This window comes from Natrix helvetica, assembly GCF_964273705.1.
Source record: "Natrix helvetica genome assembly, chromosome: 4".
Lineage (NCBI taxonomy): Eukaryota > Metazoa > Chordata > Lepidosauria > Squamata > Natricidae > Natrix > Natrix helvetica.
The window spans coordinates 100,477,638-100,587,472 of record NC_138550.1 but is presented as its reverse complement, the minus strand read 5'-3'; the positions used below and the strand labels follow the sequence as shown (position 1 = coordinate 100,587,472).

At 38.2% G+C, this 109,835-nt stretch overlaps 4 protein-coding genes and 1 pseudogene across 13 annotated transcripts; 3 read left to right on the top strand and 2 right to left on the bottom strand.

Moving 5' to 3' along the window:
- Positions 1-7,787: 7,787 nt before the first annotated feature.
- On the bottom strand, positions 7,788-45,090 carry NUP153 (nucleoporin 153). Of its 2 annotated transcripts, none has more exons than XM_081950923.1 (22): positions 44,911-45,090; positions 37,451-37,664; positions 36,472-36,720; positions 35,863-36,002; positions 35,654-35,782; positions 34,642-34,758; positions 34,479-34,523; positions 34,341-34,394; positions 32,952-33,098; positions 32,293-32,345; positions 30,962-31,085; positions 29,079-29,216; positions 26,922-27,005; positions 26,672-26,762; positions 26,221-26,325; positions 24,545-25,177; positions 23,193-23,387; positions 20,720-21,556; positions 12,718-13,107; positions 10,413-10,691; positions 9,394-9,547; positions 7,788-8,897 (listed from the first exon to the last, which is right to left on the bottom strand). In XM_081950923.1, the coding sequence occupies exons 1-22, from the start codon at positions 45,013-45,015 to the stop codon at positions 8,813-8,815; spliced, it is 4,368 nt and encodes a 1,455-aa protein (XP_081807049.1). In that variant the 5' UTR covers positions 45,016-45,090; the 3' UTR covers positions 7,788-8,812. The 2 variants fall into 2 exon arrangements, with proteins under 2 accessions (XP_081807049.1, XP_081807050.1); XM_081950924.1 differs by having other exon boundaries at positions 7,788-8,894.
- On the top strand, positions 40,960-41,385 carry LOC309390977 (dolichyl-diphosphooligosaccharide--protein glycosyltransferase subunit TMEM258-like; annotated as a pseudogene). Its single transcript has one exon. The product of its transcript is annotated as a dolichyl-diphosphooligosaccharide--protein glycosyltransferase subunit TMEM258-like (transcript).
- A 6,731-nt stretch (positions 45,091-51,821) lies between the features above and the next one.
- LOC309390776 (tRNA selenocysteine 1-associated protein 1-like) lies at positions 51,822-67,919 on the bottom strand. Of its 8 annotated transcripts, none has more exons than XM_081950515.1 (10): positions 67,767-67,919; positions 65,910-66,073; positions 61,044-61,107; positions 60,087-60,163; positions 59,870-59,994; positions 57,817-57,993; positions 56,443-56,562; positions 55,010-55,400; positions 53,143-53,185; positions 51,822-52,200 (listed from the first exon to the last, which is right to left on the bottom strand). In XM_081950515.1, the coding sequence occupies exons 4-10, from the start codon at positions 60,114-60,116 to the stop codon at positions 52,064-52,066; spliced, it is 1,023 nt and encodes a 340-aa protein (XP_081806641.1). In that variant the 5' UTR covers positions 60,117-60,163; positions 61,044-61,107; positions 65,910-66,073; positions 67,767-67,919; the 3' UTR covers positions 51,822-52,063. The 8 variants fall into 8 exon arrangements, with proteins under 8 accessions (XP_081806641.1, XP_081806644.1, XP_081806642.1 ...); XM_081950518.1 differs by having other exon boundaries at positions 59,870-59,991; XM_081950516.1 differs by lacking the exon at positions 67,767-67,919 and adding an exon at positions 67,238-67,375.
- Positions 67,374-80,629, top strand: PAK1IP1 (PAK1 interacting protein 1). The gene is made up of 11 exons (XM_081950514.1): positions 67,374-67,685; positions 69,862-70,024; positions 70,981-71,101; positions 73,426-73,500; positions 75,511-75,563; positions 76,323-76,468; positions 76,556-76,653; positions 77,063-77,162; positions 79,469-79,598; positions 79,686-79,893; positions 79,955-80,629. The coding sequence occupies exons 1-10, from the start codon at positions 67,623-67,625 to the stop codon at positions 79,832-79,834; spliced, it is 1,098 nt and encodes a 365-aa protein (XP_081806640.1). The 5' UTR covers positions 67,374-67,622; the 3' UTR covers positions 79,835-79,893; positions 79,955-80,629.
- Positions 80,630-85,507: 4,878 nt separating this feature from the next.
- On the top strand, positions 85,508-95,781 carry LOC309392107 (transmembrane protein 14C-like). Its single transcript, XM_081953090.1, has 5 exons — positions 85,508-85,646; positions 87,218-87,294; positions 91,266-91,367; positions 93,330-93,417; positions 94,824-95,781. Exons 2-5 carry the CDS (start codon positions 87,219-87,221, stop codon positions 94,879-94,881), a joined length of 324 nt encoding a protein of 107 aa, XP_081809216.1. The 5' UTR covers positions 85,508-85,646; position 87,218; the 3' UTR covers positions 94,882-95,781.
- The last annotated feature ends 14,054 nt before the right edge of the window (positions 95,782-109,835 follow it).

Here is a 109,835-nt window from a genome sequence, read left to right as displayed (position 1 = left end):
TAAACCATGGGCATCCAACCTTTTGGCTTGCCTGGGCTATATTGAATGAAAAGTAATTATCTTGGGACACATATAAAATGTGTAATATAGTTAATGTATATAAATGACATAATATAGTATCTTGTGGGGCTGCATTACTAGCTATCCAAGGTTGCATGCAGCCCATAGATCACGGGTTGGACACGACTGATCTAGCGTCTAGAAGAGTTGAGATGGCACCATGATTAGAGCTTAAAACAAATTGAATGCAACTGGAAGGAACATTGTGACTCCCTAGGAATCATAATTCAAGGCATGGAATGGTCTAAGCTCCCTATTACACTACTTGTAGTTGCATCATATCTTAATATGTTACTCAGATTATACCCCAGAGAAATAAACAGGTGAAAGAAAATATTAAATCCCTGTTCTAGTAAATGGAAGAAAACATCAAGTTAGGAATGGATTTAGCTTGCCTTTATGCTTCCAGTGTCTCTGCCATCTGTTGTTATTATTTAAAAGGCGTAGTTCAGGGGTGGCGAACACGCGGCTCACGAGCCGCATGCGGCTCCCGGCCAAAATAAATGAGGCTCTTTGCCTCTTATCATTATTTAGTATACTGTGGCTCGATCGCGCGCTCCCTTTCGGAAGCTGGGGAGGTCCTTTGCAGGCAGCTAGAACGGGCCGCCTGCAAAGGACTTCCCCAGACTTGCTTTGAGGAGCACGGGGCGACTGAGGCTAGTTGTGAAGCCCCAAAGCCCCCACCGCCACCGGAAGAACTGCTGCCACCTCCTCCTCATCCTCCTCTAACAGGCAGCACTGCCGGATTTGCTGCCCGGCGCTGCGGCTGAGATGAAGCCGCCAAAGCTCCAGCCGGCATCTCCGCGCGTGGCAGCGGCGCGTCCCCTCCGCTCGGAGCAGCTGAGCTCAGTCAGCGCTGGGTTACCCCTGCCCCCTCCTCCTCCTCCGCCGTGCTTTTGAGGAGCCATGAGGCTGCAGGAGCCAGTAGGAAGGCGGGGGGGGGGGGGAGCAGGGGAAAAAAAGCCTCATGGCTCCTCAAAAGCATGGAGGAGGGGGAGGGGGCAGAGGTAACCCAGCGCTGAGCTCAGGAGCAAATCTGGTGATTCTGTTGGAGGAGGAGGAGGAGGAGGTAGCAGCAGTTATTCTGGTGGCAACTCGTACTCGTCGGCATCTTCAGCAGAAGCCCTGCCCACAATGAAGAAAGCAAAGATGGAGCAGATCCACGCAGATGACGTCGCTGCAACATGACGAGGAGGAATTCTGGGAGTTGAAGTCCACAAGTGTTAAAGCTGTCAGGTTTGAAGACCTCTGCATTTTTTTTCTAGGGGTGGAAGGGTCTTGTAACTTGACAGCTTTAAGACTTCCATGCTTCAAATGCCAGAGTTCCTGAGCCAACAGGACTGGAGGAGAAATTCTGGGAGTTGAAGTCCACAAATCTTAAAGCTGTCAGGTTTGAAGACCCCTGGGGGTTTTTTTCCCTAAAGGGTTAGGGGTGCAAGGGTCTTGTAACTTGACAGCTTTAAGAGTTGCGTGCTTCAAATGCCAGAGTTTCTGAGCCAACATTTTGGTTGCTAAGCAGGAGCGTTGTTAAGTGATACTGATATTATATAACACTTTGAATTAAGCAGGTACCTTGAAGAAACATAACTTTGAGTTTCAAATAATACTGATTTCGTTGTTGTCTTAGGTGACATCTGTGAAAAAAATTCGGGTGCTCAGGCATGAAAATGTGCCGCTCAAACACTATACTTTTCTGCTCACATCGAAAAAAAATTAGAGGGAACATTGCTTCCGGGTCTGTTTTGGCAGGTCACTGCGTGGTGTGCCTCTCTGACTCTCACAGTTTAAAATTTTGGCTCTTTTTGTCGAACTTGTTCGCCACCCCTGGCGTAGTTTGTGCCTTGCCACATTTCTAAAAATTTAGCAAGACCCATTTAGTAGGTGTTTTATGGCTTGCTTACTATGCCTTTCCAAGCATAATCACTGTAGAGAAAAGATTAAACAATTTTGATTACTCAGCTTTTTGATAATGATTAACAGTAGTTTTGTCACTAACACAGTTAGTTGACAGAGGTCAACTAAGACAGCAATTAAAGTACAAATTTGACATTTATAATGGACTGGATTTCCAGAAGGGGCTGCTTTCCAGAGGGCAAAGAAGCAGTGGAGCTTGGAAAATTTGCTGGCAGGAAGAGGGTTAAAATGACTTTTCTCTAGCAGTTCCCACATTATAGTTATGCAAAGAGTTGCTTTAGCCTGGCAAGATTCTGTTTATAGGTGAAAAATAATAAAGGAAACTCTTCAGAAATAAATCCACAATATAGTTCTTGGGGCCTTGCAACACTACAGTATTCCTTATTCCCTCATCTTTGGCATTCTACTGCAGCATTTCCTGTATATTTATATTGCCTAGTATGAATACATTCATAAATCTGAATCAAATAGTTGGGAGAACCAAGACAATTTCATTTGAATGTATTAAGCGAAACCCATCACAGATTGTTCTACAATTACAGCTTTGTGAAAAGTATATTTCCTGCAAAGAAAAAGCTGCAAGCATTCTTTTTAAAGAAAAGCATCTATATTCAAACACCTTGTCAATTTAATACATCAACTGAATATCTCAATTTCCCTTTTTTTGAAGTTGGCTTTTAATTATAGAAATTTGGAAGATTTTGGAAGACTTTACTATAAAATCTCTCTTCGAAAGGCTATCTTTCTTGTATTAACAAGTTGGCTTGAATAAAGGTTCACTTTTACATTCATGTGTCTTGTTATATTTCTTATCTACCTTTCTTGAAAAATGTAACTTTAAATTTGTGTTGTAGTAGATGGCCAAAAGTGAAAGCTAGTTAGGTGTAGTAATTAAGGCATAAGGCTAGAACCTGGGAGACCATGAATTCTAATCTACCTTAAATACAAGGCCAGAGAGTGAGGGGGCATGGTGGTGGTGGCCGTAGGCCAATCACTTTCTCTCTCAACCTAGGAAGCGGACAATGGTTAGCCACTTCTGAAAAATCTTGCCAAGAAAACAGCAGGGACTGGTCCCAGGCAGTTGCCAGGAAACAAGACTGGCACAAAAGAACCATAAAAAGACAAGCAGAAACTCTGTTTTGCAGAATGCCCATCTGGCAGCAGTACCAGTTTGTCAGGCATCTCAGAAAGCAATGCATCCCAAGTATTATATTCAAATCACTATAGCAACAGCCACAAAACAACGGCACTATAAAGAGCAAATGGACAAAATGGAATCAAACTAAAATGTCAGATTTCCCACTGCCCTGGGACCTTAGGGAGAAAGTGGTTGAGGTGAGGGTTGTTGGAATGAGAGAGACGAGCAGAGTGATTGGAATGGATGTGAGCAGTAGTGGTAGGTTCCAGATTCTTCCTCTATAGGGTTGGAATTTATTGAGAGGGCTAATTGCTCTAAGTGGAATATAAAAGTTGGGTCGGGGAGCTTTGAGATCAAATGTGTGGTGGGGTTATATTTCCATGTCAATGAACTGTGGGAGATAGGATGAGAGGGAGGTAGTTAGTTGTTCCAGAGAAAAGAGGACTTGTAATTTGGTGCTGGTTCCCACTAGTGATTTTTTAAATAACAAGATGGGAAGTTATGTAAGCTTGTCATGATCATGTGTTTTTCCACCTCGAGACCACAGACCCTATTGATGGAATTGCCTTTTCCAATTGTGATTGATAAATGAGGACAACCTATAGCAGCAAAGTATGCTCACATTTCTGTGTTTAATGTATCTGCATGCTTAGTCAGTGGTTGCATTAAAGATTAACTCTTCCCTTTAAGAAAAGGGGGGGGGGTATGGAGATTATCCTGCAGGCTAGGGTAACAACATGTGACCATGTTGGTAAAATTCTTCACAGAAAAAATGGTCAACTTGTTCAGAGTTGGATACTACATGGAGCGCAGCTTAGTGAGTTGGGCAACAGGTTATATAGAGAGTTGACTGGCATAGTTTGTCACCTTTGAACTGGATTCATGCCTTATCGGCCCAATTAGTGAGCTTAACAAAACACCTGAATGATGGGGGTGATACCAACTGACTTGTAATAGGCAGTGGTGAACCTCTCTCCTACATGCATTGTCTATCTTAGATCAATGCTGGCCAATTGCCAACTTCTTAGGTTTTGGAAAAGGTGGCAGGGATTTAATTAGAGAATCCTAGAGGAAATGTCCTTTTTTTAGTTGAGTTTCAGTTCAGGGCCTGGACAATTTTTGTTTTATTAATATTTATATGCTGCCTGATTCACAAATAAACATTACAATTGAAATATATATAAAAATTAAGAATAAAAGATTGGGATAAAAAAGATCTTTACGGGAATGAAAGAAACCACTCAATCCAAAGGGAATGATATTCATCTTCACCAAGGGCTTGGGCAAAAAAAACCTAGGTCTTCAGCCATATGGATTTTTGAAAGGAATCTCATTCCAGAGGGAAGGCGCTCTTGAAGGGAAGGGACATAGATAGATAACTTTGTTTCATTTAACCAACCTTGTTAGATCAACTCAGCTCAAATAACCAGGCCCTATACTATTTTGGATTTTAACAACCAGCATCTTCAATCACACACAGGAACAAATTGGCAACCAGGGCAGCTTGCAAAGCAGATGCGTTACATGGACATACTGCTGCTTTTTGTACCAGTTAAAGCTTCTGGGTGGTCTTCAAAGGCAACCTTATGTTGAGTATATTGAAGAGTATAATGAGGAACTGCATGAAGAGCTGCTTGCTTTAGGCTTTTTTCCAATAGAAAATGCTGCAACTGATGCATTAGTTTGTTGAGCCCTTGAAGGACAGATCAGATCTTGATCCTAGTATTCTCTTGGGCCACTTTCAAGGGCTGGGGATCAAAGGCAGCTTTGGGGGGGTGGCAGTTCCTGTGAAGAGTTCCACTTGGTGTTCCAGGCAGAGAAAACAGTTGAGCTAGTGTAATAACCCTCTGGTTATTAACTTTCACATAAAACTGCTGGGAGAGATGATCCATAGTTTGGAGAGGGAATGAGTGAGCTCCCAATGCGCCGGTTATATTCACAGATACATTATAATCCAAGACTGGACAGGAGATGGTGCAGAAGTGCTGATGAGGTGCTTGGAGGTTGTGTCGGCCCAGATTTGTTAAACAAACTCAGATTACAATCCCTATAAAATAGAATTGCTGTTTGCTGGCAATAGATCGGGCTCCATTCCAGCTCCAATTTTAGGTCTGGATAGTATCACATTCCCCCTAAAGGATCAAATTCACTATTTTGGAGGGGTTGTTTTGTGAGCCAGCACTACTGGCTGCCAGCCACGGTCCAATGAGATGAAAGCTCAGGGAAACCTTTTACAAGAAAGTATCTACTGATGGCAGCTACTTGCGTAGTAAAAGGTGTGGCACATGTCAAAACCAGAAATCCATTAAACATGACAAATCCAAGAGATGCAGTGAGATGGAATCCAGAGTTCAAAGCACAACACCCAACAAAGCTGGGGCTTGTTTTGTTTTTTCCTCAGGGGAAGGCTAATGAATAAGCCAAGCTGAGCCACCACCCAAATGTCCATATTATACATCAGAATCCACTTTCCTGTTGGCTGTTTTTTTGGCCAATCTATCTACTGTTGCATCTTTAAAGCATGTCTCTGCTTGGGACTGAGTGGCTGGACTTGAATGTCTGAGAGGCTGCCAATAGGTGCAGGAGGGAGAGGTTGCCGGATCTGCCTCAGCCAGAGTTAAGTCAATATTGCTGGAATTGCCCCCTCTGGGACTATTATCCCTAGATACCCCTGGCTCTACTTCCTCCTCAGACATATTCAGTAAGGTCATAGCAGGTTGGTGTCCTTCTCAATTCAGTTCCTGCTACAACAGCAGACAGTGGTTATGACCAGCTTAGAGGGTGATGATATACTTGGCCCCATTTGGGCAGCTGGGCCAACCATGGGCCTATTTGACTTGGGATATTCTGACAACAGCGACATGTTCTCACCATTTCTCCTCTAAGCTACTCTCTGAAGAGGAGCTGTTTCAGTTGGTCCCTACTGCAGTGACCAATTGCTAACACATGATAGCAAATGTAAATGCTGCAGTCAGTACACTGGTGGCCAATTTGTTTCGGACTCCATTCAAAGTCCTGGGTATTATCTTTTGAGGCCCATATTACTCCTTGCAGGCTTCTCTCTCCTAATTATATTTGGTGGGCTCAAATTCTTGGAAAGAAATTAGGAGAGATTTGCCGAGGATTCCCAACCCAAGGAGGTGAAAGTGGAAAGAGATCAAATGAGGCATCTCCTTGGCTGCCCTACACTTTCCAACACTTTGCTGACTAAGATATAGAGCACCATGAACCTCTTGGCCTTCAGAAAGATCTGGATATCCAAGAGGGCATTTGGCAACCATCAATGCTTAGGTCGCCCTTTCATTGGCTAATTAATTTGGCTTTGCTCTTTTTGCATTTTGTATATTCGTGTATTTTGCTGTTTGTAAGCTGCCTTTAGTCTACATGAGTACAATAAACTGTTAAATAAAGAATGAATAAATAACTCTTAAGAATGAAATCCACTTCTTACTTCCAGAATCTTCTATAACTGACTCTGCATAGATGCAAATTTTTGTGTAGAAATAAAAAAAATACAATTCTTTTATTAACCAATCATCCACATCTTTTTAAATTTTACCGAGTTCCTGGCATCAACAATTTATTATTGTATGCCACCCAGAATCACTTTTTGTAAAGATGGTCAGTGATTTAAATTTGATTAATAAGCAAAACAATAAATAAAACTTAGTATTTCTATTGTATTTGTTAAGCCCTTTACACAATAAGATTTAGCCACTGATTAGTAATTATGTTCAACTCTCTGGCTCAGAAAATTTGGCAGCGCCTTAATTACAGGTATACCAGCAGCAAAAAAAAAAGTACATTGCTTTGTATTAATTACACAAAATAACAGGAATTTGCAATCTTCACTGGCTGCAACTGCCTGTTAAGGAATATATCCTGAAAGTGGGTATAACCACAACTCAATATCATAGCACTCCCCCCCCCCCCAAGTATCACGGTAACCACTTTTTTTTTTAAGGAACAACTTTGTTTTGTTTTTCACAATGACCAAACAACTCCCCTCCCCCTCAAAAACCAAGTTGCAGTTTTTGGCGTGTTGAGCAGATGGCTAGGCTGGGGAAAATAATCTGGGGCAGGGGGCAATGTATGGGGGGACAACGTGAGAACAGACTGGAAAGCATTTAGTGCGTGGTGCTGATGGGGGAAAATAATGGGGGGAAGTCAAGCGCTAGAACGAACCATGTGGCTGGATGCCTGTGGAATGGGACAACTTGCCGCAGCCAACATGCTGTGGGACAACTCACCACAGGACAATTGAACAAATACAAAAGGTAAATTAATTTCAACAAAGTTGTTGCCAGTAATAAAGAAAGTCAATCCAGAAATACAAGAGTTGCAATAATTTTGATCAAAACATGGTCACCAATAATAAAAGTAACTGAATGAAATGATTAGCAGAGTGTTGAATTGTCCCGTGGTGAGTTGTTCCATGGTGACTTGGACATGGCAAGTTGTCCTGTGGCGAGTTGATCATGGCGAGTTGTCCTAGATCCTGGAAGTGCTTAGCGGGAAATAGAAATTGGCAAAGGGGGCAGCTAGTATGGGCTCTGTGAGAGGATGCCAGAAACAACATTTCTACACCACAGACATAAATCTACCTACTGAGAACATATAAACCATTACTGATTGACTTAGACAAAATGTATGTCTGCATTAACATTCAGACCAGTGTATTTCTTAATTTTTATTGATGGCATTTATCCCATGGTTTTAACATGTTAATTATACTGTAATAAACATGACTTTAATATTAAACTTTTCCTTATTATCCAAAGTCACCAGAGTCCATTTCTGTAAATATAAAAATATATACTTAACACTTTGTACAATACTGGTTTTTGGTCCAAACAAAAATGGATCAGAAAAGCCAATAAATTTACTTTAAGAATTCCCAATTTTAAATGTCTTTAATGGATTTAGGCAACTTTGAATAATGAGATTTACATAATAAAATCTGAGACAATACTAAACAAAAATTTGCCGTAACACACAAAATTAAAATTTCAAGTTCACAGATTTGTTATGTCAAAGTACATAGAGAAACTGAATAGTATTTACACATTTGTTTCATAATAAAATAATGAAAAGGCGAGACAGGTGATAAGAAGTAAGAATGAAAATAGAAAGAGCATATAATTATTGAATGAAATACTACTGATCTAACTAGTCCTTAGCATGGACTATTCTTTAACCATTCTTCCTCTATCAGAAAATTTTAGTGCACTATACACACAACTCGGTCACTTCACACATACATCAGCACAAACTGGGCAAAGAAAATTCATTATCCACATTCTCTATTCTATACAGACTCCCCTCTCTAATATAATTACAATTTTGAACTGTCCATAAACGCAGAAGAGCGCACAAAGTGGGTGCAAACAGAGGTATTATATGAAGCCATTCGCTGTGCAGGCTATATTTATATCTATAGCCAGACCATGCCAAGTTAGGGAAGAAAAACTGCTGGATTCTAAAGTAGTTTTGCTCAAGATCCTCCCTACCACCATTTCTAATTATAATAATAATTATTATTACTTAAAAAAAAAAACTAAATGGGAAGAAAAAAGCGAGCAGAGTTTAGGCAGTCCTGGCTTCAGCTAAACCCAACATGAGGTACAATTCAGGAACTGAACAATGCAGGGCAACCAACTGCGGTAAGAAAGTTGCTGTCTGTAACAATCATTAATATTTTTATTTTCTACGTCTAACAGCCGTCTTTATCTTCCGACCAGGCACTGAAGATCCCGTGGAGAATACACTTTTCCCGTTATTCCTGCTTTTGAGGGGAGGGGGAGGGGCAGGGGTGGAAAAATCAAGAGTAGGGAACTTAGAATAATATATTTGAAAGCTTTTAGTAGTGCTAAAAAAACATAAACAAGTATACTGTAAAATAAAATAGATAAAAGCATTGGTTTTACCAAAGAAATACTTTTCTAAATGTTAAATTAATTGTATAATTTCCAGATAATGAATCTGAATCTCAACTTTTCTGTTTCAAAGATTGCATTTATTTTTTGGGCTCTATGTGATCACTTTAAAATACTAATATTCTAAGCATGACATTAACAATGTATTTCTAATATCAGCAAATATAATAACATCTAATGTTGAAGTTAATTTCATTTATTTCATACAAATTGCATGTTCTTTTCTCAAGCCATCACTCACTGCTTTGCACGGGATAAAAGTATTTCATAGAAAATAATTTCCATGCCAAACAAATGCAATAAATAACACAATAGTATGCAAATCTGTTTTGATCCTTTTCTTACCCCAAATTAAATGATGAAGCCTGAGAAAATGCAAATCCCGAAGAACCTGTTGGCTGTGCTGGTGCAGCTGAATTTGCACCAAAGGTAAATATTCCTGGATTGCTGCTTGAAAAGTTGAAATTAGCAGTACTACTTCCAAACTGGAATACTTGACCTGAAGAGTAAACACTGGGATTTAATAATATATCCAAAAAGTGTTTTCCTTGATACAATCTCTCTTGACAGAAAATGTTTTTTATCTTCCACACACAGTTCTTCAAACTTGGCAACTTTAAGACTTGTGGACTTTAACTCCCAGAATTCTCCAGCCAGCTATGCTCCAGCTATGCTGGCTGGAGAATTCTGGGAGTTGAAGTCCACAAGTCTTAAAGTTGCCAAGTTTGGGGACCCCTGTTCCACAACATCACTTCCATCACAACAAATAAATCTTGATTATTATGAACTTCAGCATCTAATTCAATCTTTCCTGCAAAACCTTGTGTTGGAAGTCAATATGAAACCTAGCTGTAAATCACATTTCTGATTTTAATATATTTGAAATGAACATTCAAACGGATTTAATGTTCAGCTTAAGGAATGTTGACATGATATGTCTCAGCATTCTTTTGCTCATAGAAATAATATTTTCCAAACTAATAATCTGAAATTTGCCATTCATAATCTGTATTGTTTTTACAGTTTGAACTGATTTAATAATAATTGCTACATATGGATGAAGAAGCCATGCAGAAGACAAAGGCAAAGGGGATGGGGCATCAGTCATGCATGACGAAGAAAGCAGCTGGAAATAATGAGAGGAATAAAAAGGATTTCTGCATCCAAAAATGCTCAGATATAAGGGAAACATGCCAACATGTCTGACTCAAATCTTACAAAGGAAGCATCTGGAAGTTCAAACAGATATACAAACTCTGATCTTCACCTAATGGGGAGTTTGGGATATGAAAGTTGAAAACCAAGCATAGGATTTTTTTCAAAGATAAACTAGTTACAGAAAGAAAATTGTAGTTTGAACTTACCAGTACTGGGAGCTGTACCTGAACCAAAACCAGGTGGTTGGTTAGCTTGTTGTCCAAAGACAGACGGCTGGGCACTATTTGAAACAGTCCCAAAAGCTGGAGGAGCAGGCAGAGAGCTAGCAGGAAATAATGAAGATGAGGAAAGTGATCCAAAGGTTGGAGTACTGGTCTGATTGGAGGCTTGGCTTTGACCAAACGTTGGTGTCTGACTAGCACCAAAAGCTGGACCAGCTGTAGAAACTGAAGATCCAGAGCCAAACACAAAGGAAGAAGCGGAACCTAGAAAAACAAATGAGCAGAATAAACATGAGAACTGCACACACATTTAAACCTATCAAACAGTCCTGTTCAGGATCTAGAGCTGTGCAAAGGGCAGAGGTGCAAACCATTAAGACAAACAAATTGAAAGCAGAAGATAATAATCTCTCTGACAATACAGCCTGACATCATTCAGCCATGATTTTGTTTTTCCTCTCTCTTCTTCTTGACACATCCATTTTTCCTTCCTCCCATTTTGCAATTTTAACTATCTCACTTACGTGCCTGAATATTCACATTTGAATTCAGTCCATATTCATTCAGCATCCATTCAGTCTTGACCCTATTTCTTCTGACATCTTTGACTCTCAGTTCCATAAAACTAGTGCATTCTTACAGCCAGCCAGGTTCTCTATTTTTGACATTAATTCTTCATAATTAACTACTTCTTTCCATCAACATTTGTACATCTTACAATTTCTCAATTTCTCCATCTTTAAATGTTTTACTAAAATATACATTAAACAATACCCCTTCCTCAATGTTCAACCATTTACTAAATATCCTCAATGTCGAATCAATTTTTACAATGTTGAATGCAATGTTACATACAATACAATGTTGAACCATTTGCTAAATACTGTCACCCAAGTTCAAATTATCCAAGGATCTGCTGATACAGTTCTACAGAGGAATGATTGAGTTTGTCATTTGTACTTCTATGTCTGGTTTGGCATAGCAAACGGAACAGGTATAGACTTCAACGAATCGTTAGGACTGCAGAAAAAAAAAACAATTGCAACCAGCTTGCCTTCCTTTGAGGACCTGTATACTGCACCTGCACAGTACTGCAGGCTACTTCAGCTGACTGCTAGCTGCAGTTCAGGAGATCAAATCTTACCAGCTCAAGATTGACTCAGCCTTCCATCCTTCCGAGGTGGATAAAATGAGGACCCAGATTGTTGGGGGCAAGAGGCTGACGCTAAATCACTTAGAGGGCTGCATTAAGCCGTGTATAAGTCTAAGTGCTATTGCTAAGTACTATTATACCTAAAGATGCTTACTCATGTACTGTAATAGAGTTGTATTGCTATTATCCTTCTCATCTTTCTCATCTACTCTTCTCATCTTTCCTATTACTTTCTCCTATAAGTATCATATGATTTATCACTTGCTATTTGTATTTTAGGATTTCTGATTCTATCTTATGATTTATGATCTATGATTTATCATTTTGTGATTTGTATGTACACTGAGAGCTTATGCACTGGAGACAAATTCCTTATGTGTCCAATCACACTTGTACAATAAATAATATTCCTAGTTCTTACTTTGCTTCCATACCTCACAGCTAGTTTTTCCTTTAGCAACAAATTTTCACTCTATATTCATTTAAAACATACCGTAATTCAAGCTTATTCATTTTATCATAGATTTTAGAAGTCAACAAAGATATAACAGTTCAGTCTCTTTCACATTTAACTCACTGATCTGCTAAAGAGCAAATATCTCATGCAAATATTATTCCATCCATTATTGAAAAATGCATAAATATGTGAATTATTGTAATACTGTAGTTCATTTCTATGATTAGTCTGATAGAGCGATAGTAAGTGCAACAGAGTAATTGAAAAAATAAACATTCTGTTAAAGAACATATAACTAATTGGAAACAGGCATAATGCAAGACAGAAAAAAAAGAAGCCAAACAAAACCTAGTTGAGTAAATAGAATAATTTCTAAAACCTGATGTAATTGATTAATGTAAAAGCTACTGCAATTGTTCATTCTATTGTAATAGCTTTTACATAGATTCTTATGCCATCAATAGGATTTAACAAACTGATATAACACTAAAGCAACGATTACTTATAATAATATTTTCACTGATAATTGTTTTAAATTGTTACCAAAAAGTGTCGTCATCCCAGAGATAGTCTGTAAATTGAGCCTTTGCATATTTTAATACAGTCTGAGAATTCTCTATGCAATTTTTATTTGGAAATCTAGTTTCTTCTATAGTCACTTTTCTAATGTTCAAGCATACCTGTAGGGGGTGCTGTTGTGGTGGGTGCTGAGAAACTGAAGCCAGTGTTAGCTGTGATGTTAGTGGGGGCGACTGAACCAAACAGGAATGGAACAGGAGTGCTTGTACTGGAAGTGGTTGTTGGTGGCTTGCTGTCTTGAGCGAACCCAAAAGACTGTGTGGTATTTGAATCAGAAGCATTGCCAAAAGCTGAATTGCTCACAGTGTTGTTGGCCTGTCCAAATAAAAAGGCCGGTGGGGGAGCTGAGGAAGAAGGGGTGCTGCTAAATATCGTGCTGCTGCTGCCGCCACCACCGCCGCTGCTACTGCTGCCACCAAGAGGAACACTTGGCACAGGAGTATTAGAAGTAGAGCTCAGGAAGGTGAAAGCCTCCTTTGCTGGTGCTGGATCTACAAAGTAAAACAGGTTATGAGTTAAGAAATAAACAATGAGGATTGCTACAGATGCTGTGAAGAGATAAAGGGAAGAAAGGATACCAGGGATTATACACCTCTTTGAGAACTCATTTAGTAAAGAATTCCAAACACGTTTTATACAGAGTACTTTGCAATTGTGTAACTTAATGATATGCTTTAATTTTAAAAATCTCTATCCAAACCATGGTTTACTATACTGAAAACATGATGTACTTGCATGCTTGCTCCTCTTGTCTCTTAGTGTCAGGTTTAACAAAACATTTGCTCCTCTTTTGTTTGAACCATGGTTTTTCAGTGAGGTAGGACCAGAAAATTGGTGTTATAGAACACAAGCATTTTTCATAAAAATGCAACAGGTGGTTCATTGTACTAGCATCCAGGAGGGCAATGTTGAGGTGAGAGACTACAATGGCGTAGGTAGCTAAATCCACTTTTCAGCAAAACCTATTTCCTTCATGTCCTTTATAAAACATTTATTTCTTATGTGCGGTATCCACACAACAGGACGTAATCAAAACTCCAAAGTCTGAATCATTAAATTGCTCTCCCACTATACAAAACTATATTTCACACATTTTTAATGCATTCTACTCCCTCATATATTGAATGAGATGCAAAGCTTTATAGATTCCCAAATTACTTCTACCATAGCAACTTCATAGTATTATTAGAAAAGGAAATATAATTTCCTTTTCAGCTCTTTTTAAATGCTTCTATGTAGTCAGATGCTCCCTAACAGCAAATTTAATCAAAGCCACATACAATAATTCCTTTCTCTTCAGTTTTTCGTATTTTATTCTTGATCTTTTATTACTATTAGCCCTCTCGTCATTCCTATCACCAATCATCATGCTTTATGACTTAACAATAGAAATTCCTAATTATCCCACTTATGACTGCAGGACTGTAACTTTGTTGCTTGTATCCTTACAATTTATGTTGATATTGTTTCCTGATTGCTTATTTGTACTCTATGACTATTATTAAGTGTTGTACCTTATGATTCTTGACAAATGTACCTTTTCATGTCTTTTTATGTACACTGAGAGCATATGCATACTTGGTCAAGAAAGAATTCCATTCTAGTCTAGTCTATTCTGTCCTATCCAATCCATGATAGCATTTTTCATCTTACGGGTTATTTTTCGGTTTTCTTCTAGATCCAGTATCTAAATTTAAGCAGGAATTCATATTATGGATTAAACCAGGGCCCAAAATTTGCCCTCATTGTATCTGTTGTTAACTGCCCAGCAGCTTTATGTAAGGCAGTGCTTCTCAATTATTTTCTGTCATGCCCCCCCTAGGAAGAAGAAAACATTTCGCGCCCCCCGCGCGACTGTAAATAGTATCATTATAACACTGTATCCTTATTAACGTATAAGAGAATTAAAAAAGAAAGAAATGTGGATCAATTTACAACAAAAAATAGCTTTATTAACTGTAGCAGAAAAGATTTAAAGGAGCACAGGATTTAAAGGAACACAATATTAAAAAAAAAACTTTAACCTGCAAAACAAAAATATATAAAATAATTTGAGCTGAGCTCCCCTTTACGGAGTCTCGCGCCCCCCCTGGGGGGCCCGCCCCACTATTTGAGAAGCACTGATGTAAGGTGACCCAGGATGAGCAGCAGGACCATGCTCAGGGCTACTATTTTGCTAATTAACAGGTGCTTAGATTCATTCAGCGCTAGATTCCAATCAGACAGGTTCCCCTGAGGAGTCCAAGGCAAGATCTTGTAGGGTTAACCGGAATTTGACATTGTGACTGGAGAGGATTCTCCTAACTGTTAGTTTAGACTCTTGCCTGTTAGAGACAGGCTTCCATTGGACAGTGAAAGCCGCCTGGGGAGTAACCTTAAATGAGGAAGTGATCCCTCATCATAGAAGAATGTTCTGCTGTACCTTCTCCTCAAGAAACCAGTGCTGGACAATTATTGTCTTGTGTCCAATCTTGCCTTATTGGCAAAAAAGGTCTTGATTATCCACTAATTAGAGAAGGTGGTAGAGAAAGTGATTGGGCTTCAGCTCCAGAAAACCATGTAAGAAGTGGTTGATCTGGAACTGTTTTGGTTGGGTTTCAGGCCAAGGCTTAGTGCAGAGAAAATTCTGGTCATGCTTGTTGATGACCTGTGATGAAGCTACGATAAGGGTGGTTTATACATTCCTGCTGCTGATCTCTCAGCGCTTTTTAATAGTGTCAACCACAGTAACTTTTTCAACCTGCATATGGAGTAGTGGGCATTGTTCAGTAGTAATTCTCCTCCTTTCTTGCAGCTGCTTTGAATCAACCTTGACAGGTGGAAGAGATCATGGATACAGCCCTTTAATTCCTATTTTAGCTCCTGCAGGGTTTGACATTCTCTCCCTTTCTGATTAAATCTACATGAAACCACCTGGGTGAAGCTGTTTGTTAGTTTGGGGTCAGATATTATGCCAATTACATCCTGATATACATCACTTGGTTGGCTCTATAAAAGTGGTGGCTATAGATGGGGTAGAACAGACTCAAGCTCCATCTTGAAAAGATGGAGTATCTTATTTGAGCCCCCTAGCTTTAGGGATTATTAATCCTCAATGGAGCTGCATTTTCTCATTAAGGGTCCTCTTGGCCTCCCAGCTTCTGTTCAAAGAACAGATAACAGCTATGGTCAGGCCGGACTTTGCACAGATACATTAGATCGCCAGTTACATCTCTTTCTGGATCAGGGTGCCTTTAGATAAGTCACTCATGCCTGTCACAAGTGAAATACTGCAATGTGCTCTACATGGGGTTGTCCTTAAAAACCATCTAGAAGTTACAGCTGATCCAAAATGTAGTAGCAAAGGCAACATTGGGAAGGTCACATTATGTAAGCCACTCAGAATCTTATACTTCAGATTGGTGGGTATATAATTTTATAAAATATATAAATAAATGTGCTTATGAAACCACCATATTGCAAACTGCAATGGTTAGCAGTTGGCTTCCAAGCGCAATTCAAGGTATTGGTTATCATTTTTTTAAAAAAAAATGTTAAATGTCTTTCTAATTTTTTAATAGCAGTTATAAATGCATTCAAATTTTAGCTTCTTTCTATAGTTATGTCATAATTCCCTCTTTCCATTATCTATCTTTTCTAATCATTAAACTTATCAATCACAAGGGCATTTTGTTCCAATTTCAGTAAAAAGTCCAGAAAGGATTTCCAGTCCCTATCTACTGTAATTATTGTCTTTTCTCAAACTAAATAGGTCAATTTTGTATCTCTGCAAATTCTGTCACCTTCATCAACCATTCCTCCATTTTAGTAGTTCAGGTATTTTAATAATCTCACTACAATTACCAAAACACAAAATAATTCTTCCTACGTAAGTCTATAAGTCTTTTCCAGTTGTACTCCCAGCAAGTAAAGCTCTGGTTTGAGTTGAATATTAGTTTTTAAAATGTTTTGTATTAATATTTGTATTTGAATCCAGAGCACTATTTATAATTTTTAAAACCCTTCATGACATAGGGCCTCGCTATCTGAGGGTGTCAGGTCTGGAAGCCTGATAGACTATCTCCAGTTGATTCTGCCCATCTCTTATGATAAAGCAAAGTGGGTCAATTCCAAGCCTCATCAATTAAACAGTGTTATCTTGTCTACACCTCTTTTCAGTTATTTTCCCATTACTCCCAGCAAGTAAAGTTCTGGTTTTAGTTGAATGTTGGACTTTAAAATGATTTGTGGTAATGTTTGTATTTGAACCCAGAGCACTGGTTGTTACCTTCAGAACACTTCATGGCATGGGCCTTATGCCATAGGGACTGGCTATCTTGAGGGATTATCTCAAATTGTTTCTGCCTGTCTCTTATGATAACAGCAAAGTGGGTCAAATCCAGGTCTCATTAATTAAACAGTGTTATTTTGTCACCACAAGAATCACGCCTTTTCTACTGCAGCTCCTGCCCTCTGGAATGAAATCTCTCTGGAGACTTGCATAGTTCTCACCCTTGTGACATTTAGGAATAGGTTAAAAAAAGCTGGTTATTCTCTGGAGCCTTAGGATAGAGTGATTGGGGAAACCAATTATTACTTTTAATAAATGGCTTCGTGTAGTGTTTTCCCAGTTGACCAGGGTTCTTTTTACTTGTATCTCCATGTGTGTTTTTTCTATTTGAAGCTGCCTTGACAAATGGAGGAGTCGGAGTAGCCTCCGAATTAGGATAAATAAGCAAATGCTCAAAATACACTGCTTATATTTATGTATCTCTTCTTTGTATCTCCTGTCCACCCAGAAGTTCAAAAGCTTGCAAGTGCAAGCAGATAAATAGAAAACACTTTGGTGGGAAGGTAACAGCGCTCTGTGACATCATGCTGGCCACATGACCATATAAATGTCTTTAGACAGCATTGGCTCAATAGCCTTGAAACGGAGATGAGCACCACCCTCCATAGTTGGCAACGATACAGGAGTAAAATTTTATCTTTATCCTTTACCGCTTAGTACCTACACAATAGGAAACTTTTTCATTCACTAATTTGTAATCAGGACAGTGTTGCATATGTCTTCCTGCGCCTTTAAAAATCTGTGTTCTCAATTACACTATATGTTCTGCACATACTTGATCATGCTTTCCCCTTGTTGTTTCTACATTGAGTTCCTCTTCCATCTTTTATCTATTTTAAGTTGGGACTGAATTTTGTGTCTTCATTCTCTTGCTCCTTGCTATCTCTTTTCCCTTGTAATAAATAATAATAATGATGCTATAATTGCAACACCTCAGTTTAGCGAGTCATTTCCACTATAATTCCTTAAATAAGTTCAGCTCAAAAGAGGTAATTCATTCATTAATACCCAACCATACACACTCATTCAACTCCAACACTCTATTGTTTCTTTTGACAATAACAGAAGGACAACAGAAGCATTCACTATAAAGATGAAAGAATATCCATTTTTTAATATTATACAATGGTAAAAAGAACTTGGATTCTTTTAACTGAACAAAAATTTACTATCAGGTATCCTACATGGAGGGCAATTTAGGAATTTTAACTGCATATATAGTACCTATTTATGCTTCATATTTCTTACTTTTGTTAAAATAAAGTGATTCAAATGTCAATGACTTAATTGACATTGATGTAAACACACATTTTGTTAATAAAAATATGGATATTTGAGGGGGCTCTCCCCCCCCCTCTTTTAAAAAAGAAAATTCAAACATTGTGTTTTTCAATTATTCTCCCTGCTCCAATTTTATCAGTATCTGAGTACACTATTGTTAAAAGGTTTGGGATAAGGAATGAATATTTTACTATTTTACCATAAATAATATTTGGTTGTATTTCTGCTCAAACATCAATGACTTAAATAATTACTTTACTAATGAAAATTAAAGCCTCAATTGTAAGATTTCATTATGCACCTGTAAGGATATGTCAATGAAGTTCAAGAACTCATAATTGTACTTAATTATTTTGAATTCTGGACTTTCCATAGAATTACAATCCATTAATCCATTACTCTATGAAACTATTCAATGTTCATAAAAATTGTAAGAAATTAAATGCAGTTAGAGCTGCACGAATGTTTAAATAGATAATACCTTAATATTGTTATTTTATCATTTTTGACATCTAGCTAATAAATTCCTCTTACTAAGTTGTTTTTTATTCTTAACATTAAAATATCCCCCACCCTCTTATTTAGATTCCCCTTTCCACTACATATGCTGTAAAGCAGTGCTCCTTTGTTGTTTTCTTTTCACTTCTTTCTATACTTGCTTCTGCTGTTTTTACTCCTCCCCAGTGCATATGATAATCTTTACTTCCTGTGATTTTTAATTGCCAATATCCCAATATTCCTTGCATTTCAAATTGTGTTTATCAATTGTCCCTCCCCTACTACTTGTCATGCTGCCTTACTTGATTCTGGGTTACCAACTTTTCTGATTGTTGGTCTCAAACAGACTATTATGATGTGAATGCTGATTGGTATTCAATTTCTATAATCATTTTCTTGTTAAAGAAAAGAAAAATTAAGTTTCTCACCAACTTTAACATGTGTTCATTCTAATTTGCACTGGTGACAATTTTACCTCTTTTTAATCATTCAGTCTTATACAATTGATAGGAATAATAATCTTGTAATTATTGGTCTTGCAAGAAAAAGGAGGATATACAACTCTAAAATAAAATGCTCAAACTTTTTTTAAAAAAAGTAGGAGACTGGGAAAAGTTTCAATTCACTTTTTGAATTTTTATGTTGGGTTAACAAAAAGAAAAACCCATCCTTCTTCTGTAGAATTCCAGATACCTATGGCTATTAAGCTAGAACTTGAGGTTTGTCATCTGAAATCATGTTTAAAGACTTCAGTTAGAAAATCAAAGCATCAGATTCTTATAATACCAAAGAATAAAATGCTTGAGACAATGAACTATTACTATTTCTACTATTAGTGAAGGAAGCCTTTGTTTTTATAATTGTTGTATTACTGATGTGCAACCTACTTTGGCATATTTATGAGGTACTGGTCCTTTCCAAAACAACATTTTTTCTTTGGTTTCGATCTCTATTTTATTAAAGGTTTATTATGATGATTTTTCAAATAAGTCCTACCCTTTAATTTTAATGTAGATGCTAACATTTTAACAGCACCTTTGACCCCTAGATTGCATCTTCTTGTTCTGCCTATTGGACATCCAGCTCAAGCTGAATTTATTGAAAGTCATCAAATTTAGATGTACTGTAAGAATTTGAAAAAAACAATTTAAGAATTGGATTATTACTGCTCCAAACCATATGCTTCTGGGCAGTTTGAAAGTAAAGCTTCAGAAACTAGAAGGAGTTCAGTGTGTCCCAGACATGGCGTTTCAGACAAAAGTTATCCAGAATATTCCAACCTCATGTGAGTTTTGTATATTGCTACAGTATTCAGATACTATCAAGCATTAATGTATTTGTTTTAATTCAAAACAAAACCCAGCCTCTAAATGTTGGGAAAGCTTCCAATATGATTTCTTGGAAGTTTTGGGGTATTATGATATATTCAACCTCTAAATAATATGTAATTATTAAAGATGTGCCTTCTCCTTAGGTTAAGTGCGTGTCATAGTATGTCCAAAATATTCCGTCCCCTTATTTTTTTTACATTTGGCTTTAGATTCTCTTGCCTACATTATTAAGAAGTCTGAAAGCAATACAATGTTTATAGTGAAAAACAAGCATGTTCTATTACATGGGAACAGTTTTGCCAAGTATGGGCATCTGTGACTACACAGGGATCACTTTCAATTTTTAGTTTAATATTATTGCAACTTGAATGGAAAACAGTGGGTTGTAGATATAATTTTAGTTCTTCCCATTAGATAATTCATTTATAGGATACATCTACTATTAAGCTTTTCATAATAAGTACTTATACTTTAGTTCAGATATGTTCTGCTGAAGTTCATCACTCTTTTAGTGATGAATTTGCAACTGTGAATCAATATTCTCAAGGTCTTTCTTTCAGAGGTAAATATTCTAAATAATCAGCCAATTTAATATTACCATTAATCAAACTAATAAAAAGCTTAAAATAAAAACTTGAGAATTCAATGAATTTTTGCACCTACCTGCAGAGCTTGCTTGCGCCCCAAATGCAAATGTTGTTTTTATTTGTTGTTCAGCTGGTTTCTCAGTAGGTTTTGCCAAGCCGAAATTAAACGCAGGTTTTACTGTGCCATCTTTGGTTTGTTCTGTTTTCCCAAATGAAAACATGGATTGTGCCTTTGACTCTTCGCTTTCTGCTTTCTTTCCAAACACTAATGGAGTAGAAGAGGCACCCACCTCCTGCTTTTCATGTGTCCTTCCCAAAGTACGTGGTGGGGCATTCACAGGGTCTATATTACCAAAAGTAAAGCCACCTTTTGCTGAAGGTGTTTCCTTTTTCTCCTCTGATTTCTTAGAAGAAAAGGGACTTTCTGCAATTTCCTTCTCCTCCAAATTTCCAAATTTGAAAGTACTTATTCCAGTTTTTTTATCAGATGCAGTTGTGGCTCCTATAGAACTTGTGCCAAAAGTGAAACCTTCTATAACTGGCTTGTTAGGTCCATCTTTCTTCTCTTGCTGTCCAAGGTTAGCTATTCCAAATTGAAATGATGCAGATGATGAACTGCTAGCTCCAGCAGGAAGTCCAAAACTGAAAGTGGTGGTGTTCTTTCCTTCTTTCACACTTTCCTCAGATTTAGACTCTGAAGAAAAGCTTCCTGGATTGGAGCCTTCATTTTTAGAAAATTTAAAGCCTCCTGAAGAACCCAGATCTGATGTAGTACCAAATTTGAATCCTGCTTGTTCTCCAAATTTGAAGTTTTTTCCTGCAGTCTGGGATAATTCTGATGATGATGATGATGGCGACTGAATACCAAATTTAAATGAAGGACCAGATGGCTCTGAAGTAGCTGTATTAAAACCTGCAATTAAATGGAATTTTAATTTAATACATTTCAAGTTTTAATATAGTCTTGAACAATCTGGTGTATTTTAAGAGCAGAGATAATCCTTGCTTACCAACCACTCATTCAATAATCAGTTGAAGTTGTGATGGTGCTTAAAAGTGTTTTATGACTGGTCTACAAACTTCTAGGCTTTACAGAAGTGGTCCCGAACCTTTGCAGCTTGGAGACCTGGCTTGGGAAGTGAGGGAGGACCAGCCCGCGAGAGTGGCAGCCTTGTTCTGAATAGGCCATAGCCCAGTAGTGAGCCATGGCTCAGGTGTTGGAGACCCCTGTTTTACAGTGTCCCCAGTCACATGATCACAATTCAGTCACTTGGCAATCAGCACATATTTACAATGGTTGGAGCATCTGACAGTTACGTAATTACCATTTGTGATCTTCATAGTCAGCTTCCAACAAACTCACTCAATGGGGAGACCAACAGGGAGTTGTAAGTCATGGTAATGTTCACTTAACTGCAAGTATAACTAACAATATAAATTGGGTACAGTCACATGCCATTTCACTCTATAGCCATGTCACTTAGCGATGGAGTTGCAATCTTCTTGGCATTTTTTGGTAATGGTTTCTCATTATTTTTTCCTATGAAAATGTCTATCTCTTTTATTCAGAACCAATCCCCATTTGCTTAAACCACTCTCCCTCACAACTGAAAGACATAATAGTCAACAGTCATTTATTTTTCCTCCTTGCAGAATCAACTATCTCATTGCAGATTTATCTACACAACTGTCTTCTTCACTCTCCTTCCCTCACACACATACACCCAGGCAGGATGGATAAAAATCAATGATTTTTTTAATTTAAAAAAATAGATTTTTTTTATTTAAATCAGATTTTTTTTATTTAAATCAGATTTTTTTTATTTTTATCAAATGTATTTTAATAAAATGCTTTTGGAATAAAAAATCTATCTAAAGATAGTTTTCTATTTAAGATACATTAATAATTTAGTTTATTCAGCATGAAACGGAGCTTAGTTATGCAGCATGAGGCTGTATATTCTGCAATATTATCAGAGGAGAAGTTGCTGCGGGACAAAGATGACAGTCGCTCTTTAAAAATTATGATTTAAATCGAGTTGATTTAAATAAAATCCACCCTGAACCCAGGTCTGCAATCTTTTCTTTACTGACCTGACTCCAGGCTTAGCCAAACACTACCTGCTGTCCTTTGTAGATCTTCAAACCTAACTCCCACAACTATTTATTTTAAACTGTATCCTTGACTCCCCAAGTCCATTTTACACTACTTTCTCCTCTTCTGCTATTAAGACTGCGAAATAAATATTCATTTGCAGTTCAAAGATCTTCAGAGAAGGTAGTCCTTTGATTTTGACTGCAAGAACTCATTAATTTAAAGGATTGAGGAGCAAAAACATAGATATTTGCTTACAATAGAAATCACACCGAAATGCTGCTTTGAAAAGATTTTGCTTTTCTATAAGTAAATGCACACTGACTGAAATCCAACGTTGCATTTTACTGGAAATAATACAATAAGGGCACCCAATATCTGAACTCACCTAACTTAAACTTATTATTTCTACTGCAACAAATAACAAAGAAAAAAGCTTACTTTATTTACATACCTTTGAATTCAGTCTTGTGGCCTGGTTTTGAACTCTCACAAGCTATACATTTAGTTACATCTGCTTTGTTTTGTACTAAGCAGGTTTCACAGTCCCAGCTTCCCTCTGGTTTCTTGAATTTGTCTAAATTCAAAAATCCTCCAGAAAGAGTAGGTAAAGATGAAGCACTGCCACTGACTACAGGTACTGAACTCCCTAAGTAATAAACAAAATGATGTAAAGCAACGATTAGCAAAAGACACATTCCAGAAAACTGCTAATTTAAAATAAACAAGTTTAATACTTGTTTCATAGGAATAAATTACAAATACCTCTTGAGCATAGAATCAATATTCATAATTTTAAATGCAAATTAGTTTTCCAGATTTGTTACAATAAAATACAAGGAAAAGTTAGGAAAGATTACTTATACCCTGTTTCCCCGAATATAAGACCTCCCCGGATAATAAGTCCAATCGGGCTTTTGAGTGCAGGTGCTAAAATAAGCCCTCCCCAAAGATATTGCAACACAGCAGCAGCCATGAAGTGACCATGCTCGCTGCCTCCTGCACCTCAATAATAATAAGACCTCCCAAAAAATAAGGCCAAGTGCTTATTTGGGGGGGAGGGGTTCAAAAGAAAATAAGACCCTGTCTTATTTTCGGGGAAACACAATACGAATTTAAACTCCTGCAGAATAGATGGTGCCAAGCTATCAAATAAATAATAGATGTTTTGCTTTACTGTCAAAATAAAAATCCAGAGTGAATCTAGAATTCTTGAGAAACTGGCTAACATATTAACTAAGGAACTCTTAGAGGAGGAATAGGTCTTATGTCCAATTTCAACTGGGCAATGATTTCTCAAGATGAATTCAGGATAAAAATCTATTAAAGAAACATTAAGAATCACTTAACAGAAGTTCCTTTCAGTTTTCTCATCTATGCCTCTAATACATGAAATTATTACCTGATTATCACCTTTGTCCCAAAACTGGAAAAAAACAGGCATGCAAATTATCTGTATCTGTACACCACTGCCTATCTTTTTGGTATTTGGCAGTGTAATAAAAACTTGTATTATAATTAAACATAGGCATGAATAAACAGTCATAATAAGGGCGAATAATAAAATAATTACAATTCTAAAATCAGGCTACACATATTTTTAACATTAAAATATTATAGTATATTTTCAGTAGTGTCCTAGGCTTTATTTTTTAAATAAATTACTTAATATTGTAGTCTTGTACATGTTTCAGAAGAAAGGTCCATGTAAGTCAGTGTTGTTTTACTTTCCTGTAACTGTGTTCAGGATTCTAACTTGGGGCAGATACTTTTTTCTGATGCAATTTTCAAATACTGCAAACTCACCTGCTTTGTCTGATTGACAGGCCACACACTGGTTGTTCTCTTCCAGATTTGACACTAAGCACACAGAACACTCCCAAGCACCTTTCGGCTTTTTGAATTTGTCTCCAAATCCTAAAGTGTTTGTAACATTAGTAGAACTAGAAGAGGAAGACACTGTTGTGGTTGCATTGTCTGTGACAAAAGGCAACACCAGAGCTTGTTTTACTCCTGTTCCAGGTTTTGGTGTTTCACAGGCCACACATTTAGCATTTTCTGATTTGTTCTGGACCAAACAGGTATCACAGTCCCAAGTTCCAACTCCTGCCTTAAACTTATATCCGAACCCCTGTGCTTCTGTTGAAGAAATTGATTTGATGGTGATGTTCTGAGTCAAAGTCTCAGTCTGTTTAGTACCACTGCGTTTTGGCACTTTTGTAATTTGACAGGGTGTACATTTGTTTTCTGCCAACTTGTTCTGTGTAAGACATGTGTCATGTGGCCAATGCGTTGGCATTTGCTTCATAGGATCTCCAAGTCCTGAAACAGCTCCAGAAAAATTACTTATTGCAGGCCTCGTGTAAACTACTGTGCTTGTTTCAACATATGGTGTGATTGATGATGAGGATGTTGATCGACTCGTTGGGGAAGCAAAATCTAAGACAAAAAAACACAGCATTAAGTTTCCAGCAAAAATTCTTTTGAAACAAACTATTTTAAATCTACCAACATTTCAGTAACAATATGTACCATGCTTCTCCGAAAATAAGATATTTTCTTTTGACCCCCGAAATAAGCACTTGGCCTTATTTTCAAGGTGATCTTATTATTTTTGAGGTGCAGGAGGTGGCGAATATGGTCACCTCATGGCTGCCGCTATGTTGCAATATTTTCAGCGAGGGCTTATTTTCAGGGAAACAAGCTACTTATTAAATCCCCTAAATAACCACTGTCCTGAAAATAAGATTTTATTAAAATCATGTCCTTAAAAATATGTAGTATGAGCATCTTTTAAAATGGAAAAGAAACAAAACACATTTTAAATGAATAAATATATAAAATATATCCTGTATTATATAGGACGTGCTTGTAATAATAACAACAACAGCAGCAGCATTGCAAATACCTCTTGAGCATAGAATCAATATTCATAATTTTAAATGCAAATTAGTTTTCCAGATTTGTTACCATAAAATACAAGGAAAAGTTAGGAAACATTACTTATACCCTGTTTCCCCGAATATAAGACCTCCCCGGATAAGTCCAATCGGGCTTTTGAGTGCAGATGCTAAAATAACCCTTTCCCTAAAAATATTGCAACACAGCCATTGGGGCACTTGGCACCATGTCCAATAATTTTATAAAATACCTCAAGAAATTGCAGCTTCCTGCAATAACACCAGTGGAACTGCAAAAAACTGCACTACTCGAACATCGTACATCTTAAGAAGGTACTTGGTTGATACCTAGGACGCTGGCAGCAACCCCTATCAACCATTAGCACCAGTTAATGGTATTTGTGATGCATTTTTGAATGTTCAGTTGACTGAGTTTCATGTTTAATGTATAAAGTAAATAATAATCTTATAATCAGTACACATTTACAGCTTCTTCATATGTTAAATTCTTCTATTTTTTAAAAAATGCTTAGAAGTAAACAAGTTATTATTTCCATATAATTAAAATCTCTATTGACTCACCAGGACTTTTTAAAATATCCAGAACACTCCCTTCTTTTAGGATTTTTGCAGGCTTAAAAGGACCATCATACTCATTTTCTTTCTTATTGCTTATGCTGTTGACAGCTGTTGATGGAAAAAGTTTGAACAGCATTTGCCTTGAGCAAATATACATCAGCTAATGGACTAATTATTACAAGAGATTTCGCGAAGAAGCTTTTATAATTTAGCAGTTTCATACTGTCATACAAGTCAAATATTTTTTCTTAGAAGATCATGAAAACCCAGAATAAAGTTTTGCCCAAACTGAATGTATGCTTAAGAAACTATATAAACTGGAAGATATTTTCACTTTTGAAAGAATAGTTAATAAACTTTAACCATTATTTTTCTCAATTTATTTTGGACTAGAAATATTAATACCTGATTTCCCAGTCAAGAGAAAAATTCTATATTAAATGTATAAAATTACCTGAATTAATTTGGGGTGATAATGAAGTATTCCTGGATACTGAAAGTTCAGACGATTTTGCAACAGGAGCACTAAATTTAAATCCACCAATCTGACAGAAATAAATATTAAATGTCAAAAGAGGAGTTGAACAAACCTATTCTATAAACAGGAATAGCAAGCAGACCTCTACTTCTGAACTTTAAACCATTTTCTTTTCTATTATTACCATCTTCCCTTGCCATAAAATCACACATGCATTATTACTTACAGATACTGGAGGCAGCATTTCTGCTTCAGTAGATTTTACAATTGGAGATGAAAATTTGAATACAGGACTGCTAGCTGGCTGTACCTAATTTAAAAAAATCCAAATATTAAACAGCTACCCTAAAGCAGCGGTCCCCAACCTTTGTGGCTTGGTGGCCTGGGGGGGAGGGGAGGGGGGAACTGGGCTGTGGAAGCGTGATGCAGCTCTTGCGCGAGTGGCGGGCCAGTGTGCATGCATACAGCTCGCATTGTGTGAATGGCGGGCTAGTGCGCATGCGTGATAGTGGTCACCAGCCCAGCACTTGTGCAAAATGAGCTGTGTGCGCATGTGCACATGCTCTAGCCAGCCACTCAAGTTGTCCAATTCCAAATAGGCCACAGCCTGGTAGTGGATCGAGGCCCAGGGGTTGGGGACCCCTGCTCTAAAGAATATAATTAGTCATTATTTGATCATATTAGAAAGGAACACATAAAAATAGGAGGTTTTGCTGTGAAACAAATGATGCTCTGTGTTCCCAAACAAAATATATCCTTTTCTGGTGCAACAAAGGAGACTTTCAAAAGTAGTATGCAATATGGAACAATCTATTTTAATGTCAAATCCTTTTCAAAAACAGACTGAAATTGTAGAAGTTATTATTTAAGAGAATGACAACAGGTAATGCTACCAGCATCTATTCTATTTCTGTCTTAACTCCTAAGCTTTTGCAACTGTTAAACAAAACATGAACTGGCAGGTTTTATAATAAAAAAGAAATGTATCTATGAATTTATCATCCTTTTATGCAATAATCCTCATACAACAAATCCAGTTTTGTTAAAATCAGTATGAATCTTCCAGCCAGTCTTATAGAATGCAGCGTAATCCCATACACGAGATTTATTTCCAGGTCAACAATGCAGGACTGCAATTTATATGCATTCACACTAAGGTTTCATCTCTTTTGAAAGAGGTTTATATGAGGCACTTATTTTCAAAACTGTAGTTATAGCAGCCATGTTTTTTCAAAGCTAGTACCAGGCTGTCAGCCAGAGGCCACTTCTGAGCAGCTATGTAAGTCTGGAAAAAGATGCAGCTGCTTTTAGCAATCTGAATAGCAATTTTTTGTAGGTACCCCTTCATAATGAAAGCAACTCTTTACACAGCCTTAATAGACACACAATGCTGAAAATATACAGTGTATCAGTTACATAGAATAACACCTCTTCATGAAGAATACCTACCTGATACGTTATATAATATACACAATCACTTTTGTTAAATTCCTTGAATTTAAGTTGAAAGTCCTCCACTCACATCTTGAATGTTTCATTTCAAATTCAATGTGTTGATGTACAGAGGCCAAATGCCAACAAGCTTATCATGGTGGCCAATGTATACGAATATTATGAAGTAATCTATTTTTTATTGAAATACTGACATAACTTTATTACTGTCATGAACTTAAAATCATAATAGGGGTACTTCTCAACTTACAACCAATATTCAGCCCAAAATTTATGTCGCTAAGTGAGAAATTTTTTAAGTGAGTTTCCCCCCATTTTATGATTTTTCTTGCCACATTTGTTAAGTGAATCACTGCAGATGTTAAATTAGTAACATAGTTAAGTGAATCTGATTTCCCCATTGACCTTGCTTGTCAGGGCACAAAAGGGACCACATGACCCCAGGAAACTGCAAGCGTCATAAATGTGAGTCAGTTGTCATGCATCTGAATGTAAATCACATGACCATGGGGATGCTGCAACTGTCGTGTGAAAAATGGTCATAAGTCCCTTTTTTCAGTGACATCGTAACTTTGAACGGTCACTAAGCGAACTGTTGTAAGTTGAGGGCTATCTGTACATCACAAACAAGTAGTCTATTTAGAATTAGGAAATCTGCTGCTTTCCTTTTGTTTGGGAACACAAAAGGCTCCAGCAACCAAGACCTGCGTTCCATAAATTATGGATTGCTGACATTTTTGTGGTGCACCAGTTGTATAGACTTGTAATAATAAACAGTATAGACTTCTATTAGTCTACACTTTTTATTATGGAAATATAAATCAGCTAGTCAAAGAAAATGAAATGACAAAACTCCAAAGCTTGATGAAGGTACAAATCAGATTAAGGTAGAAAGGATAGGCAGAAAATGACTACTTTATACACAATTTACCTTGTTAGTCACTGATTGGGCAGCACTGGGAGTTAATGATGAACCAGAGGAACTAGCCAGAGGGCCAAAGCTGAAGGTTGGCAGTGATGATGTACTAATGGGCAGAGAAATGTCCGGTAGTTCTGGTATCTCCATCTCCTAAAATTGAAAAGTCAAGTTGTTATTTTTCAAATTCCACAGAAATCTATATTTTAAGTTCAGGTTTGCTTATTTCTAAAGAAAAATTAAAGCCAAGAATTGGAAAAAAAATGTTAATCTAAATGACAAAATCATTCAAACATTAAAAAAAATATCTAAAAAGTATATATACATGACAGAAAATTTAAAACTTGCAAGATGTGACATTTTTATACTTCAAACATCTTTTTTATCCATCATGGGATAAGTTGAAATTTCTCCTGCAGTGCTTGCTACAATATCCCATATGATGTACATGCCTCTGTCAACCCACTGATTAGGCTCGTTCATAGCCATTTAAAGACCCTCATCCCACAGATCATCACTGCCTGGTGCAGATTCTTTCCCAGGTTCTAACTACCTTTTTTGTTGCCGTACAGAGGAAATAGGAATCCAATTGTGCTAAAAAGGCAGCACATAGGCTTTGGTACTAAATGGTTTAAAACATACTAAATAGTTTTGTCTATTATATTCCTATGTTTCCCCGAAAATACAACAGGGCTTTATTATGGGGGGAGGGTTTATTGTTTTGGGGTTGCCGGGCGGCTGCTCTCTTGCGAGTGGGCTCCCAAAGAGCCGGGCACAGCCTCATGGCGAACAGCCATGAAGCAACCATGCTCACGAGCAGCCACCCGGCAAACCCCCTTTGCAGCTTGGCGCCATGGCTTGGCACCTTCCAAATGTCAGTGAATGGCACTCTGCACGGCTGGAGGGGGGTTGCGCGAGCAGCTGTTCTGCTCTCGCTCACCCACCTCCCAGCCTCACGATGCATGGCCCAGCTCTCATTAGGGAGCCAGGACACCTCCGCTGCCGCCGCCATCCCAGCCTCACTTTTTCTGCGGCTTCCAACCCAAGTCTTTTGGCAGTGGCCGCTCTGGGCGCACGCTCTATGGTTGTGGGCCAGCTGCCTGCAGAGTGTACAACCATAGAGCATGCGCCCAGAGCGGCCACTGCTGAAAGACTCGGGTTGGAAGCCGCGGAAAAAGGCAGGCTGGGATGGCGGCGGCAGAGGTGCCCTGGCTCCATAATGAGAGCTGGGCCATGCACTGGGATGTGGGTGAGCGACAGCGGAACAGTCGCTCGTGCAACCCCCCTCTCCAGGCGTGCAGAGCGCTATTCACTGGCATTTGGAAGGCACCAAGCCACGGGAGCCGGGTGGCGGCGAACAGGCGCTGACACGGCTTGGCGATACCCCTATCCGGGTGGCTGCTCGTGAGCGTGGTCGCTTCATGGCTGTTGTGTTGCGCTGTCGCATTCGCCCATGAGGCTGTGCCGGCTCTTTGGGAGCCCGCTCACAAGAGAGCAGCCACCCGGCAACCCCCCTCTTCAGCTGGGCACAGCGCTGCTCACCAACTTAGCGGTATCCCGAAGGCGCCAAGCAACACGATAACCTTTGCCTCTCCTCAGGTTCCCGCGGCTTGGCACTTTCGGGATACTGCTAGGTTGGTGAGTGGCACTCTGCCTGGCCGGAGGTGGGGGGTTGTCCAGGGGGCTTATATGCGGGGGGTGGGGGGCTTATATTTTTGCCCACCAGAAAAATGTGGCATGGCTGTATTATGAGAACATGTCGTATTTTCGGGGAAACACGGTATTCAAACAAATTAAGGATAAACGGTCTTACATGGGCCCATAATCTATGGAAACTTTAATATTTCACATAGCTTCTCCACTAATAAAGCATATTGCAAAATAATGAATATTTTTACCTCATTTTCTGTGGATTTTGGTACATAGTGTATACCTCTTCCCTTTCTCATTTTGCCTCCACCACTTCCCATTGCAGGTGGTAGTCCATTAGCTGTAGAAGTCGTGAATGTAGGGCTTGTGACACTGTTGAGACAGAATCAATAGATGTTTCAAAAATTTTCATGCACACTGCAACATTTGGTATAACCTATAAATAAGAAACATATCTATTTTTCTATTCCAGTCAGAAGTTACTAAAAAGTGTAAAATCCTCATGGTTTTATTTTCCACTGCCATTTTTTTTTCTCAAGGACTACCATCAAAAGACAGGTGCATCCTTGTCTTGGATGGCAAACCTTACATAACTTCTAATTTTTAGACATTTAAAAAAAGTTATCTATAAAATTCCCTTTCATGTTTTTGACTACAGAGCACAAAACACTAGTTTCTGAACAGAAAACAAGCAAGCAGGCAATAAATAGTGAGTCCTATATCCCTTTGAAACATATCACCTCACTATTTCCTCTCTTCTACCTAGAGATTCAGAGGACCTTTGTGAAGGAGATTGGAACATTTCCTTCCAGTTTCAAGATAGTTCTGTTACTTTCACCAGTGTTTTACAGGCCTATCTTATGCATTTCCAATTCAGTGTCTCTAATTAATAGCTCTTTTTCTTTAGCAATATCCAACAATCTGAGCAAAAAAACAATTTCACTTAATCCATTTTCTCTTGCAAATCTTATCCACTGTCTTCTACACATCTTTGCCCAGAAAAATTCAATGAGGGAAACTCCTGCAAGCTACAGCTGTTTCCTGTTGGTCAGTTGTAGCAGAGAAAATCAATTAAAACTAGAAGCATTGTGACAGATTTAGTCCTTAATCTCACAATGTGTATTAGGTCTTCTGATTCATTGGAGAGGTTTTTCAGAAGACACATGGGTCTGAATGTGAGTAAGGAAACTAGCAAACAAGTTGGAACATTACTAAAGGTAAATGGTGTTTTATAATTACAGATAGTCCTAGACGTATAACTGCAATTGAACCGAGAATTGTGATCGTAGCTTGTTCTGGTTGTTAAATGGGTCACGCTGTGACTAAGCTGATTGCTGAGTGGCAAAGTGTGATCATGTGACTGTGGGGATATTCATTGAAACTGGGTTATAAGTAGCCCTGGAGAGATCTGTTGTAACTTTGAAGAGTTGCTAAGAGACTGGTCATGTTGAGGATTATCTTTATTACCCCTTTTAGGTTGGTAATATATTCAATTTCTTGCTTTGAAAAATGAAAAACATAAGAAAAGTCAAATATTATTCATAATAGGTCCTTCAGAACTACAGTGAATTTTACATACCTTTTTGATTGTTCACTTTGCAATTCCATTGTGAGCCTTTTTTCCTGCCCTGCCTGTAAAGAAATATGCTTAAATTTTTAGTTCATTTATTTTCTAATCTATTGTTTTATAAAAACAAAATCTGCATTAATAAATGAAAAACAGAAGTTTTGTTTACTCAAACATTTCTCAAATTCCCTTTTTTTGTTTATATGTGCTTCTTCTTATACATTCATACTGCCCCCTGCTGTCCAGAATAATTCAAATAATTCTCCTTTAGGCAGTAATCCACTTCCAAAAAACCTTGCCAAGAAAAAACTACATCGACTTAAAGGCACCAAAACAAAAGCACACCTCATAATTAATTCCATTAGTACATTAGCCAACATACTTTTCAACAAAGAAACCAGATTCCCACTATATATATTAACAACAGCAAAAAAACTTTAATCCGTTTTGGTAAAAAATCATATCTCAAAAGCAGACTTAAATAAGCAAGGTTCAATTTTGTCAGTCTCCAAAAGTTTTAACTATATAGGTGGCAAACTACTGGTAAAGCAATATTTAATAGACTTTTCCAAGAATGCTAATTCAAATTTAATCAGGACATAAAATACTGGAGAGGAATGGAGTGTGTATGACAGTTAAGTGCATGGTTAGATGCTTTGACATATACTTACTTTATGGTTGATCTCTAGTCTCTGTCGTACCCTGCTTGATTCAGCAGCAGACACGAGAGAAGGTTTAAAAAACTGTGAATGAGTCATTGACCGTGAAACAGGCTTGGGTGTCACAAGCTTCTGAACTGGTGGAAAATGAGTTTCAACCTTTAAAATAAGAAATATTCACTGAACCAAAAGCAACCAGAAGAAAGCTAATTCAGCACTATACATGTGAAAGCATTTGCTGCAGTTTGTATATATTTAAAATAATTTTGAAATACTTAAAAAATCCTTATGTTCATTATCAACCACCCCCTCAAAAATAAGTATACAAAATGATAAAATACTTAGTTTTCAAAATCTAAAATTATATTTTAATTCATTTGCATATTTATTTCAGACATTAGAAATGTACTCAAGGAAATAGACTAGTGTGCCAAACCTAAACATTTTAATATTTAGAAAACCCAATTAAACTTATTTAAAACAAAACAATGTGTTAGCTTAATATAAAAGATTGATTAAATTTGAACATGATGCATAGTGTTATTTAGCCATCTGAGCTAACCATTTCAGCCAATTTTATTAATAAATTATGTCAATTCAGTTTACACTGAAGAAATTATGGACAGTAGACAGCACATTTGCTTTGGCAACAAACCATTAACATACTGGTTCTGGCCAACAATTACTACTGCCAACAATTTATTATACAATGAATAGACAATTCCTCCTTTTTCCACTTAATGACAGGTGGCTGCATCTATTTGACATGTGCCAAAAGGAAAACAGCATAGTTATCTATCTGACATCTCTTTCAGTTGTCAGTTAGCAAGGAATTAATGTTTCAACACAAAAGTCTACAAACCAGAAATGAAAATAAAATTGTATTTGTTTATACGAGACCAATGCAGCAAACAAATTGGAAAATTTAAAAGTAGAACATGAAATTTACTATACCACATATGTTAATCTAAAACCTAAATTTCGAACATGAACAGAAGGCAGTCTAATGTTGCTTGAGGAATAGAGAATTTGTGGGAATGCTAGAGTTTTCTGAGGGGCTTTTCCCTCTCTGGACCATACTGATCCGACTGTTCCAATTTTCCAGAACAGTCACTGATTCATGGTGTTGGGAGCGTGGTCTGCTATCAAAAGAGTTTTATATTTTCAGAAAACTGCTCAAGCATTATTTGAATGGCTGGATCAGTATAGTCCAAAGATACACATGGAAAACATTAGTGTTCCCTAGAGTTTCCATGCCAAATGAGAACATTCTTCTCCTTCCTAACTTTTATTGGAGCCCTATAAATCTGTGTCAGATTCCACATAACAGTTCCACATCAAAGAATTAAATAAATTCTGCACTGCTTAAAAATAATGATAAGATTTTGTAAATTAACTCACCCTTTTCCTTGATGAATGGAAATTGGTAACATTCAGCATACTGTTTTCCAAAGGCTGAAACATAAAACAGAAAAATTAAGTCTTGGGTTTTGAAACTAAGTTTGTCAGGAAATTTTAAAAGTTTGAAAATTAACTTACAGATGACAAAGAAGTAGAAACTGAAGAGGGAATTCTTTTAGCATCCTGTTGAATAAGCATGACACTGTTAAATTACAGGTATAGACAATTTATGAAATGCAATGATAATACATAGATAATATTGTGTTAGGTACTGAAAATAACTTTTAAAAGAGTAATTTACTGCTAATGGACTTGATAACTTCTCCAAAGACTGCAAGATGCGCCTTGCAGTGGAACTTGTCACTCCATAGGATTGTGCGCTTGCTTGCTTGGCTTTCATTTGTCGTCTTATTGGTGTCTGAAAAATCAACACAATCAACATCATAATCCTTATTTTTAATTTTCCTATTATAGCAGACACAGTAATGGTCAGACTGTCTCCTGAATTTTCTACAAGTTTGAGAAAAAGAATAATCATTATGTTCAGTATGGTATAACATAAGGCAAGAGAAATTTCTGGCATCTTCGGCATAGTGAAATAATATCAAGACCTATGTAGTGATGGAATGATGGGAGGGAAGGGAAGAGAGGGAGGGAGAGAAGGAGGGAAGAAATAAGGATCTGGCACTGAAAAGAGAAGCATCAAAATAGGCAGTTACAGTAGTAACCTTCTACTTCACACAATTCTCCCTCTGCCACCATGTGGTAACATGATATTTTAGGAAGAAAAAGGCAACAACCACTGTAGCTCTTTTCTTTTAGCTGAGTCACTGAGGAGGAGAGGAGACATAGGATCATATTCCATAACCTCCTTGCAGATTCTAGAATAACTTTTTCAGTAAGATGGTTGAGAAGTATAGTAGAATAAGTATCACTATGAGATGCTATGTAACAAGCCACAATTTGTAGCTTTCACTTTTGTTTTTACTAGGTTTAAACAGAAACATGTTTAACATTGGTAGGAATACAATGAAGTTGGAAAACTTTTAGTGACACTGAAGAAAAGGCTTTGAATCTTGCCCAGAAGAGAGGGAAATGATGGAAATACATGAGCCTGAAGTTTATGAAATTAATACCAAATCATGACCAAAACAATCCAAAATGAATATAATTCATGCTCCCAATGCTGAATTATCGGAAAAATTACATTCCTTAAATAGGTGTTAAGACAAGAATATGTAATATTGGTACACAAAACATAGAAATTATTGCTTAACCCTTATGACTTCCTGAAATCACCAGCATTTATTTACCTGATATGGAGTAATTCGTAATTTAGACTGCCTTGTTGTTGCAGCTGCACCACCATATGTAGTTTTGCCAGGATAAAATGGAGAATTCCCTAGCTGGCTTGCCTTAAGAAATGATGCATTACCAAGTGACTGGAAATACAGAAAGATATTTAATTAGGAAGCTGGAAACACAAGTAATAGGGCTAAAGCAGCTATTATGTATTACTTACAGGAGAAAGTGCTCCAAAGGCAGACAGATTAAATCCAGGTTTTTTAGAACTATTTGCTGAATGTTGAGGAAGGGAGACAGATCTTTCACTCTCTGCAGACCACAAAGGTGGCACTGAAGCATTTTTTGAAACAGTTATGTCTAAAAATATACATAGAACTGCATCAATATCTTATTATAAAATGCATTTTAAAACAAATTTAGTATAGAGAAAGCTTTAACCTTGACCTCTTGATTCATTTTTTGTTTTAGATTATAATTATTACATTAAAAAAAAATGAGGGTGTGGCACATTGTAAAAATAAAGCCTCTAGCACCATTTTCATTTTCAAAAATGCTTCTGGAACCAGAGATATTATTCAAAAATAAAAACAATGCTTGACTGAATCTCAGCACTTTATTTTGAAGGTAGCAAAAGGTAAGCTAGGATGGTTGCTAGACATGAGTAAAAAGGGTTTTCCTGAGGTGCATATGCTGTTTCCCCAATTTTAATTAAGTAAAACAAAGAGCAAAAGAAAAAAAACGCAAATTTATATATACACACACAAAACCCTACAGGTCCCAGATAGTTTTTCAGTATTAGCTTAAATATTACAGTCAAATTAGTTACCTTTATCAGATGCCCTTGAAGAGAAGCCACTTGTAGTTGAGATGTTATCGTCTTCAAGCTGCGAGGTAGAATCTTTCGTTTCTTTTCCAAGTGAAAGTCGAGAATTATTAACTGGAAATGCAGTTGATGTGGATGGCTGAGAGAATGGTGACGGGGAATCCAAAATGTTGCAGTTAACATGACTCCGATGAAGAGAGGGACGAGTTAAAATATCTGTGAAATTTAAACTAGATCTACTTGTTGATGGCTCTAAAGAGAGAAAAAAAATCACACAAGTATCTTAAGTAGCAAGTATGTGTAGAAAAAGATTAAGGACAATTTTGTATCAGTAGCCAATCTTCTGTAAAGGTGATGTAGAGGGAAAAAAGGAAAATCCAAGAAAATTTTAAATTATTTATAAAGGATACTAAATAATAAACATTACCTACTTCATACTATATTTTAGGTTGTAGTAGGTTGTACATTCAATTAAGTTATTGAGTGATTAGATTTATTTTATATTATTTATGAGTAACTCTATACCTATAACTCTATATTTTCTTTTATATAAGCATTTAAGGCAGCTTACAAGCATTGCAATACAAATTATATAACATTTTCTTTGTTCACTTCTTGGCATGCAATGGACACTTAAAATCTACCAAATAGTTATTTTGATTAAATAATGAATACAAAAATGTACAAGTCAAGAAAGGACCTAAGTGGTCTTACTATCTTCTTCTGTTGCTTAATAAAATGCTGGTCATAAAAAGTAGTTTATGGTAATGATTATTAAATTAAATTAGATCTGCCATTGAATTTAATCTGATCATCTTGGAAGGCATTTGTTAAGAGTATGAAGATGCTAGCAATTATATAAAAAAGCATTGTATAATATGAAAAGTTAGCAAAATCTTTATCATAATTCATAATGTTTGGAGAAAATCTGAATTATTATTGATTAAGCTTACTAATTAATTTATAAAATAAACAAACCCACCTCCTAAAGTAATTCTGGTTGGCTCAGGAGTGATTCGACCATCTATCTCAAGAGCATTTTCGGTGATATCATCTGCAAAGGCAGGATGGTAGTTTATATCCCCCTCCAGATTTCTTTGTTCATTTGGAGATGTCTCTTCATTTTGTGTAAAATATCTTTGAAGCCAAGTTGGAACAATGTTTTTTATAGATTCCTTCACAATGTTCATAATTCCCTATTGAAAATAAAGAAAACACAGTTGTAAATTGGAAGCTTTATTACATAATTCAGACAACTAAACTACAAAAGTTCCTTTAATTAACAGCTATTTCTAGTAGTGCCAAGAAATCTGAGGCAGCAAACCCAAAATCATTGCCTAAACATCTATAGAAGTCTTACATTTTTTTAATCCAAATAATGTTTCAAATTCTGCCATACCTATAAATATTTTTCAACAGCGAACACATAAATACTTTTAACGTACAGAACAATTCTTCATCATAATTATTTATTATATTTATATTTGACCCCTCTTTTGGAAACTTAAGTTACCATATATAGCATTCCTTTTTCTTATTTTACCTCCCCTTTTTGAGGTAGCATGACTGGTATAAATGCGCCAGGTGACTTCCATGGTTCACTAAATGTAAGTCTCCCTATTCCTAGTTCAATGCCTAATCCACTACACTGTTAGATACATATTATGTCTTCCTACTCTTTAACAATGGTAAAAAGCTGTTTCCTCCCATACTTAAGAATTGGGAAGAATAATGGTATTTCTCATAGCGAGATAACTTCTAACTCAATATTATTTTTATAGATTGTCTTTCTTCCTCTCTGTAATAGTATGGGGTGGGTGGATTTTTGCTTGTGATAGGATGGATTTTTGCTTATTTTAATATGCTAAACAAAAACAAAAAAAAAACCTTGGAACTCTTTTGGGTTCAAGTTTGTGATAGTTCAGATTCCTTTCGGGAATTCCATTTAGTCAACACAATTTCAAAACTTATTTCCTACAGCCCTCCTGAATATCTTGGAACTATGGCAATCTGTCTATATTTGAAAAACACACAGTATATGATCAAGAATAAGTTTGTGATTTAGAACAGGAACATGTTGAAATATTTTGCTGGCCATTATAGTCAGATTGTGAATAACGAATGCTGCATTTCTTAGTAAAAACTACTGAATTTATGAATTTGTTTAGTTCATTTTTATTTACTAATTCTAGTATGGGCTATTAATATTGGGCAATATTATATGCTGTAGATTTTAAACAATATTTCCCACCACATAAAAAGCTTTGACATAAAGCTATTTTTGTTCACTGAAAAAAGAAAACACACACATCATTTAAGTAACCCCTCCTCTAAATGAAACTTGTAAAAACATCAGAATATTTCTATATTTCTTTCTCTGACCATATGGGTGGGATGCTTGTTTACCTGGCTTTGACTTATCTCTCAAGGGAAGCCTGCTTGATATCCCAGCTAATATCTGTTTTAGTAGCAAATGAAAATGTTTTTGTTTAACAGTACATTTTGTTAAGTAAAAATTTATCTAAGTTAACAGTTAATATATATTTAGCAGCTAATAAAATTAAAACCAAAGTGACCTTTGCAAGATATTAAATATTAAAAGAGAAAGTGAGCCTCCACAGGCAGGGAATTACAGGTTCTTATCTGTGTCCCCATTAATGGCATCTCAGATATTGACAGAATGAAATGGAGAACATTTCAATTTAAGCATATTCAGAAGATAGTCCTCAAGATATTTTATTCCTGTTTATGGCTTTAGATGCATTAATTTTAGGAACTAAGCAATCACATGCATATGCTGTCCGAAACCATCTCTAAAAATATTAAATTGAAAAAACTTTTGAAATAAATATTTTACTGATCAGTGCAAATATAGCCTGAATAAGGTTATGGGAAAGAGATAATAGCCAACCCACTTCTAAGAAACATTTCCTTAACCCAGATGATTATATCAATTACTGCCCAGAAACAAATCACTACTTTTGGAGTAAGATGCTTGAGATGTTGTTGTTAGTAGAGTTGTAGATTTTTTTAAAACACCCACTAACTCAATCTTTCATATTATGGATTTAAGCTTGGTTGTTGGCCAGAATCAACCATGGAACCCTCACACATGATCTTTTGTGGGAGAGAGACAGAAGGAATGTGGCCCTATTGATTCATGAGGTCCATCTGATACCATGATTCTTTGCAGATTATCTGGAAGAAAGCAGTTTAACAGATGATTTTGGCTGTGCCTGTAGATGAATTGTGGCAGAGCTAGGTTACAAATGGTGATCACATGACCTTAGGAAGTGCAACTGACAGGAATACATGCCAGTTGCTAAGCACCCAAATTTTGATCTATGTGGGGTGCTGTAATGATTGCAAGTGTGAAAACTAGGTCTTAAGTCACTTTTTTCAGTGCTATTGTAACTGAACAGTTACTAAACAAATGGTTGTAAGTCAAAGATTACCTGTATTGCAGCATGCTTTAGGTAGGAGAGCCCTTGAAAAAAACCCAGAATGCAGCAATGCAAGCAGTGATGGGCATGCCTTGGATTGCCTGTGTAACACTCCTACTTCCTAAGCTATATGAGTTACAAGCTTGCTTCCAGGTTATTTTCTATAAGAGTCTATATGACATAGAGCCTGATAACTTCAGGAACCACCTATCTCCATAATATCCATCTGGCCATTTGATATAGCAAATTTGATGTGCTCTGTGTTCCTCTCTAAACAATGCCATCTATCACTGCACTTGCCCTCTGGATGAGGTTCCCTCTGAGATTTGGATGTTGAGTAGGCCTCCATCCTGCTGGTGTTTCAATAGGTCTTAAAGATCTACCTCTTTGCCCAGGTTTCTAGCTAAAGTGCTTCAAGTCCTTCCAAGTAGCATGTGAGTTTTTAATTATTATTGCCTAGTTCTGTTACTTTATGCTCCTTTGCCTTTATTATTATTATTTTTGGGGTTTTTACTCTGTACAAACTTTAATAACAATCCTGGGTAATTTGTTAATTGATGGCACCCTGCTACAATATACTTTACTTCTATTTTGAAGAAAGGTCTCTCAATGGTGTCTAAGTCTTTCGACCGTAGAGGCTTACTGGGGATACCACAAGGCACTATTTTATACCCAATGCTATCTAACATCTATAAAATTAACTGGAGGGAGTTATCAAGAATTTAGGGCTAGGTGAAGTGAATCTATTGATGACACTCAGCCATCCTTTTCCAAAGTAATAGCAAAAGTGATGCACCTCCTGAACTAAGTCTCTGGATAAATAATGAGCTGGGCACACAATAAGCTGAGATTGAATCTGAGAATGAGATCCTGTGTGCAAGGTATGTTGGATAAGAGTTTTGGGAGTTTGCTTTAAATGTGACTGTACTGAAAGGATAAATATGTAGTTTAGATATGTTCTGGTAGTCGAACTCCCAGCAAGTGTTGGGCCGGAAAGCCTGACGACAGACAGGAGACGGAAAGGTAGAACGAGAATGGTAGGAAAGAACAGACGTGTCTTTCTCTAACGGGAGCCACGGCCAATGCAGCCATGGAGCTTGAAACAATGAGCAGATACACCAGTCAGGTGAATCCGGCAGTGTTTCCACATCTCACTGTGGTGCTCCTGGCCATTGGCGTGTTCTTCACAGCTTGGTTCTGTTTATGAAGTGACACCAAATATACCCAGGACATTTACAAAGAACTACTCATCTCTCTAGTAGCATCACTCTTTGTGAGCTTTGGAGTTCTCTTCTTATTGCTGTGGGTTGCAATCTATGTGTGACAGTAGTTTGGAGCTATTTCAGGTTCCAGAAGCCTTTCTGCACTTCCTTTTTACTTTTTTATTGAATAGTGTGGCTTATCAAAGTTTTGGGCTATAATTCTAACATGTGAGAATTCTAACTTCAGATCAATAAAGCTGAATCTGTGATAAGCTGGAAAAAAAAATGTTCTGGTAGTCAATGATGAAGTATCACTAGATACCTGATTTATCCCCATGACCAGGAAGATCTTTCAGATAATATGCCAACCACCACAGATCAGAGTACTTGACACATCTCCCTTTGTATTAGAGCCTTGGTAAGTCACTCATGGATAATAAGGAAGAGTCTACTGCCTGCCCTATAATAAGGTTGGCACACTACTATCTAGTAGTTACTTGATAGCAGGTTACCCTGAGATGATTTTGTATCCTGGAGTGAAATCCCCCCAAAAACATTTTTAGATGTATAAGGAACATACCGATGGCCTCTCTTCACCTAGGCCTTCTCTGTTGAATGCCAACCATTTTCATTAAATTTTGTAGTAAATATGTAAATATGTTATATATATGTTACAGTGAAAGACCGAAATCTGTAGAATGTGACATTCACCGGTGAATATCAACATTCACATAGTCGCTTGGTGTATGTCCGAAATATTTGCTAAATACCCTTATTTATGACTTACACCGGCCAATGTCGACATTCACCAAGTACTAATGGTGAATGTTGGACATGTCGGAGATTTATATTTTCTTCTCCGTATTTCAATGGCGATAAAATATCACAAGGGTGGCGGGAGACAGCCAGTCGCCTCTTTGTCGGCTCCTCTCGACACCTCGGCGCCTCTCTTTTCGACCTCCACCAGAGCATATCTGTGATTGTCGACATACACCGGTGAGGGTCCGAATGTAAAATAATGTAATGAAATATTCGATCTTTCACCGACGTATTTGGTATGTGTTGATATTCACCGGTAAATGTCGACATTCACCAATTTCGGTCTTTCACGGTAACATATACTTATAGGAAATGTTACATATACATGTAGGAAATAAATACCTCTCTCAGTAAGTTAAAACCAACTGGTTTTAAAGAAATACATTAGATCTATCTCAAAGGCAATCTAAACTTCCCATGAAGTAGATGCAAATCCATCAAACTCTATAAAATTGTACGTGCATATTTGACTTTGGGTCCATTGGAACTAACTAATGTGACCTACTATCTTCAAGAGACCTAAATTAAACCTCATAGGAGGAAACCCAGTATTTGTAACCTTTGTGGCAGACTCTACATGGCATTTCTTTTTGCTATCTATATTTAATAATTAACATGTAAGAAATATTTCTTACATAGCCATTGCCTATGTATTTCAAAAATATGCTATGTATTTCAAAATGATTTATTCTGAAAATCAGGATATAATTCTATGAAATAAATAAGAAATAATCTGTTTTACTGGGACTTTTTCCTCTGGAAATATGCAAAAATATACAGGTAGTCCTCAACTTATGACCACAATTGAACCCAAATTTTCTGTTGCTAAGTGTTTTGTCCCATTTTGCACCTGCAGTTGCAGTTTGTCGCAGTTAAGTGAATCACTGCAGTTGATCAATTAGTAACAAGGTGTTAAGTGAATCTGGCTTCCACATTTATTCTGCTTGTCAGAAGGTCGGAAAAGGTGATCCCCTGACCCCAGGATACTTGCAAACCTCACAAATATCATGAGGGATGTGCAATGGTTATGTTAAAAACTGTCATAAGTTGGTGTAACTTTGAACAGTGACTAAATTGAACTGCTGTAAATTGAAGACTACATGTATTCATGAATTTGTTTTCTTCTCAATAAAGGTAACATCTAAATAATAATAAAGGTAATATTTGAAATTACAGTTCATAAAGTTAAAATTCATAGGAAAAAATCCTACAGACTTCAAACCCAATATTAGTCTAAAACAGATCAATTTTAAACACTGCATAATAATGAAACAGGCATACACCGTTAATTGTTGCATGCTGAATAAAGATTTCAGGAATTGTTATGATGACAGGAACACAGAAAGCTGTCTCATATCAAACAAGTCAACAACTGGTCAATCTAGTCCAGCACTTCTGACAGGTCATTATTAGCGCTCCAAGGCTTTAGGTGAGATTTTTTCCAGGCCTACTTAGAAACATCAGAAAGCTGAATCTAAGACTTTGTATGCAAGCATGAGTCGTACTGTTGAGCTCTGGTACTCCCAATACACTAATATACTGTTCATTACATTATCTACATAATTATAATAAACAGCATGTGTGCATTGAAACATGTATGTATGTATGTATGTATGTATGTATGTATGTATGTATGTATGTAACACAGTAGCCAGATCCTGATGATTAAATACATTAAACAATGGCAATAAAGCAAATAATTGCAATGGAAGAGATATGCTCCTCCAATTATGTAATTGGAATCCTGGAAAAAAGACTCTCTTACCAAATTCTTCATAGTATAGAGTTTTTAATCTTTTACATAATTATTTAATTTACTCATAACTCCTGTCACTGTCACATTTTTTAAAAAGCAAAGTAGAAATTAGATAGCTCAGGCCTGCCAATTAAATTCAAATGGACAACTACTGTAAATTATTTTTGTTAAATCAGGTTAAATGTTTCAATTAGGCCAACCCCCCCAAAAATAAATAGCTCTAGTTTACAAATCAGCATTATTCATTTGTCAAGACAATGAGTTTAAAAAAATGTCATATCCATATATTTTAACACAATAATTATAACTCGGAAGTCTATTAACTTTACAAGATATTTATTTGAATTTCATTTGTTTTGGATAGGCAAAGCCAATTTAGTGGTTTAGGCTCTCCAATCTTTTAAAAACGGCATAAAATCGGTTTGCTTTCATTACATTGAAAATCAAAACCTACTTCCCAGATTAAAATTACTAGGCTACTAGTACTAATAACTAGTTCCTTAATCGGATTTATTAAAAAAAAAAAAACACCGCACCTACCAATGAAATCAAACCAATTCCGGCGATCAGTGTGTACTAACGCACACGTTTTTTTGCCCTTTACCACGTGCAGGAAAGGCTTTTGAAGAAACAAAAAGAAAAAAGTGCCAACGGGGAAAATGCTGCCAATCTCGACCGCCTTCTAAGAGAATCAAATCCGCAGGAAAGCGGGAAAAAGTGATTGCGAGGAGGCCTGTACTCTCTCTCCTCCTTCGTGCTATCCCATCCCCCCCTGAGGGGAATCCCTTTTCCCGCAGGATTCTCCATTCCCCCGGCTTTTAACGTTCCACAGCAGGACGTGGAATTATCAACCATTCTAATCGTTTCCTTCACGATCTTTCTCTCTCTCACACACACACACACACACGCCCGCTCGTTCGTTCCCTCGCCCCGGGGCTTTTTCTCCCCGTCCTCTCACTGAGGGGAGGAAAGAAAGAGGGGGAAGGAGGTGGGGAAGCGACTCATTCGACTCCCGGCGCTGGTAGCCTGTCCAGCCAGAACGTGGCCTGGCTCCCTCTGAGGCCGACTTCCACTCTCCCCTCCCCCCACCCGCACCCGGGGCGGGGGAAAAGCGCGTGAGTGAGCTTCCCCGGCAGTTCCGGGCACCGACGGTGGCTTCCTCTTCCCTCCCTCCCTTCCCGCCGTCCCCACGGATTCCATTCTCCCGCGGCGGCCTTCTCACCTGCTTGTTTCTTGGATAAGGCTTCGAGGAGGCCGCTGCCAGATGATACCGTCGCGTCCGGATCTTTCCGCCGCCCCCGCCGACTCCACTTTCCCCCGAATCCATGTTGGTACTTGTCCCGAGTCTCCCACCCTCGGCGCGCGGCGCAAACACAGGCAAGGCCCGGCCTGGCCCGGCCTGCCCCCACCCCCACCCGCCGCGCGGGCTCCCCCTCTCACACTTTCCCCCCTCCCTCTCCTCCTCCTCTTCCTCTCGCCCCCAATCCTGTTCTGTGCTGTCACTGTCTCTATGGCGATGCCTCGCACCACGCAGCCGGCCTCGCGCCCTCACAGGATGCCTCCCTTTAGGTTTGGCTGGCGCGCGCGCGCGCCGAATCCGTCCCTACCGCCCCACTTTCTCCTCCCTTTCCAACCCCCCTCCCTCGTCACCCTCTAGCTAGCTTGTTCGAGGTTTCCCCCTCCTTCCTTCTCTCCCGACCAACCAGAGGGCACGCATCGGCACATATTTTCGTCACCAAGCAGCGACTCAACTGGTGCATCATCCCGCGTTGAGGCCAAGCTCTAGTGGGAAGTGTAGTTTTTGAGAGGGGCTGCGCAGAAGCAGAGTGATCGACCTGACTTCTGCGATTTACCAATGAAGCGCTAGGTGCCGGCGACGCAATCTCGCGATACGTTCAGTAGGATAGCTTGGAGCTTGATATTCTGAAACTAAAAGTCATGTTTGTTTCTTTTTGTTCCATCACCGGTCTCTTGTTCTGTTACTCTTAGGAATAGAGGTCCTAACTCTGAAGACATAATCGGCCCTCTTTGAAACTATCCTAGTGGTTTACCTACTTGGCAGATAAAAACCGCGGGACCGTTTATATAAATGCTTTTGTTTGCGGTGATAGAAGTTAGCAAGGCATTTCCTAGGATGGTATGAAGTTCTCTAGCTCTCAACTATTCTTCTAATGTTTAAAGGTAAAGGTAAAGATGGACAAATGATTCCTTCCACGAAGGTTCTTTGCGTAGAACGCCTGGTCTGTGCATAGATGATTATGTGTTTTTATCCGTGTCTAGAAATGAAATGGGGTTGTTTTGTGTTGGGTCGGGCTGAAAAGTATTACAGTATTTAGAGCAGCAATTGTTGTGGCAATAAGAGTGTGGAAAAAGCCAACATTGATGGGGTTCCTTGATAAAAGCATGCAGACATAAGGATAGAAGTGTTACCTATAATTAAACAACAACCAGTTTTGTTCCAGTTCCGCCTTTTTCTCCAGCTTGGTAAGTGTGCTGGATGAGCCTTATTCCTAAGGCACGCAGCCCAAGCATTGTTGTTAATTGCAAAGTCATGTCCGACCCATTACGACCCCATGGACAACATTCCTCCAGGCCTTTCTGTCCTCTACCATCCTCTGGACTCCATTTAAGCTCACACCACCTGCTTCAGTGACTCCATCCAGCCACCTCATTTTCTGTTGTCCCATTCTTTTGCCCTCAATCTTTCCCAGCATTAGGCTCTTTTCCAGTGAGTCCTTCCTTCTCATTAGGTGGCCAAAGTATTTGAGTTTCATCTTCAGGATCTGGCCGCCTAAAGAGCAGTCAGGGTTGATCATCTCTAGGACTGACCGGTTTGATCGCCTTGCAGTCCAAGGGACTCACAGGAGTCTTCTCCACCATCATAGTTCAAAGGCCTCAATTCTTTGGCGCTCAGCCTTTCTTATGGTCTAACTTTCACAGCCATACATTGCAACTAGGAAAACCATAGCCTTGATTATAAGCACTTCTTTTGGCAGGGTGATGTCTCTGCTTTTTAGTATGCTGTCTAGACTTGCCATGCTGCTACAGCCCAAGCATACTGCTGAATATCATGAGCTCATTGCTCACCCTGAGCCTGCTAACACATCCCAAGGAGAATGTAACTTCTGATTTGCAAGAATAGGACCAATGTGGTTGGTTACTTTAAAGTTTAAACCATGGGGATAGCCCAAGTCAGGAGAATAGTTATGGAAGCAATCACAGAACAAGGAAGCTGGGACGGTAGCAGGGATGGACAAGGCCAATTAATGAGATTCTACCATGTGAAGGTATTGGTAGGCACAGTGAGGAAGGTAGAAAGGGAAGAAAGATGGTGGAACAGGTAGGCTGGCACAAAAACCATGGAAAGCAGGAGAGGGGATGATAGAATGGCCCTATTTGCCCTGTAAATACATTCCGGAATCTTGCCTATGGACAAGAATCAAAGAAACCTATTGGATAAGAAGTGAAACTTTTTTTAAAAAATCCAGTTACTTTTTGGAAAAAGCATCTTTGGGACTCCCAAATCTTGTTTCAGTCAAAACCTGGGTGCCTGCAATGACTGCTTTGACTACAGTTTGTTTTTGTTTCATTTGTTTCAGAATGAAACATTTCCCATTTGTGCATATTCCAATCTTCTATTGGAAGAATTGCTTAGAAAGTGATATATTTAAAGTGTGAAGGAAGATAAATATCTTTCAAGAGTACCTTAGAAAGTGATAAATATCTTTATCAAAGAGTACTGGTGTTCTATTGATTTCTTCCTAGATTATGATCACATTGTGCACTTTTACTAGTGTAATTTGTATAAATAGTACAATAGCTATAGTTTGGAGGGATGATCTAATATCTAAGTGTGTCTTGAAGATAGCATTACATATTTTAACAAAACTACAATTGAGATTTTATGACCCTTTTACAGCTAGCCACAATTGTGTAGTAATGTGATCTATAATGAGGTTCATCAAAGTACTACAAATTAGTACTAAAATTCTGAATAAACATGCTTTATTGAACAGTCATTTTTTGAAACAAAAGATATCATTTCAGTCAAAGGTTTTCATCATTTGATCAGTCAGTGGTTAGTTTGGAGGTATCTTGTGCCACCATTTATATAACTGCCTCAATTTATTGATACTTTAGGACTGCCTTGCATGAATTTCTCTTTAGTTCATACCACATAGGTTAAAATCAGGACTTTTAGCACAGCCATTCCCAGCATGTAACATCAGGACTTTTAGCACAGCCATTCCCAGCATGCAACATTTCTTGTTTCACCTTTTCTATACTTGTGTATATAGAATTATGGTTTGTGCTTCATGACCTACATACCTTTGACTGCCTACATCAGTTACACTTCTGTAAATGGATAGATGACATTTACCTGTAAATTTGCCATTTGTACATTCCAACATTCCTTATACTTTTCATTTTCCCCAAATGTAACACATCTCATTAAAACCCAGAAGTTTTATTTTTGCCCCATTTATTCAGAGCTTCTTTCTGATAAGGCTGCTGGATCATTCAGACCAGGGGCAGCATTGCTTTCTATACTAATGGTTTCTGCTTAGTATACTAACCAAGTATACTACTTCCATTCAGGTTTTATGTGCACTTGTGAACTCTTGGTGCTGAAGAATACAACAATGTTATAGAAATCTTTTGCTTTTACCCTGGGGTGCCAAACCTAGAGTATTGAATTTGTTTTTTGGGGAGCAATTTTGTCAAATGAGCACTCGTGGGAAGAGTTAGTTTTGTTTCCCAATTTCTATACTAATTCGGTGTTATTTTACAATTTGTAGACTTCCAGCTTTGTAGACTTCATCAGCATCAGAGAATATTCTTCTGAGGTCCACAGATTTTGGTTTTGATAATGGCATAATTTAGTTTTACAAATCTGTGTCTCACCAGCATTGTCACAAAAAGGGCATGCTTCCTAACTCACATAGGGCATAATTTAGGAAAAAGGACTAGAAGCATGCTTACCCTATTTGACATGGTAGGATGGATAAAAGTCCTTAGGTAGATAATCTGGCCCTGTGCCACTTAGGGTTTGATTTGTATACTTTCTTCCAGCAGCTGAACATAGTATAGCACTGTGATGGCGAACCTATGGCACGCGTGCCACAAGTGGCACGCGGAGCCATTTGTCAGGGCACGCGAGGCTCTGCCCTGTCAGCTGGCCAGTGCGCATGCGCGCGCTGGCCAGCTGAGTTCACCTTTCTAAAAGCTATTTTTCGCCTTCCCCAGGCTCCAGAGGCTTTATAGGAGCCTGGGGAGGGCGAAAAGAGCCTCCCCCGCCCCCCCGGAGGCTTCAGGGACCGTCCCTGAAGCCTTCGGAACGCTTAAAACCACCCTCCGAGCAAACCGGAAGTGACTTCCGGGTTGCTCGGAGCGTCATTTTAAGCGTTCCGAAGGAAGCGGGCGGCGGCGGCGGCTGCCCCGGAGAGGCAGAAGGAGATTCCCCGGCCGGCGCGGAGCAAGCGCGGAAAGGCGATGCGCCGCCGCCTCCCAACCACAGCAGGCACAGCTGCTCCAGAGGCGGCGGCGGAGGTAAGCGCAGGGGGGGCGGGGGGGAGGCAGGCAGGGCGGGAGGCGCCACGCGACGCCCGGCAAACTTTTCCTGGCTGGGAGCCGCCTGGGCGAGAGGCAACTGGGGGGGGAGGACAGGCGCTCGGGGGCGCCTCCACACCTTACGCTGCTCTTCCACGTGGCAGGCGCGCCGCCTCGCGTGGGCTCCGCCGCCTCCCCGGCATGCAAGGTCGGGCCGGGTCTCGGGGGGCGGGGGAGGCAACTTTGCCGGGGACGGGACAAACTTTCCACCTGCCCCGCCAGCGCATCTCCCGGGCCTTGGAGGCGGGGTCACGGGGGTCCAGGGCCCCGTGGGGAAAGGCAGGAGCTGCGGGAGGGGCGCGTGGGGCTGTCCTGCCTCCCGGACAGGGGCCGCCCGCTGGCTCCGATAAATGGGGAGGGGGTGGCTGCGTCCCCGGGCTTCCCTTCTTCTTTGCCCGCTTGGGCTGCGCTGGCCAAGAAGCCCCCTTTGCCCCCCTTCCTCCGGGAGGCCGGGAGCCTGAAGCTCGGGGGCTCCGTCGCCCAGGGGTGGGGAGGCTGCGACGCCGTAGGACAGGGGGGCTGCTTCCCGGGCGTTGCCTCCATGAGCTCCCCGCCTTTCAGCAACCGGCAGTGGGGAGGGGGTGGCGGCGGGGCAGGTGCCGCTGGGGAGATGGGGAGACCCGTCATGCGGAGGGGGGCTCGGACGGGGAGGTCCGGAGCGGAGAAAGGCAGGAACTGCGGGAGGGGCGCGTGGGGCTGTCCTCCTGCCTCCCGGACTGGGGCCGCCCGCTGGCTTCGCTAAATGGGGAGGGGGTGGCTGTGTCCCCGGGCTTCCCTTCTTTGCCCGCTTGGGCTGCGCTGGCCAAGAAGCCCCCTTTGCCCCCCTTCCTCCGGGCGGCCGGGAGCCTGAAGCTCTGGGCCTCCGTCGCCCGGGGGTGGGGAGGCTGCGACGCCGTAGGACAGGGGGGCTGCTTCCCGGGCGTTGCCTCCATGAGCTCCCCGCCTTTCAGCAACCGGCAGTGGGGAGGGGGTGGCGGCGGGGCAGGTGCCGCTGGGGAGATGGGGAGACCCGTCATGCGGAGGGGGCTCAGGCGGGGAGGTCCGGAGCGGAGAAGCGCCGCAGCCGGTTATGTAACCGCTGGATGCTGGGCCTCCCCCCGCCGCCTTTCTCCCTCCGTCCCCAACTTCTGCCGACTCCCCGCGTCCTTCCCTTGCTGGGCTCAGAGTGGCCGAAAACTACTGCGTGTGTTGACTGCATAGCCGCGCCCCCCCTTCGCCCCCCCCAACTGCCTGGCGGGCACCGGTGTCCAAGGGGGCTGGGCTGGCAGGCGGGGGCGCCCAGTTGCAGGAGCGCCTCTCGCAGCAGCGCTGGGCTCCCTCGCTCAGACCCAGCAAAGGTTACATAAACTCTGCCGGGCGGGCGATTGGCGGCGGCGGCAGCGATGTGAAGGCCGGGCGAGAGCGCAGAGGCTGGGCGGAGCGGCGCAAGGGATGGAGGCGGTTGCGCGCCACGCTGGCGAGTGCGCAGAGGCTGGGCGGAGCGGTACAAGGATGCCGGGCCCGAGGCACCGCGCGGCGGAGGCAATCCGAGCACGGGCGATCGAGACGCACGTCTCGTGCCTGTTCAGGGACCGTCCCGAGGCTTCCTTGAAGCCTTCAGAGCTCTTAAAACGACCATCCGAGCAACCCGGAAGTCACTCCCGGTTTGCTCGGAGGGTGGTTTTAAGCGCTCCGAAGGCTTCAGGGAAGCCTCTGGACAGTCCCTGAAGCCTCCGGAGGGCCTCCGGGGGGTCGGGGGAGGCTCTTTTTGCCCTCCCCAGGCTCCTATAAAGCCTCTGGAGCCTGGGGAGGGCGAAAAAAGTATGCAAAAATGGGCGCGTTGTGCGCGCATGTGCACTGGGGGGCGCGTTGCATTATGGGTGCGGCACGCCCGCACACGCCCCCCCGCGCTCCCCCCACTTATGGCACGCGAGCCAAAAAAGGTTTGCCATCGCTGGTATAGCATTTCCTCTATTTATTTCACAACTCTTCTAAGGACCCAAACTAAGTCTCTTAGCTACAAATACACAATTAGAATCAGGTTGCACTATGCATTATTGTGATTGTTTATAAATTAAAAATGGGTTTTAAGGAGATGCAGGTAAAATAGCAATCTTGTACTTGATGTTATCTACAGGACAATTTAGATTTCTGGGTGAAACATAGTTACATCACTAGAAAAAAAAAGTTTAGTTTCAATTATTACTAACTCAGTTAAAATTTGTAATGTTGCAAGCTGAAGTTGTTTATACCACTGTTGCCATTTCTGCAACGTGTAAAAGTATAATCCAATAAAAATGCATTTCCAGACAATGAAGTTATTACCTCTTGAAATGAGTATTTTAAAAAATACTGTACCAATAAATACATGGACTTTTTGTTCTGTATGATGTCTTGCATAGTGTCAACCTGCCAGATGAATAAAAAAGTCATCTAATTTAATTCCACCTCCACCAGAAATCAACTAGGTTAATGTGCCACTGAGGATCTAAGTACAAAGTAGACATATCCTTTAAGGTAAAAGAATAAGTTTTTACAAGAGCATTTGCAGAAACAAAGTTTTATTATTTACATAAGCAAGTCCATATTTAACTCTTTACATTTCCAGAATATTTACATGATTTCAAGATACTGATGAACAAAATTACAAAGGCCATCAAAGCATTGCAAAAAAATAATAATCCAACACTGTGCTTTAAAATTTAGGATCTAAAGTAATGTAGAAGAAATGTCAATTTAGCACCTTGGTCAAAATAGTCATGCTATGGTGTTAACATAAGACACTTTTAGTAAGCAGTAGGGATCTCGGAAGTGACTGTGTCCAGAGGTTGCCAATGACAGCTCATAAGTGTGTCAAAAAGTTCTTCACTTCTCACCATAAATTCTCTGTTCATTCTATGAACATCTATGTTGAGTTGTGGATCTGTACAAATAAACAAAAGTCAGTAAGCAAATCACTGGCAGAACTGCTGCATTAAAGAAATCCTTTAAATATAATACAAACTTTCTGATGCCCTTAAGATGTTATAAGCAACAGACTATCTAGTGAACATAGCCAGTTATGAGAATTGTAGTCCAAAACAATTGAAGATTACCAAATACCTTTTGTTCCATTTTAAGTACCAAAAATATTGAATATATTCAAGAAAGAAATTTGGGCACCTGAAACACAAATTTATTATCACTTAACAAATACCTTATTCACTTTTTAAGGCATTGTTAGATTTTGCTGTTTTTGTTGCTAAAGACTATCTAGTTACCTCCTCTGAAAGCAATATATTTAGAAACATTTTTGAGTTCATGGAGAAAAGAATGAGAAATCTAAAAAAAAGTTCTTGTGCCCTGAAAACATTCTGGTCTAAAGTGATTTATAACTACAGTAGTTTGGGATGCAACAGATTCATCCTATTTGTCATGTTAACAATATGTAAAACATTTTGATCCAAGAACCAAATTTTCTTCTAAATCATGTATTTCCAGAGGGTATTTCAGTAATTCTCAGAAATAAATCTTCAAACATGAAGTAGTTTAAGGTTCTTCCAAGCTGTTTCAGCTATAGCTGAATTCACATACAACAATGAAGTGAAATCAAGTAACTTCGTTAGTAAGCTATTGTAAACTCAGGCATCACGTGACAACCTACAACCTCTGCTCAACCCTCATGATAACATTTTTGTTATCAATAAGATTCAAATACATAAGACTGCAGTCGGATAGATTATAATGCACTTAATTTTAAACATAGCAGACAGCTATTGTATCAAACAATATTTGAAAGATATTCTTCCAGATTACTACATTTTCAAAGATCAGAGAAACTATTTGGTGATCTAATTTTATATGGAAATACTAATGTAAACATTACCTTCTGTTACTAGATCATCATTTAAAATCATACCACAGGTATCCTGAAAAAAAAAAGAATTTATCATTTTTAAAAAAACTTTGTAGTGAAGAAAAAAACAAATCCCATACATATTCACTTATACTCTTTCAACTGAGAGGGGACAAATATGCACACGTATGCACATCTCTTGACTTGTATGCTCTTCTTGCCTCCTACATATTCAGAGGCATTTCACTTTTCACTTTTATTTTCCACTAATCCTGGCTTGTCATTTTATAGAACCAGGATGTAGAAAAAAAATTCTTATTTACTTCTTAAAAAGCTTTTGAGGCAAAGATTATGGATCTAACTTACTTTAAAACCAACTCCAAAATCATGCTTAGAAACAGAGCAAAACATTAAGGTAAGAATCAATAAATATATTGGGGGGGGGGGAATAGTCAAGAGACAATTTAGATTTGCAAATATATGTTGTGGATTTAAATTCCATTGTAAATTCTATGCCATGAGAAAGCACTTCAGTTATCTTTGAAGTAGCCAAGACATTTGGATCTTGGGACCATCAAAACATGCTGAAGCTGAAAACACTACAACAATAGTAAACCAGTTCAAAAGTAAACATTTTTAAAATTGGATACTAATGAACTTTGTTAATCATGGACTAAATCTCCAATAACGCCACATTAAAATGGTTAAAAATATTAAAGTGATGTTGACGGATTTGAAACTAAAAATTGGTTCATCAAAAAATTGGAAAAGGGATAGCAAGAGAAATGTGTAATTTATACTGTTTGGAAAGGCAACATTTTCATACTAACGAGAGAACGAATGAATGAATGAATATGTTCTTTTTTGACAGAGATGTTATATTTTACAACAAGATAGTAGCATTCTTAGGTAATTATGTATAGCCTTTCTATTGATAACAATATAGTACAATGGGATTTTTTTGGGGGTAAACCATCTATATGTTCTATACATGTTTTAGAAGTTTTGTATTGTTTCTGAGGGTTTTCTTATTTCTAATAGATTTAATTGCCTTTAGTGTTGGATATTTGCTTATTTTTGCATTGTTTATTTTTTGTAATCTTAATATAAAAACAGTGATTCTGGGAGAAATTTTCACAAATGTAAAACTAAATCTAGAATTTTACAGAGAATGCTCGTAGAAATTCCCCTTGATTTTTGCCAAGTTTCCTCATCTTAATATCTCCTGATTTTTCAAACAATTTAATTAAAAAAGAGAGGGAGGGAGGCAAGCTAACATGTTCAAAAACTGAAGCACCACTTTTGAGGGGATTAGGGGGATTAGAGAGTTTTATTGAATGAAGAAGCAATAGTGTGTGTGTTCTTTTTGTAGAAGATTCAATGCCTTTTAGAAAGGCTTGTGTATTGGGTGAATTGAGAATGTGGTATAGGAAGTATTTTGCCTAGATGAGGGAAAATGTTGAGCAGTGTTTATTTATCAAGAGCCTATCTTTGACTTTTGTCAATTTATCTTCAATTTTTTTAACGGTTTCATACTCACTGTAACAGTTACACAAATGAGCAAAACACCCTTTTTAAAAGAAGAAATGTATATCACTATCTTAAATTCAAACATCTTACAAAAATATAGGTCTAAGAACCATTGATCCAGAACCTTTTCAATGTCTCCATTTTAAGTTATTTCAGTTGAAGATACTGAAAAGCAGCCAATACATTTAAAACATTTTTTTAAAAATACTTAGGAACCCTGGTGTTTCCAGAAATATTGAACTTCAGAATTTGTAATTTTCAACTAATAAACTAGGAATCATGAGTTAAACTCCAACATTACTGAAAGGCAAAGAGTCATGAAGGCACCCCTAAGTAAAATTAACTTTGATTTGATTTATGTGAATACCTGAAATAAAGCTGGATTCATTGCTTGTTGTCCCATATTTCCAGTAGGCTGCATCCTTTCATAAGATGCGTAACTATAATTATAATCACTATAGTCAGCATTATAATCTGCATATTCAGGATAATCTCCATACTCAGGATATTCATAGCGTTCACCAAAACGAGAACCAAATCGCTCTGCGTAACGTTCAGGGAAACGATCACCAAAATGCTCAGGGTACCGTTCAGAAAAACGATCACCAAAACGGCTACCTCGATCAAAACGGTCAAAGCGATCAAATCGGTCATAGCGTTCATTTCTATCATAATTGTACTGGCGGTAATAGTTTTGATAGTCTTGGTAATAGTCATTATAACTATAGGCCTGGTACCTTTGAAATTCTGCTTTCAGTCTAAAACGCAAAGGGAGAAAATTAAGTCAGAATTTCTTAAGAGCATTGTTCACAACTGAATAGTGAAAATCCTATTTAAAAAAAAAAGTTGCTACAGATACCACTACTGTTACTTCAAATAGCAAAAAATCTACTTTCTCTTATTTCTTCTGTTTCCTTTTACTTTCATCCAAGTTAACTTTGCTTGGCACACATATAAGCAAAACTATTTATGCAGATCAAATTATACATTTAAGAGAATACATTGTGAAAAAACATTATACAAGAGGTTCCCAAACTTTCTTGATCCACAGTACCTCCAAAGGTTTCCAAATTATGCATTGCAGGTTCTTGGGATGCCATAGCAAACTAACAATTCTGTTTAAGTACTGCATTAAAATATCCCGCTGTACCCTTGGAATTTGCTGTGGTGCCTTGGAGTGCAGCAGCAGAGTTTTAGAACTATAGTTATATGCTGTCTTTTTCTTAAATGAAAAGTATTCATTGAATTTTGGGGACAAAAAGGGTTTTATGTTTTGTTTAGGTATACATTGTTTCCTTAATGTAAACGGTAATCATAGAATTCTAAAATTATGAACTTTAAAAGGAAACAACAAAGTTTGAAAATTCATATGTATAATACATACATAAAAATATAACATTACAATTTTATTTTTATTCAATCAGAATAAAAATAAGCAAGCAGAGAAATTCAAATATCATTAAGGAAGAAGAGAAGTGGATCCAAGTGGCAGTAGAGCAACTTAAAGCATCCAAACCCCTGGTGGAACAAGTTATGGACCCTGGTTACTTATATGCATGCTTTGACACAATGTAATTTTGCAAAGAATTAGTGTATTAATTCAGTACTTTTTAAAGAAAACCAGAAACTGACCTACTTAGATATTGACTGTTTCATAACAACTGCATTATTAGAAAAGCTTAGCAAATCATTTTGACAAATATTATTTTTAAGAAATTAAAATCCTTTCGTAAGCAGATACAATGGCAATTTCATAAGAGTTTTGAAACTCAAAAGATTTGTTAATTTTGCATGAACTACCTTTTAGAAATTCCTAAAGTCAATCGGATTCGTTTTCCGCCTAGACCAGGTGCATTCTGACAATCTTGTAGTGCTCTCATCATATCGCCTTCATCAGAAAATCTGACAAAACCATAACCTCTGAGGAGTTTTAAGAGACAAACTTTAATAATATTGCCAAAAAAGCACACACAATATTTTATTATCAATTATATTTTTATTGCACTGCGAATGATTATTTAGAATATCATTTAAACACATTAGGGCATGTTAACCCAACCTGAGTCCAAGTGCCCACATTTTCAAAAATCAATGGCATTAATTCTGCTAAAGAAAAAGATTCCATACCATTTATTTAAAAAAAACCATTTAATTATACCTGATCCCAATTAACATGTGCCCCTTTCTACAATATATTCGAACCATTTCAAATTCTCATGCATTTTGCATTCAGTTATAAAATTATCTCATCTGAGTTTTATAAGGAGAGCCTGTACTACCAAGGGTTGAAGGGGGGGAACATTGGGGATGACAACAAATGGGCAATCAAACTACATGTGTACGTGATGGGAAAATTGGGAGGGGGGAAAGACAACTTGATGAAGAGCAGGAGCTAGGAACCAGTTTGTGCTAGCACCCAAGGCCATGCACCCTGAGAAAAAATGAGGATTATCCTAAACAGCTCAGCTTTCTCAAAACACCTAGGCAGACTCTTATTGGCTAAAGACATGGAGGAAGGCTGGGATGTGGGGGAACTTTGTTTTGAGTGAGCACTGGAAATAGCCGGACTTTACTACAGACAGCATCTTTTAGTAAAAGAGCCTACCACTTCAATCAAATGGAGTCAAGGGTCTTTCTTTCCTAAGGAGTAGGACTGGGGCAGGTCTGACAGAGCCTCTTTCTAAAGCATTAACTGATGTAAAGACATCCCCAAATATGTATTTCAATAAAATTATATTCTTCATTCATATATCACAGAGTACTACATAACATTAAAAAATAAGAATTCAGGACAATGCTGATTCAACTACAGTGGAACCTCCGGTCACGACCGTAATCCGTTCTAGGACTTCGGTCACAACCTGATTTAGTCGTGATTGGAAGTAAAACTGCGCATGCACATAAAAAAAATGGTGTAGCAGGGAAAATTGGCATGGCTGTGTTTGATCACCACCCAAGTATTTGTTTGTGACCAGATGCAAAAAATTTGTGAAATTTTTGGTCGGCGCCCGATTTGGTCGTGGTCAGAAGAGTTCGTGACCCGAGGTTCTACTGTATCTCTGATTGACTTCAAAAAATTTGAGAAAACACAATATTTAGGTTTTTAATGTGATTGAGAAATCTGTATTGCATACACGTGCACACACACACACATTTTAATTCATAATGGGCTACCTGGAATATCCCAGCAGATCTGTGGCCACTTTACAGTCTATACATGATGGATACTTTTTAAAAAAAAAGTCAAACAGCAAAAAGTCATCCACTTCAGGAGTTAACTCTCCTACAAATATTGCAAATTCAGGCCTGGAAAATTCTGCCCTAACAAATTCTTGCCTTACAAATTCTGGCCTGGAAGAAATTAGAAGAAAAAACATGATTAATCATCTTGCAATGTAAACCTCAGAACCCTGTCTCCACTAGATTACTTTCCAGTGAATGTAACTCAGAATACCTACCTAGGATTGATCCAGCCAATACTTGTGTCCTTATTCATGGTGCACCACTAGCACCATACACAGAAAAAAGTATCTTGATCATGTCTGAACAATATTCCTCTTAAATTTTTTTTAAAGCAACCAGACTGAAGAAATCCACTTAACCCTATGCAGATAAACTTGGCTAGCGCTATCAGTTATAAGATGATCATGGATAATATCATTGGCCTTGCACTTTCTGCAATTCATAAATACTACCACCAGTATTTATGAGAGAAGGTACCATTTTAAAAACTTGGTTTCTCAACAATTACTTCAGAATCACCAAACACAACAAATTTAACAGTTATTGGGGCATTTAATAAAATTGCATTTTCTTTTTATTTGCTCATTGGGGTTATGTCCTGGTAATTGGATTCATCTATGAAGTGTCTTAAAATTATACAAAAATAATTTGCCACTACTTTATTCTGGGAATTTTTTTGAATTTTCAAATTTAGCTACAGCTTGGGATTTTTTGATGGCTATGTCATTAAAATATTAAACAGGTTCAACTTTCTCAGTTCAAAATTAGCAGGAAATGCATTTAAACTGAACCCCTTAAAATTAAAAAATTAAAAAAATAAAACACCCTCCCTACATTTTAAGTTACCTACTAATTCTATTGTTTTGCTTATACAATTGGAACTGTTTGAAACTTTCTACTCCTATCAGCTTGTTAAATATTTTGATGTCTTTTTATGAGTTATTTAGCACTTATGTATCTTACATGAAGATGTATTTTTACATTACCAACTCTAACTTAAATAGAAGACAAAGTGATCAAGTAATAAAAGCATATACAACAGAACCATACCGTTTATATTTCAGATTAACCAAACATTCTCCAAAACACTATTAGGTTTTAGTGTTGTTTTGAACCGAACAGTAAACACACACACATACATACATTTTAGCTTAATGTCAGCAAACATACTAAATAATGCCAATTTAACACATACATCCTATCTACAGACTCCATTCAGTTGAAGGCTGAATAACAAGTAACCTTCAAATAGCTTTATCATTAATTCTCCTGTCAAATAGAAAATTCGGTAACTAACTTGTGATACTTGGAATCTAGTTAGAAACTATATTTCTTGTTTCTATAACATTAAATAAAACTCCACAGATTACTTTATGAAAACAAATGATGCTTGCCAATATCTTGCAATGACCTTCATTTCTGATTCATATCCCAACTCTGATGCTATTAATAGGCTTCTTGGCTTTCTAACATTGGCAAGGCAGTTGTGAATTTTCAGCATGCATCCTCCAAAGTGAAGTTTATATAATGCAAAATGTAGCAAAACCTTCAGCATCGAAGAAAAAGGTCCAACAGAAAATCACATTTTATGTAACACCAAGAAGGTAAAATTAAGAAACCTTCTGAGAAGCAGTAATCAACCCCAAAGGGCCAAATGCAGCCATCGCGCTGAGAAGTTCTCCAGATGCTTGTCGAGCAATTGCCTACTGCTTTTTTACTTACTTCATTTCGGATTTTTTTTCCAGTTCGTATCCACTGAACCTTTGAAAGTTACTAACTAAATTTAACACTTCTGTACAACTGCCTTTTTATTTTTTGTTTGTTTTTTAGCTATGTGATGAGCATCTTTTCAATTCACAAAGCTTTAAAAAGAATCTGAGGACTATTGAGTGTGTTGGTTCTGATTAACTTCTCACTACTTGATTTAGGTATTATATACAGACAAGAGCCAGTTTTTTTCTTGTCAGTTTCAAGATTTCTTCACCTGCTTGGAATACTAGTAAAATCTGGTCTTCCTGCTCTTGCTTTACTCTTTTTCTTCCGTTTTTTGTGGGGGGATCTCCACCACAGAGGCAGGCTTTCTTTTTTGGCCTTTCCCACTGTATCCTGCTAGAATGAAAAACAGTTATACAGTATTTCATCTCAATTAAATGCCTCCCTCCCTCTCCCGATCACCACCTCGGTGATTTCCCCATATTCACCTTTCCCTTGACAGAAGCCTGGGGTCCCATCTCTCCCTCCGCCTCCCATGAGGGAAAGCAGCCTCTGGGGAAAATGCCTGGCAAAAATAACAGAGCCAAAGGATTGTATGAAAAGCCATATTCCCCTGACTTAGTCAAGCTGGCTATCGGAGTTACTGCTTTTCACGCCAACATTTTGACTCCCTCGGCTTCCTTCATTTAAAAAAAAGGTTTAATCATTAGAGGCTGACTGAGCACTTAAGGGTCATTTAAGACTTTTTTTATTTGTTTTTTTACAAAAGGACCCTGCTTATTCATTCAGGGAAACTACAGCAGAATAAGGTGTAGAGCCGGGTCATTCTTTCTGTTTATTTAAGCACAGAAAATGGACTTGGGGCTCTTCTGTAGTAGGCTGTTGGCCAGTATCTCAAGGGAATTGTCTGGAATAAGTCTACAGCACAGCCGAAGGAACTCATGTCTGGTTTTCACAACAGTAACATGCAAGTGACAAAAGTGTCACATTCAAAAAAAAAAAAAAAAGCCAGCAGAGGCAACTATATGGGAGGGAAAAGGGAAGGAGGCCATAACCAAAGGTAGACAATAATCTCACCTCAGGAATACAGATTCAACATTTTTATTAAGTTTTACTTACATGAATGGTAGTAGCTCCAATGAAGGCATCTTAAATAGTGAGTGTTATAGGAAAGTCCCACCACAAGAGCTCATTGTGCAATAGTGCAGAAAGCAAAGTTTCGTGTTCTGTCCCCAAGCTGCTTCAGTTGGAGTGATTAAGGATTTCACAGCAGGGGAGAACAATTTGTCAGAAATTTATCTGAGGGAAATATATGGCTAAAAACCCATCATCCCTTCCCCAGGAGTATTGGGTTCAAGTCTGCCATTTGCCAAAAATTATGGACAAGGTTGTGCTTCCCCCAAATTAGCTAATAATGCAACCACATTTCTATCAAATTATCTTACCTGGCTAGCCATTGTAAATAGCTATCTTCGCAAGAAAAAGAAGTCTGTAGTAGTTGTTCTGATGCTGCATATATATAAAAAGATAAGGTTTCATGTAAATAAGCCACAGATACACACTTTTACACATCAGCAGAGCAATGTTCATTATGTCACTGTACCAGAAACAAGCACAATGCTCCATACCAGATGTCTGCTTCCTCTGATTTTGTTACCCCCAGTAAAGAAAGGTTTTATTTTTTCTATCTGTGGAATTCATTTCTCCAGTTCTAATTAAAATGTGCCATCCTAAAATAGAAGCTATTTTTGCAAATTATTGTCACTAGGAAGTAAAGACAGGGAGAAAATATGTAATGATGCTCTTCCTTAATACATTTAAAATAAGGGTATGCAAAATAGTGGTGTTCGTAATGTACAGTTTCATTACAACAGGCCAATCTACACAATTTGGGGACACGTACATTTCTAGAAATGTTAGATCTAGAACAGAAAGTGACAATATACTTCCACAACTGTTTCAGGAATGAGACAGAACATTACAGAGACAGAATATTACAATGACAGAATATTCCATGTTGTCCATAAGTAGTTAAAACAACTTTGAATACTGATTTTTCTTAAGATATAAAATATCTGTCTGTCTGTCTGTCTGTCTATCATCTTTTAAAAGAGCAGACAGCCATTCACACATATTTTCTTTTTTCCTGCCCTTTGGGTCTTTTGATTCCAAAAAATCTTCCCATCCTTCAAAGCAAATATAAGTTTAAGTTAAGTTTTATTAGATTTATAGACCGCCCCCTCTCCCCGAAGGGACTCGGGGCGGTGTACAGACATCTCAATAAAAAAAACCGTATACAAAAAATAAATACCTTTAAATTCCCATAAAATCGAATTAAACAATAGGCTGTACAATGTGATAAAAATTAAAAACAACCTAAAAACCCACCCCTAAAAATTTAAAATACAGACTTGAGGGACTAAACTGCGATTAGGCCAGGCCAGCTAAATTGAACAGGTGGGTCTTAAGCTTCTTACGGAAGGAGCAGAGACCGGTGGTTATTCTGATATCGGGGGGGAGGTCATTCCAGAGGGTCGGGCCCATCACAGAGAAGGCCCTACTCCTGGGCACCGCCCGCTGGCACTGCCTAGTGGACGGCACCCGGAGGAGTCCCTCCCTGTGAGAGTGGATCGGCCGAAGGGATGTATGGGGCAGGATGCGATCCCGCAAATACCTAGGTCCTGTGCCATGGAGCGCTTTAAAGATGAAAGTCAGCACCTTGAAACGCACCCGAAAAGCCACAGGTAGCCAGTGCAGCCCGCGCAGGAGAGGTGTTACGTGGGAGTACCTAGTAACTCCCACAATTGCCCGCGCGGCCGCATTCTGAACCAACTGCAGCCTTCGGGTGTATCTCAAGGGGAGCCCCATGTAGACAGCATTACAGTAGTCCAGTCGGGACGTCACAAGCGCGTGGGTGACTGTGTGGAGGGCGTTCCAGTCCAATAGGGGACGCAATTGGCGCACCAGGCGAACCTGGTGAAACGCCCCAGGTTGTATAGAGATGGAAGGAGGGCAAATGGAAAAATATCAGTCAACATGTAGATGGCATATTGATGACAAAGAGCAGGAATACAACCCAAAAAAGTATACAGGAACTATACGCTATTCAATTTTGAAGTCTGATACATTGAACTGGTCTACTATAAACATTTATTTGTATCCCTCCTTTATTATTTTTACAAATAACTCAAGGCGGTGAACATATCCAACATACCTTCCTCCTATTTCCCCACAACAACCCTTGAAAGTGAGGAACTAGCACAAAGTCACCCAACTGGCTTTCATGGCTATAGGAGGATTTAAACTCAACTCTTCTATTTTCTAGCCTGGTGCCTTAACCACTATCTCAGGCTGGCTTTCATAAACATAATGAATATTGTGCAAACTACATATTTCCCCCCTTATATTTAATTTTTATTAAATTATAATATAATAAGCACTTATTCATTGCAATTGGTCCTGACATGGTAGCATCTGAATTCATTCTTTTGGTAGAATTATTTAATCAGTTGAATTCATTCTAAATGTTAATTGTCAAAAATGATTCAATAAATAAGAAGCTTGTAGGTGCTTAAAAACAACTTTAACATCATGGAAATTCTTATATATCACAACCAACGTACTATGCCATTTTAGAGTCATTCTACATAATATAGCCTTGTCTTAATTTTTAAAGTACTAAGATGCAATCATTATATATTTCATCATGAACATAACTATTATGTTAATGTATCATAATCTTTGGCATCAGTTATGCAGTAAAACAAGTTATTGCCATTTTGGCACAACAGGCTACTATCAGCAAGAACTCCATTTTGCAAAATTGTGCAACTAGGCGTTTTCCTTGTGTTGAAAAAAAAGCATGCAGTGTTTTATAAAAACACTCTCAATTGCTGCTAAGGATAATGCAGTTTGCTTGAACTATAACTAGCAAACTAAGGATACAGGTAGACCTCAACTTACAACTATAATTGAGCCCAAATTGTTTGTTGTTAAGTTAAACATTTAACTGAGTTTTGCCCCATTTTACAACCTTTCTTGGTACAATTGTTAATATTAAGTGAATATGGCTTCCCCATTGAATTTACAAAAGGGGATCACATGATCTTGGGACATTGCAATTGTCATAAATATGAATCAATTGCCTAGCATCTGAATTTTGATCATGTGACCATGGGGATGCTGCAATGGCCGTGTGAGAAACAGCCATAAGTCACTTTTTTCAGTGCCATTGTAACTTTGAACAATCACTAAATGAACTGTGGTAAGTCAAGGACTACCTGCAATGCTCACCAATTACAACTATCTATATAACTTACTGTTCTTTAAAAACAAATAGTTAACAGCAGTTCTGCCGCCTCAATATCACTGCAGATAGTCCTTTTTTAATGACCATTTATTTAGCGACCAAAGTTCTGACACTGAACAAATGGTAGTTAAAACTGACCTGCCATACTAAGAGTTTGGAATAAATATAAAACAAGATTCTCTACCAAGTTGCCTCTGGGTGTCTCCAGAAGGTTTTTTAAAGAAAAAAAATGGTAGTGAAGCCAGACTGATGGACATATGGTAATATATTATATTTCAACTGGTGAACTTACATTAAAATTGAGGGAAGAACTTGAATTAGGTGGTTATGTTTGCCATTGGTTTACATATCAACAACTGAAAGAACGATTTAATGACTTAAATCAGATTAAAGAGTTGTGGGTTTGATTTTGCTAAATTCCAACAAATTGGAAATCTTACTGTGTGGTAGTGATGAGCATATTATTGCTAAGATTTATAAAATGTTATTGAAATTGAATTTGGAATGTGAACATGAAAAACATAATTTTGGATATAATGTGATGCTTGAACAATGGGAAATGTGGATGAAAGGTTTAAAATTTACACTAAACTATAATTTGAGAGAATTTTTTTTAGAAATGATGTATTGCTGGTATTTACCACCAGGTAAGTTATTCAAAAGGTATAAAGGTATTTCAAATGAATGTTGGAAGTGTAAAAGCAAAGAAGGAACTTTTTACCATTTATGGTCAACATGTGATAAAGTAATTTTGGAGTAAGATTCATATTATAATACATAAATTTTTTAAAAAGAAAATAAAAATGAAACCAGAAACTTTTCTTTTGGGTTTAATGGAAAAAGACTTTGGAGAAAAAAATTAGAACTTTGCTCTTATATATGTTGACAGCAACAAGACTATTATATGCCCCAAAATGGAAGGACACTTCAATTCCCACTATGGACGAATGGCTATGAAACTGATGGAGTTGGCAAAAATGGATAAATTGACTGTTTTGGTTAAAGAATATAAGTACCTTTGTTTCCACATGAACTTTGTGCTTGAAGTGAAAAAAAGTGAAACTTTGATTTTGGATTTTACCGATTAGATTGATATATTGTTATAGAAATTGCTAGTTTATATTATGGGAATACAAAAAGTTATTGTTTGATGTTAATGCTTTCTTTTAGTGCAACAGAGGGAGTCAGAAGTCAACATTTCTTTTCTTTTTCTATTTCTCACTTTTCTTCCCCCACTCCGTGTCTTCAGATTTACTTTTGTACTTTATCTACAACTTAATAAAAGTGTTAAACTGTTCCAGTGCTGTTGGAGTCATGTGATCAAAATTTAGATTTGGCATTGCCAGCCCATGTGCATTTGTAACTGCACTTGAACTCTCCCCATGTCTGTCCTACAGTCTCTGCACTTCCCTACCCCCCCAGCCCGACCTTCAGCTATATTCTTCCTAAGTAGCTGCTGGCTTTCATGTAGCTTCCCCTTCAGCAAGCAGCAAAGGTTAGGAGTAGCCATTAGGGAAGGTAACAGAGGGCAGGGCAACCAAAAGAGATGGGATTTGGGGAAGTGGAGGTGAGTGTCACAGAAAGATGAGGCCTCGACTAACAACTGCACCACCAGAACTGTCATCTCTAAGCAGTGCAGTCACATGTTTCACTTAACAACTGCTTCATATAGCAACAGAAATTTCAATCTCAATTGGGTCATTAAGAGTGAGGACTACCTGTACCTTGCTTTCTATAACAACACTTAACTCTGAACCAAATTATAATTTTATATTGTCTTCATTTAATAAACAATCCCCAACTAAACATTTAATAATATCTAGCCTAAATACATTAAAGTATAAAAAAATTCATTTACAATAAAACTGCAGTTCTTAAAATATAAAATTATAACTGAGTTAGATCTTTCTCCAGGTAAGGGCAGCTTGGTATTGGTTCATTACAGAAATGGTAAAAGCCATCAGTTTCACATTTTATAAATACAATTTCTGCTACTACTTACCAATGTGTCAAATATACAAACTTAAGAAATTAAAAGAATTTAGCTGCAGAAGGTGGCAAGTACCAGAACAAAGTGAGATCTTGTCTCCAGTTACTTTAATCATCTAAACTGAAGTAACAGCAGTACTTTCTTCCGCAAAGGTTGTTCAAGAACTTGTGGTTTCACTACAATAAAAACAAATAGTATAAGAATTAGAAAAAAACTTGTTTTGTAACACAATCTGTATTGAACTTAATAGGTAAAAATAGATTATAATAAATATTTACACATCTGGTTCAAACATCCACCTTAATATGATTTGGTTATGGTTTAGCAAAGGGGCAGACTTTTTTGTGATCATGTCTCAGCTTCCAATGTCTGCAGAAAGTAAGGTGCCAAAATCTTTTTTCAAGGATAAAGTGTGTTAAAAAAAAATTAATCTGCCAAATTTCAAATACATTTAAAGAATACAAAATCCCAATGGCCCAAAATAAAGGTGGCAATTTTTCATTGTTTTTAAATTAGAAAATCATTGAAATATGATTTTTTTGCATTCCGAGAAAAACAGGACTGATTTTTAAATGGTTGCTTTTCATTTTTGTATTGATATTTTTAGTTTTTAAATATATTTTTATTCAAAACTAGGGAAAGAGGGTTTTTAGACAGAGGTGTTTCTCTCTCTCTCTCTCTCTCTCTGATCAAGCCCTGTTATTTTTAATCTGCCAACATTTACTTTTGAATGTGGAATTATGAGGTGGGGGGAAACCTTTACCACCAATGGAGCTGTCCCTACTTAACACTAAAATTAAAAGGCTATTTTTAAACGTAGCACAGTTGTAATACTAAGCTTCGTCGTTGGAAAATAAACCTCAATCATTTCGATAACGCTCCCTCTGAAACACCGACGTCGAAGATTGCAATCTTTAAATGAGAAAACTCCAAGTTGCAATAGGTTTTTAAAGGGGGGGAGGGGATTCAAAAGGTAGAGAGGATTATGCGCACGCGCGAAGGTAGGCATGAAGATTAGCACGTACATGCGAACCTATTCATATGCTAACAGGCTCTCGCCCCGCTTATATCACAGTTATCATTAAATGCAGCTCCGGAAAGTCTATCCAGAGATAGCTTAAATGCACTCCAAAGGGATTACTGGACGGGGAAAGAGGAGGGAGAAAAGGCACCAGCGCGTGCTAGGCCTCCCTATTGGGGGCGGGGCAGAACTCACGCGGCGCTTAGCGGGGGGAAAAAAGCTGGCGAAACATTCGAAATCGGCAATATCTTAACACTACCTGCCCATGAGGCGAAGGACCCCCGTCCCTTTCCCCTCAAACCCCGAATACTAACATCACCTTCCGCACAGCCGCCATCACCAGCCGTTTGGAGCTCGCAACGTTCCCTTCCGCCGCCGCCTTCCCCTCCCCCGTCCTCCCTCCCCTCCAAGGACTTCCGCCCGGGGTTGTCTTCGCGACTGCCTGTTTCCGTTTTTTCCTTTTTTTAAAAAAACGAATCGTTCCTGCCTCTCCCACCCGCTCCAAAGCGACAAAAGAAATTCAAAGAATCAGTCTGGAAACGGAGAGCGGCCACCACTTCGCGGCTCCACGCTTCAGGCGGTGGAGTAGACACCTCCCCCCTCCCCCGAGGCAAAAAACGGACAGGCGGCTTAGGAGGCCGCGCTACAACTCAAGACAAAAAAGGACCCCGCGCTAAAGAGGCGTCGCTAAAGGAGGCCGAGAAATGGAGGTCCTGGGGGGATGTTACGAACAGATTCTGTTCGGATTCTCCATACAACCGACCGAGGTAAGTTTTTTTTTTAAATAAGGGAACGGGAGAAGGGGCACAGAAAAGGCGAGAGTTTTCAGAAGGGGCTTTTATACTCACCACGAGGGCCGCACCCGTCGCGAGCTACGCCAAAGTCGCGAGCTGCCAACGCGTGCGCAAGGGCAGGGGAAAGCGCGTGAGCTCGCCTTCGTCTTGCTCAGTTTCCTTCCCAGAAGCCTTGGCGGCGTGGCTCGTGTTCGGCTCCGCCTCGTGAGTTCCGGACGTGGTCTCACGGGAGGGGGGGCGTTCCCGCGCAGTCGCTCGGACACGTTTTTCCCCTGACGGCTCGCCTCGCCTCTCCTTCCGGGCAGCGATCGTTGTGCGGAACGACGTCGTTGGCGGCAGTTCTTTTTTTTAAAATAGGGCAATGTGATATCAGCCTTTTAGCTCAGATCACCTTCAAAGAGGACGGTCTAAAGAGAGTTTGCTAGAAAGATAATTCCTCCTATCTTGGTGGTTGTAAGCAACGGGTTTTTCCAACCTCCATACCGGAAGAAACCTTAAAACGGGGGTTCCCAAATTAAACTTGGCCGGAGTTTTAAGGGACGCCTGCTTGGAAGCAATAAAACGGGAGGGTCTATTGGAGCCTTCAATTGTCACCTGAAGGAAAGAAGATTCCCCCCCCCCACCTTTATTGTGCTGTACATGTTAGTACGTTGTATGATTTCAATGCAGTAAAGTTTCTGCAATAAAATAAAATTATTGGCGTATTTTAAAAGCTTAAAAGTATTGAATATAAAAAGAAAAGTAGAAATTCTATATGTGGTAATTGCCATTTAGAATCTCAGTGTTTTAAGAACCCAGAGTTGTATACTGTATGATTAAAAAAAGACCCATTACAGTTCATATCAACTAATACCTCGATGTGATGTGGTTTTTTAAATCATTAGAAATTAGTTCAAGACTGATACTATTATACAACTATTTAATTTTAAATTAAATGTATAATGGTATCAGTCTTGAACTAATTTCTTAATAGCAAGACTTTCAGTGTGTGTGTGAGTGTGTGTGTAAAGGAAGCAAAATATAACATGACTTATAGCAGGACTTCTATGTTCCTCCATCTCCTTTATTAGGTTTACATAGCTTCCATAATAGAAAGACTCAAGGCAGCTTATATTAAAACTCAATAAAAGTAATCAATCAAAGAAATGCAAACCTATTGATTTGCCATCACTACCACCATTACAAACCAAGTAGTGTAGCCTGAGGGGGAATTGGTTCATGTAATGGATACAAAAGAAATCAATGCATATGAAGTTTGCTAGTTAGTCTAGAAAAGCTGTTGGTATGCTTCATTTTTTGTGTATTTAAAAGGGCACTTTGATTGCCTGAAGTGAAATTAAGAACTGAGCCTTTAAAAATAACAAATTTTGTTTTAAAAAAAAATGTGGGACAAGAATTTTAGTGGTGGGCATAAAACAACATCCTTTAATATGGAGAGGCCCTTCATCCAGAAATCACTAACAAAATCCAGTATTCTTTTGGAAAATAAATATGTGTCACAAGCTTTCATTTTGTGGAAATGCAGTTAGATTACATAGATACTATTTTAACTGAAATTAGTTAGATATTCTAAAGTCCAGAGGCCATGAAATAGATATCTAAACCAACTACCTATAATGGCAGTAATTGACAACTGCTGCTAACTGAATTAGATGGAATTGGTTTCTGATCAATGGGAAAAGATTGAAAGTATCATGGTTTGATTCATGAGGTCTGTTTTTACTTTCAAACTAAAAAATGTCTGATTCTGTAAAATAGATAGTTTGTAATCACATAGCAGTATAATTCCCTTTAATAATTTTCTACTTCAAAGCATTTTCTAAATATATAATTTCTATTTTAACAATTCTACTAATTTATACTGAGATAATGTGAAATCCTTTATTTTGAAGAAGCAACTTAAAGCTTAGTACTGAATATTTCCATTCAAGCATTTGAGTCAGGTTATGTCATTCATCAAAACATTTGATGAGCGTTTGGATGTGTTGGAAGAAATGTCCTTGATGTGATGCTAAGTATATTAGATGAAGATCTGTGAAGATAAATGCTTTTCAAACAAGTTTTTACTTTGGTTTTTAAAAACAAAAATCAAAATAGCTGTTTCAACTGATTCTTAAACAAATTTTATTCCTAATATTTTTTTTTCCAGAACTGGGCAGTTACTCCTGATTTTACTCATCATGCACACAGTGCTTCGCTATCCGCAGTAGCTGTGAATGAAAGATATGTAGTCACTGGGAGCAAGGATGAAACTATACAAATCTATGACATGAAAAAGAAGGTAGAACATGGAGCATTGGTACACCACAATGGTAAGGAGTTCATGCTTCTTGTTTTAAATTGGGTGAGCAAAGCATAATTCTCAGCAGGACTACAGTATGGTGAAAACTCATTTTGAGGAGAAGTGTCTGTTTTTCACATACATGTGAAATTGAAGGGTATGTAACCTGTGGAGCTGTGTAATTTGCATAATCACATTATTATAAAAATGTAAATTATCTCATTTTTAATGTAGGTCATTTGTCTAATTTTATGCAGTTCCTATTAATTTCATTAACAGACAGAACTATTATGTTAATGAATGGGGAAATCAGAAGGGGCAAAGGCTCCATTTGTATATCAAAAAAATTTAATAAGAAAAGTGAGTATAAGCCAGTATTTGGTTACATTGACAAACATGTTTCCTATTCTGAGATTCAAAAACAATGTAAATAGTGAATCACAGGTTGAGAGAACGAGCAATCTCCCGAGGAAGCAGTGTACATGAACATGGCCTAAAAGGGTATCCTTGCCCATGCCGGAAAAGAGAGCCTGAAACAACTAATTTATGCAGTGTTTGTGGCTAACTTGCTTTTTACCCCTGTTGGTAAAAGACTGTCATTTCAGGGACCCCTTTTACTGATACCATAGGTTTTTGTCTTTGAGCCATTATGAGAATTAGTGTGGGCTAGTGATTAAGGTATCAGATTAGAAATCAGGAGACCATGAGTTCTAGTCCTGCTTTAGGCATGAAAAACAGCTGGATGACTTTGGGCCAGTCATTCTCACAGGATTGTTTTTGTAGGAAACTAGGAGGAGGAAGGTGTTCACCACCTCGAGTTATTTATAAAAAATAATAAATACAGGATAATAAATAAAATTTAAAAATATGCCAAGACATGCCTTAAATTTGTAGGTATATAAAAATTATGACTTTGCTATAAAATCATTTTGAAATACTCATTTTAAATCAAAAGGCTTGGATAGAACTGTTCTTGTTAATTTTCAGGCACTATAACCTGCTTGGAATTCTATGGGAATGGTCATCTATTGAGTGGAGCTGAAGATGGTCTCATATGTATTTGGAATACAAAAAAATGGGAATGCTTGAAGTCAATTAAAGCCCACAAGTATGTTCTCCTTTCTCTGATAATAATTGTATAATAATTTGGATCCATAGCTATGTAAGCAGAATTCTATTTCTACAATAGTGTTTGTTTGCTCCTGTCTGAAAAAGTATTCACGAGATTCAGAATTCTCCAGAATGAAATAGTATGCAGTGGGGAAAAATGAAATAGATGATGAAAAGTAAATTTTCCATCTCTTGCTTTAAGCCTCTTTTTCATTTATTCAATTTCTTTGCTTCTCCATGACCGAAGTTTTTATTAAGTATGTATAATGTATGTATAAGTTCAGAAACAATAAAAAGATAGTATAAAACACAGATAATAACAAAAGTAACAAAAACTTACTGTATTTTTTGGCGTATAAGACACACTTTTTTTCCTCAAAAAAGAGGCTGAAAATCTGGGTGGGTCTTATACACTGAATACAGCATTTTTTGCCTCCCGAAGCCCTGCCCCTTAACCAAAATGACCGTTCATACCCTTATGGAGGCTTTCAGAGAGCTCCTGGGGGCTTGGGAGGGCAGAAATGAGCAAAAAATGGGCCGTTTTTTTGCCCCCCAGCAGCACTCTATAAGCCTCCATAAGGCTATGCATGCAATTTTTTTGACAAAAAATGGCCCTGTTTTCGCGAAAAATGGGGCGGTTTTTGCTCGTTTTTGCCCCCCTCCCCAGGAACACTTTGCAAGCCCCCCCCCCCCCCCCCCCGGCTATCCATGCCTTTTTTGGGGGTGGGAACGGGCCAGTTTTCACAAAAAACAGGCCATTTTGGGGAGGTTTGCAGAGTGCAAAAACTTTTTTTCCCTTTTGGAAAGCTCTTTAACTGATTGATGAGAATTACACTGATCAAGTGCTGTGCCAGCAGAAACAAAGTCTTAGGTGCTGCAGATTGTCAATGATTTCCTTCTCTAGCCCATGGATAAATACACCTGGAAATATCTACCTGCCTACCTACTCTCTCTCCCTCTCCCTACCTATCTACTGTATTTCTCTCTCTTTCTATTTCTCTCTATCACTCTACCTACCTACTTACCTACACTCTCTCTATCCCTACCTACCGTGTTTCCCCGAAAATAAGACAAGGTCTTATTTTCTTTTGACACCCCCACAATTTTGCTTGGGCCTTATTATCGGGGGGGCTTATTGGTTTGGGGTTCCCGGGTGGCTACTCTCTTGCGAGCTGGCGCCTGAAGAGCCGGGCACAGCCTCAGGGACAAATGGCTGTGTTGTGCTGTCGCAGCAGCGCAACAAAGCCACCATGAGGTGACTATGCTCATGAGCAGCCGCCCGGCAACGGCCCTTTCCAGCCAGGCAGAGTGCCACTCACCGACCCAGTAATAGCCCAAAGGCGCTAAGCTGCATGGTGCTCTGCCCGGCTGGAAAGGAGGTTGCGCGAGCACTTGATCTGCCTCCAGCTTGTGTGCCTCTCTGCCTCACCATGCCCAACTCTCCCTGAAGGGCTGGGCCAGGGCGCCACCGCCCCGCTGCCGCTGCCATGCTCCAAGCATAGCCAGCTTCCAAACTCCGGAGATCCGCTGCTGAGTCTTCCGGCAGCGGCCGCTCTGGGACTACGCTCTATAGTTGTGGGCTGGCTGCAGGAAGACTCTCTGTACCAGTGGGGCGGCAGCGGTGCCCTGGCCCAGCCCTGCAGGGAGAGTTGGGCATGGTGAGGCACGCGAGTTGGAGGCAGAACAAGTGCTTGCGCAACCTCTCTTTCCAGCTGGGCAGAGCGCCATGTGGCTTAGCGCCTTTGGGATATTACTGGGTCGGTGAGTGGCGCTCTGCCCGGCTGGAAAAGGGTGTTACCAGGCGGCTGCTCATGAAAGCAGCTGCCCGGCAACCCCCCGCTCCAGCTGGGCACAGTGCTACCCACCAACCTAGCGGTATCCCAAAGGCATCAAGCAATGTGATATTGGGGGAGGGCGTATATTTTTGACCACAGGAAAAATATGGCATGGTCTTATTATCAGGACATGTCATAATTTCGGGGAAACACGATACCTACTGTATTTCTCTCTCTCTCTCTCTCCTTTTATCTACCTACCTACCTAATTTCTCTCTCTCTCTCCCTACCTACCTTATACTCCAAAAAATACGGTAACTAGCACTATTTTTTGTCAAAACTGATCTCTAAATATTGGAGGAGAAGGAAACTACTTGTAATTACAATTGCTAGAATTAATTTCCTAGTTTCTACCATGAGGACTGAGATGTAAGGTCTAACATAAGCATAGTATAATATTTATATTTACTCAGGGGGAGTCTATTATGATTGAATATATTGATAGTGGTCTATTTGTATAAAAATCTTGATGCTTTTTATGTATTAGGGGCCATGTGACATCTCTTTCTATTCATCCTTCTGGAAAGTTGGCTTTATCAGTAGGAACAGACAGAACATTAAGGTATGTCATAAGACTGCAAATGGCCTTAGTTTTATTTAAGATAATGCTATTTTTTATAACTTAAAAGCAATTACCGTGTTTCCCCGAAAATACGACCTGTTCTGAAACTAACGCCTTGCTACATTTTTCGTGTGGGCAAAAATATAAGCCCACCCCCGAAAATAACTTCCCTGGACAACCCCCCCCCCTCCGGCCAGGCAGAGCACCGCTAACCGACCTAGCGGTATCCAGAAGACGCCAAGCCGCAGGAGCCAGGGGGGAAGGTGCTCACGTTGCTTGCTGCCTTTGGAATAGCACTAGGTTGGGGAGTGGCGTTCTGCCTGGCCGGAGGGGGGAGTTGCCGGACAGCTGCTCCCTTGCGAGCGGGCTCCCGAAGTGCCAGGCACAGCCTCAGAGGCAAAGCAGCCATGAGGTGACCACGCTCACGAGCAGCCGCCTGGCAAACCCCCTCTCCAGCCGGGCAGAGCGCCATTCACTGACTTAGGGGATATCCCTAAGATGCCAAGGCACGTGGCACTCTGCCCGCTCCCCAGCTCCCACGGCTTGGCACATTCGGGATACCAGTGCATGGAGCTCTGCCCGGCTGGAGAGGGGTGTTGCGTGAGCGCTTGTTCCGCCCCCAGCAAGCATGCCTCCCAGCCTCAACATGCCCTGGCCCAGCTCTCCCTGCAGGGCGCCGCCACCACGCTCCGAGCATAACTTCTTCTCTGGCTTCCAAACTCCAAAACTCGGCTGCCGAGTCTTCCAGCAGCAGCCGCTCTAGGAGTGTGCTCTATGGTTGTGGGCCAGCTGCCGGACAGAGACTTCCAGACAGAGTCTTCCAGCAGCCAGCCCACAACCATAGAGTGCATTCCTAGAGCGGCCACTGCTGGAAGACTTGACAGCCGAGTTTTGGGGTTTGGAAGCCGGAGAAGAAGTTATGCTCGGAGCGCGGCGGCGGAAGAAGCGCTCGCGCAACACCCCTCTCCAGCCAGGCACAGCTCCATGCACTGACCTAGGAGGTATCCTGAATATGCCAAGCTGCGGGAGCTGGGGAGCGGGCAGACCGCCAAGTCCCTTGGCGCCTTAGGGATACCCCCTAGGTCAGTGAATGGTGCTCTGCCCGGCTGGGAGAGAGGGTTTGCCGGGTGGTTGCTCGTGAGCATGGTCACCTCATGGCTGCTTTGCCCCTGATGCTGTGCCTGGCTCTTCGGGAGCCAGTTCGCAAGGGAGCAGCTGCCCAGCAACGCCAAAACAATAAGCCCTCCCCCTATTATAAGCCCAAGGCCATATTTCGTGGGGCAAAATAAAATAAGACCCTGTCTTATTTTGGGGGAAACATGGTAGCTGTTCAAGGCTGTGAGAATAAATATCAGAGATGATGTTATTGCTAAACAAGTTAACAAATTTATAAGACACACAAATATCAAGAATTTTAAAAAATCTAATTTAATAAGAGGTATAAATGAAAAGAAGCTTATAATGGCTGCTTCCAAAACTATGCAAATGAAGTTTTATGCTCTCTACTTTGCTGTCTTGCCATCTCCATTTCCAACTTCCATACATGCCTTAAAGCTTCTGCACACAATGCAATATTCAGATGTAAGAAACTGTTTCCCATTGACAGAGATCTATCAGAAGTTTGAATTTGTAAATTTGCTTGATAAGGTCAAAATTACAGAAAGGATTCTCTTTCTCTTCTCTTCACTCTCAAGGTTTTCAAAAGGAAACCATATTGCCTATAATTTGTACCATCATATCTGTTCTTCCACAACTACTAAAAATGAAAATGATTTCCTTTCCTTATTGGTGTACAACAACATTGCTAATTAGGAAGAATAATGGACTAGTTAATATTGTAGATTCAGATTCATGGAAAAATAATTTATCAGCAGCTTTAACTCTTTCCCTTTAATATAGGGGAGTTAAAATTCAGCATAAAAATATTAAGAGTTTACTTTTAAACATTTCTTAAATTTTAAAATAACTATGTTATCTTCAGTTCAAAAATATCTATTGGTATTTTTTTAGAACATGGAACCTTGTAGAAGGAAGATCTGCATTCATAAAAAACATAAAACAAAGTAAGTATATTCATTTGCTTTTTATTTTTGTTTATTCTCCATTATTTAAATTTATCAAACCTTAAGTTAGCTTTCACGGTAGTAAAAGTAAAGCTTGGAAAGTAAGTGTGTGTGTGTGTATTGTTCAAAAATGCACTAAGCCACCTTTGTCAAGGAACATGTCAAGATTTTTTAAATAAAATTCTACTGCAGATTACTAGCCTTACTGATAACAGGCTGAATATAGAGTAATAAGAACTCAATGAATTTTAAACTGTACGATAGGAATTCAAGAATTCCAAATAGGCCACATCCTGGTAGTGGGCCACAGCCCAGGGATTGGGGACCCCCTGTCATAGACTATCACAGGGAATACCATTGTTTGCACAATTCTAATCTTTGTAAGAATAAAGTTATCAAAGTCTTTGAATATCTTTTCCAAGGTTTTCATAGCTGTTCTAATACCAAGTGCTAGTGTATTTCTTGAATTTTAATATTTAGATCCTTATTAATAAGTTATACATTGTAATCTTAGTGGATTGTTACCGTAATATTAATTTTAAGAATTTTTGTTTAACATCAAAAGAGAAAGGGGCTAATGAATCTTGAATTCCAGGAGTATAAAAAGTGTAAAGGCATTAAATTCAAGACAGATTTTTCTTAAATAGTAATAAATAAACATCTATTCGCTACTATGCAGAGCCAAATCTCATCTGCATTAGATGACATCTGTAATTTAATTGTCTTTTTCTCAAAATCTATATGATTTATATTTCTTAGATGCTCATCTTGTTAAATGGTCGACAAGTGGTGAGATATACGTGGTGGCTATAGCTAACAAAGTTGATATATATGACCTGGAAACGGCTTCTATCACTGGTACCATTGCTACACAAAAGAGGATATCTTCAATAAAGTTTATCACTGCAAGTAGAAAAACAGTGTCAAATTATTTAGAATGTTGTAAATGAATCCATTCTCATACATGCCCTTTTTTTCATGTTTCCTTAAAGGATTCCATACTTGCTATTGCAGGAGATGAAGAATTCATACGATTATTTGATTGTGAATCTCAAAAATGCGTTTGTGAATTTAAAGCTCATGAAAACAGGTATTTTTTTTAATTAAATAATTACATATCTTTAAAAATCTTTAATTTTTCACATACTATTTACTTCTGAGTTTTGTTCAATGATAGTACATGTAATTGCCATAAGATTAATATCAAAATTCATACTAAATTTTCAGTGTTTGAGTATTTGTATTTAGATCAGTCTTTCTCTTTGAACATATCACTCTGAGCTCACCTTTGGATGAGTTGTATTATAGCTCTGGTGGGGTATTATTTATGTTGACTATTGATGAAAATTGATCAGATACCATTGCATGATTCTTCACATAGGGGTAGAATTTTGTTAAGTAATAGTTTTTAGCATTTTGCAATACTTTCCTGAATATTGTGAATGTTTTTATTTTTTAATTCATTTAAATTTAAAAATGTAATATCTCTTGATCCTTAGAATCAAAGCACTGTACAATTTCAAAATGGAAGGCTTACATATTCTAGTAACAGCATCAAGTGATGGCTACATTAAAGCGTGGAATCTGGATATTGATAAGGTTTGTGTATTATCAAATTATTCAAAATATTGTGAAGAATAGTTAGGATTGTATGAAAAATGAGAGATGACATTCCATTAATAATTACATAAAGAGCAAATAGTCTAATAGAAGATAAATGGCTTGTACAGCTTGCCTATATATAAAATATTGAATTGAATGTTCATAAAAGAGTTTTTTTTTACAAGGATGAGGGGGAAAACCCACTGGATACAGAACCCTCTGGATATAGTCTATAAAACGTAGAATTGCATCTAACTTATTCATGATTACCATGATACTTGCAGTTTTAAGTGAACTCAATTGGCTTGCTTTAATGTCAAGAGACTTATTTCTGAATAAACATGGATAGGGTTATGTTGCACTTTGCTTAGATTTGATTTTCAAGATTTTACAATTAATATACATATTCCATCTGTCCTCTATTACATTGATGGTTGATTATTTATTTGTGTAATAAATGTATACAGGTAGCCGTCAATGTACAATGTACAACCGCAATTAAGCCCAAAATTTATGTTGCTAAGTGAGACATTTGTCAGTTTTCCTCATTTTACAACCTTTCTTGCTAAAGTGGTTAAGTTAGTAACATGATTGTTAAGTGAACCTGATTTCCCCATTGACTTGCTTATCAGAAGATCACAAAAGATGATCACATGACCACGGAACACTGCACTGTCATTAATATGAACCAATCACCAAGCATTTGAATTTTGATCATGTGACCATGAAGATGCCACAGTGTTCATAAGTGTGAAAAATGATCATAGGTCACTTTTTCGGTGCCATTGTAACTTTGAACTGTCACTAAACGACCTACTATAACTTGAGGATTACCTGTATACTGCCTTACTCATAGTGATTCTGGCAGTTATACTTTTTAGGGTTGTGCAAAGCATTTGAGCAATGCTTTGTGAAATGTATTAGAATAAATAGAATACCCCCTCTCAGGGTGTTAAAGCAGCTCTGTCCATTTCTGTACACAGATCAAAGGGACTGAAGCAAACTTAATGTGCTATGTTTGTTCAGCTGGGGAAACTTTCACCATACTGCTTTCATGCTTTTGAGGAATATTGCTTTGTTTTCACTAATGTATAAATAGCTTACAAAAACATTCACATATGAATTGTTGTTTCTGCATCAGAGTGAACTTGCAACATAGGTAAGTCTGAGAACAGTATTTTACTCAAAGAGAGGAACTGTCATTTGAAAAGGTAAACATGCTAGGGTTTGAAGGTTTTGCTTTGCTTATTTTACAGTTAATTCATTTTAATCATTCACAAATACTTCCTGACTATATTTTATAAACTAATTCAGGATTCTCAAACTGAGGGGGATTGCAAGCAGCTTAAGGTGTAGAGAAGATGGTATTGTAATTGTTCTTGTTTTTAAACAGGTCTGCATAGAGAGGAACAGGATCATCAGAATTCAGTCTGGGCTTTGCTTTCCATTTTCTCTTAACAAGCCCATAGTGGGAAATATTTATTAAACATTGTGAATTTATAAATAATTACCTATCGTATATTTTGTTGCCTTTTTTTTAACCTCAGAGAAATAATTAGTTTTATTTTGGGTTGAGAGATCATGATATAGCAAAGTTCGAAAATCACTGGATTAATCCTTATTCATTAATCCAAATGAAATTCTGCAGCAATAATGGAAGCCTTCACTTGTATTCACCTGTACAATCTGCCACTGAATAACAATCTACTTGAATTAAAATCTTTCTAACTTTATACTACAGAAATGCAGTTTTAGTTATAAGTATAATTTGGGTTGTTCACATTTATAACTCATCTAAGCATATTTCTTATATTGATCTTTCATTAGAAAGGTAAATAAATTGTATCAAATTCAATAAAATGGTGAGACTTGCAATCAATTGTTAACCTATCCTTTCTGAAATGTTCAGTCAACGGATCTTAGTCCTAACTAAATGGCTATAACATGGCTTATCCTTAAATCAGCTTCCTAAGAAACAAGGTCAGTTAACAAGCTAGTTCTTTTAAGATAAGGCTGCCCAAGTGCATTTGGGATTTTTTCTGTCGTTAATGTCACCATATTTCTTCATACGCCATTCAAATTTCAAATGTACTGCCTTGAGTTCTTTGTTAAATAATAATGGTGGGATATAAATAAACAAATATATAAATACTGATAGCCTTGCACAACTGGTATAAAATATTGTCTGAGGAAGAGGATGCTGAAGAACCTAATGATCTTCAATGTGATAAATATTGCCTTAACTGTTATAAAATGGCATGGTTATTTTTCTGGGGTTTATGTCTTGGATTTTTGTTTTTCAGATTGAGAATGCTCCATCATTGCTATGTGAAGTCAATACCAAAGCCAGGCTTACCTGCTTAGCAGTATGGCTCAAAAAAGATTTTGAAACAGAGCAGATCCCGGATGAAGCCACACCATCTTCATCTCAGGGTATTACTATATAATTTTCTTAACATTTTGTCAGTTAAACCATAATTAAAATTATATAATTGTTTCATTGTTTTAATTATTTTACAGTACATGAAGCAGAGCAGCTGCCACTTAAGAAAAAGAAAATTTGTTGGACCGATACTACTAAATCTTCAGAGAGAGATGGCCAGAAAGCCGCTCTAAAAAGAAAATCAGGAAAAACGCTGCAAAAGAAGAAGTTACAGAGATTAAAATAAATATCCAATCATTATCATATTCCATACTAAATATGTAACAAAGAACCAATTTGTTTTTTACTTTAAGACATTTTTAATTTTCGGTACACTCAAGAATATTTTATATATATATATCCAGATCTTGTGACTATTGTTTTTAAGTGTAAAAATATAAGTATCAATTACCTTACAATGTATGTGAAATGTCCTATTGTTATTTAAATTTATTTCCAAGTTGCTAATATATTTATATATTTACACATACTTTTAGGTTTTCTTAAAAGTCTTTTCATGGAGGCCTTATTCAATGTACAGCTAACAATATAAATTGTTACCTTACACATTAATTTCTTGAGGGTTGGTTGGTTGGTTGGTTGGTTGCATTTATAGGGCCACCTGTTTCATATACATACTGGGTGGCTAAAACTTGAAATAGAATATTTCCCTTAAATTAAGTTTTTCTTATGGATTCTACACTTTAGAAATTAGCAAGTGGTCCATAATTCTGGACACACCAGTGGGACACATTTCAAGGGAAGCCTGTCTATGTGTTTCAGTGCAGAGCAAACTTTTCATCTCAGTTCTTGTATGTTTATTTGAAATGTAGGATTCTTGATTCTGTTAACTCTTATCTAGGAATGTAATTGGTTGTAGGGTTTTCCTTTTTGGTGTGGCAAGGCCACTGAAGTAGAACAGAAGCAACTGCTCTTTCTGCTTATTTTTTTCTTTTGCATATTATTTCTATTAAGGATTTTGATTTCTGTAATAAAAATGAATACAAGCTAGACTTAAAGAAAAAAAGAATAAGAATAAAAAGTGCAAGAAAAAATAAGAGAGAAAAATAGAACATAATTAAAAGAAATAATATAAAGAAATGACTTCCAGTTTTCATTACAAACAAACAAATTCAGTAACCCTTCTGACTCATATGACTGTTGCAGTGTCCCTAAGTCATGGGATCAACTTTTATGACCTGACAAGCAAAGTCAATGAAAAAGCCAGTTTCACTTAATACTGTTACTAACTTAACAACTGCGGTGAATCACTTAACTATGTCAAGAAACTATGTCAAATGGGGGCAAGACTAATTTAACTGTCTTGCTTAGCAACAGAAATGTTGGGCTCAATTGTGGTCGTAAATTAAGGACTACCTGTACTTAGTGTCCTTTAAAAGGCTCCGCCATGGTTGCAAATAAGATGGCTCACCCCTTGTCCCCCAGTGCTTAAACTCAAGGAAGAGCATTGGCTGCAGTTTCCTTGCAAGGAGCAGCCATCTGGAGCACGTGTGCAAGACCTCCTTCCCATTCCTTCTCTAGAGAGGTTTTGAAGAACCAGTCTACTCACCAGTTCTTCCGTCTTTGCTATGGTCATCAGCTCCACTTTTGCAGAAGCATCTTCAATTCTCTATATCTTTCTCAGAAGTCCCCAACCCCTTCTTTCTGCTTCCAACTCCTGGTGCATTGAAATTAAAGAGAGTTTATTTTAGCAGCTGAGATAGAAAATAACTAGAATCCCCCTGCCTAGATCAACAGTTCAATAATACATGAAATAATAAAATGACCTCTTAGGGAACCTAGCCTGAGGTTTTCTTATTCTGCTCGTGGTAAAATTAGCAGTGCTTTCAATGTTGAACCTGGAATAGGATAAATCTCAATAGCTTCATAAGCACACAAAACCCCTTTTACTATGATTCTCTTGAAAATAAAAATTGAACAAGGTAAATAATTTTTAATAGAAGTAGCTAGGAATTGCAGAAGAAAGATTTTAACATGCCAGTTATTTGCTCCCAATTAATGATGTTATCTTTATTTGAAATATGAGGGGTTATCGAGAGATTTTGAATATAAAAAATACTGATTTGATGAGCAGAGCAGTTGCCTTTTTACCCATCTTATACTTTCCTACTCCTGATTGTTGACTACAGCACAGAGTAAAAAGCTAAAAGTACTCTAAGGCAATTGAAAGAGTAGTGATACGTAGTAGTAGTGTATTCCACTTGTCTATACGTGCAAAGATTAGTGGTAGAATTTGGATTTCCATTTGGATTTATGGCTTCTAATTAATACTGGGTCTGAATTTTAGGGAAGTGGAATGTAACAACTATGGTTAAATACATAGAATTTTTTAAAATTGAAGATTTAAAAACATCTGAAAGAAACTAATGGAATCCATTAAAAATTTGTTATCAAAGAATATTGTGAAATGCTGAAGTAAAAGATATGAAAACAAGAAAAGCAAAATATCGAGACAGAAATATAGGCGAATAAAATCTATGGAATAGAAAAGAGTTGAAAAGAGTATCTGCTGTATGTGGACTCTTATGAACTGAAGGAATTATAATTCAGGGCTGTATTGTACAAACATATAAATGTGTACTCTGGTAAGTAAATCCCATTATGTTGAATAATAACAATGTAATTGTAGATGTTCATATATTTTGGGACGTGGTGGCTCAGTGGTTAAGATGCTGAGCTTGTTGATCAGAAAGGTTGGCAGTTCGGCGGTTTGAATCCCTAGCACCACATACAGTGGGGCAAAAAAGTATTTAGTCAGCCACCAATTGTGCAAGTTTTCCCACTTAAAAAGATGAGAGAGGCCTGTAATTGGCATCATAGGTAGACCTCAACTATGAGAGACAAAATGTAAAAAAAAAACCAATCAACCACATTGCCTGATTTGGAAAGAATTTATTTGCAAATTATGGTGGAAAATAAGTATTTGGTCACCTACAAAAAAGCAAGATTTCTGGCTCTCACAGACCTGTACCTTCTTCTTTAAGAGGCTCCTCTGTCTGCACTCATTACCTGTATCAATGGCACCTGTTTGAACTTGTTATCAGTATAAAAGACACCTGTCCACAACCTCAAACAGTCACACTCCAAACTCCACTATGGTGAAGACTAAAGAGCTGTCAAAGCACACCAGAAACAAAATTGTAGACCTGCACCAGGCTGGGAAGACTGAATCTGCAATAGGCAAGCAGCTTGGTGTAAGCAAATCAACTGTGGGAGCAATAATTAGAAAATGGAAGACATACAAGACCACTGATAATCCCCCTCGATCTGGGGCTCCACGCAAGATCTCACCCCATGGGGTCAAAATGATCATAAGAACTGTGAGCAAAAATCCCAGGACCACACGGTGGGACCTAGTGAATGACCTGCAGAGAGCTGGGACCAACGTAACAAAGGCTATCATCAGTAACACATTACACCGCCAGGGACTCAGATCCTGCAGTGCCAGACGTGTCCCCTTGTTTAAGCCAGTACATGTCCAGATCTGTCTGAAGTTTGCTATAGAGCATTTGGATGATCCAGAAGAGAATTGGGAGAATGTCATATGGTCAGATGAAACCAAAATAGAACTTTTTAGTAGAAACACAACTCGTCGTGTTTGGAGGAGAGAGAATGCTGAGTTGCATCCAAAGAACACCATGCCTACTGTGAAGCATGGGGGTGGCAACATCATACTTTGGGGCTGTTTCTCTGCAAAGGGACCAGGACGACTGATCCATGTACAGGACAGAAGGAATGGGGCCATGTATCGTGAGATTTTGAGTGCAAACCTCCTTCCACCAGCAAGGGCATTGAAGATGAAACGTGACTGAGTCTTTCAACATTACAATGATCCCAAACATACCACCCGGGCAACGAAGGAGTGGCTTCGTAAGAAGCATTTCAAGATCCTGGAGTGGCTTAGCCAGTCTCCAGATCTCAACCCCATAGAAAATCTTTGGAGGGAGTTGAAAGTCTGTGTTGCCCAGCGACAGCCCCAAAACATCACTGCTCTAGAGGAGATCTACATGGAGGAATGGGCCAACATACCAGCAACAGTGTGTGCCAACCTTGTGAAGACTTACAGGAAATGTTTGACCTCTGTCATTGCCAACAAAGGATATATAACAAAGTATTAAGATGAATTTTTGATATTGACCAAATACTTATTTTCCACCATAATTTGCAAATAAATTCTTTCCAAATCAGCCAATGTGATTGTTTGGTTTTTTTTTTTTTACATTTTGTCTCTCATAGTTGAGGTCTACCTATGATGCCAATTACAGGCCTCTCTCATCTTTTTAAGTGGGAGAACTTGCACAATTGGTGGCTGACTAAATACTTTTTTGCCCCACTGTAATGGAGTGAGCTCCCATTACTTGCCCCAGCTTCTGCCAACCTAGCAGTTCGAAAGCATGTAAAATTGCAAGTGGAAAAATAACTACCTTTGGCAGGAAGGTAACAGCGTTCCGTGCACCTTCGGCGTTTAGTCATGCCGCCACATGACTATGGAGATGTCTTCAGACAACGCTGGCTCTTCGGTTTTGAAACTGAGATGAGCACCGCCCCCTAGAGTCAGGAACGACTGGCACATATATGCAAGGGGAACCTTTACCTTTATATATTTTGGGCACTTGTGGATATTCAGCCAGAATCGGACATGATTGACTGGATAGAATCATCACCAACTGTAGATAGGGTTCCAATTTTAGTTCCATCATAAATGTATAGGTAGTCCTAGACTTACAAAAGTTCATTTAGTGACCAAAGTTACAACAGTACTGAAAAAAGTGACTGATGACCATTTGTCATACTTATGACCATTATAGTCACAATTTACATTTGGATGCCTGGCAACCCGACTCACATTTATACGGTTGCAATGTCCCAGGGTCATGTGATCCCCTTTTGCGACCTTCACAAGCAAAGTTGATGGGGAAGACAGACTCTCCTAATAACCGTGTTACTAACTTAACCCACTGCAGTGATTCACTTAACAAATATGGCAAGGAAAGTTTTAAAATGGCACAGAACTCACTTAAATGTATTTCTCACATAGTGACCACACATTTTGGGCTCCATCGTGGTCGTTAAGTCGAGGATTACCTGTACTTGAAACTGCCTTGCACTTCATCATCCCAGAAATTGTTTTCGATTTCTGGAACTAGAGAGCCAACCAGGGATTTTACAATTACAAAATGGCGATCTCACATTGCAACATTGAGCGTCCATTTTAAATCACAATGAGACATTTTTGCGATGATTAAGTACTCGGAATGGACCCCTCCCCCCCAAAAAGCTAAAGGCTTTGTTCTGATAGCCTATAGCAGTGATGGCTAACCTTTTTCTAAAGCTGTGTCAAAACAGTGACCCCCATGCGTGTGTGTGTGTGTGTGGGATTTTCACCCTCCCCAGGTTCTGGAGGCTTTTCTGAAGCCTGAGGAGGGCGAAAAGGGCCTTTCCCAGGCTAATCCTATCTTTGTTATGTAGAGTAGACTAGCTCAGTCTTTTTTAATGGCCCCTTGACAAAGGTGGAGGCTATTAAGAGTGAGTCTTTTCCTGCCTAAAAACATGTTTCTCCCTTTCTTATCCAGGGAAATATAATATTCTGCCTTTTCAATATTTCCCAGGATATTTCATTTTTCTAAGAGAGGGGTGGGTTTTAACTTCCTACATTTCATTCAGACGTCCTGACACTCAACAGCCCGGAATAAGCCAATGGCAACACTGCCGAGAAACTCTTAAGAACGTGATCCCCAATACTTGAAAACTTGCTGAAAGCATCTTAATTTATTGTAACGTATTTGCTTCCTGCAATTCTTGTAAGATATGGGCTGAAAACTCTGGGCAATACCCCGATTGGCCATAGCGTTTGCAAAAAGGGAAGAGAAAAAAAACCAGCCCGCAACTCCGGGCATTGTACTGATCGGCCCGTGTCACGTGTATTGCTCTCCTGCAGTTGTTGAACTCCCGGGTTAGTTCAATAGTAAAAGGATCGTTTGACAGCAGTCTTGTTTTTCTTGCTCTGCAGCCCCCTGCAATTGTTCCTGCACCAGAGGGTAAGTAGCCACATTTAATGGAGATTCCTGAGGTTTTGCATTCATGACTCATTAATGCATTTGCATTTGAGTCGTATTAAAAGTACGGCAAAGGACAAAGCGTAAGAGACTTTCAGGTTGCGTATGTACTGTATCCCCGGGTACGTATGGTTTGATAGATGATGAAGTTTTGAGGCAATGCATGCCTGCAGCTTTAAACCAGATATTATTGAAAACAAGTGTCTATGTAGATCCTCACTCATTCAAGTCATGGTTGTCCCAAAGGTGCTTTTTCAAGAGGCAATTGGACTTTATGGGTCCTTCCTTCCTTCCTTCCTTCCTTCCTTCCTTCCTTCCTATCTTCAAAGAAAAAAACCTGAAACTCCAGTTGCTTCTTGAAAAAGCAACTTCGGGTGGGGATATTGAAGGCAAATTAACATTTCCCCGTAAAATGTCACAGGATGGCAGAGTTACATTTTGCCAGTTTGCTCTAGTGGTTTAAAGGCTACAAACTAGAATTCGGGAGAAATTCGGGAGAAATTGAATTCAAGCCAGACTTTAGGGTTTGACTTTGGGCCACTCACTGTCTTTCAGACCAATTCACTTTACAGGATGGTTGTTGTGGGAGAAATAGAAGGAGGAAAGAGTAATTAGGTATGTTTACTGCCTTGAGTTATTTAAAAAATAAATAAGGCAGAGTATAAATAAATAAATAAATAAATAAATAAATAAAGGTCCCTGATTATATTCTCTTGATTTATGTAGCACTTTTCCTCAGATTACCTATACAGTACATACAACAGGGTAGCTGATCACTTAACATAGAGATTGTATGAGACACACAATAATTGCATGTTTCATACATTGATGATATCTGGGATGGATATGTTTCTCCCCCCCCCCCACCCCCTCCACAATTTATATTCATCCTTCCTCTCTGAACTGCAGAATTTAGCTCAAGGTAACTTAACAAGGTAATACAGGCTGAGAATCTTGTTGCCCTGACATCTGTTTCTTATTCTGTTTCTCTTCTGTTGTTAGGTACTCAGCCCAAAAGTGAGGAAAAATAATCGGCTAAAAGAATATGATTCCAGTGTTTTGTATTTAATCAAGCATATATGTAAAGCATATTCAAAACAACCGGTTACACGGTTTATTCCGCTTTTTCATCATACAAAAATGTATTTCTCTCCACAGAAGGCATGTACAATATGGCAAAATGCTAGCCCAAACTGACTGATATTTTTTTTCCAGAATAGTTAGTGAATCTGAAATTTACCCTCAAGTAAGGAAGCAGCAATAGACTGTCTTTTAAATATCCATCCTAAAGCATGGAAGCATTTCTAGAAATAATTTTTTAAAGGTTTTCTATATGCTATCGACAATTTAAAGGCAGAGCAATAAGTAATCTTAGCCACAAAGGTAGATTTTCAGGCAATAATTGTAAGAGCTAAGAAGGTGAGTGATAATATAATTTAGCTCTCAGGATTTCCACTAATTAAAGCATGTCTAACTTGAGCATTAGTCTCAGGAGGATTTAGTCTCTGATCACCAGCAATATGATCCAGCTTAAATGTTGTGTTATGTTCCAGGATGGGGTTGGACTGGATTGGCTTCGGCTACGCAGCTTTAATAGCTTCTGGTGGAATAATTGGCTATGCAAAAGCAGGTAAGAGTATTGGTGTCTCCTTGATCATAGAGTTCTTAAAATGTAAAGTTGTGAAGTAAGAAGGGTTTTTTTCTTCCCAACATGCATTTTTCAACCTGCATTCTGATAATAAGCTGCTGTTATTATTCTTGTGATAAGATGGTGTTTAACTGTTGCAGGGAATAGATTCCTCCTATTTGAGATACTGTTTTGGGTTGATAATCTCACAAAACAGCTTCTGCTGCTACATACTGATATCTTATATTGTAACACCCAATTTTGTATGGTACAAGTGACATTGCTTTTGTCTTTATTAATTTATTGGTTTTTTTTTCTGTCTTACACTTTGACCTACTGAAGAGTTCAAAGCAACCCAAAAGCTCTTTGGATAAGTAGTGCTGAGGAGAATTTATTACTTTAATTAGTGTTTGAAAGATCCATATTCTGTCTAAGATTCATGAAGTTAAAAAAAAAAGATATTTTTTCATCAATTAATGGCACACTTTCACTTTCAAAACTGATCTATGAAGTATGTCTGATGGTTTCTTGAAAATCAGTAAAGCTAATGTGTTTTAATTTTAAGTTTGAAAGAGGAAAAAACATGCTTTTTAATTGAGGTTTCTTCCTTTCTGGAGTGCTTTTTTTTTAAAAAAATTATTGAATAAACATTAAAAACATTGGACATAAAAATCATTTCCATATAGGGAGCGCAATGTTTTTTACACTTATCTAATAGAAGTTGCTATGAAGATAGCAACTTTGACTTATGTGTTCTTGGAAGAAAACTATATGTTTTCTCATCACTAGCACAAGGGCATTTTTAATAAATAACCATGAATCACATTATAAGTAATAAATAATACGGAATTGTGAATATCAGAATAACTGTGAAAATCAGAATATTGCAACAAAAAAAATCCCTTGGCCTATTTTTTTTTCTGAGTTTATCTGTATAAATTCCATCTGCCTCCAAAACCTGTTATGTGTAAATTTGCAATATGGTAAGACTTTTTCATATCATAATCAGCTTTCCATCTGGTCCTCTGGCAGGATGCTAATTGCTCATCCTAGCTTCTGAGGATAAGTGTGAATTAGGGGAACAGATTCAAAAGCTGTTTTGTTGTTTTTGTCATTCATCTGAACTCCACTGTGGGTTAGAGACCCTATGGATAAAAATAAAAGTAATGATATCAGCCATGCATTTAATACAATTGCTTGGACAACTTTTAAGAGACTTTTGAGTTTTAATATTGACATGTATTTCTAGAGCCTTTTGAAGTGTATTTGTAATTACAGACAGTCCTCGTTTAACTACCGATTGCTTAGTGATAATTCAAAGTTAAAATGGGTCTCCCCAAAAGGTACTTACGACCTGGTTCTGGAGTTCTGACTACACCCACCCACCCATACACACACACACACATACAACCTGCAGTCATGTTTGGCTCACACTTATGGCCTTTTGTATTGTCCTATGATCTTGTGACCTGTTAGCGTTCCAAATAATGCACCGATTGAAAGTAGAACTGCGAGGCAGGTAGATTCCTCAAAGAACAGTTTATTGGATACATCATATTGGCACAACTGGTGAAAACTGACTCTGAAAATTCCCGCAGTTTTCACCTAATTAAAAAGTGAAAGTTTTTCTCTTCCCCCAAGTCATCAGTCACATTGTCCAATAGAGGTGCTGGCCAGTTGCTTGGTTACTTCACTCCTCCTCTCCCAGCCACCTGTTGGAATGACCTTGGTTCCCACGGGAAAACTTTTTGTTTTGACTACAAAGCCTCAGTGAACTATTCCCCACTCCCTGTCCCCTCTTCTGCCTTGTGGCTACCCTGAAGCCACAAAAATGGCCTCAGCCAGATTTGCTTCAGGGTTGACAGACCATGATTTTGCATGGTTTTTGCTGGTTTCTGGCATTTCCAGTTTCTAGCAAATTAGCCATTGAATAAAATAGACTTGCTTAATGACCATAATATTCACTTAATGACCATATCATTCACTTACCAATTATAGTGTTTGCTTAATGACCATCACAAAAAGATCATAAATTTGGCATGGTTATGTGGTGACCCATTTAACGACTGCTACAATTTACAACCATGATTGCAGGCTCAATTATGATTGTAAGTTAAGGACTACCTATATGAGATCAGTCTTTTTGCAACTTCATAATAGTCTTGTAAAGATGAAAGAGAAATGGCTCCATAGAAGGGAATCTTAAGGTCTTTTAATAGAGCTTATGATGCTTCAGTTCCTGTAAATAGAATAGGAAACATTAACAATCAATATTGAAAGCCCCTGCAATTTGATTAACAGGACTGTTCAACAATAATTCAAAATATTGATTTTTCCTCAGTTTTTTAAGATCACCTCTCCATATATAAATGCCTAATAGAACTAAAAATAGTCTTTTCTGCCATTTTCATAGAATAACACAGGATAATCCTCTCTGAAAGCAATGCTCTCCAATGGTTTATTTTAATGATATCAAACTCAATGTGAAGTTTTATGAAGAGAATGCTGAATTGGAGGAAAGCTGGAATATATTTTAAACTAATTACCATTTCCTCTTTTTTTTTTTGGCAAGCAATTAATATTCTAGATACGTTTGTGAGAGCCAGCTTGGTGTAGTGATTAAGGCACCAAGCTAGAAATTGGGAGACAGTGAATTCTAGTTCCGTGTTAGGCACTAAGCCAGTTGGTTGAACTTGGGGGCGGTCATTCCCAACTTTGGGAAACAGGAGTTCCAAACCAGTTCCAAAAATCCTGCCAAGAAAATTGCAGGGACTAGTCTAGGCAGTTGCCAGGAGTCAAGACACTTTGAAGCTGCACACAAAAAACTATAAGACCATACTCTTTATATTTTTTACTAGCTGATAACCCGCCGTTGTCCCGGTATTTATTTATAGGGGGAAATGTCTGGACCAAACGTAATTTCTAATGTTGGATTTTCCCCCTTACCAGAGAGAGCCCCCTTGTGGAGTACTGTGAAGCTATTACCATGGCAATTCCACTGCACTATATAGTAGAAGTCATTTTATGGCAGTACAGTAGAAGCCATCTGAAGGCACAACAGGGTGTATAATAACAGAACACGTACCCCAAGAGGTGTTAGGGATGTTTCCCCCCCCCCCAAGTATTTGTTTCCAGAGAGTAATCACCTGCATACCAAGTTTGGTTGAAATTGTTTCAAAAGTTCCAGAGTTATGCTGGAACACACACACACACACACACACATACACATACACACCACACATGTGTGTGTGTGTGTGTGTGTGTGTATGTATGTATGTATGTATGTATGTATGTATACGAGCCCCGCCCACCACCCAGGCCATTACAAAACGAAACAACAATAGACACACAGCCAGCACCAATCAGCACCAATCTACCAATCATGATACAACCACACAACCAATCATTCCACTTACTGAAATAAAGCTAGTACTCCACACACACACCACCAAGATTTATAGAAAGACGGCAGCTCCGATCACACTTTAAGCCCAAATCCAGCCTGAAGATGGCGAGTGAGACCTCGCTGAAACGTTGCCAAGACAATCTCAATCTTATACGGGAAAAGATCCGAATACAACAAGACCAGCATATATATATGTGTTTGTGTGTGTGTTTGTGTGTGTGTGTATTGCTTTAATATATATATTGCTTTAATTAGTTTTATTACCAGCGTTCAAAAAGAGTCACTATTTCTCTTTCTTATTTTGTTTTTCTCCATGCTATCCTCCTTTCCTTTTCTCCCTCCATTTATAATTCTTTGGATACAACATCTTTGAAAATACGATGTAAATGATGTCCCCTGACTAGTGGTAATTAATGCTTCCTGTTTAATAGATTTTACAAGGAAATTAACACCCCATTGAAACCTTAAAAAAAAAAACCCAACCAAGGGTTGTAACCACAACAAAATACTATTGCTTGCCCAATGTCCATTTCTCCTTAACAATGACAGTTCATTTTGTTTACTCAAGGTAGTGTCCCATCTTTGGCTGCTGGTCTTCTTTTTGGTGGGATAGCTGGACTTGGAGCATACCAATTGTCTCAAGACACAAAGAACATTTGGCTTTCTCTGAGTAAGTCTACCTTAAACAAATAGATACGTAGGGCTCATAAATATAATTATTACAAGCCTTTGATTTAGAATAGAATAACAGGGTCGGAAGGGTCCTTGGAGGTCTTCTAGTCTAACCCCCTGTTCAGGCAGGAAACCCTACACCACTTCATACAAATGGTGATCCAACATCTTCTTAAAAACTTCCAGTATTGGAGCATTCACAACCTCTGGAGGCAAATTGTCCCACTGATCAATTGTTCTGTCAGGAAATTTCTCCTTAGTTCTAAGTTAACTTAACTTTATTCGATTTCTAGACCGCCCCTCTCTCCAAAGAGACTCGGGGCGGTGTACAGGCATATTAAAATAATTGAACAATAAATATACATGGTATAAATACAAAATAAATAAATTAAATATAGGACTGGAGGAGGTAGTAATGATTCACTGTACAATTTAGTTAAGTTAGATTAAAATTTTAAAAATTATAAAAACATTTACCCTAAAAACTATCCCAAAATAAAATATCCGCCAGGAGGTAAGAGTAGAACTATAGATGGGCCAGGCCGGCTAATCGGAACAGGTGAGTCTTAAGTTTTTGTCGGAAGGAGCGGAAGTCGGTAGTAGTTCTAATATCGGGGGGGAGGTCATTCCAGAGGGTTGGGCCCATCACAGAGAAGGCTCTACTCCTAGGCGCCGCCCGTTGGCATTGCTTAGTGGACGGCACCCGGAGGAGTCCCTCCCTGTGAGAGCGAATTGGTCGCAGGGATGTATGTGGTAGGATGCGATCCCGCAGGTAACTAGGTCCTGTGCCATGGAGCGCTTTGAAGATGGTAATCAGCACCTTGAAACGCACCCGAAAAACCACAGGCAGCCAGTGCAGCTCGCGCAGGAGAAGTGTTATGTGGGAGTACCTAGTACTCCCCATGATGGCCCGCGCGGCCGCATTCTGAACTAGCTGTAGTCTTCGGGTACATCCCAAGGGGAGCCCCATGTAGAGAGTTGCATCTCTCCTTGATTAGTTTCCATCCATTGCTTCTTGTTCTACCCTCAGATGCTTTAGAGAATAGTTTGACTTCATCTTCTTTGTGGCAACCCCTGAGATATTGGAACAGTGCTATCATATCTCTCCTAGTCCTCCTTTTCATTAAACGAGACATACCCAGTTCCTGCAGCTGTTATTCATATGTTTAGTCTCCAGTCCCCTAATCATCTTTGTTGCTCTTCTCTGCACTCTTTCAATGTGTTTTATACCATTTGTTCATAAGAGTGCAATTGATTTTGCTCAATAGCAGCAAAATCCTCCACTAATTTGCAGTAAATTAGGGAAGATATCAAACGCTGGAACAAGATACTATTTTGGAAACCATTTGAACATCACATTACCAAAAAGTATATAAAGGCGCAAATAGGTTTAGTTCAAATCCATTATGTTAACCATTAATCCTATGAGCTATCTCATTCCCCCAAGAAATAGATGTTGAATAGAATGAAAATGGAGTTTATTATTCAGATTTATTGGGCTGGTTTGGTTTGGTCAAAAAACTGAAGAAGCTTCTTGGACGAGAAATGAAACATCTTCAAGGAAAAAGCAAAGTCCACTTGCTTTTTGAAAAAGCAACCTCTGGGATATTTGCTTGATTTACCATCATAGGCCAAAAAATCCAAAAGAGAGATATAAAAAAAGGCAAAAATACATTTTTGAAATAAAACATAATTTTGAAAACCAGATAAAAAAGAGGACTGTTGGGATATGTTTGAGGTAGAAGTGCAAATATTCTTAAAAAGTGTTCCTTTGAGAATGCTGTAATGTAGGGAGTGCATCTTTTGACTCAGAGAGTGTTTAGAGATAAGATATTAAGTGACTATTGTTGGCTTTTCATTAACATACTTTTCAGATTGGCAGCTCCTTACAGAAACACCCATGAGATAATAATGCACGGCATGTATTCTGTTTTTTAATATATATAATTTTTTTTATTAGTTGCTTCTGGAACCTTAGCTGGCATTATGGGAATGAGATTCTACAACTCAGGGAAATTCATGCCTGCAGGATTGATTGCTGGCGCAAGGTATTAAGCTGCTTGCTTTTATGTTCTCGCTGTTGCATGAGGGTGTGATCTTGTGTTAACTTTTGAGGGAGCTTTATGAAACGTGCTGAGATTTATGTCTAAGGATACAACACCATCCTACAACTGTGTTTTTCAAAAACTGACCGTTAGTAAAAAAAATAGCTTTTTAAAATTTCAATAGTTTTAGATTAAATAACATGTTTATCAAATATAACCAAAATGACATTGAGGAATCCCATAATTTTGGAAACTGTGGGACTGGACTACAGTATATCCAAAATGTTTCTCTTCCTCTTTCTTCCACCTACTCCGACCACAAGTATGTACGTTATTCTCAGGACCATGCTTGGCCATTAAATGATATGTCAGCGTGTGCTCAGTAATAGAAGAAGGAAGTAGAACAGAAACTAAGTTAGGCTTAAATTAGCTTTAAATTAGCTTTCAGTTAGCATTGTTAGTACCATTCATGTGATTCCCACGTATTTAACAATGTTTTCCCCTCTGTCACATTAAAAATGACAACTTAATAGCAATTGGAAAATTTCTTGGGGACAGATTTAGCCTCGCAAATCTGTGATTATACAGTCCCAAATTATAATTTGCCTCCCTTTTTCCAACCAAGTGCCTTACTCTAAGACACAGGTGTCAAACCCGTGGCGTCACATTTCCCTCACGTGATGTATTGCGATGTTTTTTCCCTTCACGGAGCTGGGGTAGGCGTGGCCTGTGCATGACGCACCCGGCCCACGGGCCGCCAGTTTGACACCCCTGCTCTAAGCAATGTTTCTCAACTTTGACCCTTGGCAATATTCTGGCTGGGGAATTCTGGGAGTTGAAGTCCACACTTCTTAAAGTTACCAACATTGAGAAACACTGCTGTAGAGTAAAGTGACCACAATGATTGCATGTCAATATCTCTATCAAGAAAATTTCTTGTTTGCATCTGCAACAAGCTACAGTGACACCAAAACTAGGTCTTCTTGCAGTGCAGTCATTATGTGTTCATACCTGATGTCTAGGTGTAATGTGGCATTTCCATGATTTTATTTATTTATTTAATTATTTGTACAAATAAGTGAAGGTTATTTGAACATATCCAACACGCCTTCCTCCTCCTATGTTCCCCACAACAACAACACTGTGAGGTGCGTTGGGCTGAGAGAAAGTGACCGGCCCAAGGTCACCCAGCTGCCTTTTATGGCTAAGGCAGGACTAGAACTCACAGTCTCCTAGTTTGTAGCCTTGCACCTTTAACCACTAGACAAAAGTTTTCCCCCACCAATGTATTTGCTTTCCCCTCTTTGCCTCTAATTAAACCCCAAACCAAAATGTTTGAGATAGGACATTCATGTCAAACAATTTCTATTTTCTTTTATTTCCCATAAACTGTGTTTTTTTCTTTCAAGTCTGGTGATGGTTGGAAGACTTGGGCTGAAGATGTATGACAAACCCCACGAAGGATAACAGGCTGCTCTCTGTGGCTAAGAAGACAGATCACACATCAGCTCAAATATGCCACGCTAAACTCCCCAAAGCACATATCCTGATTTTTTAAAGTGACCAGATGCAAATGTGTTTGTGAATATAGACACCCCTTTTTATACAAGCATTTCTTTCTCCATTCCAGTAGGAACTATTGATTAGTATAGTAAATTCTTTTTTCATATTCCTCAAAGTGGTAACAAGAGTAGTAGCTGGAAAAAGGCAAAGAAGTCGATTGGTTTAGCTAAGAGAGAGAGAGAGAGAAAATAGGTTCAGCCAATATTCCTTTCTACTCCTGTGTCTTTTATAGATTTGTGTGGGCAGGGTGCTGACACTATTTGCTGGTGTCACACTATCTCACCCAACTCAGAGAGCAAATATCACTTGCATAAACATTTCCAGTGTGAAGGAATCAATGAGCTTTCCCTTGCCTGCGGTGCTCCAGGTGCTTAGGTCTCTGCAGTTGCTTTAAGCCAGCTTACCATAACCTGGTGTTGATCTGATTTATAGGAAATACACCATTTCATCATTCTGAACCAAGATGGTCAGTTGCTGAAATGAAGGGGTTTCCTGAGGCATATGCAGGGAAGATATCAGGATGAAGGAACAATAGATTGAATGTTGAGCTCTTGGTTTGTCCCTGAAGAAATGGAGATCATCTTCCCTCTGTCTAAAATACTCCTAAAATAAATTGTGTTTTGTGAGTGAGTCTCTATAGAACATAGTACTCTTGTCTTCTTTCTCAAGCTATTGTTTATCAACTGTTTACAAGAAGGGGTTGAAATGCAGTCTTTAATCATGAATCTGTGCTTTGTCAAAACCACTAAATTTGTTCTTATCTATGAGTTATTCATGATATTAAAACCTTCCTAAATTACATAACGCTTCTACTGTGATTTCTTTAAAGAAAGTTTCTGATATGGTCTAGAAATTGTAGGACTTTGTTGTAACATGTACAAATACTTTGCAGTCTGCAAGATCAAAACTTGCTTTGCAAACAACTTCAAATTGGTCTTCTTCCACAGAATGCTTCAGAAATCCTGCAAGCCAAGAAAAGAGGATTTCTGTCAGGTCAGAATAGGCTCAGGTAGTCTTTGATTTACAGCAGTTTGTTTAGTGAACAGTTAGAAGTTACAACAGTACTTTAAAAAATGACTTATGACTGTTTTTCACTCTTATAACCATTGCAGCATCCCCATGGTCATATGATTGGTAACTGACCCATATTTATCAGGCAACTGACCTGATAAGCAAAGTCAATGGGGAAGCCAAATTCATTTAGCAGCTGTATTACTAACTTAAAAACTGCAGTGATGCACTTAACAACTGTGTCAAGAAAGGACGTAAAATGGGGCAAAACACATTTAACAACTGTCTTGCTTAGCAACAAAAAAAATAGATTAAATTGTCATAAATTGAGGACACCATCATCATCATCATTATTATATACTTTATTCATTAAACATAAAAGTCAGTCAACTGAACATTTAAAAATGCATCGCAAATACCATTGACTGGTGCTAATGGTTGATACGGGTTGCTGCCAGCATTCTAGGTATCAATCAAGTACCTTCTTAAAATATACAATGTTCCGAGTAGCACAGTTTTTTGCAGTTCCACTTGTGTTATTGCAGGAAGCTTTGTTGATGTATCTTATAAAATTCTTGGACATGGTACCAAGTGCCCCAATGACAATGAGTATCACTGATACATGTTTCATCCATAACAGCGTAGTTTCGATGGCCAGGTCGCGATATTTCATGATTTTTTTCCCAGTTCTTTTCTTCGACTCTGGCATCTCCTGGTACCATGATGTCAATAAATTGTACGTTTCAGTTTTCAACAACTCTGGTATCTGGCATGTTGTTTTCCATATGACGATCCGTCTGTATTCAAAAGTTCCACAAAATCTTCACCTTCTCATTTTCGATAACTTTTTCCACTTTATGTTCCCATGACTTTCTAGATACAGGTAAATCGTATTTTTTACATAAATGACCAGTGCATGATCATGATGATGATGATTAACCATCCATTTTAGATTTGAGGAAACAGAGACGATATTACAGTGAGCCAGAGCCTGTTATCTTCCCTCCAGATATTTCAGATTCAGGTCTCATAACTTTCCCCTTGCATGACTAATGCATCTAGAAAGCAGTCACATTGGAAATGCTAATACAGAGGTGGTGACAATATCTTAACTTTATCCTTGACTAAGTGAAGACGTGGAATGTATTGTATTTTGGACTAGACTTTGAATTTAAGACATGCAAGTAGAGAGCTTGGATTATAATGATTCCCCTCAAAAGCCATGACTGCATTTCACAGCAAGCTGAATTGCAAAACATTCAAGCATTATCCTAAAAAGAACAAAAATGCTAACTTTAATTTTCAGGGTATCCGCCACAATGCTTCATAACAAATTGTGTAGGAATAATGAATCTAGCAAAGTAAGAATGCTTTTAAAAGGTATTGTTATTGCTGTGTTGATCATTTAGTGGACAAGATTTTTGATTGACAAAGCTACCACACAAAGTGGTTAATTCTCAGAAGAGTTACCATGCACTCACTCCTAATTTCCTATCCACTACGACCCCAGCCAGATTTTAGTTATAGGAAGCAGGGTTGAGCACAGTGTATGTTTGCTTCACCTTAAGGGTTCCAGATAATGCATACAGACATTAACACATACAAGTCACTTTTATTAGTATTGTTTGATGTTAATTAATTCATTGTACGAGGTGCAATGGCAATAAAGTAAACTAAACTAATTAAATAATTGACTTAGGCTATGCTGTTATGTTGTAAGCAATTTCATACTCGTTTCCCCCTTTCACAGACAGTTAGACAGAACACACCACAAACAACACGCACTGGGAATTACTCCTCTGCTCAGAATCCCTGGATCAGATGAGACAGATCCTCTTTCAGACGCCAACTGGTTTCATACAGTCTTGAGTAATGTCATGACATCATCTCAGAAACCTGTAAGAACTAAAAATGTTAAGCAGAAAAAACTTGTGGAATGCAAACGGCAACCCCCAAAATATTCCAGTGGGTCCTCTTAAATCAAAGCTGCATGGAGGCTACAAAAACTATATGTATCCATAAGAAGAATATCTGATGCATATGGAACTAATTATCTGCATGCTACTGGGATGATGTATGGATCAATTGTGACATAGGAGAAGTAAACGGAATAAGAATAAAAAATATGGGACTGAAATCATATATTTATGAAATAGAATAGGGGGAAAAATTCAGAGGTTGAGAGCTTGACAGAAGCTGGCTGAGAAGATTGCCGATGGCATTCATGTGATCCTGGGATACCACAGTCATTGTCGATACATGCCAGTTGCCAATCATCCAAATTTTGATCATGTGACCCTAAGGATGCTTGCGTTGTTTGTAAGTACTAGGACCAGTTGTAAGTCACTTTTTTCAGGGCCATTGTAACTTTGAACAGTCATTAAATGAATGATTGTAAATCGAGGGCTACCTGTATAAATTTTCTTAATAAATAAATACCTTAGCCACATGGAAGCTGAGCAGGTACCTTCAGACTTACCCCTCGCATTCAACCAAGCTATCTTACAGCAAAAGAATTGGAGAAGGGAGTTGTATGTACTGTATGTTTCTGGGGGGGGGGGAAGCAACATGACGAGGTTACCTGCCTGGTGCTTAATTGACTAGGTTAGTTAATCTATTTTGTTTTTTCCCATAATACTTTACTACATCTTAGAGTATACATAGGATTCAAGGTTCATTCAAAATGATGAAAGTTTTTGTGTTGTCATGAGACACATTCTATTCCTTTTATCTATGTGTACAATGTCACTGTGCACTTGCAAAAAGCAGCATAGCTGGCATTGCAACGCTGTTTTCATCATTTAATGCCTCTAAATTGCACACCCAGTTGTGACAACCAACCAGACCTCTCTATGGTTAGATTGACAGGGTAACTCACGGAGAAGTAAATCCCGTGCTTAATTTGCTGTTCTCAACATGACACCTTTGCTGTTCTTACAATCTGTAAGAGCAACTGCTGAGCAATGCCTTGATGTCTTATGAACTGCAGACAGCTGAAATAAACTGTTTGCAAAGATCTCTTCAGCCACTTAATTGTTTAGCAAAACGTTGCATGTCTTTTCTCCAAGAAATCATAGCATATGGAACATATTGATCGGCAAACATTGTAAGGCTGATATTGTGGATTCGTTTCATTAAAAAAGGACAGATTACATCCTTTTGGATTGTAACGTAATTTTAATACAAGTAAGAAATCTTGATGTGTGTGTATAGAGAAGAATTAAGTACAAGTGGAGTAGTCCTATACTTTTCCTAGGTGTGCAATCAGGAAAAAATGATGAAACGATTTCTTCAAAAATGCAGGAATCGTATAAGAAAAAGTTATTTTGAGGGTACACAGTATGAGAAATGGGGGATTGCAGGAGGGATAAAAAAAAATTAAGAGATGATAACCATGATGACACAATCAAAGCCCCGCCCCTGTCTTACAGGTGTTCTCCCTGATCAGAGCTGCTGAATGTGCCAGTTGTATTGGTCCCTTCATACTAGCCCATTACAGTTTGATGAATATGTAGAAAGTTAGCATCCACCCTTCTCCTAAAAAAGGTAAAGGTTCCCCTCGCACATATGTGCTAGTCATTCCTGACTCTAGGGGACGGTGATCATCTCTGTTTCATAGCCGAAGAGCCAGTGCTGTCCAAAAACTTCTCTGTGGTCATGTGGCCAACATGACTAAACGCTGAAGATGCACTGAACGCTGTTACCTTCCCACCAAAGGTGGTTCCTATTTTTCTACTTGCATTTTTACATGCTTTCTCCTAGAAGAATGAAATATTCTAGGAAATATTAAAAACACCGAATATTATATCTCCTGGATAAGAAAAGGAGAAATATGCGCTTGGAAAACAGACCCCAGCCTGGCTTAACAGCCTCAGAAAGACTGGTGCCAACCTATCTAACTTCACCCTCAGGACATGATAGGATTAGCCCTCCCTCAAGATCCAAACCAGGACAAAGCCATTAAGCCACAATAGGAATTGCTCAAAGCCCTTATCAACCAGCAAGATTCAACCAAGCCTGGGACTCAAGGCAACCTGCAAAGTTACCCCTGCATGGGAGTTTGACAATCAATCAGAATACATTTCTTTCACAGGAACAGGAAGCAAGTTCAAAGCCCAAGAGAGGGTATAAATCTCTCTCACACACACACACCCATGTGCTCACTTACACAGGACCTCAAACCAGGTGGCCCTGTCCACCATTAAGCCTTCTTTCCAAACAGCCTCCATGTTTCCAGTGTCTTCCTCCCCGCTTAGAACTGAACCCAGATGGACATTTCTTCCAACAAATGCTTTTCATATTCCTATTTATTAATATTCAGAGTAAAGACTGGAAAAGAAGAGAAAAAGAATGTTCTATGTTTGTACACAAACACAGATATTAGAGGCCAAACTAGGGCCATGCCGTTCTGTTATAGCAATGCGTTCAAGCATTATAAGCCAGTCTGGTAAAGCCACATCTATCTTGCAGTGAGTATTAGAAGAATATTCTACATTCAGAACTATTTTTGTTTTACAGGTATGAAAAAAGTTACATCAATAGAATAACGGAGGTTGCTTCCATTCCAGTGTTTGAACCACATAGACATTAGCCCACCAAAAATACAGCAGGGCAGAAGAGAAAAAACATTTCTCCTTGCATTATTTTTTTGATCCCTAGAATCTGCTGGTCACCTCTCTTTGCTTATCCAAATGTTCTTCCCTGGCTACAAGTCAAACACTGGTATGGCTCAGATCAAAAGTGGTCTCTCTACTACTGATTGTAAAGACCTTGAGGAAATCTCAGCGCGATACCCTTGAACTTTAAATGAAGAAACCAGGATTTTCAGCAATTTATTATTGATGCAACTGAAGCATGGATCTGTACAAAACTCTCGCTCAATTGTAGCTGACAGTAACCAGATTAGAAATTGCTGAGTGATACATGAAAAGCTGGCTCAAGTGTGTAAGCAGCTTATAACTGTGTAAAAGAAAACTAGGCTATTGTGGTATAATAGCAAATCTCGATTATAAAGAGCAAGCAGAGAGCAAGCAGAGATCTGCGTCATGCAGGTATCTGTTGAATAATATCTGGAAAATTCAGAAGCCAAAAATAACTCTTTCGTTTGGCAACCTAGTTTAGAATAATCAGCATCTGATAAATAGGAATACATGGTTTCTTTCTTTAATTCATTTATATTTATTGAGACTTTTGCATGCAAAGAGAAAATAGGAAAGAAAGAAAAAGGTGCAAGAAAAAAAAGTCTGTGTTGTTGTTTTTCCTCTGACCAAACAAATCAACTTTCCCGTCTCAGCAAAAGTTCTGACATTTTTACAATCCATTCCTCCACTGTGGCAATTTCATTATTCTTTCATTGTTGAGCATATAGTCTTGCCGCAGTTACCATATACCAAGTGTTAGATCGGCAAGAAACAGCAGGCGAGAGGTGCGAGTGAGTTTCAGCACTTTTTATTGCAAAAGTAGATGACTGCGCTCTGCTGGCTGGACTGCCGGAGCTCCGCTTTTAAGGAGCTCCGGCAGACCAGCCAGCCAGTGACTGTTGTTTAAACATCCCGGGGTTTGGGCAACCAATCCCCGGTGAGCATGTGAAAACATGTAAATTTAACAACGTATGTCTGTACGTAACACCAGGGGTGTCAAACTCAATTTCATTGAGGGCTGTATCAGGATTGTGTTTGGCCTCGGAGGGGGAGCATGGCCAGGGGGGGCCGGGCCAGCTTGACATCACTCGTTTCGGGGGCGCCTGTGGTGGCCTGAGTGCTCTGCCAGTGAAAATGGAGCTCAGGAGAGCCACATTCACCTCGTGGGCCTTGAGTTTGATACCCCTGCCATATACAAAAATCAACTGTCCATGCATCTTTTCTAATTCTTAGGCCCCATTAAAAAGTTATGGTTTCTTCACAATATGTATCTTTAAAATCCTTTGCATCATCAGAAGATTCTTAGCTTACTCACAAGTTCATCATGCCTAGTAAAATGTCCCTTCATGTTTTTCCCATTGCCAACATTGGTTTGAAATACTTTTTGTACACTTATTATTTAAAAACGATACTGTAAATTTGATACCAGTTACCCACATTGTCGGCCAAGTACAGAATACCCAAAATTAATAGCCCATTTTGTCATGCAATCTTTCACCTGTCCATTTGCTGTTTCAAATCTTAATAAAAGTTTGCACCTATTTACTGTTACATGTTCATCATTTGTACATAATTCCATTTCAAATCATGCTTTAGGGTTTTAGTTCCAATTGTTTTTTTTTTATCCATATCAAATCTTTCTGCTAACAGAGCATATGAAAAACACTCAAAACTCTGTCCTTCTGCAGTTCTGTTGACTTCAACTAGAGATATATGGTTTCTGAACACAAAAGAGAGTTGCACCTTTGCTGCCATATCTAATAACCCCCAATCAATCAGTTTACGTAGATCTCATTTTATTTAAAAAACATTATGTAATTCCAATTATGTAATAATTTCCCCTGATTAGCCTGATAATTGAAATAATAAAAATATATTTCGATGTATGTTTGCTCCGCTCAGCAAATCAAATTGGGGAAAGACAAGTGTTTCTCTAACATTTTATTTGAATATTGTGTTTTCAAACCTTGATTGTGAGCCCAAGATGAGAAGTGCAAGGGAGGAGGTGGGGTGGGGGGGTGGTCTCTTTGAAAAGACAGACATAAAGCAGCATGAAGTATGTGAATCTGCAGTGCTGCTGACACAGCTATAGACAATGGCATTTTGCCCAGCTACAGAGGTCTGGGATACTGCTGTCAAAGAAGCACTAAGGAGAAAGGATTTATATGCTACCTCATTATTTATTTATTTGTTTGTTTATTTCAGTGGATATTTAAGAACACAATTTTAAAAAGAGAAAAAGATATTTGCAAGCCAGACCAGGTTAAATATACAATTTTAAATAACATTATCTTAGTGCTGCCTTTAAAGTCTCTTGCATCAATTTAATACGTTTAGAACATTTTAAAAATCAAATCGACTTTTAACAATAGTCAGTAAAATAGGAGCTATAAGTCAGAAAGGAGAGTTAATAGAAATTTCTGTCAAATTCAAGAATTCTGTCCACAGACACTGAATCAAACAAAAGTTTGAGGATTAAAACTTTATGTTAAAAGAAGCCCAAATTTTGAATCTAGTTCAAATGTGTATATATTAGAACTATGGAATCAGTGCTGTTTGTTAAATTGAGTTTGTTTTTGACATAAATGCATACTTCTACAACTTTATTATTATTTAATGATACTACATACCATTATCAGTCTTCTTTTGCCCTCTGGTGAGTTGTTTATTAATTCAATGTCTTCCCCTACTTAATCTGAATTTAGTAAAATTTGTTCCTTTATAAATCTAATTTTCATACTGAAGAATTTGGATACTAAAACACAAGGTGTCAGGCTTTTGGGGACAGGCTTTTTCAGAGATATATAAGGTTATGTAATGATAAAGATTAGGATTTGCTCTGCATTAAAAAAAAGCTACGAGTATGACAGCTGGTTTCCTAAACTGAGAAAGTAGAAGGAATATAGCAACTGATGTTTAGTTGAATTACATTTTTCACTTATCCAAGAATGAAAACAGAATTTATTCTTATGCAGTCTTTTTTATATGCCTAAAATGGGAAATCAACAATTATTTTGAATAAGAAAATAAATATTCGCCTGTTTCTTCTTCATAGGAATCTTTGTAAATGACTTTAATATAACTTAACATCACATGTGTGATGGATAGCAGTTGGCTGGAATACCTGCAGGCTGTTCAACATCTGGTTGCACTTCAAAATCTGCTACCCTCTGTGAATCAGACTTCAATGAATATTATCTACTCCTGAGATCAGCTTGGGACTTAAATCACAAGGACAAATCCAGATTTTCCTTCCTTTCTGTTTCTGAAAATTACCTTGCCTAATTATGAAAAACTTCTAAATGCTTGCATGCTATTTTGTAACAATTGGGTTGGCCTATTAAAGGCATTGGTTAAATATAGGAACATTTACAAAAATATTCAGGTCAATTTTTATTTCTAGTTATTTCATGGAGATATTTGGTCGGTTCCATTCTAATAATATGGAATTGATTGTCATTGTCTTCTTCAATAAGCGTATGTATGTATGTATGTATGTATGTATGTATGTATGTATGTATGTATGTATGTACCTACATACCAAACATATGCATATATATCTTTACAAATTGCCTTAATCCTGGAAGAATCCCACCCCAAGGACTAATAAGGTTGGACACTGTTTGGCTTTCAATCCTAATTCAAATGCTGCCACCTGCTGTGAGATAAGTAGTAAAACATATTATTATCCGATTTATGCACTAGCTAGCAGGAGCTTCTGATTTCTTTGCCCCAGGAAATTTTAGGAAGTCCTATCTTTTTAAGAGTTGGAAAGGATCCTTTTGGACATTGAGGTAGTAGTTCAGGGATCCAAATGAAAACATTGTCAAGATGTGGCTGTCAAAACTCATTTTGAACGCAATCTACAAGTCTCATTTTGAATACAACATGAGAAAAGCCACCATTTCTCTGGGTAACTGGTTCCGCTACTCAACTCTTCCCACTGTTGAAAGGTTTTATTCTTATATTCAGTCAGAATCTGCTTTCCTATCATTTGAATATGAAGTTATATTTCGGGTCATGCATAAGTGTCTTTGGAAGATTCTTTTTTCTCAGTCTCATAACACATGTGAAAAAAAATACAGATCCTCAGTATATTTTCTGTAATGTTTTGGGATACCATCCAGCAATTGTATTTCTATAAAGACGTTCTTTAAATTCTTTTTAAAAATAATATTGATTGCTCTACTTTTGACATTCACTATATTTGAAATTTCATTTTTTTTCTTTGAATTTATTACTGTGAAATGAGAACTAAATATGTCATTAAAAAAAAGAATAGTTATCCTAAAAAGCCAGATTATATGTGCACAGAGACAGCAAGAAAGGGGAAGAGCAAATCTACACAGGTTCTCCTTTTGTGATTGCCACCTGACTTATAAATCAATCCTTTTACTCTTATCCAGGAGTGTCAAACTCAAAGCCCGGTGGAGGGGAGGCAGATCAGTCCCATGGGTTGCTTGTCTGGCTGGTGGGGCTGCCCTGGAAATAGTGAAGGACTGGCCCAGGATGCCTTTGCCAGCAAAAACAGAGTTTGCGAGCGCCGCACATGGCCCTCCCGAGCTCCATTTTCGCTGGCAGAGGGCTGCAGGAGGCCATCCCAGCCAAAAACAGACCTCGCAAGGGCCACGTGTGCCCCCCTGCTCCATTTTGGTTGGCAGAGGGCTGCAGGAGGCCATCCCAGCCAAAAACGGAGCTCGGAAGCCCATTTTTGTTGGCAGAGCACTTTGGCCACCACAGGCACACCCCACCTGGCACGAGTGAAATCATGCTGGCCACACTCACCTTGGCCACATACACACCCAGCCCCCCCCCCCAGGTCAAACACAACCTTGATGCAGCCCTCAATGAAATCGAGTTTGACACCCCTGCTCTTTTCCAATCACAATTATTTGAAGGAGAAAAATAAAGTCACTAATGAGAAAATTAGCATATATGATAAGTTCACATTTGCTAAGTCTGTACCTGTAGACATCACAAGCCTAATAATGAGCTGTCATAAGTTTCTTTTGTCAGGAATCTGCAGGTGTGGACAACACTCATAATATGGTTCCTTTTTAGAGGAGGAAACATTTATTTCATAGCTCTTAAGAAATGTGCCCTTTATAAGAAAGAACACGGTCATTGTGGGGTGCCTCTCACAGAACTGAAGTCACAGCGGTTGTGAAATGAATAATAAGGTCTGCAAAAGGAATGATTTCCCATTCATCTAAAACAGCAAACCGCCAGATCTCAGCCTCTACATCCTTTGTAGATGTAGCAAACAGTAGAGCTGGGGGTGACTCAATAGGAAGATGTGTGTGGGAGAACCAGACAGGTCTGAATCACCAGTTTCTTTATCTCTGAATCACAGTTAGTGTGATGTAAAACCGCACTTGCATAAACTGAACCTGCTGTTGAGAATGTTATGCATTTGAAAACTGGTTTGCACAAAATGCACCATTTCTTTGCATGAACAGATGATGACCTGTTTAGACAGGTAATTTAAGACATCGGTGAATTCCAAACGTTTTCCACAGGTTTGACAAGCAAGCTCTAATTTCACAGCTCTAATTCTTTCTTGTTTAATGGATGTTCTTGCTAACTACTCCCTTATTTCTTGCTAACTACTCCCTTATTTCTTGCTAACTGCTCCCTTATTTCTACCTGCAAGCAGAAATAAAATACAGTGACTTATGTATTCAACGCAAATGGCGTTGAAAAAGGTGCCAGATGAATCACAAACATATAACACTTAGGTGGAAAGTGTGAGAAAAATATGCAATGCATATTACAGATTTTTTTTATCTGCCAAATAGAAAAATACCTAATTACTGTCCATAACATTTTTATAAACTGCGCAGTCATGAAAGTGACTTTCCTTTAGAAAATTCCCTTTGAATTTCCTTTAATTTGCCCAATGTACAACATAATTAATTCAATTAAAGGTCAATCCTTTAAGACAAACATCTGTTAACCTATTTGTTGTCTCTAGCTTCAACAGGCATTAATGGTGTTGCATATTTCATTTCCTAATTTGAATTCTTTCGGAAACAAAGCATCTAAAATCCACGTTTGCTTATCAAACTTCCAGTTGCATGTGAGAAGAAGTCATATTATATCAGTTGCCAAACCATCCTTATGGTTTTCCTTTGTTTTTTCCTAGTTCAGAAACAAGGAAAATAAATCAAAAGACAATATAATATTGAGCATGCTCCTAGAATTATGGTTAAGATTATAGTTTTGCTGCATATTTATAATTGGTTACTTCATGAATTATCTCCATTTTTTGGAATTTAATATCAGGCAATAATAAGACAATACTTATTTATTTATTTATTTATTTATTTATTTATTTATTTATTTATTTATTTATTTATTTATTTATTTATTTATTTATTAAGGATATACTAAATGTTATTAATAATATAAAGTAAGATACTGAAGTAAATTGGTCAACCATGATGGTTTTTATGTTCACAGCATTGGAAGTAGGCACTGCTGTTATTAATTAAATAAATATGGAATATCTTTTTAGGTTAAAAAAAATAGAAGTTCTTTCAAGTTTTTATATTAAGAGTTGTGTTCCCCAGAAAAAATTATTTGGGATGCATGCAGAGATCAACACAGCCAAAGATAGCCCTAAATAGGCGTATAATAAAATGGTGTTTTCCCCCCCCTCTATCCTCTTTTTACCTCTTTCTGTCATCCTATTCTCACTTTCTCTGCCACTCAATTCATTTTTATTTTTACATCTTGCTGAAGAAAGCAGTTCTTCAAGTGAGTATGCCTTCTGGCAGTGAAAAAAAAAAAGAGGCAAAGCGTTGTCATGCACCATTTCTGCTGCTATGACCTAAAAAATAAGTTTTGTTTTATGTGGCCGCTTGTTGGAGATTTTATCATTGCTATGAACCTAAGAGCTTTTTAATTACTACCGGTAGGTGAGAAGTAGAGGAAGGGCGGTATTTTCACATGCTTCCCACATGTCTGTTTCTCATGTAGCCTGAAAATAAAATGAATTTCTATATTTGAGACAGATGAAACTTTATCTCCTTCCCCATCTCCCTCTCCCTCTTGTGCCTTAGATGAAGGTGTGACTTATGTATGTATGCATGTATGTATGTATGTATGTATGTATGTATGTATTTAATTTCTATGCTACCCATCTGCCCTACTAGGGACTCTGGGCAGCTTACAAATTATTTCTTAATACATCTTCTCCCTTTCTCATTTAGCCAGGTACTGCAAAGTATTCAGATATATCTTAACTTCTGGGAAGAAAAGAGGTTTGTAAGAGAGTAAGATAAATATTTATTACAAGTGCTTTTGCATCCGTATTTTCAATTACATATACATTCCCAGTTTTTCCATCCAATATAGCCAAAAACCTCACTTTCATTGTGCAGCATATGTTCAATTACGATTAATATTTCTTTCTTTTCAATAAGCTTAATTCTCTTACATTCTTGATTGTCTGCTTAACAACAACATACCTTTATGCAATCATTGTCTCATTTTAAATATTTTTGCAGTATAAAAGAATTTACCAAGTGTTTATGTTTGTATATCTTTCACTGCTTTCAACAGGATATCTTTATGGTATGCACTTAGAGTTATATATTATATTACCAATCTTCTATCAAATGTACATTAGTTCATTTATTATCTTTATCCTTCATTTTATAACAAAAAATTCTAAATTATTCATATATATGTCAGTGTTTCATTGTATTATTGTTAGTCTAACAAGATCATTATATTTTTGCTTTTCTCCTTCAATTAAAACATTGTATCGTTATTAGTCTATTTAACAACATTATTGTATTCTCACTTTTCTCCTTCAATTAAAACATAAATAAAACATTTTTCATGTCTAGGTTCTTTTTTCCAGCCATTGATAAAACAAATCCCATATCTTATAAAATTGCTCGTCTTCTTGTTCTCTAATTTCAAATGTCAATTTGCTAATTTCAGCGCACTCCATTATCTTTCGAATAACTTCTTCCTGTTTTGGTATCATTTCGTTTTTCCAGTTTTTTGCAAATACGATTCTAGCTGCTGTTAAAACATTTAGAATCAAATATTTTAAGTCTTTGTTATAAATTTCTGGTATAATTCCCAGTAAAAAGATCTCTGGTTTGAGGTCTATGTGTTTGTGTATCATTTTCTCCAACCACATGTGGATTTTAGTCCAGTATCTTTTAGCTTCAATACAAGTCCACCACATGTGGTAGTATGAACCCGGTATCTGATGACATTTCCAACACTTTTCCGATTTAATCTTGGACATTCTTGCAATTCTCGTTGGGGATAGATGCCACCTGTAAAACATCTTATACAAATTTTCTCTATATGCAGTTGACATTGTCATTTTATAATTTTGAGACCACAATTTCTGCCATGTTTCTAAGTCTATCCCATACCCAAAGTTTTCCCCCCAAGCTATCATAGTTTCTTTAACTTGTTCCTCTTGTAATTTAGTCTCTAATAAATATCCATATAAATTTTTATTACTTTTTCATCAGTACCAATTAAAATTTTATCTTACTCAGTCATTTCATTGCAAAGACCTATTGATTTTCTATCTTCATTATATCTAGATTGTATCTGTAAGTATGAATGCCAATTCATTTCTATTCCTTCTTGTTTCAACTCTTGAATAGGTTTGAGTTCACCCTCTGTATTCAATATTTCAACATATCTTACTGTTTGTTCCTTTTTATATATTATTGGATATGAAAATGCTTCAATAGTTGATATCCAGGCTGGAGTTTTTAAGTAGTGCAATCTTTTAATCTTTTCCCAGTTTAATAACAAGGCCTCCCTTATATAATGTCTTCTAAAATAACCATGTGCTTTCATTCCCTTATACCATAAAAAAGCATGCCATCCCAACAATAAATCATGACCCACTACATTCAATAATCTGGAATTTTTTAGTGTTACCCACTCCTTAATCCACATCAGGTTTGCTGCTTGATAATATAACTCCCAGTCAGGTAGGCCCAGTCCTCCTCTTCTTCTAGCATCTTGTAGCAATTTAAGTTTTATTCTTGCTTTTTTCCCTTGTCAAATAAACTTCAAGACTATTTTATTTAGGTCTTCAAAAAAGTTCTTGCCTAATCTAATTGGAATTGTCTGGAACAGATATAAAATTCTAGGTAAAATGTTCATTTTAATTGTAGAGATTCTTCCTAACATTGAGTTGCAGATTTTGCCATTTCATCA

Coding starts and splice junctions, on each gene's coding strand:
- NUP153 (XM_081950923.1), bottom strand. CDS start 45,015: ATGGATTCGGGGGAAAGTGGAGTCGGCGGGGGCGGCGGAAAGATCCGG. Junction 36,003..36,471: donor TTCAAGGGCATCTGATAAAG/GTAACTAATTTG, acceptor GTATATTTTTAG/ACATAACTGTTTCAAAAAAT. Junction 29,217..30,961: donor CAAAATCCACAGAAAATGAG/GTAAAAATATTC, acceptor TTTCAATTTTAG/GAGATGGAGATACCAGAACT.
- LOC309390776 (XM_081950515.1), bottom strand. CDS start 60,116: ATGGGACCCCAGGCTTCTGTCAAGGGAAAG. Junction 55,401..56,442: donor ACTTTAGGAATTTCTAAAAG/GTAGTTCATGCA, acceptor TTTGCGTTTTAG/ACTGAAAGCAGAATTTCAAA. Junction 52,201..53,142: donor TGATGATCTAGTAACAGAAG/GTAATGTTTACA, acceptor TTATTTGTACAG/ATCCACAACTCAACATAGAT.
- PAK1IP1 (XM_081950514.1), top strand. CDS start 67,623: ATGGAGGTCCTGGGGGGATGTTACGAACAGATTCTGTTCGGATTCTCC. Junction 67,686..69,861: donor TCTCCATACAACCGACCGAG/GTAAGTTTTTTT, acceptor TTTTTTTTCCAG/AACTGGGCAGTTACTCCTGA. Junction 77,163..79,468: donor GGAATCTGGATATTGATAAG/GTTTGTGTATTA, acceptor TTTGTTTTTCAG/ATTGAGAATGCTCCATCATT.
- LOC309392107 (XM_081953090.1), top strand. CDS start 87,219: ATGGGGTTGGACTGGATTGGCTTCGGCTACGCAGCTTTAATAGCTTCT. Junction 87,295..91,265: donor AATTGGCTATGCAAAAGCAG/GTAAGAGTATTG, acceptor TGTTTACTCAAG/GTAGTGTCCCATCTTTGGCT. Junction 91,368..93,329: donor GAACATTTGGCTTTCTCTGA/GTAAGTCTACCT, acceptor TTTTTTTATTAG/TTGCTTCTGGAACCTTAGCT.